This window comes from Pelecanus crispus, chromosome 2, assembly GCF_030463565.1.
Source record: "Pelecanus crispus isolate bPelCri1 chromosome 2, bPelCri1.pri, whole genome shotgun sequence".
In the NCBI taxonomy this organism is placed as follows: domain Eukaryota; kingdom Metazoa; phylum Chordata; class Aves; order Pelecaniformes; family Pelecanidae; genus Pelecanus; species Pelecanus crispus.
In genome coordinates this window covers 119,526,592-119,670,770 of record NC_134644.1, presented here as the reverse complement: position 1 = coordinate 119,670,770, position 144,179 = coordinate 119,526,592, and the positions used below count along the sequence as shown (strand labels likewise).

The 144,179-nt window shown below is 43.3% G+C and overlaps 2 protein-coding genes across 16 annotated transcripts; both read right to left on the bottom strand.

Annotated features, from left to right (window-relative positions):
* Nucleotides 1–1,520: 1,520 nt before the first annotated feature.
* Nucleotides 1,521–19,547, bottom strand: ZBTB14 (zinc finger and BTB domain containing 14). The gene is made up of 2 exons (XM_075705052.1): nt 19,473–19,547; nt 1,521–2,864 (listed from the first exon to the last, which is right to left on the bottom strand). The coding sequence occupies exons 1-2, from the start codon at nt 19,545–19,547 to the stop codon at nt 1,521–1,523; spliced, it is 1,419 nt and encodes a 472-aa protein (XP_075561167.1).
* A 19,729-nt stretch (nt 19,548–39,276) lies between these two features.
* EPB41L3 (erythrocyte membrane protein band 4.1 like 3) lies at nt 39,277–103,877 on the bottom strand. Of its 15 annotated transcripts, none has more exons than XM_075705419.1 (21): nt 103,689–103,877; nt 101,329–101,332; nt 98,141–98,331; nt 78,979–79,083; nt 76,645–76,687; nt 73,123–73,198; nt 71,435–71,653; nt 71,035–71,122; nt 67,324–67,476; nt 65,197–65,294; nt 63,673–63,848; nt 60,601–60,821; nt 52,271–52,324; nt 50,342–50,377; nt 49,437–49,628; nt 43,497–43,619; nt 42,586–42,981; nt 41,382–41,513; nt 40,848–40,946; nt 39,652–39,732; nt 39,277–39,387 (listed from the first exon to the last, which is right to left on the bottom strand). In XM_075705419.1, the coding sequence occupies exons 1-21, from the start codon at nt 103,875–103,877 to the stop codon at nt 39,277–39,279; spliced, it is 2,787 nt and encodes a 928-aa protein (XP_075561534.1). The 15 variants fall into 15 exon arrangements, with proteins under 15 accessions (XP_075561534.1, XP_075561537.1, XP_075561531.1 ...); XM_075705422.1 differs by having other exon boundaries at nt 60,601–60,767; XM_075705416.1 differs by lacking the exon at nt 101,329–101,332 and adding an exon at nt 56,371–56,937 and having other exon boundaries at nt 98,141–98,338.
* Nucleotides 103,878–144,179: the final 40,302 nt, after the last annotated feature.

Sequence of the window (144,179 nt, the reverse complement as noted above, 5' to 3'; positions counted from 1 at the left end):
GCTATAGGTATCGCAAGTGACCAATGTTATCCAACCACGTGCCCAAAAGTGTGGGGTTTTTTTCCCATTTCAACTTCGAATGAAGTTCTGACAACAGTTGCAGTATTTACAAATTTAAAAGAAAGGCTCAATATCCCTTTGGATTACATTACCACTGTTACTGTGTCTTGTCTTGTTGACTACAGGTAGTAGACTGCAATCCAAAGACCATGTATTTTGTTGACTCTGTGAGTTAACAATTAAATTAGCAGCATCTACCCCAGCTTGTCTGAAAAAAAAAAAAAAAAAAAAAAAAAAGAGAGGCAACTCTAAGTAACAGACTATTAGTGAACACTGATTCTGGATCAATTATGACTGAAATCACTGCCTGAAATCTCCCTCTTGCTGAGAGGTGGTGTGTCAGAAGGCAGAAGTTTTTAAACTTGAACAGGACCTATTAGCTGGTATGACCAGCCGCGACACAAAACCCAGCCTGAACACTGCGGGCAGGTATGCGATAGCCCGTGGCTGTGCTCTGCAACTCTGGAGGTCTGGCAGCGACACCCGGTCGCTCGCCAGTGCGGCTAATCCTCCTGTGCTGCCAGAAACACTCCTTTGCCTTAACTGTGCTAGGTTAGGTGAACTGAAAGCTGCATAATAAGAACTACAGCCTCAGGCTGTATTAGCTTTAACCAATTTCTACTGGGTCCGACTAAGAAACATGTCTCCTTCTCCACGCTGCACCCTTTTTCCTTTGTGGCTCTGTCCCATCTCCGGGGGCCTGCATAAGAGTGAACACAGAAACAAATGAGGCAGACTCTTTTCCCCACAGAAGGGGGATAGGTGAATGCCACAACCCTTCTGCTTTGCCAGCCAGGACCACTGAGAACAATGCAGTTTTTTCAGGAAAGCAAGTATTTCATTAAACTTGCCACCTTGATTAAAATAAGAGCATATCTGAGGGAATGGAATAAGAAGCAATTTCGTTTTGATCTCCGTGCCCCCTTACACTCTCCTGTACCAAACTCTAGCACCTACATTAGGTGCAAAAAGGAGGAATTAAAAAGCTTAGGGAATCAATGTCTGTTTCTCAAAAATTGTAGGTATAACACTTTCAAAATTATGAAAAACAAGTATTTCCTTTCCATGGTCGTTATTCTCTGAGCTCTCAGCATTTTTAACCATAACTCACTGATTTCGATGTCTACACTGTATGCAGTATTCCATACTGGATGAAACAAAACATCAGCCGGTGATGATCCCTGTTTTATAGAGAACTTGATCATATTCTCAAATTAAATCAGGTATTAGTGCATTATACTGCTAATGACAACAAAACGGTTTCACATCCTAAGAATACCCATCTCTGAAATGTTTCAAAATACCTAACCAAGCAATGCTGCGTGTTCCTATGTAGCGTTCAAATCCTCTAAAAATATGTTTTCTTGAAAAGATAATTCTCAGTCTAAACGTATACCAACAATAGATTTTGTTGAATTTAATTTCTTATATTATTTCTGATAAAGTTTCTGCTTTAGTTTTTAACTACAAGCTATAGTTTCTAATTGCTGCTCTGCTTCAGCAGCCATAGCTGCTGCCTGTAACTGTTCTGTTTCACTCTGGATAGAATTGGCTGTAGTAACTTGTTTTCTTTCACTGTGCATATTGTTCTCATGCCTTTTTAGATCAGATGCTTTAGCAAATGCTTTAGTGCAGGAACTGCAGACAAAAGGTTTCTCTCCTCGGTGTCTTCTTTCATGGTCTTTGAGGTGGGACTTGTGCTTGAAAGCTTTATCACACATATGGCATGCAAATGGCCTCTCATTACTGTGAACTCTTTCATGCTTTTTTAGATCTGGTGCACGAATAAAAGACTTTCCACATACCTCGCAACTGTAAGGCTTGTAACCTGTGTGTATTTTCAGGTGCTCTTTCAAATGAGCTTGCGTGGTAAAGCCCTTTGTACACATTTCACAAACAAACGGTCTATCAGCAGTGTGGAGCTTCTCGTGTTTTCTCAGTCGCGCTTCATCAGAAAAGGTCTTACCACAAGCCTGACATACAATGTGTTCCCTGTGTCCGTAAAGCAAGTACTCAAACTTCATATCCCCAGCTGCTGTGGTCCAGCCTGGTGTCTGTTCATCTTTCACTTCACTTATGCCATCATTAAATGTCAAAGCCTGAGGGGTCTGAGATCCTAAGTCTTTTGATTCAGTTGTTTCCATAGGCTCTACTTCTTGGCCATAGCAGTTCACTTTTCGAACCTCTTCACTTCCCAGCTCTTTCAGAATCGCCTCTTGCACTCTCAGGGTAGTGGTAGGTGATTTTCCGTCTTCCTGACTTGGGGGAGTTCCTTCCACTGTCACATCCGATGGACTATCATCATGATCTCCAATTTCTTCCACCTCATCATCTTGGGTATCATTAGGTTCCCCCATAGGACGGTTTATTTTTAGACAGTACTTGCTCTTGGACTGTGTGTTTTCTTCAGGACTAGATACATCACGTTTTTGAGAGCAGAGTTTATCCAGAAATCGAATACCAAGAATCTGGCCTGAAGACATCATCAGATTCACATCCTCTTTCTTAACAGAAATCTTTGCAGTATACATGTAATTGAGAACTTCCTCAAAAATATCAGAACGAAGAAAATCTATTTCTATTACTGATGAACTATCGACTTCCAGTTTTTTGAAAAGCTTTTTGAAGTAGGTACTGCAGGCAGCAAGCACGCATCTATGTGCTCTGAATTTAACATCTTCAACCACGATAGCTATGTCACAAAATTCCCCTTCCAAACGTTGTTCATTTAAGGTTTTCAGGAACACAGTTTTGTGATCGTCGTCATTATATTTAATGGTTTCAGACATACTGATGAAAAACTCCTGTAAAATAACAGGGGAAAGTTTTTGTAAGTTTTATTAAGTAGTCTAAGTCATAAAATCCCAGCAGCCAATGTAATTTACACACTAAAAAAAAGCCAAATAATTTTTTTTGCTTCATATGACTTTCAGATGATAAAAGCATTACTCTTAAACTTCTTTTAAAATTGTGAATACATAAAGGTCTTTCCCTAGGTTATATACTTTACAGCACACATAGTGATTTATAAAGGATAATCTTTGGTATCGATATATTAACTTCTTCAAATATTTATTGATTCAGTTATCCAAAGTTGAAAACTTTCTCTGTGAAGTTGCAATTCCCGGTAAATGTATGATCCAACTGCAGTAGAACTCATTCTTATAGCTCAAGGAAATGTTAATACTAAAAAACGTATAAGAAATACTCTAAATGCATCAGCATAACAAACTAGATGCGAAATATCAAATATAAGCCTTACCATGAACAATGCAGGAAATTTTCTGAACAAATGATTATTAAATATTTGACAGATGATTAACCCTTACAATGGGCCGCCTTCAGCCTGAAAGACAGGAAGATAATAATGTTTTAAGAAATGATAAAATCTACTCCAAAGATTGTTTTAAATTTGCGTGTTAAAACATAGCGTTTTCAATTATTTAGAATTTTATAAAATGCACTGTTAAATACCCAGTTATTTTGACTGGTTCTACAAATGACTGCATAAATTGATCAGATAGCGCTGCTGTCACAAACCATATGCTTACGTTCCTCTGGCTACTTCACTTCCCTGACTCCACTTTCCTTCTACTTCCTTTGCACCACATCTAAAGCTCTGAAAAGCCTCTACAGGAATCAACAGCGTTAGCCCAGTAACCAACCCTTCAAAAAGGTGATTAGTCTTCTGCTGTATTAGGGTGCTGCGCAAGCCCAGTGGAGGGTCTGGCAAGCAGAGCAGGCATCCCGAAGGACAGCAGACTGGGCTGTGGATGGATGCACGTCCAGGACCAGGGAAAGAGACACCAAGGGTACCAGATCTCCAAACAATGGAGAAGCTTGAACAGCAGAAGGATAATGCAAAATGCATAATTTATTCAATTGCAATCTCCCACAGGCATCTAACTGTGACAGAAGCAGGAAATGCAGTGGAGAGGAGGGAAATTTAACATTTGGTTCAGAACTAATCCTCCATCACCTGGCACAGAGCTACTGGGAACTCCCTTCCCAACTTCTAATTTATCCTGGACCGTATACAAAACGGAAGCAGAGGACAGGTATGCGACTTCCACTCTTGGCACTGGGTGTTTAACATGGTATGGGAACATCTGGCTCCCTACAAATACCTTTGCAGGTCTGGCACCTCAGTGTGTAGTGCCACTGGCTAAAAAAAAAAAAAAAACAAACTGAGGAAAGCCAAAATTCTTTTCTTGGTCCCAAATAAGATGATGTTAAAGACAGCCAGATAGGAAGTGCATAAATATTTGAAATACACAAAAGAAAACAAAACCAAGACCCACTGTATGTATTTTTCTGGGTTGTCTGGGTCTACCCTCCCAGGAAAATGCATCATTCCAGCCCCTTAGGGGGTAGGACAAACAACTACTTCAACAGGATCCGTGCGGAGTTCTTTGCAAGCCGGAGAAAACGCTGCTTTCTTGTTAAGCAAAGAGCAAAGCACCGCTGCTAATAATCTAGCAGCAATCCCGCCCTGTTGTGTTAAAGAACGTGCAGTTTTGCCGCAATTCTGTCGAGCCTTACTGAGCCAGAACCGACTGGAGAAGCACAAGCGGCTGAAAACGGTGTTGCGAGTGCACGGGGGCGCGTAACCGGTGAGAGACACAAAGTTGCCGCCCCGCCAGCCGAGCGGGGCACTTTGGGCACAGCACCGCCAGCACGGAGACAGGGCAGGGGGAAGCTCCCGCTGCCACGGGGCTACTCACCCCGCGGGGCAATTCTCATTATTGCTACACGAACACTTCTTACGCTGCCGTCACCACCACAGGGACGGGGAGGGGGGAAGAGCGTGTCTGGGGTTGCAACTGTCCGCGCAGCTCCCGCCGCCGCGCCACGTTAGCGCTCCCGGCTCCGCAGGCGCAGCGGCGCGGCGCCGACCGCCGTGCCCGCCACCGCCGCGCCGGCCAAGGCGCACGCCTGCTCCGCGCACCCGCCGCCGGGGAGGCGGCGCGGGCGGGTTCCCGGCGGGGCCCGGCCCTGCCGAGCCGCCGCGGCCACGGGAACCCGCGCCGCCACCGCCGGGGCCCCGCGGCTGCCGGCGCGGCCCTGCGGCGGGGAGGCGGCGCCCGCGCTCCCGGCCCGTCCTCGGGGGCGCCCGCGAGCAGCAGGCGGCCTCGCTCCGGAGCGAGCCCGGCGCTCCCCCCGCCCCGCCTCGCGGGGCCGCGCGGGGGACGGCGCTCCCCCCCCCCGCCCCCCTTCCTCCTCCTCCGCCTCCCCCCCGCCCCAGCGGTTGTCGCGCGGCGCCCGCCCCGCCGGTGGTGGTGGTGGTGGCGGCGGCGGCGGCGCGAGCCCAGACGCCGCCAGGCTCCCGCCGCCAGGCCGCGGCCGCGCGCCCCTTTGTTACGGCGGCCGCCGCGCGGGGCCCGCGCGCCCCAGCGTGCGCATCCGTCGCTGGACGTGTCTGTGTCCGTGTCCGTGTCCTCGCCCTCCCCCCGCCCGCCCGCCCGCCGCGCGCGCGGGAGGCAGGCGCGCGACGGCTCCGAGCTGCTGACGGCGGCGGCGGGCGCGCCCGCGGCGCCTCCATCTCACCCAGCGCGAGCTGCCTGGGCTTTAACGGCCGCGGCCGTCAGCAGCCGGGGCCGCCGGAGGCGGCGGCGGCGGCGGCAGTGAGCGGGGGGGGGGGGCGGGAGAGGAGGAGGAGGAGGAGGAGGAGGAGGAGGAGGAGGGAGGAGGGAGGGGGGGCGCGTGAGGGAGAGCGCGCGCGCGCGCGCAGCGCAACGGCGGCCCTGCCGTTAGGCGCGGGCGGCGGGGGGAGGGGGGGGGAAGGGGGAGAGGGCTCGCGCTTACCTGCCCCGCGCGCGCGCGCGGAACCGCACTTCCCGGGGAGCGCGGGGGGCTGCCGCTGCCGCCGGTGCCGCCGCGCGGGAGGGGGCAGGGGAATGGGGGGGGGGGGGGAGGGAGGAGGGGGGAATTTGGGGAGGGGGGACTTGGGGGGGGGGGCCCTGCGCGCGTCTCTCCGGCCGTCACCGCCGCCTCCTGCACGAGCACTCAGTGCGCGCGCGCGCGCCGGGGGCGGGGGAACGTGCATGCGCGGTGCGAGCAGGGCGCGCCGGTGCCGGGGAGCCTGGAGGAGGCGGAGGAGGTGGGGGGGAGAGCGGGGGCAGCGCGCCGGCTCCATCTCCCCTTTCGGGGGGCCCGCGCCGCCGCTACGGCGGCGGCGGCCGGTCGGGGGCGGGGAGCGGAGCGGGGGCGCGCGCGCCGCGGGGCCCCGGGGGCGGCCCTCGCCGAACGGGCGCCCGGGAACCGCTGCCGCCGCGCGGCGGGCACCCGCCCCGCCCCGCCGCGCCTGCGAGCCCGGCGGCGCCCCTCGGCCTGGCGTCGCGCGGCGGCGAGCGCGGCGCGGCGCGGGCTCGGCCCCGAGAGGCGGGTGCGGGGCGGGGGAGCGGGCACCGAGCTGGGCGGGCCCGGGCGCCGGGGAGCGGCGCTCGGAGGGGCGGGGGCCGCGCGGCCGGGCGCGCCCCGGCGGGCGGGAAGGGGCGCTCGCGCCCGGCGGCGGCGCGGGAGCGTGAGGCGGCGGCGGGGTCTCGCGCCGCTCCGAGAGGGCCCGGCGGGGGGCGGGGCGGGGCGCGGCGCGTAAATTTAGGCGGGATTTTTTAAAAAGCAGTTGTCCGGTGAGCGTGCGGTGTCCGCGGGCGGTGTGGGCAGCACCAGGGGTGCGCGGGGCGAGGCGAGGGGTGCGCGGCTGCCGGCCAAAACCCGCTGTGCGCCGTCGCTGGCCGCCCGCTGTTTCAACATCGGGGAGGGGTGTGGAGTTTTGGAGAAGTAGCGCGGCCACTAGAAAGAAATAAAAGCTGTTATTGCGCTGCTCATCTTCCACCCCCGGTTTTTCCTTCCCGAAACGGTTCGTCAGGCACTAGCCTGGCGGCGCAGCGTTCGGTGAAATAATTTGTGCATAAAGTGTTGCTGGTGGTGTCAAACGCAGCAGTTCTGCTAGAGAAGAGTGAAGTCTCAATATAATATAATTACTTGTGTTGAAAAATACAGCGATGTAAGGAAGTTACTGGAACAGTGGAGTCATCCTCTGGGAGCGACATAGTAAATGTTTGCATCGGGGCGATAACTCCTGCCCCTTCCTAAGTCATCTCTCTGACGTTTTTGTATGATGCACTAATATACGTAGTGAATTACTTTCCAGCTGGACCACTCTTTCTTTTTGAAATTATTAATTAAAAGATTTTATTTTTTCTAGCCACTTTTAGATATAATGGAATGAAGTCCACATTTTGCCTGGGTAGTCAAAACTGCCGGGCTTGGTTTTGTAGTAACATCAGTGATTTGCATTCAGAAGGCAGAACTGTCTTAAATCTTTGAATATTTCTGAATCCTGTCCAAGAATTCCCTCCAGTGTGGAAGGAGCTTCCCTTTTACAACTTCACGACATGCTGTTTCTTTCTTTGACAGTGCCTCAGACATTCCTGTGTACGCTTCTGTGTACAGAAACATGTAAGAGCTGAGTTTACCCGGCTGACCAGCAAATTACGCTTCTTCATTTTGTTACGCTCGCTGCTTCTGCTCTGTCTGTACTGCACCTGGCATGGTATGGACACCCTTAATATCTAGGGCTGGGTTCTGCTGTAATGCAAGGCATCAGAATTAAACTCCTGGTGGAGAAAAGCATGGCACCGTAGGAAAGGGTTTTCTCTATCCGGTTTTTCTCTCTGCTTTTCTGTGTCGCAGGCCACTTCTGAATGTGTGCTGCATGTTTAAATTGTATCATTGCTAGCTCTCACTGAGATACTCAAATAGAGGAAGCGTGTGTTCAATATCCAGATGTGTTAACCGTGAATTGTGGAGGATGAAAAATAAAGCATTGTTACTGCCTAACCGTGTCATATTTTTCATTACATATGATGTCCCAAGTATTTGCCGTGGGGTCTGAAGTTGGCAGTGCTCTTTGGTGAGCTTGCAAACTGAGAGAAAGGCTTCCTCGTTTCTGCGTGGAAGTGCTGGAACACCACTGGATTGTAAATGCTATAGATAATATTATAAAGCATGTGCAGTGAGCAGCAGGAATGAAGGCTGTTAAAATTTAGCAGTACCAGGTAATAATAATAAAATTGCACATGCAGTTCAAGCAGCTGCTAGTAAGTGGCTTATTTAAACTACTGCATGTGAGACAATTACGCATTTCCCCGAGACTACTTTTGCTGAGTGATTGAAGTGGGCAAGAAACAGAAACCAGTGTCACGTGAGAATCCAAGTTTCTGGTGAAACCTGCTTGTCTGAAGTGCACCTGTGAACGTGCACCCTATACAGCTCATGAACACCCTACGCGGAAAAGTAACAGAGGAGCCTACAAGTCATCTCAAGTGCTGGTGTGTGGAAAGCTGCACGTATAAAACTGAAGCATGATGACAGGTCTGAATCTGGGCATGGTGCACTCGGTTTTGGAAATAAAAGACAAAAAGTAAAGGTCACAGAAATTTCCGCTGAAAAGATCTGGGTTTGAAAATACGTGTTACTGAAGGTGAAGCATAAGAATAAGAAAACACATCTCCATTAGCATGTCTGTGGGCTAATATAAGTAGTCATGTTAGCTGCCAAAAGCAAGTATTTTTTCAATCTACAGGAAAATACCCTTCTGCAGAAAAAGTGTAACCAGGAGGAAAAGAAGTCCTGCTCATGTATCTGACTGAAACGCTCTTCCTATGAAATCACCCTGTACCCAGCTAACACGGATTAACATTTGGGCTTTGAAGTAGTTGTGCTGTTTTCCTATCTGATGAGCCAGACTGTAGATACTGTGGAACTGTTTAACTAACAGGCCGTTTCCAGACTGTTTGGATTGCAGGGATATCTGTAGGGAAAAAGAGCCCTTTGTAGGATGCGCTTGTTTGTTTCGAAAATTGTGTAACAGGAGTGAAGAATGACAAGTGCCACTTTCTGCAGCCATGTGTGAGGCACAGGAGGTGACATGCGGGAAAGGCTGAAGGTTTGCGTCTAACGTTCTAAGCGGCGACTGCTTTTAAAATGTGTATTAAGTGTCAGTGGGTTCTTGTGTGTTTGCGGTGGTTCAGTTTATAAAGTCTATGAGTTACAAGCGGTGATACGAACGTGGCAATATTATGGCCAGTTTTTGTGTATTCAAAGTGTATCTTGGTCTTGCAGAAACAGTCATCATACAAGGACATAGGTTTTCCGTGTTCACTTTGCATGGGTCGGATTTCTCATCAAGCCGAGCGGGCAAAAGAAAGCAAAGATACAAAACGTCCAATATTTGTGCAAGGGAGTCGCAGAGGCTGTTAGTGTATTCCCACGTGTCAGCAAGGACGGTCTGTGTAAGCCTCCAGAGAGTGTAGGTGAATGGGCTAGGATGGAGGAGGACAGCCAGGGAGCCGATGCTCCTTGCAGTCTGTGTTTCCCGTAGCAACCTGGCAAATTTCCCAGCAGAAATGTGCGTGCGAGTTAGTCATGTCTTTGCATCACTTACTCACTTCTGTATTTTCAAGTATCCCCACAAAAGAGGGAATAGTAGCGACAAAGGAGGAGGAACAGAGCATAGACGATGGAGGTTGGCGGCACAACCCCTGGCTGAGCTGTACGAACAGAGAGGGATGGAGAGAGGCCATCTCACCTCCCGAATGATTGAAGAGCACTCGTAGCTTGCACCTGTGCCAGAAGGGACACAAGTCCTCTCTAGAGACCCCAATCTCTAAAATTTTATTTAATAGATTCTAAGTAGAAGAGCATCTTAATTACATACTTTTCTTTCCAATTAATTCTGGTACACCTTGTGACGTGTTTATCTACAGTCATGTATGATAATGTATGATACGCATTTGTCAAAAGTTATGGTAGATAAGAGACATGGCTCTGTGAACACAGCAGTTCATGCTCTGCACGCACAAGGCACTCCATATTCTTTTTGTTTCTAACCAAAATAATCAGGTCTAGCTGTAACTTGCATATTTTTACACACCTTATTACCGTCCCTGTTGGACTGTCTCTCTGCCCCTGTCTTCCACCTCCCACCCTTTTTTTTGGGTACATTTCTTCACGGTTTTGGGTTTGCACTCCATTTGTTTACTCATTTTCTCTATTTCTTCCCTATATCCCTGCCATCCTCTCATTTTTCCTTTTCCTTCCTCTCTTTTACTGTCAGTTACCTTACTCTAGGCCCATTTCTTGACTCTGCATGACATCCTTGTTTGATTCAAACCGTATGGACAGTGAGTGAAGAAAGATGGATGCCGCTTTTTGATGTCAAGTGCCAGAGGAATATCATGAAAACTTCACTTTCTCTTCCTTTCCCACAGTGTTCTCTCTGTGCTTCCTTACTCTGTGTCATTATCTTACTGCCTTATTCAGTTGTGATCTGGTACTCTGGTGCTGAAGCTAAGAAGTGCTACAGGCAGAGGCGTTAGGGAGCAGCAATGTGTAGTCATCCACAGGCCCAGCTGGAAGAGGACACTGAGCAGACGTGAGAAGTCCCAGAGGAGAAAGAAAGAGTGCTACATATATTTGGATCCTTCATCCTAGGTAAAGATGGTATCAAACAAACAACAGCCTAAAATTACACATGCAATCTTAACCTGGCTATTTCTTGACTTTTAAGTGTGTAATACGCATTATAAGAGGAACAGAAGGCATTTTGGTGAGTTAGTTACTACCCACTAGGCAAGAGCTGTTTCTGTGCTTCGTTCCTGTTTGTACTGCAGACCTGCTAACGTTATGAACACACTCCTAAGAAACAACAGGTCCACAAGGGTGTAACAGCTTCCTCATGCCTGATCTATCAAAAGGAACAGATTTCTCATTCACAGGTCAGGTATATTTTTGATTTACAGAGCACTTACACCATCTGCTCCTATAAGACTAGCATGGTGATTTCAGTTTCAGCCATGTTTCATGTTCAAGGCAGAGTCTTGCAGTATGCAGTTAATAGAGGAGACTGCCATTCTATGAATTATTTACATGATGTCCATTTTGTTTGTGTAAGGGCAGACATATTTTTTTGGATGAATGATCTGCTGGTGTGATAATGGGCAAAGCAGAACAATTCAACTCTTTTGAGGTGGAGTTGTGATTACCAAGTGTATTGGGTTTGCATGGCAAGGTTTTGGTAGTGGGGGGACTACAGGGAGCAGCTGCTGTGAGAACCTGCTAGAAGCTTCACCTGTGTCCAATAGAGGCAATGCTGGCCGGCTCCAAGACGGACCCACCACTGGCCAAGACTGAGCCCATCAGCAGTGGTGGTAGCGCCTCTGGGATAGCGTATTTAAGAAGGGTAAAAAGTTGCTGTGCAACAGCAACTGCAGCTGGAGAGAGGAGTGAGCATATGTGAGAGGAACGACTCTGCAGACACCAAGGCCAGTGAAGAAGGAGGGGCAGGAGGTGCTCCAGGCACCGGAGCAGAGATTCCCCTGCAGCCCCTGGTGCAGCCCATGGTGAGGCAGCTGTGCCCCTGCAGCCCATGGAGGTCCACGGTGGAGCAGATATCCACCTGCAGCCCGGGGAGGGCCCCACGCCAGAGCAGATGGATGTGCCCAAAGGAGGCTGTGGCCCCCGGCAAGCCCGTGCTGGAGCAGGCTCCTGGCAGGATCTGTGGGCCCATGGAGAGAGAGGAGCCCAGGCTGGAGCAAGTTTGCTGGCAGGACTTGTGACCCTGTGGGGGACCCACGCTGGAGCAGTCTGCTCCTGAAGGACTGCACCCCGTGGAAGGGACCCACATTGGAGCAGTTCATGAAGAACTGTAGCCTGTGGGAAGGACTCACATTGGAGAAGTTCATGGAGAACTGTGCCCTGTGGGAGGGACCCCATGCTGGAGCAGGGGAACAGTGTGAGGAGTCCTCCCCCAAGGAGGAAGGAGCGGCAGAGACAACTGTGTGATGAACTGACCACAACCCCCATTCCCTGTCCCCCTGCACTGCTCAGGGAGAGGAGATAGAGAAAATCAGGAGTGAAGTTTAGCCCGGGAAGGAAGGAGGGGTGGGGGGAAGGTGTTTTAAGATTTGGTTTTATTTCTCATTACCCTACTCTGATTTGATTGGCAATAAATTAAGCTAATTTCCTTGAGCTGAGACTGTTTTGCCTGTGATGGTAATTGCTGGGTGATCTCCCTGTCCTTATCTCAACCCACGAGCTTTTCTTTTCCTTATATTTTCTCTCCTCTGTCCAGCTGAGGAGGGAAGTGATAGAGCAGCTTTGGTGGGCACCTGGCGTCCAGCCAGGGTCAGCCCACCACACCACAGTGGTGATCTTGTCATGGCTGCAAAACTAATTTTTATTCAAATGTGAATTTTTGGACATGGCATTTTCTGAAAAAAAAAAAAGCCAAGCTTGCCAAATGTAAACGAATACTGTTTACTGTAATGTATTTGTTTTGTCAAAAAACCCAAGCCTTTTACTTGTGTTTGTTTATTGGAAACTGTCCCTCACAATTATGGATAAGCTATAATTGAAAAATCAGTTGTCTCACCAGCTACAGCCCTCATTCTTTGTGAACCTCATGTTTTGTTATTCCTGAAAGCTGCTTGTTTATTGTTCACAGCAAGAAGAACTTGTTAAATTCCCCATTGCTGTTTTTGTTTTTTAATGCTCTATAAATAAACTAAAAGCAATATTTGATAGTTTCACATCAGTCAGCTTCACAGGGTAAAACAACAGAAGGAAACGGAGCCTTGTCCATGCTACACAAAATGCTTGAAATTCTGTAGCTGAGACTCAATGACCAGGAGTCCTACATGCATAAACCTCTCACAAAATGCTGCCAGTAGAAAGGGATCAAGCCCCGCTAGTAGACAGCTTGCCTGCTTCTACGTGGTGCAGCTGCTTTCTTCACTAGTTGGTTGCAGACGTCTATTTGCGGATGTTTTTCTAAGCAGTTGAGCATATTTTGGCAAGCAAATGCTTAAAGAGACGTGGAGAGCTTCATACAACAAACAAGCTGTGTGGCTCTATGTGTGACATTTTAGTTAAAGGTGCTGGGGTTTTCTGCACATTTGCTAATAACAACAAACTTTCACTTTTTAAAAAGTGCAAATTTTAGAATGGAGAGCACTTTTCCTGACTACTCTAGTTTGCACATTTCAAGCCTTCATCAGCACTTTCCCTCAAGGAGATCAGAAAGATTTTAGCCTGTTAACACCTGCATTTTTGATGTTACTATTGAATCCAAATATTTGTAGAAAGCATGGAAACTATTTTATCATAACGAAAGTGGGAATGAGAACTGATCTCATCTAACAGTGAAGTCATCAAAGATCACTGGAAAACTCATCACCAAAAAAACCATAACTACAGAAAAACATTTGAACTGAGCTGGATTCAGGCTAGAGGCAAAAAAGCTCAGTGCTCTGTCAGAACTGTTAAATAACATTGATTGTAACTTGTTCAAGAATAAGAAAGATTTAGATAATAGGAGAAGTGTTTGATTCTTTCTGAGGGAATAAATGGGCCTAGAAAGCTAAAAGAGTTATCCTGATGTCATACAACATTAAGGAGTTAAGATTTGGCTTTTCAACTTTCTCAGTCCCATGGACAGGCACGCAACCTTCATCACCAGTCATTAGAAGTACAGAAAAAGAAGGAGTAACTTCAGTATCCACTTCTCTTCCCTGAACTGACAATCTCTGGTTGTATTAAAGGTGGCATTAACTGTCCTGGAGAAAGAATTAATTCCAATGGTCTGTAATGTCAGTTATTCAAACTAACTTCCTTCTAATTACCTTCTAATGACAAGCATACATAAAATAATAGCAAACATAGAAATTGAAGTTCTTCTGGTGCTTCCTCTTGCTTACAACCTTTCCTTTTCAGAAGAACAAACCTCACACATTGCCTTCAGGCAACTCTGAGATGCTACTAGTTTGCACCGACACTACAGTTGTTCAAGTTACCACTTTTCGCTGATGTCTTTGGCCACACGGTTAGAGGAACACTGCAGAAGACGGAGTCTGATCTGGCAGCCCCAAATGCTTCTCAAGCAGAGGAGAAACAGGAAGAGAAATGAAAGGAGAAAAGCTAAGGTATGAAAGGGAAATAATACAGAAGTAGGAAGGTGAAACCTAAGGCACAGGTCTGGTAAAGGCAGTAGTACCAGCAGGGTTCCTCCCCAGCTTAGGTTGGTCAGAGCATCCTTGGAGCAAGGACCAGTGTTTCCACAACGGATCCCGGCCTTGGAGCAGTGGCAGGTGTCATGGTAAAGTGTTCCCCTTGCCATCTGCTTCTACTTTTACTATTGGTGGCAGCAAGCCTTGTTGTTGGATTAATTTGGTTTTCTGTATTTAATGTTTTGCAGAAGGGAATGTAACAGATGTCATAATATAAAACAAATTTCATTGATGTGATAGGTCTGTACCTGTCCCAAAGAGGCTGCCTAATTTTTGCCCAAGAATACTTATATATATATATATATACACACACACACACATATATATATATAGATATGGGTAAGCTGAGGTGATAGGGAGGTGATGTGCATGGTTTTTGGTTGGTGGACTCGTGACTGATATCAGCCTTTCATTTGCTGTTGAAATACAGCACACAGTTCTGGTTCCTATGTTCTAAAAAGGATGCAAGAAAAAAAAATAAGGAGCAGAAAAGAGCTTCAAAACTATTTGGAGGGCTGCAGGAAGTGTTTTACAGTGAGAGACTTTAAAAGCACAAGCTATTTAGCTTACTCAACAAGAATGCATTAGGATGATTTGATTACAGAGGCTAAGACACTTACTTAACTTAATGGAGAGAAAATACCAAGTGAACAAAGGGATCTTTAGTCCAAAGACAAAAGACCTGAATTGCCCATAGCTGGAAGCTGAGACCATGAAAACATTCAGATACGCAATGAAACATACATTTTTTAAACAGAGTGATTAACTGTTGGAACAAACCAGCAAGAAAACTAATGGATTTTCCATCTCTTGAAATCCTCAAATGAAAAAATGAATGCCTTTGAAAGTTATGCTTAGTCGCACGCTAGTTAATTGGCTCGAAGTAAAAGGAGCAAGTGGTATTGTGTCCTGTTCTAGATAGGATGTCAAATTAGATGGTTATAATAGTTCTCTTTGGCCTGCCAGTATATGAAATGCTGCAACTGCCAAAGGCCTACATTAAAAGAAAAATAATGCTTTGAAGTTAAGCACTCCAAGGGGAAAGAAGGCAGAATTAAGCTTACTCTACTCATCTTCACTATGATCCTCTGCACATTTGCATTATGGTCCACTCTTAACTGCTCAGTCACTCATATTTTCCTCTCAACATGGACCATCACCAAAGTTATAATCCTAAATCCTTAGAAATCAGACTCTTCTATTGCTTGATCTAAAGAAATAGCTCCTACCTCTTTTCTTTTATGTGCGTCAGCCCTTAGCAAGGGGTGCAATGAACAAAGAGTTGTATAAAGGACTGGCAGAATGAAAGGCACTTGGTGTCAATGTCAAGTTAATGAAAGTATGGGAACGCTGGATCTCCAAGGACAGGATACCCCATTGGGCCATCAAGCTTGTCCTGTCTATTCTGAAAGGCAGCATGGATATGGAGAGAGCACGATCCTGCCATATTAAGACCAAATATTCTGTTCATAAATGCAGATAGAGGTCATTAGTCACAGCCCAGTTGCAGAATACAATGCAATTTTACAGGGAGGATTTTCTTTCTCATATTTATGTGTGTTACCTGAGATTCAGACAAACATCATGAGACTACCGTATGCCTGTTAGGAAAAGGAATGAGATTGGGAAAATTTGCTGCCCAGCAATTTGCTTGAACCCATTCTCCTTACAGTCAGTAGGAATGTTGCCACTCATGAAGGAAGTAGATGTGAACCTATAATTTATAATCCAATATATAGATAAAACTGGCTTATCAACCAACATGATTTTTTGAACATCACTTCATATTTAGAAAATAATATCAAACTTTGATCGAGAAAAATGCATATCTTTTAAAATGCAATTATCTTTTAAACACATTATAAAGATAGCCCTTTCTATGGTTCTGTAGATAACAGAGTAGTTAGGAAATAGATTTACTAATTTAAAGTAAAATAATGGTGTAAGCACATTTTTAGGGGAGAGGGGAAAGAGGATTTTAATTTATAATGTTGCTTGCCTTTGTCTCTTAGTAGTCTCGACATTACATTAAAAAGTTGCATGTTAGAGTATGAAAGAAAAATGCAGACCTACATTTTGTTTATTTCTAGAGTGCCCCTCTATTTTTTAGGCCTGTCCCAAATGTCATAGTAGTCAGAGATCTCACCCAACAAAGTAACTAGAATGGCTCCCACTGATTTCCATGGGAGACAGTGTGAAGCTGTGTTAAGGATAGGATTGAGAATATCCTAGCTCTCTTCGGATGTAGTAGAGTTTTATTCTGATAAATCCAAAGCTATTACTGTAAATTAACAGCCTTATTTCTTATATGATGAAAAATACCTACCTCTCCATGTAGTTTGATCAGAGTTTGGAAAAATAAAAATCCTGTATTAGAATCAGTATAAGTATTATTACTGCCCTTCTCTGTCTGCTTTATCAGGACTGTATTTTGCAAAAACTCTATTTAATTAAGCTATTACCTCTAGTAAATGTATTGAAGCTACATGCATCCTTCTGTGTTACTCAATGTGAACAAGTTTGTGGAATAACACAATGACTATGCTGAATCCTATTAGATTTACTATTTAAAACTGAAGCCATCCCCTGTGAACTAGTCTTGATCTCCTCTAAAGTTCATTATTAGTATATGCTTCATCTCTGTATCATACAGCTAATTTTCTTGCCCATAAGAAACAATGGATTAATTGCTTGGTGGTTTTGGCTCTGTCCCTCTATTAAAGTTTACAGATCCCAAGTATTCACAAATATTTTATTTTTAAATCACTACCACGTCAGTATATTGGAGCTTACTTTTAATAGTGTAGGATCACATAGTTAATACAAGTTTATATATCTTTGCTTTTCTAAAGAGAAATAAAAAATAGTAAGACCATTGGCTTCTTACATGAAATTAAAATAGTAAATTGTTAATAGGTAGTAAAGAGTAACACAAAAGGAAAAGTATTTGCTTTGGTGATGGATTGGGAACTTGGCTGGGAATCAGAAAGCTGCCTTCTGTCCTTGATTCTTCTCTAAGAGGTCATCACCTTGGTCACTCACTCTGTTTCCTTCTCTGAAGCTGTGCTCATTTTGATGCTTACGTTATAAAGGTTACCAGAAGAGGCATTGGCTCCAACTACATTGCCTTCCACATTTTAAAAGAAAATTCCTGTGATCATTTCTGGACCTCGTGATATTTCAATATGAAGAGAGATTAACCGTTGGTTATGGGATTTGGTGGGTACAGAGAAACCCTTACTGATGCGTAAGTATATACACTGTAGATAAGAATGTTTTTCATCATCTCAGAAAAACCCAAAAAAGCTTTACATAAGATCAGAGTTTAGTGTCATATTAAGTGAAAACTGTAGGTAGGATAGCTAAGGGAAAATAGTTGGCAATCACTTACTTTGTGTATATCAGCCATTCCCCCTATAAACACTTTGAATAATCTCCTGAATACATCCAAATTAGTAGAGCTGATTTTTAATTCAAAAACATGTCCAGAAGGAAAAGGGCTGTCTGATAGGGATAATAGATTTGAACCATGATCAATACTTCTTTTGTTGTGCAATCTTCAACAAATTGCTTTGTTGCAGTTTTCTAAATTGTTAAGAGATCCAACGATAAGTATATCAAAGTGATGATGTGCAGAAATTACTAACTTAAGCAGCTCTCCCCTTTTCTCCCCCTTCAGTTGTTTCTTAGCTGCTCAGCATCTTCCAGACGTTTGTTAAAAAGTCCTCAATGTTTTCTGGACTGAAAAAAAATGCAGTTATGAGCAAATAGTATGTAGTGGTCAACAAAATACTTTCCTACGCTGTCAGTGTGGACCATAGTGACAGGTACAACAGGTGGCCACAAGTAATTTCAAGGGATCACATTATTCAATACTTTAAATTCTCCTCACTTTGAAGAGACCTATTTGTTTTGCCTTTATACAACTGCATCATTTGTGTCAATTCACTCAAGGAATTACCAGGGTAGAAAAAGTGACTAGGGCTTGTTTGGTTTGTGTTTCTTTTTTTTTTTTTTTTTTTTTTTTTTTTGGGGGGGGTGGGGGTGGGGGGATGACAATGACAGTATCGTGGTTTCAGCTGGGATAGAGTTAATTTTCTTCCTAGTAGCTGGCATAGCGCTGTGGTTTGGATTTAGTACCAGAACAATGTTGATAACACACTGATGTTTTAGTTGTTGCTGAGTACTGCTTATGCTAGTCAAAAGACTTTTCAGCTTCCCATGCTCTGCCAGGTGGCACAGCCAGGACAGCTGACCCAAACTGGCCAAAGGGCTATTCCATACCATATGACGTCATGCTCAGTATAGAAACTGGGGGGAGCTGGTTGGGGGCAGTGATAGCTGCTTGGGGCCTCGGTCGGTGGGTCATGAGCAGTTGCATCATTTGGTTTTGGTTTTTTTTTTCCCCTGGGTTCTGTTTCTCGTTGTTCTCCTTTTCATTACAATATTTATTACTATTATTATATTTAAATTATTAAAGTGTTCTTCTCTCCACCCATGAGTTTTCTTACTTTCACTCGTCCAATTCTCTCCTTCAATCCCACTGAAGAGGGGGAGGGTGAGCAAGCAGCTGTGTGGTGCTTGGTTGCCAACAGGGGCTAAGCCACAACAGAGTGGTGGTGTGTGTTTTGGTTTTTTAAAACCTGGTCTTACCAGAGCTAGATTCAGAGCATATACCACCAATTCCTTTTTTTTCAGCTAGTTTCCTGTGAAGTCCAATGTCAAAAAACCTAATACGATAATTTTCCGAAGCTCAGGGCTGCCTGTGTTTTGCTATTGACTTTAAACAATGTTTCAGGGCAGCCTAATAGCTGTAGGTTGGCTTTGCTACCATTGGAGAAGCTTGAAAATATCCCAATGTGTTGTAACTGGTAAAGTTTAACCTATGGCAAAACAATCTGACTTTGATCTCCGAGAGAACTGTCTAGAAGCATTGAACTGATGTACAAGAATCCCCAGGGATAACACATGTCCTTATGTATACTGGTAAACACAGTTAGCAAAATTAGAAATAGACTACAGCATAAAAAAAAGGTGTAGTGCAACAGGTATGGCAAACAATGCAACTTGCAATTGGTCTGCTGTGGCAAGAAGTTATAGCACTGCTGAGTGCTTCTTGCAGAGGCAGGAAACCTATGAATTTTCCAAATCTGAAGAGCTTGCATAAAAGGGGGAGATTGGAAAAGGTCCATGGGATGTAGCTGCTAGCTAGAATGCTAATTGTCTGTGGTGTGCCACTTCTCCTAGTGTGACGGCGTTGTACAGTTGGATTTGGTCCAAGAACAGCATTGGTTGTTCAGCCAGAGGATTGTCAGAACTTCTATCAAAACAGACTTTTCTTACCAGCTTGCTTGACCAAAGTTCCTTCAGCTGCTTGTGCCCCCAGTGTATGTGTACGTATTTTTCAAATTGATACATGATGTCGAATGCACATTGGCTTTGCAGTCACAATCAGGTTGTGTGCTTCAGTGCCGTACAAGTTGTGTGAAATACAGGAAACATAACTTACAATAAATTGTAGGATTATGTAAATTATTAGTCCCATGGAAATAAGTAGAATTTACGCTTGCTTGGTTTGAACAATTTATGTTTTGTAACCACAGTCCGTTAGAGTCTTTTCCACAGAACACATACAAATATTTCCAGCAGCTGTGACTGCCAAATTACTGGGAGCAAGTAAACAGTGCTCAGTCTCTGCAAGTACAAAGAGATTAATAGCAATCATGTCTTATGGTCATCCCAAACATCACTCATTCTGCTTTACCTGATGCATACTTTGGACTTAAGTGCCCACCAGCATCTCAGCCAATGCTGTTAGTGATATAACTACAGCCTGTGATGGTAATATAACAAGACTTTTTGCTTGATATTTGCTATGATTTCAAAATAAGGTAGGGTTACATTAATGTACTTATGTATCTATTGTACTTATAGTACATCTGCAGTAGAATTTGCAAGCTTATAGTCTGATTATTTTATGCATTGGCTACAGTCCGATTATTTTATGCATTGGTAACTAGACTAATCTGTATTTACTGTTCAATCCCAATTTATTATTCATGGAATTCAAGGTGGATGGCTAAGTGTCATTCTCTGCTTTCTAGTTTCTGCAGTTTTCCTTCCTGTTTTATTTTGACATGCAGAGAGATGGTCTCAGAAATGTGGGAAGAGAAACACATGCTAAAAAAAGAACCTCTTTTTGGAAAACCCTAGAGGAGCTTCACAACCAAGATACCAATCACCTGACTGTCATACTGGAAAAGATACAGCAGCTTCTCAAAGACCTTGCGTAAGTAGCACAGTATACAGACACATTTCGGGAATGATTATTACAGCACCTTCTCAGTCCCAGTATCTGTATGTAATGTAAGCCAAAGGAAGAAGGGACAGGGAGGATAGAGGAGAACAATGTTCACAGTATCAGCATAATAGCTCTGGCTACTGTCTGTCAAGTAGTCCAATTTACAGAAAGTAATAATTCCACTTTAGATCATCCTTGGATGGGGGGTCTCATGCAAGTGAAGTCAAGGGAAAGTCTATAGAGTGCTTTAAGAGAGGTTCTGTCCCTTCATAGGCTTTTCCATCTCAAGTATCATCTCTCCCTAAATCAAATGCAACCAGCCATTGCTGATGTTCATACCCATTAGGTGGAGGTATGCACAAATAAAGCAAGTGTGTGGCACACACTTGCATTTTGACTATCACTCTCTGAGCTTACCATCATCAAAACAGAATTTTCCACATGCTGATCAGTGCTGTCCATAATGGTGGCACTTGCTGAAATGACAATCAGGGTTATTTATGCACTTTTTTAGTTAGAGATATTTTCTAACTGCAGCAATTTCCAGCTTTGCTCTCATATTAATAAGGTATATGGATAGTAATGGAAGTAAACCGAATTCCTTTGTGTCAGCCTTATGTGCACGCGATTACATGCTGTCATAGCTGATAAAGTGACGACAAGCAACTTCCTGTGCACATTTAAGCAAGTCAAAGTGCTAGGATAATTCTTGCTTCAAATATATTCATGTAAGGGAATGTAGCTGTTGTTTCTGTTAGACCATCCTGTTAATTTCTCCCGTTAGTGCCTATGGGACTTGTCCTTGCATGCACTGGAAGCAGCTTAGGCCATGGGATTGGTACCTTAACAGTAAAAGCCCTGATTTCAGAGAAATCTTTCAAGCAGACTGAGACTTGGCAGAAGCAAGAGTGAAATGACAGCAGCTATAAACATGACCTCTTATATTGATATAGGTTCTGTAGATGTAATTCATTTCAGTAGCAGAAGCCCCTCTATTTACATATATAATGTCCACAAAGCATTTCAGTAACCATCATAATTTCACTTTTATCCTGTGTGGTACCTCACACTCTGTTGTACCCTTTGGCACTTAGGAGGGCAAGTGCTTGTAAGGTGATGTACCACATACAATGCACACTTAGCCATGTTGTAACTCTCTCCAAAGTCAAATTTAGAGAAAATTATCAGGGGTTTTTTAGTTTGTTTGTTTAAGATCGCTAAATATAAGTGTGCATTCTCCAAGATTCTCATTTGCTAACATAGTTGTCATCTTTCAGGAGAGCCTTTATTAGCCCACTAGCTTTAAAAGCTCAGGTGCAGCTGAATGTTTAAAAAAAAGGAAGTAAATTTATTGGCTTAAGAGCATACAGCTTGGCAAGTTAATGTCACTTTTTAACTTTTTTTTATTTTTTATTTAATTAGTGACTTTATGCTCAAAATATTTAAGTATTTCATGCACCACACAAGTCAGGAACACCTGTTAGAGCTTTGGATCAGTATGCTGCCTATTAGCCTACTACACTGTTAACATTATTATGTATGTTGCATGTTTTGCTGTAATAGTTACAAGATCAACAGGATTATGTATATGTTTAACCTCCAAGTTTATCATAACAGCCTTAGGCATTGCAGGCTGCTTTGATTCAACGATAGTCTCTTGCAGTCCTCTAGCATGCTATTAAAACTTTTTGCTTGCTTGTTTTGCAGGAGTAATTTAACCATGGATTCTGCTCACCCAATTACATTGCTTTTCCTGAAATGTACAGTATATTGCTACCAGGAGTTCCACATAGGCAATAAGTCAAGTAAGGCTTGGGTGCCATTTCCCCCTCATAAGATCACTGGTGCAGAAAGACCAAAGTGAGGATGTGACAGCTTTCCCTTTCCATTCTTCTTATTTTCAAATACTCTCAATATTTTGGCAGAATATCCTCTGACTCTAAATTAATTTCTGTGCTTTGCTTCTGCCACCTTTCTGGCTAAAAAAATCCTCATGTTCTCAGTCCTTGCATTTTTCTCTCAGGCAGTCCATTGTGGGACTATTTTGGGTTTGTTCTGGGAATTCTCTATAAACGTGCATAAAGTATTCCTCGAGCCCTCTTTGAAAATTCCCCTTTCAAAGCTCTTGACAGTAGATAAGTCACATGCACTCGGATCCTTTACCACTAATATCTCTTTGTATTCACCTGTGTATCTTTATCCAGTCATATCTTGCATTACTGTTTGACTGTAAGCTGTTTGGGGAAGAATATACATTCTTGTTCTGTATTTGTGTTGTATCTTGCAAAATGGAGTGCTGGTCCATGACTGCAGCTCCAAGACAGGATGGTAAAACAAACCATATACTATAATGATGATGAACTTAATTTGTTATTAATTCCTCTCTTTTTACTATGTTTCAGTATGAAATAAGTCATCAAACATCATGCCAGATGTGCAACTTGTATTCAATACTTTGGCTTAAACCTAGTAGCACGGCTAGGAGGTTCTAGATTGTGTATTTGCACTGTTCCCCATGGGAACAGTCCAAAGCATAAGCATTCTTGCCTTATGAATTACCTTCACATGGTAAAATCAGCTTCACCAATTCAGGCCCTCAAATATCTACGGTCTTCAGACCATGCCTGGTTTTGTTTTCATTTGAAATCCATGCTGTAATTATGAGGCTGCTCTGATATTGTAGTTCTAGTGATTTGTTTTGGGTTACTGCCAGATACTGGGTGGAAAAATCCCTTTTAAAGGAATATCGGTCTCCTAAAGTAAAATTCTGAGGCAAGATAATACCTCAAAGAAATATTAGACAAACAGTTTCACGAAACATTTGGAGACCTATGGTTTTAAAGGGCAAGAAGGCTTTAAAAGATATAACTGTAGTTCCTGCTAGCAGTGGAATGTAGACATTCTGTACAATGTTTACCAAATACAGTCTTTGGGATATCTAGAAATGGGAAGACCTTGCAGAATTTTGTTTGCTCCCCAAACAAAACTTGACACAGTGGAATTCCTTTCTTCTTTTCTCATTCAGTTTCAAGTCACGCTCCAACTGTTTTTCATTAATAACACAAATAATGTCTCCTGCAAGTTCTGTTCACAAGTTTGGTTCCTACAATGTAGACATATAGTAAAACTTCAACCAAATGACTTTTCCTGCTTTCAGTACAACCTGGTGTATCTGCTATACATCTGCTGTATGCTGTAGCCTACTTTTATGGTTATATCCTTCAGACCTGTTTGTTCGGGCCTGTTTGAAGCCCAGACCTCAGGGTCTACAGACCTTCTTTTCCAAACTAAATCTTGTATTTGGAGACAAAAATTTCTGTTTATCTGTGTGATGTAGGCAGATGCTGTATTTTGTGATAGATCTATCATAACTCTTTCCCTGTCTGGCACTGTAGACAGGAAGATGCATTCTTTAATATCCACATTACACATTTCCATGTCTTGAGACAACAACTCCCTGGCGAGATTTCCCCCTGCATATTTGAAGCTGTGCCTCCCAAATCCCACTGTCATGCCCAATTCATTTGTACTTGCAGTAGGACAAAGACACAGAAAATAACATCAAATCAAAATGACAGGTTTTCCACCCAACTGATACTTCTTTGTCACAGGATACTTCTGGCTGCCGATGAGACCATGGAGAACATATTGTATGGCCTGTAAGGCAAATATATCCACACTCTAATCTCCTATATATACCCTTGCCAGTCACAGATAACTTTCTCTGGCTGAAGCATGGCTTTTTAGAGCTGTGCCCCTAAGCCTTACCACTTCTGTTACAAACACCAAATCCACCCTAGCAGCTGAACCCACTGAGCTTGTGCAGGACAGTGACACTGTCGTCATTCAAAGTACAAATTTCATCTACTAAGTTCTTCTGTTTTGCTTGCATATCAGATGAAGACAGTAATTAACCAAGAAAATTGCCATCTAACCTTCACTGCTGAGCTTCCAGCAGTGCTGCCCTGTGTTGTATTATTAGCAGCCATTCAAGTGCTGCAGAGCAGTGAAGACACAGAGAGTCAACAAGAGCGAGATCTAGAAAGAGAAATTACTTCAGGGGTAGTCTTCTGGAATACCCGAGAGCTGACAGTTGCCTCTCAAATGTATTTTAGGCCTAGAAAAAGGTTTTGTCAAGTCTGATGATAGCTATCAGGGGACTTGATTTAAAACATTGTGTAAAAGTATGTAAAGAGAAAGGAGAAGTAAAGGAGCTGCTCTTAATGTTTGGGTAGTCCTAGGATCTGCAAAAGCAAGATCCTGACAAGCCATGTCATTGAACAGCATAACATATAACATGGGCTCGTGGAGGAATCTATCCTTGAATAACAGCAAATAGCTGTTGTGCACAGGATGGGCATCTCTTTGCAAGTGAAACAAAAATACATTCAAACACACAGAATGTATTTGTAACCATTTGTGAGGCTGATGTCTCTCTTACTGCTGAACAGTAGGAAGTGCCCTTTCTTACTGGTCCTAATAGTTTTAGCTTTTTCATGAGTTGCTACAACTTTCTGGGGAAAGGTACTAACCCTCTTTTCACCTTTGCTGTGTTTGAGCTGGGGATATTCTTACTGTTGAAGTCACCTGTATGCGAATTTGAGAGCGCTGGCTGTTTCTGTACACCAAATGACTGAGCTTAGTCTAAAAGAAGTTCCTATTAAATATATTGAAGGAAATATTAAACTTGTTCTCCATCAGCCATGGAATTCATTATTTATACCTTAATATTTGTAATGGGATATGTTGAATTCAGGCTGACATTAGTTTTCTGATTGACTCTAGCTGGCAATAATAGTAACACACACTGCATTTGTGAGCTTCTGCTCATCAGCCGCAACAGTAGGGTATGAATAGCTGTGAATGATGGTAGGCATTTGTAGGGAATAGTTGTTGATAAATGGGTATAGATATGTTGCTATAGATGTCTGTCATTGAAAAATTATATTGAAAATTGTGGAGGAAAGAGTTGCATTATTTGGGTTTGAGCTTTTTTGGTAGCTATCATATGTACTTCTGTTCAGCTCATAAAAAGACTAGGAGTCAGTCATACCCCCAAGGGGCTGGAGACCCAGTATGTGAGTATTTATAATGTGGAAATATCCTAGCCCTGCTTGCCATCATGGCAGGCTCTGAACAGGCTGCAGGTATTGGCTGGCAAGTAAGTAGGCATGAGGAAAGTTTCCTGGTCACCTTGCATGGATGTGGATGTCTATAAAAGTTTCTGTCATCAGGGTGATAGGGATATTGTATTTGCAGGTTGAATCCAGAAGACTAGTAAGGTCAGATCTTCAGGTCTTGTGACTTGTGTCACTGTTTTCTTTTACCAGGAAAGTGGCAGTAAGGCTCAGCGTGAAGTGTGGCCATGTTTCATTCCCAGAGAGGAAAGACAGAGATGAAGCTGAAAGCTTTGTTAGAAGAAAGATGACAGTGGGTGATGAGCATAATACATACAGTGGAAACATTGAAGAACAGCTAGGGTGAATACAGAAAGCAGAACAAGGAAAGGCAGGTTTCTCCCCATTGCAGTTCTAGATTAGTTAAGGTGTAATTGAGCAGGGAAGGCTACAAACTGGATAGAAAAGACACCAACACATCCAATGATCTCAAATACCACATCTGAGGACAAAGGCTTGCCCCATCAGAAGCAAAACCTGCATGGGATTATGACTTCTATCCATACTTACATTCCCAAGAGACTATAGAGAGAAATCCTGCTGTCTAATATTTCCTCCCCCGGGGGAGAAACAGATGCAGAGGTTAAAGCATCCGTATTAGAAAGTCTTAGACATAACTGTTGTCTCAAAAGATCATTTCTCTTTCTGGCAGCAAAACATTGCTGGAGGCAGGAAGGACATGGAGGAGTTTTATTTGTTGGTGCCAACACAGCGCACATCAGTCTTGACAAATAATGTTTGCTTTACTGATTGATATACAACAAATCTATTTGTCAGCGTTGCTGAGCACACAGAGGTCTGTTTTGACCAAGCAAAGATTTTAAGTTGGACATCATTAGCCAAGGACATACAGCTGGAGTCAAGTCACTTTGGAGTCTCAGCAATAGCTGCTTTGTATCATTTCATGGAGGTATGGAGATATTACTGGTTTAATGCAGAAATACTTTGAGCTTGCTCACACAAATTTGTAGTTTCATGCCTGTTTATGCAGGGGCAAATGCAAATGAGCCTACTACTGCATCATGAATCTAGACATCACTTGACATTTGTGCTCGTGACTGAGTCATCAGCAGTAGCTTCACTAAGACAGCAACTGGAGCTGTGCATGCATGGGATATAGACAGTCCTTCACCTAGTATCTCCCTGGTGTGTGTTAAAAATGTCAAATAGCAAGAAAGACAGTTGTCAGTGTCTAAAGACATGATTAGAGATATGGTTTAGTACTATATACACTGAAAACATGCTTTAGAAGTTAGCAGCATTCTGGGGATGGCCTTTTCTATTCTTATCTCTAATCATCATGATTTTAAAATAGTAACCTATAAAGGTAAAAGAGGCTTCATCTCTGCTTCAGATGGTGGATGGATATTAGTCCATCACTATTTTTACCCTTTTCTGAGACAGCAACACTAGTGTTCACTGCAGTCATAAATTACTAAGATCACATCAAGTTATTCCTATAGGATGCATGCTAATGGAAGAGATATGCTCTATTACATATATGATTGTATTTTATTACCCCTGAAGTACAACATTTTAGCTGATTTAGTATTTTACCAAGCGCCACTTAGACAAATAGGCTATGTTCTCTCTACACAAGTCCTGAATTAGGACTGTACCGCCTACCTCATTGTCCTTAAGAAAAAAGGAAGTTTTACAAAACTTAGCTAGTTATTGATTGTTCTGTGTCACCTTGAAGTTTCTGTATCACCTTGAAATAACCAGTACAGCAACACTACTCCATTATTTTACTTGCATATATCTGGAGATTTCCTTTCTTTTATGAAGAACAACAAGATTTTTCTAACCAACCACCACCATCATTTTTGTCTTTAAGAAAAGCAAAAAAATCAATTCTGCAGATACAGCATAAAGTTTGACACTATGGCAAAGTCATTTTACTGAGACTCAGTCATAAGAACCAGCTTCCTTGATCCTGAACTATTACCATGCAGCTTATCTTTCAGTCACATCATCCTCCCCAGGCTCACAAATAAGCTCCATCACACAGAGGAAAAGGACCACATCTTACTTCTCTGAATTCATGTCATCTTGACTTTCCTTACATTCTCAGTCCTTGGAGTGAGGGCCAACCATCAGCCTCAGGTTAACCCTCCTTTAGTAACTACCTCAGGTAGGGGAGGACATCTGATCAGCCCCAAGCAGTCATACTGCTGCTGTTGGAGGAATTTTGTTAATGCAGCTGGTAGGGTTGGGGTTTTTTTCTTTTTTCCCATCACCAGCGGGTTTTTTTGTTGTTGTTGTTTTGTTTTGGCCAAATTAGGTTTCCTGTAACAAAAAAACATTTTCCAAATCAGTAGAGCAATGGGTTTTGGCCTGCCACAGCACCAGGTGGCTTTTCTGACGCTGCAGGGTTAGTTGTCAATAGGAGATTAACCTACTTCACTGGAATCAGCGCTCCACAATGTATTTACATTTCTGGCCAAACAAGGGCATATAATGATAAAATTTGGGTAGGGAGCCAACTGGTGCTACTGTTGTCCCAACATCCATTAGCTTTAATTGCTGGACTGATTCATGTACTTGATACTTGACAACACAGATGGAACACGCGGAGTGTCAGCCAAGGTTTCTGTCATCCATAAGGCTATGGCAGAACTTTTGCTCTGCCTGTCTCTCTTCTGCTGTCTCGTCCTCCTCCTGAAACAACTCAGACTTATATGTGAGTGCAGCATTAAATGCACTGAAGGAGAGCTTAGTGGCATGACTGAATAAATAATGCTGATGCATCATTTCGATACAAATGCACCAATGCATACAATCAGTGACTTGATACCTGGCTTCTTCAGCCGGTGTCACAGCAGCCTGCCTCACATGGATAATGTAATTTCACTGCATTCCTAGGGTTTATGTAAGGGTCATGTGTACAAGAACGGGAGAAGGCAGTCCCATTCCTCAGACCTCGCTCTGAGCAGGTCACATAGAAACCAGCTCCACTGGGCCCCAGAAAAGATGCCCTTTTGGTCATGGGGCTTCTTTATTGGCTGAACCAAAACTGGCTGTTTATTCCAGAACAGCTTAGGTATAAACATAGCGATGATGTTACCTCTTTATTCTCATACACCAACAAATATCACATTTCCTGTGGGTGTTTCCATGTTGCCTTCACACTGGGTTCATAATGCGGTAACGTGAGTGACAGAGCTGTTTCCACTAAAGAGTGCTTCAGCTGTAAATACACACAAATTGGTTAAAGAGGAGCAATACTAACCTTACTTTGAACAAGGGATACAGAAATATGGGCTGGCCAAATCCATGTTCGTGGGGAAGATTGCAGCAAGGCGGTGTAGAGGTCGGAGGATGAGACCAAGAGATCTGAGGATTCCTACAGAAAAGTGGAAAGTGAAAGGAGGGGACCCTGTTGCTAAAAGAGAGGTTTGACAGTCAGGAGGATTTAACTGAGCACAGAGAGGAGGACAGGATTCAGAGAGAAAAGTGGGGTATGTGTCTAACAGAGAGGACAGGTCACAGAGAACGACAGTAGAGCACCAGTCCTGAGCCTGGAGAAGACAACCAGAGACACTGTGGTAGCTCTTGTGGGGGAAAACATGCTGGCCTGGAGTGGGAGAGCGCAGGTCTAGGTAATAGAATCATAGAATCATCTAGGTTGGAAAAGACCTTTAAGATCATCCAGTCCAACCATTAACCTACACTACCAAGCCCACTCTAGACTAATCAAGGGTAGACCAGACTAAACCATATCCCGAAGTGCCACATCTACCCGTTTTTTAAACGCCTCCAGGGATGGTGACTCCACCACCTCTCTGGGCAGCCTGTTCCAATGCCTGACCACCCTTTCCGTAAAGAAATTTTTCCTAATTTCCAGTCTAAACCTCTCCTGGCGCAGCTTAAGCCCATTTCCTCTTGTCCTATCGCTAGCTACTTGGGAGAAGAGACCAACACCCACCTCACTACAACCTCCTTTCAGGTAGCTGTAGAGAGCGATAAGGTCTCCCCTCAGCCTCCTCTTCTCCAGGCTAAACAACCCCAGTTCCCTCAGCCGCTCCTCATAAGACTTGTTCTCCAGACCCTTCACCAGCTTCGTTGCCCGCCTCTGAACACGCTCCAGCACCTCAATGTCTTTCTTGTAGTGAGGGGCCCAAAACTGGACACAGTATTCCAGGTGCGGCCTCACCAGCGCCGAGTACAGGGGGACAATCACCTCCCTGCTCCTGCTGGCCACAGCATTCCTGATACAAGCCAGGATGCTGTTGGCCTTCTTGGCCACCTGGGCACACTGCTGGCTCATGTTCAGCCGGCTATCTACTAACACCCCCAGGTCCTTTTCGGCCAGGCAGCTTTCCAGCCACTCCTCCCCAAGCCTGTAGCGTTGCATGGGGTTGTTGTGACCCAAGTGCAGGACCCGGCACTTGGCCTTGTTGAACCTCATACAGTTGGCCACGGCCCATCGATCCAGTCTGTCCAGGTCCCTCTGCAGGGCCATCCTACCCTCGAGCAGATCGACACTCCCACCCAATTTGGTGTCGTCTGCAAACTTACTGAGGGTGCACTCGATCCCCTCATCCAGATCATTGATAAAGATATTGAACAAGACTGGCCCTAAAACAGAGCCCTGGGGAACACCGCTCGTGACCGGCCGCCAACTGGACTTAACACCATTTATTACTACTCTCTGGGCTCGGCCACCCAACCAGTTCTTTACCCAGCGAAGAGTATGCCTGTCTAAGCCGTGAGCTGCCAGCTTCCCGAGGAGGATATTATGCGAGACGGTGTCAAAAGCTTTGCTAAAGTCGAGGTAGATGACATCCACAGCCTTTCCATCATCTACCAGGCGGGTCACCAGGTCATAGAAGGAGATCAGGTTGGTCAAGCAGGACCTGCCTTTTGTGAACCCATGCTGGCTGGGCCTGATCCCCTGGTTGACCTGTACTTGCCTGTGGAGTTCGCTCAAGATGAACCTCTCCATAATCTTCCCCGGCACCGAGGTCAGGCTGACAGGCCTGTAGTTCCCCGGGTCCTCCTTCCGGCCCTTCTTGTAGATGGACAACAGCATGGTCCTGGATGTGAAAGGGAGAGCTGGTGGGGGCCAGAGCAGACATTTTTACAATGAGAGGAACCAAAGAATTAGAAAATAAAGCTGATATCATGAGGAGAAAGATCCCTTGGGATGCAATCATGAGGATGTATGTTGAGGCTATCAGAAGAAGCAGACAAGAAACTTCTGTGTCTGTGAAAAGGGCAAGTGGAAGCTGAGGATGAAGAGGACAGAAGTTGAGAGGGTGATAAAAGTAATTCTGCTTTTTAAATATGCTCTCCTTGGAAGGTATGGGGAGCACCCCATGTAGAAAGAAGTAGAAGCAATAAGGCAGCACGTAAATTGTCTGGTTGGGGGGATTTAATTAAATAGAAGAATGTTGTTTAACATTGTTGGAGAAAAGAATGCTTATTGTACTGAAGGAAAACTATCTACAGGCTTTACATCCTGAATGCTTTTCAGTGACATGTCAGAAAGAGGAGCAGCAAAACTAGGGCTGGGGTTTGAAAGGTCCGAAAGCGGATGAGAACCCATCAAAGCTAATGGACCAGAAAACATGAAAGGGCCAAGTGTCAATGTGAGAGAGAATGGGCTGATGCTGAAAGAGATCAGATGATGGCTGAAGAGGGAGAAAGTGGTTATTAAAAAAAAAAAAATCAAAGAGGGTATTGCTTGATAAAAACAGTCATGGGAAAGATACCAGTAATAAGAAGAGAAGAATGAGCCAAGGCTGAAAATTGAAGAGAGATATGAAAGCAAAGAAATATGCACTTAAGTGTTGGATGTATCATCATCGTAGGAGTTGAAGTTGTTAAGGACAAGTGGAGAAGACTGCAGGACAGAGAGAATTAGCAAGACTTTGAAGAAGGTTGATAGGTAGGATGGGATGTAACAGCAGAATGAATGGAAAGAGAAGCAGCAGATGCAGTCTGCTCAAAAGCTGGGAGAGAAGTTGGAAGGATGCAGAAGAAAGGAGCCTGATAGATCAAACACAGATGGGTTAAGATGGAGAATATGAAAGCAAGCAGGAAGGGACAAACAATTTAAAATAACTGTGAAGTGGTGGGATAAGCACTATTGCAGGCTGTCTTCCCAGAGTTTGCAGGAGTTTCCTTGTCACAGGACCACCTCATGCAGATATTCAAGACAGCCCTTTGTTTCTGTGATGGCAGGCCACATGTTCCAGTGTTTTCATGTTACATATTCACTTTTATAGATTGATATGGCAAAAAGTATTTGTACTGACATATTGCATCTGATTGCAGGAAAAAAAAATCTTGTGATATGTCAATCACCAGATGGCATTTTGGATGGAAAAACAAACAAACAAAATCCATTGTTTAATGCCTAGTCAAGGATGATTTCATAGAAATACAACAAATAATGTTCTGTGGGAACATATGTGTGTGTATTTGTCCAGTATCTTGGGATTTAGGAGCTCTAAGGATGAGTGGTGAAACTGTCAACACTTCTGTGATTATATAACAAGATTCATGTTTTTCTAAGTTGTATATGGATTGGAGATTGGACTGAAGGAATATAAATGCCTTTAGAAGCCTTCATATGCCAAATGCATTAACTGAGTTTGGCCAGAAAACCAGTATGCCCGAGAAACAGCCTCATAAATCCATTGAGGAAGAATATCTGTGCTAGTAGCAGTCTTGATTTAAGGAAAGAGAAAGCATCATATTAATTGGACTCTTCCTGCTGGAAGAGGCTTTGAAGGTTTCTTAATGATTTTCTTTTGTACTTTCAGATATATTGCTTTGATTTTTTTTCTTTGCTCTCTTGTATGATTTATGATATCTCCTTCCCTGAGCCCTTTAATGTGCTTTGTCTAATCTTGTATCTTTTACGGTATAGTCACCCAGGATTATCGACGAAAGAACACAAGCCCAGTACTTAAAAGCAACATGTGCACTGTAAGGCAGGACTTGTGCAGAAGCATGCTGCTCTGGGTTGTAATTCAGGCAGTTCCAAAGCTCCCCACACTCCGGGATCTGTGTTTTGCACTTCAGATTAGTTGACATCATTGCCCGAGCTTTGGTTGCGTGCAGAAGTTAAGAGCCATGGTACACCTTGCCACAGAAACAGACAGCAAAGATACTCCTAGAAAATTAAATTCCTAGTAAACTCTGGAAAAAAAGAAACAAGAATAAAAGGTTCCTGTTTAAGTTCTGCACTGGAGAAAACAGAGCTGGTAGACCGTATGGATAGAAGTCTAATGTGTTTGAAAAAGAAAATAATTTCTAGTATCAGTTCCCTTTTTTCTCTTTTTTTTTTTTTTTTGACTTTTCCCCTCTGTGTCACTGTAGTCATTTTCAAAGACAGGCCATTAATCCCACTTACAGTGAGTGATGGTCATTTCAGCTGCAAGAGTGAGGTCATTGATTTATGGTGGTTAGTTATAGCCACATTTGGGAGCATGAGATGGAGGAAGAGAGTTGACTGAGATTTTTGCATAATGTGAGCATATTGGTTTTCCTTTAAACAAGGATTTTTGAACCTCTGCTCCTAAAAGTCTTTACAGCAGCCACTAGTTCTAGCTGAGAAGCAGAACTGATGCTGAATGGGAGACAGAAAAAAGGCTGGAGGAGGAATCAAATGGCAGAAACCAGAGTAATTTACAGTAAGAACAAGGGCTAACAGTATTTCCAAGATAACACAATAATCTGGTTTCAGTTAATGAATACAGGCATTTGTGGAAAACATTTTTATATAAAAACTACCAGCAATACGCCTCATTGTTTATTTAAACCTAAACCCCTATTTGAGACAGAACTAAAAGATGCATAACTAGTAACAGTCTTTTTAAGTGTATGACCAAGCTATTATTAGGAAGGCTAGTATTTTGCATTGCTTGAGCAACTTCAGACAACCTCTTTGCTGATGTGGCATAACACTAATGACAAAAGGCACAGCAAACCATCATTTGCAGTGTGAGACTGATATAGCCTGTGGAATCTCTAGATTTAAGAAAAGTGCTTCATTTCCTCTTTCTTTAAGAAAGTGTGCAATGGAGTGTTTCTCATATTCATCCATTAGTCCATCCATAGCCATCTCATAGTCCATCCATAGTACCTCAAACCACACCACCTTGGGATCTATACGGGACTTCCGGAGGTCCAGTTCAGCTCCTGTTGTCATAGGAAGCATTTCTTCATGTTCACCCAGCCCCAGATCCTGTTTGAGTACTTTAGTCTTACTTCACTTAATGAAGAGTTTGGTGTCATTTCATTAGCACATAGCCATAGAAAACATCAACACTGGGAGCCTGTAACTAGAGATAGTGGATTTCAGGAGCAAAAGCAATTGCAAAGGCTTCTCAAGAGATTAGGTCAGTAGAGTCAACTGAAGGAGGCTCAGTACCAACAGAAAATATTTGAAAACAAGTATCTGCTTCTTTATGTAATGGAGGGGAAGGGAAAGAGAAGAATCTTGCAATTGTTTTTAATCTCCTCTCATTAGCCAAGTGCTACTCTTCTGTGTACTTCGGAAGTAGATCTAAGACTTGGGAATGGGAAAATGCCCGGTTAAGGATTTTCCTTAAAGTTAACAATATAGAAGAGCTGAGATTAATTTTCAAAACAGTGAAGTGTAGTTTGGGGCATATATACCTTGAAAAATGCTTTTCTTCTTAGTGCTTTGTAACAGCTAAAGTCAAATGAAAATGGGGTTTCCTTTGGTATTAGTTTGAACTTTGTTTATTTGAGATAGTTTTTTGTGTAGGGTCTCTAACTGTATGGTAACTAACAATATAAAGTGATGCCAGCCAGTTTGATCCAACATGTGGTTGACTGAACAGGATTTTGTTTGGGCAACAGAGTTAAGAGTATATAGCAGGTGCTGCTGGTGTGTTCAACAAACAAACAAACAAACAAAAAGTCATGCAACATGTCTCAGCACTGCCTTGGGCACGCCACAAACTTTTAACAGACTAGACTAGGAAAAATGATTAAAAATTAAGGTTTGATTCCTAGCCCTGCAGAACCTGGGCCATTATGGCTCCTGTATAAAAAAAAAAGGAACACATTTCTTTACCTGACCCTTATTACCTGGGAAGAGGGAAGACGTAAAGGTGAAGCCTGTAAATGGCCCTTGTGATCTTAACTGACAGCACTATTTTGGGTTAAGGCAAGAAATCTGCAGCAAGATTTGCCAGGGTGTTTGCCAAACTGAAGCCTGGACTCAACATCCAATTTATTTACCATGAAGAAGTATTTCTAAGGAATTATAATTTCAGCAGATACAAATTGTTGTACAGGTGAGCCCCATCATCTCACCAGCTGCCTAAATCTGCTCTGGGAAGAAATAAGTCTAAGCTGTTAAACCCTTGCTTTGATCTAATATCTGGATTTAGAGGGCCATTAAAATTTTTTTTATATGCTTGAGCACAGAACACCATTACTTGCCGTTTGTGATGAGACAGCCTTAAAAAACTTCAGAGGCATAAATGTTAAGTGATTCCAAAACAGCCTTAAAAATGCCAAGGCAATGTATTCATTCTTTCTATATCCTGTAACAGTCACAATTGCTGTGATTGCTTGCTATGCCCATTCTTGCCTGCTGCACAAAGCCCTGCCTGGCCACCCTGGTCTCTTACCTCCATGGTGCAGAGCAGCCAGCTCTCATGGAGCTGAAGCTGTGACTCCAGTTGTAACAAGTGAGGCTGTCTGCCGTACTGGTGTCTGTGTTGGTAATAGTGCTTTCAAGTAACACAATATTTGGTGGTTTGTTTTCTAAGCTTTTTTACGTCGAGAAGCCGGACAAAGACCAACAATAAATGAGAAGAGACAGAGACAAAAGATGGTTGGTAGAAACAGGCAGGTGTTCTTTATTTCATGTGGCACAGCATTAGGCAGACAACCCAAGAAACAGTTTCTAACAAAAACCAAAGCTATCGCTTCCAGGAACCATCCCCCAAACAAGGGTCTACTGCCAACAGTGGCACGGAGATGTCCTTGCCTGTCCACTCTCATCTCCTCATAGTTTGCATATGCTTAGGCTGTATCTTAGCTGTGAGCGTCCTTTCCAAGGAGCCTAACTTCCTACGATACAACATCTTTAGACAGCGTACATACTGTGCAGTATCACCAAAGTACAATCTCCTGAAGCCATGCTAAAATATAATGCTAACTCTGGAGAGAAGGCTGTGCAACCGCCTCGCGTCTCTCTGAGGTAATACAATGCTGTTTCTTAGCTGACAACATGAGGGGCACCTGAGGGAAGATCAATATGGCTTCAGAGTCTATTTTTAAACTCCTGATGCGGTAGCGAGAACCCGGCATGACGTCTGCTGAGACACAGGGCGAGTACCTCCTCCACCCCCGGCTGCCGCCGGGCACTGGCAGCACCAGAGAGCTGAGCCTACCGTCACCGAGAGGGCTGAGAACATAGGTGCCCTTGGACTAGGAGGAGAAGAGGTCAATCAAAGATCACAACAGACCATAATCTTTGCATGGGCCATTAGGTAAGAGGTAAGCAATGACGGCGGTAGGGGGAGTTACACAGTTAGCACTCTGGATTAAAGGCATGAAGAATGGCTGGTGGAAGGAAGACGTTTTAGACTAAGGGCAGAGCTTTGAAAGCCTTGGGACGTTACTTTTAATTATTATCTACAGGTTATTCTCTCTATATATACTATTTTTCTTTCTAAATTAAGAAAATAAACATTTATTAACAAGTCATTGGGTCAAATCCTGCTCTCCACTGAAGCCAAATCCATTGACTTCAATGTGAGGGAGCCCTGTGTAAACAACGAAGGGCAAATTTGGCCCTTTATGTCCTGAAAAGTCTGCTTGTACCCATTACTTTCAATCCTGCAAGGAAATACAGATTGAAGGGCAAACTATTTTTTAGGAATTTCTCTTGAACTACCAGGGGAGCACCGATGAGATGTGGCAAAGGAGCAAGAAAAAGGAACAGATAAGTAAGTACTGCTTTAAAGAGAATTTTATCCATGTTTCAGAGCAGAAGTACAAAAAGAGAGTGGATCTGGATCAAGTGCTACTGGCCTTTACTTTCTAAGCAACCACAAAACCTTTCATTTAGCTTCGGTGAAATGGTACACAACCAGAGAAAACAGAAGGAACCAAATACTCCTTTTCCTTTGCAAACATCACATGCCCAAAGGTGAACACTGCCATCCCTTTGGACGCTCTGCTTCCCCCAACTGCCTGCGCAGTGCAGTGTCAGCCGCTGAGGACAAAACATACCTAGTGTGCAGATGAGTAAAACCTGTGGTGTCTTACAAACGTAACAACGTTTTGAATATTAAAAAACACCAGGTGCTTTTAGACACAGAACAATACAATTTTGGATGCATTTACCACTTTTATTTCACTATGCAGAAACATACATTCACCATGTGTTGTGATGCAGCTGACAGTGTAATGGACGCTATCCCTTCAGTGGGTATTATAGCTGGACACTAACGAGTTTTCAATGGACGTTCTGTACAGGTTAAGGCTTGACTCTGAACTAGATAGTAAATGCTGACCAGATTCTCAAACAGATTTTTTTTTTTTCTTTTTTTCCTCTGAGAACAAAAGGGAAATCAATAGAAAACCATCATGGTTATTTCAGATTAATAATTTTCTAATGCTGCAAACTAAGTAAAATACAGATTTTTTTTTTTCTCCAAAATAACTACATATAATTTACAAGGTTAGGATCTGTGAAGGGTGACTGGAAGCTGACTCTGAACAACGCTGACAAAAATCGTTAAAGTTAATATACTAAAATCATTACTACCTCATAAGGTATTCAGTCAGGTATACAAAGCACACTTTGTAAGCATTTAAATATTTTGATAAGAGTAAAGATTTGTCATCATTTATCGGGCAGTAATAAAACCAGATGAAACAAAGATAAGATTCAAGTTGTTTACTGAATAAACTGTGTTATTGGCACATCTAATGTGTGGTAAAACATTATACACGGTACCTATACAGCTTCTAGCATTTTGGGGGTAATCTTCATTTACAATATCTGTAAACAAAAGGCTTGCCACCTAACAAATTTTAATTTGTTTAGACTTTCATAAACTGTGAAAGGCATGAACTGTTTATGTGTTACATGAGATCACTGTTTATATTGTTTATGAACGTGCAGGTATAGCTGAAAACTTAGACATTTTAAGAAAATTAAAAATGCTGCTTTTCTGTAATTTTATCGTTGCTTCATGCAATATTGTTTAACTGCTGCTGATTCAGATTGCTTTCTATGGGAAGGTATCTCTGCCAGTTTCTTTATTAACGATCAAGGTCAATTCTTCTGTACTGAAATTTTCCATAGACAGATATAAGTCAGTCAGGTTGGAACTGAGACTCCATATAGGCTCTCGTATTCCTACTGGTGTACATGTCTGAAGTCATATGCAATCTAGGTTATTCCTGCAGGACAGAGAACAGAGTTAATTATTTGAGGCAACTACTCTCTTGCAAAAGAGATTTTGTCAATTTGTTGGTGTAACAAAAGCTATTTGAAAACGGCATCATCCCACTATAAGCAACTTGGCCCAAATCCAAAATCCACTGATGCCAATGGAAAGAATTAGTGACATCAATAGACTTTTAAGCAAGCCACATTACATTGTCTCTGAAACACTTAGCAGAATACCACAAGAATCACAGCTACTCACTCCTCAGTGACTGGGTCCACCTTCCAAATAAATAACAGATACTGAAATTCAGTTTTCTTTAGGGTCTCTATATCCAAAAGCAGGAGAGCAAAACAGCTTCAAAAGGTGCTGTGCATCATACTCTGTTACTTACACTAAATGTTAGGGAATATATATTGTCTTAAGAATAAAATGCTGCTATCAATTTAAACAAATCAGAGGAGCAGCTTTTTTCTTCCTTCTGCATACAGCATTCAAAGCAATTTGTGCAATGGTGCTGGCAGTAACGGCTTTTGCATAGCAGGTTAGTATGCATGACGTTGTTGCACACAGAATAAATATAGTAATATTAAGACGTCTGTTTAGCCAGCCACACTTGGAGAGCATGCCTTTACTGAAAAAAAGCTTGACACAAGAAAAGCTGCATTATCATCTCATCCTGATAAACAATGCTGCTTTAAAACATAAAATGGTCTTTCAAATACAAGAAAGCCAAGACATCCAAATACCGGCACACTAATTCACTGGGTTTAAAAGAAAAATCAAAAGCAACTTGGACCATATTTTTGCAAGTTAGGAATTAAAACTTAACTTGTAACGTATCTGCACGGGACATTTAAAAAGCAGCTGTAGGTTTTTCCCTTGGCATTTTTAAACAAAATGCATACTTTTAAGAACAAAATATTTTTGTTCTTAAATGACATAAAAGCAGACAACAGATTTTTTTTTTTACTTCAAAATTAGAGAATTAGACTATATCAAAGCATGGACAATGAGGACTTTCCAGAGAGCCAACAAAAGCAAATGAGTAGTTGCTCTTTCTCCAGCTGGCACCATTAATGAAGACAGACGTTTAGAGCTGAATGCAGTTTACATTCAAATACCAGAACTGATAACCAGCACAAATGCAACTTGCAAATGCCAGTGAGAGAAAGCAAAGAGTTAGAGGTGAATTATGGTAGGAAAACCACCTTTGCAACATGCCAGCCCTGTAAATGCCTAGGAAAATCATCTAGTCCTCTTACCTGTGGTCAATCCTCCCCATCTTCTGGTGTGATTTCTGTCTCTTTATGTACCACTACTTTGGTCACTGACATGTCAGGGTGCTGCTCTTTGGCTTCTTTAATTGCCTGAGCCAGCGCCTATCCCAAGGAAACCACAGAAGGGCAAAAACAAAAAGGAGGTGGAACATGCATGATCAATAGCAAGGTGGAGAGAGTCATGAGATATTACACAATTTACAAATGAGGAAAATGATTAAAATATGAAATATACCATCACTGATTTAACTACTAATCCAGTTTAATTTAAGGCATGCCAGTATGAATAGTATCTTTTAAAGCGATGTTTAGAAATGTTCTCTTTGGCAGTCTTCAGCGTAGCCTTTAGCAGCTAACAGATTTTACCTGATCATGATCAATATCTGCATCTCCTGTGATGACTATTCGTTTTTCAATTCTTGTCTCTGAGATGCCTCCTTTCACAGTCTAGATGGGAGGGACAAATGCATGTCAGTAACCTACTTTAAAGAGTGCTGCTACTCATGCAGAGAATGATCAGTGCAGGAACCCAGATGTGACTGGACTGAGCTATCTCAAACAGCACGCGCAGAGGGGACAACCCTGAACTGCAACCAGAGCAGCTCTGAAGTTGGCCTGCTCTAAATGGACTAGATGACCTCCAGAGGTCCCTCCAACACAGGTAATTTTATAATTCTAATCAATCTGCACACGTGTCAGGAGAGATGTCTGTATGTCCAAAGTGTCAGGTATTTATGGTAAATTCATCCCATGAAGAAAAGAATGGACATACAGACAGCTCACATTAAGACCTAGTTAAGTCCAGCTGCTGGCTTCAGAAGGACATACACAGGGTGGCACGGCCTTTGTATAGCTCATCTACTGAAGGGTGATTTTCACTGCAGAAAGATGAAATCCTGTCCTCAGTGAATATTGGTAGGACAGCTGTCACGGCACTAAGAGGGTTTCTGCTTAGGGGGGAACTTTTATTTAGATGCTATCTTGGAACTTGGAAGACCCAACATCACTTGTCTGTGCAGCCATAAGCTTTCTGTCTGGCTGTGGGCAAGTTCCTTAGGGTACCACCCAGCAATGCAACTGTGGCATCTGAGCTGACTGAATGCCCTGTTATGACTACGTGATACAGATTTACTATGTGTTTTCAAGACTGTGCAGGGATAACAGCTCAGGACTCAAAGGCAGTATAGTCATGTCAATGGAGCCTCATGCTCAGGCAAATTATTCCTTCCTGGCTACCATACGATGCCAACGTGGCTACACTGCTTCCAGTTCCAGACAGCATTTGCAGCTAACTCAAGTATTTCTGTACAGCAATGTTTTGTGCTTGTGTAGACATACACTAAGGCTTTATGACTTTCAGGACTCTTGTCAAGTCCTTGGATGACATGTTAATAAAGCCAGTAAACCCAAAGACAGGTGAATGAAGACAGGTACCCAAAATAGACAGGATTTTGTCCAGAGAATATAAGCATGTGTCCGTGTTTTAAAATAAATAATGAAATTGAAGTTAAGAAAACATGCACCCTTGTGAAAAAAACCCTCCCTGTTTTCTGAGGACTCACTTTGGTGATATGTGTTGTGGTTGTAGTGCTGGTAGTTTCAGATGTGATAGTTTGTGCACTCATCAATACACCTGGTTCTGAGTCAGCACCGCAATCCACCTAGGGAACCGAAAGAGAAAACCAGTCACCAAAAACATGCTCCTGAGCACAGGGAGGCAAGAACTGGGCTGGCTGAACTTCCCTATTTCCACAGTTCTTCATAAAGTGAGTATCTAATGGTAGGGAAACTGCTGCTAGGGTGATCATGTATCAGTAGTTGTCTCTGCATCTGGAGACTCCTTTTTGCTTCTGGAAGGACAGATGAGAAGCTGGGGCTTTGACATCTGTAGCTTCATCAGTGTTCTCAAAAGGTCCTACACCAGGACATGAGAGGCACCCTCAGGTCAGCCATACTTATATACATCCTCCTCATGCTAGTATGTAATACTTGAACAGCTTAGAACAGTTTACCCTAAGGCATACACTTAAAGATGGGTGAAGAAACATGGGTTCCTTAAGGCCGTGTTAAATCAGTGGATTTGCACAATTTCTTACCTGAGAAGACTCATATGTAATGGTTTTTGTTTCTGTATGGACTACTGGCACTTCCTTTGTTGAAATTTCAAGGTTGTCCCCACCAGCAGAAACACTACTGAAACTGATAGTCTCAGTCTTCACAACTGGTGACTGCATGAACAAAAAAAAAAGGAATTGGAACATTTAGTAAAGCTTCTGGATTTCTCAGAATAGGTTTTTTTTTTTTCCTTTGGGGAAAAGGAGAGGAAACAACTAAAAAGTGCTCTGCATTTAAAAGAAAGAAAAGAGAAAATTCTCTTCACTATAATGGTACACACAAGTATATAATGCTGGCAACATTTAGCACTATCCTGGATTTCATGAAAACAAACTTCAGAAAAGTTGTAAAGACTACAAGAGGCAATGGGCACAACCTGAAACACAGGAGGTCCCCTCTGAACATCGGGAAACACTTTTTCACTGCAAGGGTGACTTGAGTGCTGGCACAGGTTGCCCAGGGAGGTTGCGGAGTCTCCAGCCTTGGAGACATCCAAAAGCCATCTGGGCACGGCCCTGGGCAACTGGCCCTGGGTGACCCTGCTTGAGCAGGGAGGTTGGACCAGATGACCTCCAGAGGTCCCTTCCAACCTCAGTCGTTCTGGGATTATACATTTTCTTAAAACATCAAGAGAACGAATCCTACTCAGGCTTAGTTTTCCATTCAGCTCTCGGAAAAAAGAGCAAGAACAAGGTTTTTTTCTAACCTCTCTGCAAAATAATTTTTGAAATTCTGCTAATGGGGCTAACATAAGGAACCTGGGTTGTTTAACACACAGTATACTTATTGTGTACTGTATTAATTGTACCAAGCATGGAAAAAAATACATTTTCTGTCTTTGAGGACATGTGAACTTTGCCAATCTTGATGGACTTTCCCAAAGAGAATGCCAACTGAATTCTTGTTATCCACTGCGTAAAAAGCTACCAAATTAGGTTATTTCTCTGTAGCATCAAAAGTGCTTTTAGGGAAAATATGCATGGCATTTTGCCAATACTGGAAACCAGCAACAAGCCTTGCAGGTGCCATGCAAGGAGGGAATAAGAGGAGAAACAAACTGCCTGCTGTAGAGATGCCATCACACAAGCTCGGTGCACTTTGCTTTCCACGAAATGAATTAACTTAGTCCACTACTGCCTGCATTTGCAATTCAGCACAGACACGACCGATTTAATAACGAGTTACCTCAAAATGAGGTTTTCTTTCCAAAGACTCTGAAAGGCGGACCGTTGTACTGTGCTCCTCCGCTTGCTCACTCGAAGCAGCAGCAGCAGCGACTCCTTCCTGTTTGGTTAGGGCTTTCCCAGCCTCCTCCCTTTCTTCCTCCTTCGCCCCCTCAGTCCCAGCGGAGCTCTCCTTCCCTTTCATGCCAGCCGCCACCGCCAAAGCTGCCTCAGCCTGGGCATCCAGCGCAAGTCCGGCCGCTTTAGCAGGATCCCCGCTCGCATGCACACTCACGCCGTGCCTCTCCTCGATAACCACGGTCTCCTGTACAACCTTCTTCACTGTATCCTGATGCGGCTGAACCGCTTGCTTCATTTCACTGGAAGTTATCTCCTGAGATGTCGTTGTGTCTATTCTCTGCAGGGAAGGAGAAAAAACAACCCTCGGCATCAGAAGCAGACAACGCTACTTGCAATAGCTCCTTAGCTTAATGTACTGTGAACATAAATAAAAAAATGGGTATTACATTTTGCCAATTTATTTCTCTCACATTGCACGGATTTTCACTCTCAGGACGTTATCAGAATAGAAGAAATAAAAAACAATGCAAGAATCGCAATTTTTAGAAGTGAAGAGAAATGCCGTAATGTTCTTCTCATTGGTATTTTTGCGTGAGTTTTATAAAGGCAAAATACAGCACCCTGCAAAATGACCAAAATAAAGTGAAATGAGACAAAACGTGTTTTTTCTTTTTTCTTTTTTTTTCTTTTCAATGAAGTTTCTGTTGTGATCTATTGTAACAAAGGAAAAGGCACACCAATACATGCATTAGTTATACAGGTTCCACGTTATGCATAAAAACAGGAAACAAAAGCAAAGCAAAAGTAATTGTTGTGCGGTTATAACACTGATGGAGGGAATCGAACGGCCACCTGAGCCCAGCTATGTGAAGTAGAAGTAACCCCTCCTATGAACTCAGTTGGTTTTCTGGCGGACTCTATTAAACTGAAGATATCTGAACCATCCAAGGTTTTTTCACCGGTGGACTGTTTAGTCTAAACAGACAAAGAAATGTAGAGTCATACACAGAAGAAAGGCAGACCCACATGCATAGACATATTAATTGCCAAAACCGGAGGCAGAGACAGAGGGAAGGGAGAGAAGGTTGCGGGGGTACAGAGAGGTTGGAAACAGGAAAAGAATGGGAAAATAAATCAGAGCAAATTCATAATGGCTGTAGTAAGCAATAGTTACGAAGCATAGTTGTTAGCGTTGGCATTTTGCTGGTTCAAGCAAACCTTTTTTTTCCTTTTATTAACAAGCCACAGCAGCAGTACTATATTTCAGTAACATGGTTCTTTAAATAAACCAGAAAGGTTAAAGCCTTATATAATGTCTGCTTCAGACTGTGGGGCGGATTCAAAATATGAGGGGAAAAAAAATAAGCTGGGTTGGCTGCTGTCAACATAAAGCCAGGCAGCAGGAGAACCAAAAGGTAGGGTGGTGTGAAGGGATTGCCTAAAAGAAGGCATGCTTTAATCTTTAAACTGTGGCGTGAAGTCAAAGCCACTTGTTACCACTACTTTTGACGCAGACGACTCGGTAACATAGTGAGCAGTAGCAAAGGTAAATGGCTGTTCTCTGGAATATCTCCACTCAGACAGGCTCTTGTCTTTCCGGACAAATGGCCCTGCTTTTACAGCTTCACTGCCAAGGTGTTTTTCTGCTTTGCCAAGCTGCAAGCTTCCCAGTGTACCATGTAACTGCATATCCTGGTCCATCTTTAGTGTCTTTTTCAAACTCTCCTCTTCAGGACTTCGTAACTGAGATTCTGCTTCCTTTATGGGTGTCAGAGAGTCGGACAGCTTTCTTTTGGTGCTCTGCACTTCGGATCCCAGCCTGGCTTTCTCATCAGTGACAGGCTTGAGGATTTCATACTCGGCCACTACCGGAATGATTTTCACAGATTCTTGCACTTCCCTTTCCATTTTTTGCAAAGCTTGTACTGCAGGCTGTACTGCTTTCTCACCCTCTTTAGCTTTACTTGTCATGGTTACAATTTTCCCAGATACGGTATCATAGGACTTTCCTAGGGTGAACATTTTCTGCTTATTCTCCTCTTTGGATTGTATTTCACTTTCCAAGTCCTCAAAACTCTGCATTAGAACGGTACTGGATTTTAATATCTCAGGTGGAAAGGCAGTTTTACTGCTCACAGTCACTACTTTGTAAGCCAGATTTTTTTTCGATTCACCATCAACTACCTCAGAGGGTACATTGTCTATAATAACCCAATCCTCAGTGCCCTATATTTGAGATATAAAAGCTAAATTAGAATATCTGAAAGTTTATCTCTACTTCAGGAGCACTAAAGTATGAAGATTTGTAAGAAATCAATGCTGCCTCCTCTGAAAGCATATAATAACTTTTACCATTGTACCTCTTAGAGCAGCTATCAAACAAATCAACAGCATCACCTGAGGCAAAGTGTGATTCCTTTGTAGGTTCCCTCCCCTCAGACACCCACATAATGTGGACACAAAAAGTTACTTTTGCCACACTATTTCTGCAGCAATTTGAAGCAGGGTGGCGTTTCAGTGCATCATTTAAAATGATGACTGGAATCATCCTCAGGTTAAAAACCATATATCGCAATAGTTCATAATGCTACAGTCAAAACCAAATTACAAAAATATGGCAAATAAGCCCATTCAATTGTTCCCCAGTTGTGAAAAACACACTATTGATGAGGTTTTAGAATAGTATGCATCTGTACGTAGCTGTAGCCTGCACTGAACTTCCTTGTTTTCATTAGAATAACATCAATCCCCTGCAGCATTGTTTAAATTGAGTAGCACAACACAGTAAACACCATACTACTATAGATACTGAACTGAACTTAAAGCAGCATCTTTCTTTCCTCTTTATGCAAATATGCTACGTGATTTGCTTTAGCTATGCAATCAGCATCCAGTTATTTGACCTTAAGACCATAACTTCTGTATTTAACTAAGCAAATGTGCTAGTTTAAAATCAAATGAATTAAAAATAACCTCTAGGGATGATGGGACACTTTTCTGGATAATGATTTGATGAGAAGTAACCAACATGCCAGCAGATTCTCCTTCCTGCAGCTTCTTCTCTATCACACTTGGCTAATAGAAAAACCAATAAGAATACAAAGTTCACCATCACTCAGCATAATCTGAATTCACTTGACAGTATAAAGGAAATTAATTCTAATGACTGAAGTGCCCCATTCACCATAATGTTCTCAGTGAGGTTTACGCTGAAAATGCATGCACAATTGCAAACAACATCCACAAATAGCACCGTGCAAGTAGATTTCTAACTAGCAGAGAAATCAGTCTCTATTAGGAAGCTATAAGCTCTGAAGGGCACTCATTCCTCAGCATTTGGCCCCCAGAATACATCTCCCTCTGGAACTTATAAAATAAATAAATAAATACAAGTGGCTTGGAAAGGAAAAAAGATAATAAAATAAGAAACCATTGCCAGCCTATCAGACTGCGTTTCAAGAAAGTATTATTTGTTTTTACCTGCAATTCAAGGAATGTAGTACCTCCCTTCTGCAAAAATATGACTTTTTCTGATTTTTCTCTTTCTTCTTTGGTCTAATGTCAGGGGAATAAATGGTTTTAGTAAATGGAGGGTATATAGTCCACTATACTTTACAATAGCTCATCATATTTCTCACTCTACAAATTATTAATTGCATGGTAAATTAGGAAACAGAATTAAACAGAATAATTTTACAGCAAAGACGTTTCCAATAAGAAGCGAAATAAGTGTTCTCTCTGCGACGAATGCAAAGCAGACACGAGCATACTGTTTGCGCAGCAGGGAAAACAGTAAATTGAATAGCACTGGGTGTGGACGCGCTGTGTGCATTTCATCTTCTATTACTCGTTTAACTGTGTCTGGTGCCAACTTCCATGGCTTTCATCAATAGCCTAGAACAGGTCCCTCCACCTTCACCCTGGACTTAGCTCTTTCCCGAGTTTGCAGCCTTCCCTGCTGAAGCAGGCAGAAGGTGTGCTCTGCAAAGATTTCAGCTCTCCTTTGCTCCTTACAGGTACAAGAGGTCTCCGAGTCTTGTTCCCATGCAGGAAGCTAACCATTGCCATATTATCCTCTGTAGCGTGACACCAAAATCCTCCTCACCTTTAGCCCATCTGTGCCTTCCCAATGCTGTGAGAATGAGAAGACTGTCTCCACAACTTGCCCAACTGGGACGGATTTAAATGTTGCTAAGAATTTCCTACGGTACCGTTCTTAGTGTACCGTTTTCAATACGTATACTCCATGTACTCAAGAAGAAAGGTACACGTTTAAAGATACAAAACTTATAGAAACTTGAGAGAGAAAGGGAGAAACAGCTCATCTCCCCGACTGTAATGAGATGCATAATTTCTTTATTTCTAAACTGCTGGTTTAATCCAATCCAGGTCAGACTAAACACTGTCAAGGTGTTTGTTAATATGAGAGCTTTCATGTTCTGCAGCTATCTGGCCACCATTATGGCAGATATGTAAAACTATATTTTTCATAACTAAAGAAAACCAAAGTATCTCCCCTATTATTGTAAGAAACCAACTGGTGACTAGACAGGCTTAAAGTCAAACTGACCCAACACACACAGGTGCCAAATGCTCAAAGCACACATTCTGAAAAGGTGTATATTCCCTTCTGTTCTTGTTTAATTCTATTAAAGAGATACAGATAACAGCACCGAATAAATTTTTAAAGTGGATATGCTAAGTTAAATGTGTAACTTCTTTGACTAGAAGAAGCTACTACATAACGCAGTTCTATCTGCTCTCTATCCTGACTGCCTCCGCATTTCTTAGCAGACATCAAGGTGCTGATTTTGACCTATGCATGGCTTCAGTTTTTTCCTGAAAAATTCCTCTCTCAGCAGAACATGTGAACTGAAACCATCCCACTCAGCAGGACCAAAAAGGATGGTCAGATGCTATCTACAGCAGGGGCCCCTCAGTGCCACAAGTCACCTCAGAGTTAGGCCCCGATAGCTCAAATCTGCTCACATTCTTCCACAGAAATGCCTTCATTTGGATGAGATTCTGTAGGACAGCTGTAGTTTACGTAGATCCATATAAGATCCAGTAACTGGACATTGCTTTTAAGCAAGTCCTTTTCCTCCAGTAAGAGAAGAGGTACCAGATAAAGGTAACTCTTGACTTTTTCCTTTCCAAATGAGTGGTTAAATTCAGATTTGTTTTCTCAGAGTGAAGCCTACATAACTGTGAAATCCTTTGCTACTGCTTGTGCGTTTGCTTTGCTACTGCTTGTGCGTTTTAATTAAAAATTGTTATTAAATTTCTAAACTAATAAAGACATGAAATGAACTGGGGGGAGGCGGGGTATAAGTTTGCTTCACCTGCACTCCTCTGATTCACGCTCAGCTAGCCAGCCGCTCCCTTTCAACAGTTCTTTACATCTTTAATATGTTAAATGCATCCTGTTTATTACACTTGGAATTCTACTTTTGAGAAAGAAAACCTGTATTTTCAATTACGACCAAACTAACTCGGTCATAGAATCTATTATGATTCCTGAAGAAGGTAGTAGGAGCAACATTAAGACCCCTCAGTAGTCTCTCCAAAAGGTAAGCTTTGGGCACCCAGTCTGCTTTTTAGGTATTTTCATAGAACCTGATGGCCACTCTAACACGTCTGATGTCTGTATCAGCCACCGGTTAGACGGGTATAATACAGGAGAAGAGGAACTGGGGCCTTTTTCTTGGCAACATCCCTTTCTCTACGAGGAGAAGTTGATGTGTTATCTGGGTGCCTCCAGGGATTCCCTTCCCCAGGGAGCTGCAGGTCTGCAATGCCAACCTCTAAGGTGGGAAAGCAGAAGACTCTTTCAAATTATACTTTCCAGCCAATTTTTGCAGAGTTCCTTACAACATTACATCAGTGCTGAGGTGACAGAAGCAAATTTTATGGCCATTTGTTGGTCTGTAATGCTAGAAACAAGAGGTACCCATAAAGATGATTCCTGTGAGACAGAAACCAGATATCCATCCACAACAGAATAAAAAAACCTGTATCTTTGTGCAGATCACACAAGCATATTTGTCTTTGCTCCACCAGATTTAAACCAAGACTCTCTGCTTTTTTTGAGGATCTTACGGCAACGTGAATGTTACATTATTACCTCTACGTCTCATTATCTACCCACAAACTAAATAAAAGGCAGCTTTTTAATTGGCAAGTTTCTTGCAAACACTTCAAGACTGCACAGTGAGCAAGATTTTTTTCTCACAGGCACAGTGCATAAAAATGTACACACTTAGCAATCTGCATTGGGTCTTCAACAAAACGGTATCCAGCAGACTGCAGCAACTACCATTTTCCTTATGGAACTGGCCAAGCAGGTCTAATTATCATCATTATTTCTTCCCCGCCTTCAAAGACTGAGAGAGTTCTGCCCTTTGCTCGGTGTTTTCTTGTGAAGCTTGGTACCCCAACCAGTCACCATTATTTAAATTTTCTCTCCATCACCTTCACGGTTTCTTTCACGCATGGCTGGACTTCCTCAAGCTCACCGAACCTGTAAGGAAGCCTGCACTTCACACCCCCAGAGAGACCCAATTCTGCCATGCAGCTTATAGTGATTTCATACTCTAACTACATATCTAGATATATAAAAAAAAGGGTATCTGCTCTTCCTCGCATGTTTGCCGCTAGAGCCTGGGTGCTGAGAAAAAGGGAGCACCTGCAAGTGGGGAATGGCCTCTAGCTCTGCCCTCTAATCCACTGAGAACTGTTATAAGCAAAAACGAACAGACAAATACGTAATGAAGCCTTTCAGCTCACGCTGACCTCTTCAGGCACTAGTGGTTCAATCATAGGAGCTTCCTCCTGCCTTGCTGCAAGCCGAACGGGAGATGTGGAAAGCCTCTTCTCCCACTCATTAGACACAGCCGTTTCTGTGGAGGTTTCCAAGAAGGTGCGTTTCAGCTCGCTTATATTGGTCTGATGTTTCATCAGATCTTCCTGGGTTTTGTCTAGGTCCTGGACAGTTTTAAAAGAATAGAGCAGTTTGTAATACATCCTAAGCCAACCAGATTTTAGAGCCAAAACACACAACTTGGTTAGTAAAGAGGGAAGTAACATCTCAGGGAGCCGGGGAGCACAGCACTAACACAACACTCTGTGAAAATGTGGCATTTTGAAAGATAACAGCATAGCATATCTCATATAAGTGAGTATAAAATATTCTTAAAGAGCTTATCCATATCACTATAATTTACACCTGATAAAGAGGCTTCAAACAAACATACATATGCGCGTGGACGCACACACATATACGTGCACGCATATATATATTTATAGTACAAGTTAGAGGAGTCATCATAATCTGAGAAAAAAAAAATCTATTTGATTTATTAGCAGGTGGGAATACACAGTTCATGCATCATAGTGCAGATTCACAGTTTACCACTAAAACTAACACACATGTACGTACATGCACTGGTATATACCAATACCAACCTCTAACATAAGATTACTATGTTTGACATACACATTTTCACCCTGTATTCGCTTAATCAGACTATTCTGAAAGAAGTGAAAAAGAAAGGGAAAGGTAAGGGACACATTATTGAAAGGATACAAAATGCTGTTTCTACACATTTCTTCACAGAGAACTGACAATAACATGCTGAGGGAGGTGAACACCTCCAACATTGACACTTGAGCAACATCTGGGCCTTTTGTTTCGGTACCTGTGCCTTTAGATCTCCGTCCTCCTCTTGGTCCGACTGCCAGCATGAGAAAGATTGGAAAACAACACCTTACCCACTCGCATGGCCGAAGGCTTTACAGAAATTGGTGAGAGGAACACGCTAGGTTAAGGTCACGTTTTCTCTACGCTAAGGGCTTAAGGAGGAGTAGACACACTGCTTGACTTTGCACGGTTCTCCTAACTCAGAGCAAGCCTCCTCTTTTCAAACTTGTTAATTGGGAACAAAGGCATATTAAACATTTTCCTTTTATAGGTATCAATGGTGCGCTCCACGTTCATAGACCTCTATTTAGGGAGCAGCAGTTGGACCTTCTCACCGAGAATGCGGCTGGTTTAGGACCGAATGGCAACAGCAAATTCCTTGGAAGTCCATAATCCCAGAGTTTAAACATATGACATCTCCCGGGCCACAGGCAAATCTTTGCATAAACTTGCCACAGGTAAACGACCCGCAATACTTCTACAGGACAAAGCACATTTTATTTGCTTAAAATGCTATTTCCCTAGCCTCAGTCCCTTTCTCTATTTAAAATAATTTCATTTCGTATTTAGCCTGTATATATATTCTTTCAGGATCTATCTACAGTGGTGGTCTTCTGGAATGGCATACACCTCACACTCACTTCAGCTCACATTTTCAAAAGCAATGCAACATGGACTGCCCAAGCAGCCCCGTTTCTGAGGGCTGAATTTTCAGACGGCAAGTACAGCACGCTTTTTGAAAAGTGTAGCCATAAGGAAAACTGAGGTTCACATAATCTTCTCCCCTAAAATAGAGGGAGATTATTGTGCATTTTTGATTAATAAACTGAACGCTTTAAATGTCACAGTTTTGGGATTAAGTTTGACTTTCTGTATGGCTCGAGGCCTGAAGCCACACAGTGCAAGAACCACTTCAAAGCATTTTGTACTCCTGACTCATCTCGACAGACTTTATGTTGTTGCTCCGTTTGGATTCTTTTAATGCTCGTGCCACTATTTGATTGTTAATTTTTCATATAGTCCTAATTAGTCAAATGACCCATGGGAAAATCTTCATCTGTTGATTACTTTATAACTCAGTTCAAATCTACTCTATTTACAGCCGAGTCTGAATTGCCCTGACACGTCATACGGAGACTTTTTCCTTGACGATAATTTTAACAGTCTGAAATATTAATGAGATCCTACTGAAAACCTCCAGTAGTGTTTGTGGTAAGACTCTGTCTTCTACCAGATGTCAGACCAAATTGAGCTCATGTTTGCAGCTGCAACCATATTAATTATGAAGGCAGTATATGCACTTCACTGGAGTCACATAGGGCTGAATTTGCCTGCACAGTCTATACACCATGTTGTGGATATGAGGCTTCTCAGTGCAAAGAAAATCGCAAGTTTTTTACATTCCTCCTCTGAAGACGATACCTGGACTACTGGTGGCAATACGTGAAGATGACACGTGAAATTACGTTAAAGGAAAACCTCAGATATTTATAATCTGGAAGTACTTCTATTCAGAAAATTTGAAAACTGCTTTTTACCGCCTTTCCTCCCCTCTCTCTCTCACAGAGGCTACAGATCATAAGAGCAAACAGGCAAAGTGAACAACCCAGGGCACAATCTGGCCAGCATGACCGTCCCAGGCGGGCAGCATCGGCATGGGTGACGCCGCCACCACCCCGCTACCTGCACAGCACAGGGGCCTCGCAGGTTCCAAAGCAAACACAGAAATAAGAGGAACCCGTGGGGAGCACTGAAAAACTCAACTCGCCGAGCAAAGCTCTCGCACTCGCACGGACGCACATGCACGCACGCGCGGAGAGGGATCCTGAACTGCCGTAGGAGACATGCAGTTTGGCACTCAGGGTCGGGAAGAGATGAGGCAAAACGCTCTCCCCTGCCACAACTGGGTGCCGGCAACTGTACAAACCTCGGTGGCAGTGGTCTCACCATCAGCTGCAGTATCCGTCTGCTCACTGTCAGTCTATTTGGTTAGACCAGTAACCGGGTCCCCAGAGGAAGGCAGGAATAAAGAATAAACCCAGCTCATCAGTACACGCGGCTCACACGGGGAACTGTTAAATTCAACATCCCTGCGAATTGCATTAGCATTGCTTTTCAAATCACGCACAAGTCAAAGAAGCAAAATAAAAGTGCTATATTAGTAAACAGAACAGACTCAGAGGAAGACTCGAGGCGTACTGTACACAGTATATGGCTTTACTGGAACAAATTTATAAGCCAAACAAAACATTACTGGAAAAGTGTTATTTGAATAGCAGATTTTTTTTCTTAAGAAAGCCAGGTGGCTTTAAAAAAAAATGGGGAAAAAAAGGCTAATATTTTCCAAAACAAACTTTTCCTCCCACAATGTTTTTTTTTTTTAAAAAATTATTCATCAAATTCTTGTTCTAGCCAATATAGATTAATGCGGTACTTGACTTTTTATCTGGAGGGGGAAAAGATAATTAACAAAAAAAAAAAAAAAGGCTACTTTAACAGTCACCTGACTTTCAGCCCCTCATTTGTACAGAAGTTGTTCTTGTCTCCACGTTTATACACCATGAGGCTGTCTGCATTACCAAGGAGTTCAAATAACCATACCCCCAGCCCATCTATTCTCTGTCTGTGGAGTAATGGTAAGGCTCAGATCCCACTCGGTTCCAATAAAGAGCAGCTGATATTGTTAATGATAGTAAAAAGAAAGAAAACTGCCATTAAAAGAATCAAAAGTACTTCTCATTCCATTTCAGAATATGGATGAAAGCAGGAGAAAAATAAAGGTACCCCCCAAAAAAACCCCCACACTTACTAGGTACAAGTGGTAAAAATGAAACAAAGCACAGCATTGCACAGACTGATCTATCCCTGCTTTGCCTGAAGCCATGAGGAACATTTTAGTGGTGAACGCAAGTGCTGAGATTTAATAGAGAGTTGAGTGTAGGTTACTACAGGCTGAGAAGAGAGTTCAGACGACTATTTTTGATGTTATGCAAGCTAATGGAAAACTAGTAAGTAAAGAAAGTGCTCCCTATTGCTCCAGATTGGCACATCCAAGTTGTTTGAACATCAGTGAAAGCTCCGCTTTTGATTAGTGATTTTCTGTGATCCTCAGATACTCGAAAGTAACCCAGGCAGGTAATTTAAAGCTAGGACAATACATCTCATCCTCAAATCACATCAGTATGAAACAAGAGAAAAAAGCAACCTACTGGTGGATGGAGTATTAGTCCTAACTTTGAATTTCCTATCTTCTATCATTTTCTGACAACTCCAATGTTTCATAAAACTGCTTTTTGGATACTTTTTCATTGCTTTGTTCTCTATCATTCCTTTCTTTGAATAATCTGTATTGCTTGTATGACAGGCAGAAGAATAAGAGGGCATTTTGGACTATTTGGTAAGTGCATGAATGCAAGCGATACGCAATTTTTCAAGCAATAACCACTCAATAGACAGACCGCTTTTATTTTTAAATGAAACTGTAATGCCAAAATAGTCTACCTAGCTGGTCAAATTGCTTTCACTAAAGTGTTAGAAAATTGTTTCTTTATTAGTGAAGGATCTCACATCTTTATAACATTGTAAGCAATTGTAAAGGTACAGCAATATAAAAAAAATCTATGCATTGTCGCTCCTATTTACCAAAAAAAAAAAAGAGGAATTAATGAATCTAGGCATTTAGTCAATAGAAATATTAGCTGTTAAGGTACAAACACAGAAGCTAATGAAATCTAAGGGGTGAGATTCTGCCTCTGACGGCACGGACTGCCTCCAGATGCACTGTTCAAGGGAGAACAGAGCTCAGAGAGGTATGAGATCGGTTTAGGGCACTGGTTGCAGCCTTCTGCATCACTGTGTGCAATCTTTTGTGAACTGGGGGGGAAAAAAGGTTTCTATTTCTTTTACCATAACAGCAATGAAATCCTAAATAAGGCATAAAATACACTTTATTGCAACATACGTGTCTGCTAATAAGCCAATCAACAGCCATGGAGTCAAAGTCAGCATTACTGAGCTACTTGAAGTAAAGATCTGGGGTTATTGCAGAGCAGGGAATGGCAAATTGAGGCTCAGCAAGGCAGGTTTCCTCTGGAGTGGAGAGTAAGAAAGGTCGAGCTCAACTCCACGACGGGCTGTGGTGCAGCTGCTGGTGGGGCTCGCGGGCGGGCGAGGGATCGAGCGGGAAGGGAAGGCAGCTATCTCCTGAGACGCTGCGGCTGCGCCTCCTCTAACTTGCGATCGTAACTGCTGTGATTTGTTTTGCCAATGTAATGCAGACATGCCCAAGTTTAATACATATTCACTTTCATGCAATATTTTGAACAAGAAATACCCCCTGGATTAGGCACAAGTCTGTGTTGTCTGCCAGGAAGCACTGCCACAGTAATCACCCTCATAAAAGAGCGACACTAAAAAGCCTATTCTTTATGTTTTTATGCTCAATACTTCCTAACTTTACTAACGAAAAGAAGTGCTCATTTCTGAAAGAGGAACAGACCAATGTATTACATAAACACTGCCTCATTATTGCTTCTGGAGTTGGCACTGTATTAATGCTGTTATTGCTATTAGATTAATCCAAGTGCAGAGCTAATGCAAATTGAGACCTAAATGCTATCTCAAAATGAGGACACAAAATTTTGAGGACAGCAACATTTTGGATGCCTTTTATCAGAAATTGCACATTATTATTCAGTTGTTAGGCATTGCAGAGCCAGAAGCATCTAAAGACAATGTTTTTACAAGATAAATTGATGTGACTTTTGGCTTTCCATAAAAAGGAAATGAAATCCTGCACCAAGTCTTACAAAACCAACAGCAGCAGATTACACAAATGTTTAGATTCGCAAGCTGGTTTATTAAAGACAACTACTGCAACAGCATCGACCAGTGGCCAAGATGTCTTTTTACAAATGGCCAACTAGTCTGTGATTATCTGATCTGGGTTTTTTTTTTTTACATACAAAGAAAAAATGTATTTTCACATTTGAAGATGAAGGGGGAAAAGAAAAAATGAGGAAAAAATGAACTCATTATTTTATTCTATCAACAAAGAATAACTAGGCACCAGCAAAAACTGAGATGCCAGTTACTATGTTACTTAAACAAGCAGATTCCTTTCCTTCTTCTGGATATATTGTCATATCCACAGTTCCCAGAACCACTGTGGACTCCTCCTGCAGTTGTTTTATCTGCCTGTGATAACCCTGGTGGCTTGAGGCATCAGTTTTGGCAGTGCTAATACAACACTGCAAATGGCAAGACAGCGCACATGGCATGCTCCCCGAACAGCTGCAGAACAGCTGCCCCAATCTGACCTCTCACCAGTACGTTGGATTTAAGCACGGGAAAACAATTTAATCTGCAGCAGATCAAGGCTGAAAATCCAGATCCAGGTTTTGCTGGACCAGAAAGCTTTTTCTGGGGTCGGACTACACTTGGTGGCCTCTTGCAAAAAGCTGAGTCCACCTGAATTTCAAACACCCTGAAGTTGGTGAGAGTGCCCATTATTATTGGCCAGCTATTTATAGAAACATAATGTATATCCATACACATATATTATATGCATGCATATATAATTATGCAGGAAATTGTACTTAATTCCCACTATTTAGATAACTATTCTAACCCTAGTATAAACTGATAGGGGGAAGAAAAGGTCTCGGTGGGTTCAGATACAATACTTCAGAGCTGATCAGTGGCAATTTGTTCAGTGCAAGTCACTTTGCATCGGCTGACACAGTTCAAACCAAGCCACTTCCACACAGTGTTGTGCCTAACCCTGGGCCCCAAGCTGCACTCCCAACACGAGAAAAAAAGTAAAAAAGAAGAAAAAATCCCCAACCCCCAAACCAAAAAAAAAAAAAAAAAAAACCAAACCCAACAAACCCAAAACACCCCTTCTAACATATCAGCACAGACAGAAATGAGGCTCTGAAAGTAGGCCCACTATTGCGGCAATCTAACACTGGTTAGGACTGAAGCACTGAACACGAAAAAGAGTGTGTTCGATGCCGAGGTACACACCTCTTCCTCTGAACTGTCACTCAGGTCATTGGCAAGTGAGGCACTCAAGGAGGCCGCCTTGGGCTCCAGGTAGCAGAGGCACATAGCCAGAGGAAAGGAGAGAGTGAGGGCGTATGGCACTGAGAAAGAGGCAGAGAGCAGAAAGAAAAAAATGAAGAGGAAGCAAGGCACCAGGGAGGGGGAGCGGATGGGAAGGTAGTGCTGCACGCTGGCAGGCAGGAGGTTGGTTTCAGAGAGGTTAGGGAGTGACAGGTAGCCATCGTCATCCAGGAGGGAAGGAAATGACTCTGGAAGTTGCAAGGAGAAGGAAAACAGCGTTCCGCCTTTGCCAGCTTTTTGCTTATAGCCGAAAGCCACGTCTTGCTCGGCGGAGAAAACTCGCCCCTTTCTGTCCGAGTCCGGCTCCGACTCGCCGTGCTTTGGAACGCTCTCTTTGGGCACCTCACAACCTAACGGCTTTGTCTGAGCGCTCTCCTTGCATCTCCGGCGAAGCTTTGCTGAAGATGCATGGGGGCCAGGCTGCGAGGATGGCGAGGGGTGGCAGGGGTCAGTGCCAAGCAAAGATGGCTGGTGACAGAGAAAGAGCAGCAAACAAGGCGCAAAAGCAAAAGGACAAAAAGAAAACTGTCATTAGTTAATTTTCTTCCGTGATGATATATAATACCTATAGATATATATATATATATAAAAAATCATAAACAGTATTTTAACACCACAGCTTTCCACTGAGTTAAATGGTGCATGTTCCCGTGCCACACACCACAGGTATTAGTGAATCAGGGTTACAGCTTACAAAAGGCAACTTCTTGATTCAGCATTTGTCTAGTCATCTGCAGCACAGGATTTACATAAAAACCTTCACGGCCATATGTGGAGTTTCAGGTGCTGCCAATTGCCACTTACGGTAAGACTGGCTTCAGATCATAAGGAGCTTTCAAACATGAAGTACATGGAGAGCAACAAAGAAATGAGGGAATGTATTTCTAATACCAACACTGCTTGTGACAGCATTCCTGCAGTCAGGAGGAGACCCAGTGGGGGCCAGATGCTTCCCATCTATGCCTTGGACAACCTCAGCAGCAATAATTAAAACTCTAAAGATTTTAAAACTCTATGTGCCCAAATTCCCACATTACAATATTTTTTTAAAAAAATGCTCGATCCTAAACCTAAATAAAACACATTCTGGTTTGCGGGGGTATAAATCCATACATTAGCTGTTACCAATGGAAAAACCCCTGTACTAGCTGGATACCCACCCCAGCAGCCAGCTCCTCAGCGCGGCTCCCACCACCGCCCAGGCTGGCCTCCGCCGGGCGTCCCCACGGCCCTGTCCTCACCTCTGCCTGCTGTGAGCTGGAGCAGGCAGCATCAGGGGGCTGTCCCCCTCCTGGCCATGCGCCCTGCTGCACCCCACTACGCTGCGCCCCACTGCTTCAGCAGCATGTTGAAAGAAGGGAGCAGAGGGTTTTGGCTAGGCAGACCCCCTGCTCTCTTGCTGGGGATCTGAAGGGGGGCTGACCGAAGAGAGGTCCGTGCCCCACACAGCCACATCTTCTCATAGTCAAAAAGTGACTCTTTACCCAGAGCGAAGAGGTAAAAACGCACCCAATGATTTTGCTACAATTTTTACCACAATGCAAAGAATATTGGCTACCAGCAAGCAGGATTTGCTTTGATATGCTGCTTGTAGGGCATTCAACCAGTCCTTAAGGACAAAAAATTGGAGGGAGGTGATTCAGCAGGAGGGGTGACCGTCACCTAAGATGCTCCCTGTGGGCAGCCACAACCGCTCTGTAGGACAGCAACAGCCATCACCACCAAAATACCCTGGTACAACAGACCTGCCACAATGCTGACACATCAGAGATGTTTTGGCCAAAATCAACTAGGCGCACTTAGCTAAAGCGGCACGCTGGCTCCATGACCAAACCCTAAGTGCTCCATCCACCATGCATCTCCCTGAGGGGCTATAAAAGGCATTTCACTCCCACTGCCACTCCCAGCTCCCCAGAGCGGAATGACTTCAAAGCCAAACCAGCATTTGCCTGTACAAGCTGGCGTCAAATCTGAGCCAACAAGCAGGATTTACACACAGGTTGCACCAATGCTAGCTACTAAGCCTAATCTTTACCAGGTATATTAACAGTAGGAATGTGATTTAAGCCAAATATTTACACAGAAGAGCTCCTTCCCCTCCCCTTAATATTTTGCTTCTCTCTCTTCTCTAGCCAGAACAGTTAAAAAAACCGCTCTATCAGGTCAGGCAATTTGTATTCCTGAATTAAACAATCACAATCAAGCCTAACTTCAAAGTGCTTATGAATGTCTTCTTTATGGGCTTAATGCAGTAAACTCAAGTCAAACTTTAATGCCGACGGACTCACAGGACTTTACGTGAGCTAAATACACAGAACTTCTCTTTATATTGTAAAGGCAAAATTGCTAAAGTAAATTTATTCTTTGCAAATACAGACTGTTCACTTACTGACATCTTTGCAGTGTTAATATTTAAAATAACTTCTGGTACTTAAATACATATAGATAAAACAAAGGAAAAATGTCTTAGTGGAGAAGTTGAAAACCTACCTATAAAATTTATATACCCTTAAACAGGAATTTGATTTCAAATTTGTCCTGTGTTTCTTGAGACCCTATTTTCTTTTTAATGAATGATGAAGGTGTTAGCAGGTCCAGTGGAAAACAGGACAGATCTCTGTAGGCATACAGAACTTGAAGCTCTATTAGCGGATGGTTTAAATAGAACCCACCTCTTGCAGGGCGCGGGGGCTAAAAATCATTAATTTGTGCATGTTTAAGTACCACCAAGATATCCTCCTAAAAATATCTTTGACTATTTCTAGCCATATATAAGGAACATATGATCTTCAAAATGCAGCTGATCTCTCCATTGACCTAAATTAGCAAACACTCAGAACAGAATTAGTTTCTATTGGATGTTTTCTGCATATTTGATTTTCATCAATATTTCTCCATGCAGAAACTAATGGAGTTTCAAGAAGACCCCAGTTAAATTTTACAGAGATTATTTTTTCAATGCTACAATTACAGTCCACACTTCCAAAAGAAAATATTTTCTCATCTGCAATTTTCAGTATTTCAATTTGTTTCTGATTTTTGGTACTTTAATTGCAGCTCTTTTTGAGGACTTGATCCTATAGCTATGTAGCTCATCGTGGCCTTATATGATAAGGCTAGTTCAGGTTCTATGATTTGCACGCATGGCAGTTTTGTTGGTGTAAAGGTACATGTCAAGGTTTTTCCTCATAAATGAAGAGGGTAAATCTTACTTGTTTAGCAAGTGCATTCCATAGTACAGTTTTTGAATGGTATCCTAGATTCAGTATTTCAAATTCTCTTTTATTCTCCTCAATGTAAAAGAAACAGAGGACATTTTACACCTGATCTTTTGTGATTCTACCTTATTTCTCTTCACTGTCAAGCTCTGAAATTCAGTATCTTCTCTGTCCCCGTGTTTGATTTACCCCATCTTAATAACTCAGTAGATATAATGCACAGCCGTGTGTGTACATGTATGCAGTGGTAGTGGGATTGGAGATGGTGAGGGATGAATCAAATCTAACAACTGAGCAGAGAATCATCAACAAAAACAGTTTTCTTCAATGCAAAACTTCAAATGAGGGAAGCAAATGCCTTTGTAAGCCAGAAAAAAAAAGCTTAAAATAGTATATTAATACCCAAAAGTTAACAGAGAAAAATGCTCATTGAAATGCATGCAAGGAAACAGAGTGTTATGAGAAGTAAATGAGAAAAATACAATAGTTTAAAGCACAGAGCTACATAGAAGAACACAGAACTATTTCGTTGCCTTGTCAAAAAAAAAAAAAAAAAAATGTCCATACTAAAGTCAAAATACGACTGAAGACCAGAGGAGCAAAACGTGCACTGGTAGGCTACTTTTGGGTATTTCCTAAGGAGCTCTTGAATGCTATGTAAAAAACACTGTGCTGACTGTTAAACAAATTTCAAAAACCAGTCCGAGGCAGGAATTGACTTTTACAACATCATATGAAATGCGAAAGGACTGTAAAAATATTGATTCAAGACACGTATATACACGCACATACAACCACGTATATTCTAGTTTCCTTTCACGGAACTAGGTATCTCCTCCCTGCCTAACAATTGTGCGTGTCTCCGAGCACTCTCCAGGCAGGTCAGTTTAATACAAAACCTTCCAAACTCTACCTTGGTGTCATGGCGTATTGCCGAGACCGGGGTGACTTCCTCTGCTCTTTTCTTTTTGCCCTCTTCATCATCTTTCTCTTCTTCTGCCTTTTTCTCTGGAGTCACAGTGGTTATCAAGTTGGTCTGAGAGATGCCCTTTGTTGTGGCGTACTGGCCAGTACCAACCTCTGCAGCAGACACAGAATCCTTCATGTACATTTCATGGTTTTCATTCACTGATGCTAAAAGCAAATATTTAAAGAGGGAAAGTCTGAAATAGCTTTTGCTGAGAAGCTGCATAAAATTAAAAAGCCGGGTTAGTAAAACATTTGAGATATTGCTGAAAACACAACTATGTCATGTTTCAGGAAACCAGAAGCATGTGCATACATTTAAATAAACTGTTTACTTGAAATAAAGCTTGTAGCTTTTATATGCATAAACATACATTATGGATGTGTATACACACATTATTGTAGCTAATGTGTGCATTACACAGTTGTTAAATGTTAGCAAGCCGTTAAAAGTGCTACTGTAGTAAAATATCAGAAAAAAAATCAATGCGTTGCCACTGTTATTAGGCAGGAAACATAAGAACCAGCTATGACATCAGCCATGGGGGTGGAAGAGATTTTTTTTTTTGGAAATCTGTCAGAATATAACAATGCAGATCAAATGCACGGTAAGTAACGTTCTGCATTACAGGAAATGACAATATTGATATAACACAGGCATATTACCTGAGAATCAAGAAATGGGATCTTTGTATTATCAAGTACTAAAGTCTGCCAGTTAAGTGAGCTCATTATCCTAAAAAATTCCGGGAACTGATGGCATTCAATTCAGCGGACCAAACCAGAATATTTTAGGATGTAAACATTCAATAATTCAGCAAACTTAAATATATATAAATGATTTTGAAATAAACGGTAAACTTACAGATAGAATGTAATCAAAACATTAATATTATATCCAGACCTGGCTCTTGACTATTGTGTAACTAATTTCTATGTCAATAGGGATATCCAAATTTATAAAGTTACTTGCATCTGTAACAAATGACAGGGCTGGGATCACAGCGTAATCATGATGCAGAATGTTACAGCCACATTACTACACAGTAACAACATCAGTGAAGAAATCATAAGCATTGATTAAAAAACCTCTTTTCCCCACTTGCGCTTAACGCAAATTAACATCATAAAAACCTTGCGGAGTCTAACAAATGCTGGGGAAAAGTGTTTCAGTATCTTGTCTCGGGAATGAGCTTAGGAGGCAGGCAAAAGCAAAGGGAGTAGAGGGAGACATCTTGTTTAGATGTTACAAACAAAATAACGCAGAAGGATAATTTCTGCTTTGAGACACATGCACAGCAATCAGGTCACCAGTTGCTTGGTATGAGCAAGAAGCACATCAGAATTAGAAGATTCCAAAACAATTAATGACAAGCAGAACCTTCAGGGGGAGAAAAGAAGGCTTGTCACTAGTACTTTTAAATCAAAGCTTCTCCCCCTCCCCACTATCAGCTATATTCTCTGCAATTCATTTGTGATATTCTGCAGGAGAATTCACCTTTTTTTAAAAATGGTAGCAATTCTGAATTTAGTCTGTCCTGGTTTTTTAGAGGGATGGGCCATAGACGAAGGGAATGATATCTGTGTGTATATCAAGATAGGGAAAGGGGTGGTGATTAATTGGAACACATTGGAAAGGGGAGGGCCTGTGCATGACGTAGATGGTATAGAATAAGGGGTGGATACTGTCCTGGTTTTGGCTGGGATAGAGTTAATTTTCTTCCTAGCAGCAGGCATAGTGCTGTGTTTTGGATTTAGTAGGAGAAGAATGTTGATAACAGGCTGATGTTTGTAGTTGTTGCTGAGTACTGCTTATGCTAGTCAAGGACTTTTTCAGCTTCCCATGCTCTGCCAGGCGCACAAGAAACTGGGAGGGGGCACAGCCAGAATAGTTGATCCAAACTGGCCAAAGGGCTATTCCATACCATATGACGTCATGCTCAGTATATAAACTGGGGGGGGTTGGCCGGGGAGCAGCGATCGCTGCTCGGGAACTGTCTGGGTATCGGTCGGCGGGTGGTGAGCAATTGCATTGTGCATCACTTGCTTTGTGTATCATTATTATTATTATCATTATTATACTGTTACTATTAGCATTACTATTTTACTTTATTTCAATTATTAAACTGTTCTTATCTCAGCCCAGGAGTGTTTCTCACTCTTACTCCTCCAATTCTCTCCCCCATCCCATCGGGGTAGGGGGAGTGAGCGAGCGGCTGCGTGGTGCTTAGTTGCTGGCTGGGGCTAAACCACGACAAGTCTCAGTCTTGTTTTCTACAAAAATAAACTATAACCTCTTTTTACTCAACAGCTGACAACAGTAACAGCTGATGAATTAGCTGAGACTGAATCACATGCTGGTTTAACCTAAGAGAGCAGCAGAACCATGACCTCCATGAACCACGGAGAAAGAGAGGAGTAGGAAGAACATACTATAAACCTGCGTATGTTACTCTCCATCTCACACCTTCAAAAGCAATGTATGGAAAAAGCCTGTTAGTGCTCATCCGACTAGGATGCAAGGTAATCGGAAGCAAGTGTTATTACTTAATCAAGGGAAATAATTCATTTATGAATTGTAACATACACTTAAATGAAAAACCCACATAGGAAAAAAAGCCAAGTTAAACCAAAACCCAAACAGCTCCTCATGCAAACCCTGAAAAAGCATTGAGGCCTGACTTGCTCGGGCAGGCAGGTCCAGGCTGGCAGGTCCAGGTGCCCCATCCTTCTCCACAGGTGGGAAGTGCTTGGCAGGAGTGAGGCCAAGGAGAGAGGCTCCAAGAAGAGTGGGCTCCCAAGGACCTCCTCCAGGCGAACACTTTCTAAGGACCGCAGCAGAGCATTTAGCAGAGTATTTCTCTGCATCCTCCCCTACCCCTGCAGTGAACGTGCCGGTACTCACAGCCTTCACTCAGCCGAAGCTCAAGGAGATGCGATGACAAGAGGTTTATACCTAATCTAAAGCAGTGACCACCGTGATGATAACTTTTGACAAAGTCAACTGAGAGGACCTTACCCCCATCTAAGCTGCGAGACATAGTGTAACGTTTACTAGAAGACCGCTCAAAGTAAGGTGCGGGACGGTCTATGAGGGCGCTGGCTCTTCTCGTCTGGGCCTGCGTCCGGCCGCTGTAGCGAAACTTGGAGCCCAGCGTAAGGAACTTCTTTGGAGGTGCTTCTGGCAGCAGGAGCCTAAAACACACCAAGCAGTGCACCCGTTACTCCCCCTCCTCCAAAAATCAGTCTGCTATTTCTGCAGAGGAGAGAGGACGATTGTTGGGTATCACTCTTCCATCGTCACCTCACGGGTCCGCAGCTAAAAGGGAATCAAAGGACGCCCCTCATACAGCACGACAAAACCACATAGTTAATGCATTTGAAGAGCTGAGTTCTTCCTAATGGGCAAGGATCACTCAGTCCCTTCTTGCTTGAACATCAGATTTATTATTTTCTAATCACCAAAACTAAAAATAAGGTGTTCCTTGTATCAGGGACCCTGATCTGGCCTGAAATACAGATATACCTCATGCTTCAAATTTAACATGGTGCTGCTATGCAGAGGACAGGGCCAGAACAGATTTCCAGTGAATGCTGGGCAGTATAAATTCACAGGGTTGCAGACATTTTTCTGGTTAGAGCCTTCCCACCCTCTGTATTTTGGCTATGGCAGTTTGCTGAGGAAGCCATTCTCCTGCTATGGAGTTTATGCTTTAGACATTGATTTTCCATTAAAAATCAGAAACGTCCAAAAAATGCACACTCAATTTCTTTTCAGATTTTTTGCTGCTAAGACTGGATTTCCTATGAACGTACAGACAGCCTGAACCAAGTTTCAAGAAAGAAGAGAAATTCTTCAGTCCTCCCAAACATTTTGAGAGGGGTTTTTAAGCACTGGACGCCCTTTCACGCCACTGAAAATCTCACCCTTTTGGGTTTCCATTGTTAAGTATGTCTTTGCTGACTATCTCAGTGCATACTAATTAGAGCATTTATTACATTATTCCAAACTTTTCTCAGGTCTTCTTAGATGTAAAAAACATAGCTGCAAAATTCCTCAGTAATACAAAAATTACAGCTATGGATTGGGTATTCTGGGTGACCAAAAATACACCACCAATTACTGTCTGTATTTTCATATGTAATTAAATAAAAATCTCCTTTTTTTAAAAAAAAACTCTTACCCACATCCCCCAGTAACTTTCCATGTAAGTTGTTCTCCCTATACAAGTGTATGCGCCAAAGTGCAGTAGTCCTTCGTCTCTTTAATTATAGCGGCTGATAATATCATGGCACGGATAAAGCAGAACGATTAATTGGGACCATATGGTGATTTTAAACATTCAGTATCTATCTGAAATAGTATGAATAATTTGGGTGAAACATTTCAAATTTTGAAGAAGCAATAACCTTCCCTTGACTGCTCAGAGATACCTTGTAACCAAAAAAGACAATTTGATTTCAAGGGTTTTGTCTCTGCTGACAGAACTGGTCTTTTCTGTTGAGTTTTATATCACACTTTTAGGAAAAGAAATCCACATACCTGAAAAATGTATGGTGCTCAACACACACTTTCCATAAGCGCTTTGCAGCACGGTGATTTGGCAACTTAAACCCAATAGTGCTTTCAAACTGCTCAAACTAGGTAGGAAAAAAGAAAAAGTATGTATTTGATGCTGTGCATCTATTTTTAGACAGTGTACAAAGGTTCATCTTCATTTCCTCCGTCTGTATCATCTCATTGCAAGGCTGAATATATATGCTCATGTATGTAACCACATACATACATATTCTACAGACTACTGCCTGGGAAGGAAGCTGTGAGTGATAATCAATGGCAACCTTTGAGGATCATTTTCAGGGGGGATACCCAGATAATGAGCAAGAGGTTTTTGATGGTGACAGTGATGTTTTATGCCCTATAGTAACAAAGAGATCAGTTAAGACTTGGGAGACTTCTGAGAAAAACATCATTTAAGTATTTTAACCCTGTTGTTTTAACTTCACCAGTTTAAACAACAGTGGGAAGCCTGATAATAGCCTGGAGGGGAGCAACAGTCCCCAGGGACTGATCTGGTCTCACACAGCCTTAGATTAAGGAGATTTACAGTGAAAGAACTACAGTTAGTAAATCACAGTGGTTTTACCTAATTTATCTCCTGGGGAGGATGAGGAAAAGACAGGTAATTGAAAAGAGTCATCTGGGGATACTAAGAGACCTTTCTAGGTTGTGCTGCAGATTTATATATTCCAGATGCAAAAGCTGTGCCAGCTACAGCCGCTGTAAGATGTTGATGGCTACACGCAGATAGCTGAGTGGGTGAGATAGTGCTGCTGTGAGCAGGGAAAGGTGGGCAGAAGGGCACTTGCAAGGAAGCCTGGATCCCTACACGGAGCTGACAGAGACACAAGGGAGGAACCAGCAAAACAATAAAGATGATACAAGCAACACATGGGATGGCGAATCACATTATTGTCCAATGTGATTTGGAAAGAGACTGCATTGATTATTTTGCATAAGGAACTACGACCTGGTCACCGGACACTACACACCAAGCCCACCAGAGCTCAGCAGGACTTCAGTGATGGAGAGCTTGAGTGCAGGCATTGGGAACACCCAGTGGCTATTAGTGGTTTTTTAAAATCAGACTCAAGACTGAGAAGTTGGTTACAAAAACTGCTGAGAGGCAGCAGATGTAGGCTTGTGGATTTAGGTTTAGGACCCTAAAAAAAGCTCAGGCCCTGGGGCCAGTGGGGGGCCCCAGCAGGTTTCCCAGGTCACTTATGAAGCCAGTACTGGAGACACTGGCTCGGGACTCCCAACCACCACATTGCACTAAGGGAGAAATGCCAGTTGTCATCCAGGTGATTTCTGTCCTGCTATACAGCTCCACCCTCTAAAATGGATACAGGTTTTTCACCTATCACACAACTATGATTGTACCAGCACTTAAAATGGAGACACTTCTTTGCCTCTGATGATCCCAAACTCCTCCTGGGATTTTTGCTAAGATTTATCATCTTATTTCTGGGCTGGTGCACGCTCAAGCCATGAGGCAGGTATGTGCTATGCAGCCGGCTGAGCCACGAGAGGGCACTCGCTGTACGAGATTTCGCATCACCTCCAGAGTCAGAACAGGAGCTCCTGTGGGCCTGGGAGGGCTCATGCGTGTAGCTACCAAAAATGCTGAATGACGGATGCTTGACTCCATTTTTATCGGTCTCCAGATTTCTACTCAGACTCCAAATTTACTAGTCTGATAGACTTATAAAATTTGGTACGGCCTGTCCACATCTCTTAGTGGGCAAGATGAATAGACACTAATTTAATATACAACATGATGGTGGATGATGAGCACTCCATGAATAAGGAATATGTTACTTAAATTCCTGAAGTGTTCGTAATACAGATGAGCTTTTTACATGCAGATGGCTATATTTATTCTTTACATCAGTTCATGGATGTAAACAGAAAAACACCAAAGAAGATTTTACCTGTATTTTAAATAAAGTATTTACGTAATCTTTCCTATGAAAATCACCACAAATTAAAAAATATAAACGGAGAGGAATGGTAAAGGCTTGTAAGACACGACCAATGAACAAATCCATGAGAACACGGGTTTTTTTTAAAAGGTTCATTCGCTAGAGAGTGTCAGGATGCCCTTACCTCCCCTGGTCGGATTTTGATGTAGAAGTTGTTCCTCTTGTAGGAAATTTTCAGAACCTTTGGCCAGGCAAATCTATTTATTCTGAGTCTGTCTCGATATATTAAGAGACCACTTGCACAAACTCCTAACATGATTTCCACTCCTTCAGAATCCTGGAAAAGCAAGCAATGCACTTTGTTGAATATTTGTCTCCTTACATCCCACAGCACTACAGATTCTTGTATACTGTGTTTCTATCTGAGCTATGTCTTTTTAATGCATCAGCTGTAGTGACCTGGTTTCTGAGAGCTACCCTACTCACTGACTGCACAAGTAACAGTAAGGTTGGGCAGGGTGAGAGAAACTGAGTGTTGTGAATGTTTCCTTATATTTTAGAAAGACTCCAAAAGGAGGGGGGAAATTTTAGATGTTATTAAAATAATATTAACCATATAGCAAAGTTTTATTAGCATAATAAAAAAAGTGTTATAAGCATAAATACCAGATTGAAAGTAAGTAGGACAGCATACAAATTTACTTCTTCCAGCATCACCCATCTCCCTGACTAAGCCTTGTGAATCCTTAGATTTTTCTTCTGTAGTTTGTTCATCTTGGCTTTAGTTGGTTTGCTAGTTTCTTTAATACTGTTGTGCCTATACTCAGTATTTTCACTTTGAAATGACCAGCGGGCAGAAAGTTGGGCATTTGGACCAGAAAGATTCTTTTTAAAGTGTGTGACTGTGCCTGTGCTGTAACCCATTTTTGACAGGGAAACTGTAGGCCAGACACATTAACACTACAAAAGACTTGGCCACAAACTTATCAGAATATGCCCAAAACTACGTATTTTTAAGTAAGAAGTATACACTTCTCTTTCCTCTTCCTGAGAAGCCTTCAAATAGTCTAAACCCAAACTTCACTGTTTGCTATCACCAGTAGCCTGTATAGTTCTGGTTTTTTGATTTCCCTAAGTACTAATACTGATGGAGAAAGGAAGGATCCACCTTAAAGCACAGAGTTCTTCGGTAATTACTTTAAAATAATTTGAAGTTACAGAAGTCTGACAACAGAAGCTATGAAGACGTCACCCTAGGATAATCATGAAATGACTTCATTGTTTTCCTCTGGTTTTCCTGGCAAGCCATCTTTTAGGCATACAGTGAAAATCTGATTACATTTTAAGATGAACGCAAAGGCATGCACAGTCAATCATGATGAAAAGGCTACGGCACAGCTTGAAATACAAAAAAATGGTTTTAAAATCAGAGACATAACATACAGTCAGTGCCAGAAAGTCACTCCAGTATTAGGAAACACACCAATAAAGGATGTATGTTCCAACAATGATGGTATCACCCCTTAAAGGTAGATATTTTTCTAAATAAAGCTCTCACATGGTATCATTGTGAGGTACTACAGAAGAGACAAAGTTAATTTTTTTCAGTGGACTTCAATTTCACAGTTTCCTAAGCAAAGAGTACCATCTAAATACAGTGAATACATTCTAAAAAAGAAAGTCTCATTGCCAGTAATCCCCCTGCCTGGCGAATGCCTGAAATGCACCCATGCTCACACATGGCACACAGCTGCAGGTGCAAGGGGCTCCTTCTTTTGATATACTTTCTCAAAAACTTGTTGAGAAACACCTTCTTCCCTCATCCCCACCTCTGCAGAAGACCTAAGTCCATTCATACCTTCTTTTACTTGTAGGTGTCAGAGACTGCTTTTCAATGAGATTCTACTGGCATAAAAAGAAACCCGAGTAAGAGGAGAATTTAGTTTTTTTCAGGAGCGATGCAGTTGCACAGAACAGAAAACTGTTAGCTCTAATGTCTGAGGCACAAGACACTGAGCTGCACATCCCTGCAGCTCTGCATACGAATGGGAGGTTTTATTAGAGCGGTGACAGCCCAGAGGACAAATCTGTCTACTTGAACACATTTTTTATCGTAGCCTTGTGTTGGATAATTGAGAACTAGTTTTAACAGCAGCTGGCGAGTCCAGCATCTGTTGAATACCTAAGATACTAGGACAGCCTTAATGAATTGACATTTACATAGAGACATCTGCCACGGCATGACTTCAAAAACACATCGATGGAGATACTTGTTCCCTAGCCTGATACCATCAGATCTCACTGGCAGACCTAATTAAAACTAAACATTACTTCTCATGCAGAGTCTACTTTTTCCACTTTCAGCTCAGTTGCCAAGATTACTGTCGGGTTTCTTAACCCACAGACAGACCCAATTTGGTTAGCACTGCAGCTTTTTAAGTTAAGAACATCACTTTAGAGAGGGGTCGGCTTGTCTACCAACTTCTCTTGCTCTGAGTCTTTCTGTATCAAAAACAGACGAGTAAAACTGGATAATGATACTTTTTTTTGGTGGGGAAAGGTTATCTCAGGATATTACATCTGAAATTTCACAGTCTTTCTCCAATATTCTGAAAAAAATGCATAGGCCTTAATGCCATGCTATGTTAAATTTTCAGTTATGAAGCCTGTAAAATATTTAGAACAGGAACTCACTTTGCTGCTGTTTCACAGATTTCTGTGGGTTGGACAAAGGATGTTGAAAAAAAGCTGAGTGACATTCACTAATCCACTTCTATCTCTGCTCCAAGCACACCTCGAGATTTTGTGCCTATCTGCAAGACACAGGGAAAGCAGCAGCATGCCTTCTGGTAGAGCGCTGCCCATTGAGCCATACCCAGATTTTTCATTTTCAGTGAAGGCAATTAACAGAACACAAAAGATTGCCTTGAATTCTGTAACAAACATACACAGCTCCTATGAAATGCCCCAGGGACACAGTTGCAGGCCCTTTCAAGATCTGAGCTGCAAATTTATCTTGGTTCTTGAAAGGATCTGCTGCAGCATAAAAACAGGCTTACAGTAATTTGACCTTTACAGAAAATGCAGTGCTGTCCACAGCTCAGGATTCTTTGTTCAGTGCTCATTTGCCAAGGATGCTTGCTAACCTCAGAGATGTTAAAATCCATTAGCTTTACTTTGAAGAGTGAAGAAAAAAACAGTAATTATTTATTTTGGAAAAAAAAAAAAAACAAACCAAAAACCCTCCAAAAACAGATAACCAACACAAGGCTGGTAGGTGGCTCTCCCAAGCCACAATAAGAATGACCATGCTTTATTCATAACTTAACCTGCCAAAGATTAGAGAAACTACTCCATCATGGGAGAATGTTTCCAGCAGAATTACTGCCCTTCCAGTCAACTGTAACAACCACACTTCATAAGAGAGACAAGCCACTGTCTCCCCATTACTATCAATCTGATTAGGTTTCTAGCAAGACTAAATAATTGCTTGAAAGTTCTCTGCAGTGTATGCTTATCTAGTTAAGATACCATAGCTGGCCTTATTAAATTGGAAGATGCAGCTGAATGAAATGACAGTTGATCACTCCCTGGACAGCTTCTAATATCCTTCCTCATTACTCTGTCCGTTCAATATTTTGCCACAGGATTTCGTTGTTTAATCAACATGAAAGGTTGATGCGCAATGTCTTCGAATCTATAGGCTAGGTTATGTTACAGTTACAAGATATATTTATGCTTATCCCACGAGTCACCTTTCCTCATGTTGACACATGATGTATCCCACAAAATGCCCGTCTCCAAACAACAAGAAAGAATAAATCAGGGAGTCCATGCAGATTCAAGTACTATGCCACAGGAGAAAGATGACTGGTGAAAGAACTATAGTCCATACCTTGGCATGATGGAGATCTACTCCATACATTGACAGTTTTTTGGCATTCTCCAGGAAATGCATCTCAGCCTCCGCAGGTGTCATTCCCCTGAGGAAAAGCAACCAATTCTAGCATCAGTGTTAAGGAAACAAGAGTCCAAAATAAAATCCAGCACCTGGAAAACACTTTCAGCCTATCAGAACTACAGCTGTAGCTTTTAGATGGCTGGGTATCTACCAGAGCCAAAGCTCCGGTGCAGATCTTTCATGCTGCAAAGCTCTTCTCTAACCAAGACATGCAGAGGAGTCTTGTCCAAAAAATATTCTTATTAGGTATGCTGCAGCAGGTTCTAACATTTCCTGATGCACCAGGATGGTACCTAAAGGCAGGCTACAGCCCACACTGATGCCCTCCGCCTACCTGTGGCTCTTGTGCAGCTCGATCACTTTATCCTCCAGCTCTTTAGTGTGATTTGGCGCAAAGCGAAATTCGCTGACATAGTCACTGCCGTACTCGTCAGGGTCGTAGTCGCCAAGCTCTGACTGCACAGTGTAGGAGCCCAGCAGGGCCAGGGTGACAAATGAGCAGGGCAGCCGACCTGACACGATGTCATCTCTCAGCTGCAAGCAGAGGTAGTACCTGCAATGGAGCACCAAGATGGCTCAGAAAGTACTCCTCCACTGCTGCCCCCAAAGAAGCAACACCCAAGCACTGGCAAGAGGCATCGGTTCCTCTACTAATTTGCAGACAACTCCCAAGTCCAAAGTTTTTCAGGCATTAACAAGGATAACAATAATTTTGGAAAAAAAAAACCAAAAAACCACCAAACCCCACACAACCCCTTGCCTAACTTACGGATAGCAGTGCCTAATTTATCTTTATAAAGCAGCATGGAGGTCTCTTAATAAAATAGGTTATTACTTTGTTTAGTGACCTAGATAGGTTATTACTTTGTTTAGTGACCTAGATGGAGAATTACCCATTAAATGTATGAGGTTTCTATCATAAATCACTAAGATATATGGCTACCTGACAATTCTTTTCTTTAAGGAGAAAAAAATAATTAAAAACCCCAAATACTGTTCATTAAATGGTAGCTGAACTCCAAGCCGTTCAAAAAACCTAAGTTGTATCTTTAGCAAACTGTTGAGCTTTCTCAAAAATACACTTAAACAGTAAATGCTGTTAAAACCATGGTGATAACAGTGCAAGGGATCACCAGATGGAAGAAAACAGGAAAAAAGTGAAGGGCATTGGCTTGATGGAGAAGGCACGGAGTTCCCAGGGGAGATTTGAGGGCGATGAGAGGAAAAAAGCAATCCTTTCTTTTGGAAGACCTCTGTTGAAGCATGTACTCTTGGCACACTGTCTTTCTGCTCAGTATCTAGCACAGGGGACCCCTGAACTACGACAAAGGCTTCATGCTACCTTAAAAACAACAAGTAGTCCACAAAGCAACGAAGGTTAAAATTATCCACAGGTTGCAAAATGTTATAACAGGCTAGGGAATGGTTTACTGACGGCACCAAACTTCTCATGGCTCAGAAGTTTTTCCTGCCTTATACCAAAGGAGGAAACCAGGTGAGGGTTTTTTTCGGTTGTGGTTGCAAACCAGAGAGCAGAGGTGCAGATTGCAGAGCTCAGTGACTTGGATAGCAGGGAGCAGCCATTCATTACCACCATATTCCCTATACTGTGCACATCAGTTGCTTACCTCGTCAAATGACATACAAAATTTACATGCATGCTTATTCTCATCTCACTTCTTTCCTTCCACAGTTATGATTTTACTTAGAGTAACAACTTGTTACCGCTGGCAAAAACGGGCATCAGGCATCTTTGTGAAAATCAAAATCAACTCTCAGCAATATGTATATTGCAAAAGCTGGGTTTTAGGGTTAAATTATACAAAAGTCTTCTTAGCTCAGAGGACAGACACTGTTCACAGTGTCTTTTCTGCCAAAGCATCGCATATTTTCCATAAGCTCGTAAGTGAAAGGAAGCCAATGGGAATACAAAACATTCCTTTTCTTGGATAATTAGAGTGTAAGTGCTACTATGAACAGCTTTTAAGCCCCTTCTAGAAAGGCATTTAATGTATTAAACACCTGGTAATATCTTCAGATAGCTGGGCAGGGTCTGGAGGGTAGAATTTCACATTAAATGCAAACTGCCAAGCACCACCTGGAAAAGAACACAGATTGACTAAAAGTACACTGTAAATGCAAAGGGAGATGCTTATGCTGTTCAATTACTAGCAGACTTAAAAATACCCCAGCCAAGCAATTTGTAAGAACAGGATATAGTATCTTTTTCCCCATACATTGTTTTGAAGATACGACTTTTCCCTCTCACAATTACAGTATCAGAGCAGATTTTACAGTTTTCTTAGTTAGTAAGATTTCCACTGAAGCAAGGACCCTAAGGCAGCAGTAATTTATTACTAACAGTAAAAAATACCCTCAGTCTGAAAACAATGTTTACTGGAATTAACCATCTGAAAACACAGCCTATACAAGCTTTAAAAAACAATAACCCAAATCACAGAGGCGCTGGAAACACCGCAAGCGAGAGTACGAATGGGCTCTGGAGCGGGGTGATGTGCCGAGTTCTGGCTGCCCAAACCAGCTCACAGCATCCTCTCGGAGTGCTGCCTCAGCACATAGCTCCTGTCTCCAGCAGACATAAATTATTGTGCAGACAAAACTGCAAGGACAAACAGAGAGAGAGTGACTGAAAAACAGTACGTAACACTGGGGAATTCTTATTTAGTTATTTCAGTAAGTTTAGGTGACCCATGGGATGGATACTGGTTTGTGTCACCACAGTTTGTGCAAGTTTTTCTGTAGCGTTAGCTTTAGATGTTGTAAAGCAAGAATACCAAGACTAAAAAAAAGATAGAGTTGAACATAGTACGTAAATATAAAAGCTATTCTGAAAAAAGGGACAGGTTATACTAGCACACGTCTTGAATGCAAATAAAAAGCAGAAACAAAACCCCAAACCAGTGTTCTTACAAGAAACACAGTGGTTTTTCAGTAACAAGACTTTGCACTGAGGCCTCTGTTGCGGGATGTACCTCTTATACGTACTTCTACCACAAAAATTACAGTATTTCTCTAGTCTAGAAACCAAAGCCAAAGTAATGACACTTCTGTTTTCTGAAACATATTGATGTCAAAGTACAAATCTAACTAGAAATAAATAGGTCTCTCTTGAAAAGTCCGTGTTGGCTGGGTAATGAGGAAGTACTCGTGAACACTGTGAAAAACAGGACTCTTCCTTATAAACCTGAGAGGGTAGGGCTTTCCCATGATCTTCAATTCAGGGGCACCTCATGCCTAGGTACCTTCTAAAGAGTATGGGGTTCAAAGGTGTACCTGGTGTACTCTCCGGTAAGATAGCTTATATGCTGGACAGGTCTGCTTGCCTGGAAATACCTATGGTTGTCCTAATTGGGTGTTTGTGAGTATTTATTTAGAGATGACAAGAAAATTTCATCCCGTGCAAAGCCCCATCCACTTTGGCCATCCAAGAAAATAGGCTCAGTGTGTGAGAAGACATTTGACATTTACCATCAGGACTCCAGCTCTTGGTGAGACTTTTGGGCTCCTTGATTTTAGGAACTTTTCCACTCTCTTGGGCCATAAAAGCTGGTGGAACTAAGATTTGGCTGGCAGCAAGGATGGCATGGTCTCACCAGGGAATGGATTGGCCTCGAGGTGAGAGTGGAGCCTGTGGGCGACACCTGGCCCTACGACAGAGGGGAGGGGCCACAGCCCAAAAATCTATTCTTCTGGCATACACAAAATAAAACAAACCTATGATATAGCCTATTATACATCATGGATGGTTTAAGATACCAGAGTAAGAGGCCTTCACCCCTCACTTGCAGGGGTTTAAATAAAACGTAACACTGACAGCCTGATTTCTCAACCCCTGGGATGAAATCCCTGTGGTCTGCAGTGGAATCACGGATATCTGAGTGTTGCACAACTCAACCACAATTTAGCAGGATTATATATATGGAAAGTTTTGGAAAGTGTTGCTTTTCCACCGTTGTCCTGTTCTAAACTTCTGGGGTGAATTGTACAGAGCAAGCAAATTATCACTGTCATCTTCTGCAAATGCAACTGTCCCCCACGTCAAGTCCAGGATAAGACTCTTCTGCCCTGGTTAATCTCTCGCTGTCACAACCTTTCATTGCCTATCTCATGGCTCAGGCACATATTAAATGCATTTCAAATCAGTGGTGTGGAGCTGAGCTGCTTAACTTGCATTGACCATTAGCGTAACCTGACCTATTGAGGTCTACAGCACCTTCCTCTCCAGATCCATCTTCTCAAGCGATTAAAAAAAGGCAGATTTTCATTACTTTTTACTGCAGATCACTTACTTTTAATGAAAATAATACTGGTGGAAAGGTGTGGTTGCTCATAGTAAGTGGGGAATTTTTCCAGCCAGTGTAAATTAACCCTTTGATTCTTGGAGTGGGAAGTGATTCATTTGCCAGGCCTGACCAAACTAATGTGAACTACCAGATGTATTTGCTTGTGAAAGCACAAGTGCTAGAAGAGATCATTTACAAAACGTGCAAAGAAAAAAACTATTGAGGCTTTCCTGCCCAAAGAAGTCATACACGCAAACACTTCATCAATTTTAGAAAGTGAGGGGGGTAAAAAAAGGCAGGTCAAATTTTGAGCCTGGTAGTCTGACAAGGCTTTCCTTCGAGAGGTTTTTGAATTTCTAATGTAGCAGACAGCTAAATTTAACAACCGAGCTTTTTAAAATATTCATGTGAAGTGGAAAATTGACTGGTTCTCTGTGAATTGAATGGTCATCTTGGGAGCAAAGTTCAAGCTTTTGAAAGGCAGGAAGGAAAGATATTTTAAATAGAGTGCTATCTTTGCATCAGTGAAGTATTTTAGTATGGGGCACGAGCAGTGTTCCTGGATATGCTGTAACTATCAGTAACGTAAAGAAATAATTTATATATGTGGCCTAGTCCCTAAGGTTACGTGGTTTAATGTCAGACTTCAGGTTTTTGCATCTCTGCAAATGTCAAGTTGTTTGCAGCAATGCAAGTTCATGTGTTACAAGCCTCAGTAACCTCCTCTACTCACCATGGGGTAAAACACCTAAAAGATGCAGGTAATTCCTTTGCCAGAGACTCGGGAGAGGATGCAAAAGACGACTGTGAAATAGGTTTTGTCACCCCTGGGGGAAGGCATCGAGAGGGGGGCCGTGGCCCTGTCCCGCCGGTCCCCTCACCTTGTGGGCAGTGGGGTTGGGAGAGGGGGCTGCCGAGCCCCTGGTGCTGGGGGCACCCCGGTGGGATGGGCCCTTCGACCCAAGAGCGGCGAGTTACCCCGGTGGTTTAGGAACAAGCCCAGAGGATCAGAGGGGCTGGGCAGTGCTGGGTGCCTGGTGCCCAGGACACGCCACTCGCGTGCTGGGGAGCCCCCTCTGCCTCTCGCAACCCTGCTCGGCACCACAGGGGGTCCAATGTCTTCACTAACACAGACAGCAGTTTGGAGGGAGACACTTTTTTGTGTAGATTTTGGGGTCTGGATACACCAGAATGAAAGTTTTCCAGACCCCCTGAAATAAACACACAAATGGTAACTTACTTCGGATCTGCTTCTTGATTTCCTTGGCAGGGTCCAACCAATTCTGCAAAGAAAATGTTTCCTTTTTTCAATTTGAATCAGAAAACACAATAAACATTATTTTTAAAACAGCGCTATGAGTCAAAGCTAGAACACGTGAAGGTCTGCCACCCCCTCCTCCTTGGAGCAGCAGTAGGCAGGGATAACACTGACTTTCAAGATGTGGCCCTGGGTCGAAGCAGAATTTTTACTAACCTTTCCAGACATTGAGCGGCTGAACGGTTTGAAATAAAAAAATAAAAAAATAGAAACCAGTAAAATAAATCCACAGAAACCTTCTTCCAGAGTATCTTCTGGGAAAATTAAATTTCTACAAGCTTGTTAAGAAGTTTGTTTGTTTGGTTTGTTGGTTGGTTTTTTGCTCTAATCCTGGAAGGGCTGAAAAGGATAAGCAAGCGTGCCATAGGGTACTCCCCATTTGCAATCCGGCATGGGCACAGGGGCTTGCTGGATGCAGAGGGAGCGCGGGGGTCATCCAGAAGCAGAATCACAGCACCGGAGCTGCCCCCATCCACTCCACGCAGAGCCCGGTGACAGTGCAAGACAAAACTGCTGCTGAGGGGGTGGGAAATTATCATGGTGATATGTTACTAATCCATGGATGCCAAGGAGCAGATGAAATTCCCCTGGAGGTGGTGCACAGCAGTTTGGGGTCTCTCAGTGCCACTGCTGCCTTGTCCTCTAACAGAATCAAATTAATATTTAAAATGCGTCACACAGCCTAGAACAAAAAGTTTGCTTCCCCTAGGAAAGTTCCACTTTCTCCAAAGAAAGACAAACAAACGTATCAGAGAAAAGAAAATACTAAAGAACTATCAAACAAGCAGACCACAACAATCTTCCCCCAACAAAAATAACCAATTTGCAGCTGTCCAAACCCCATCTATGTGCAAAATGTGAGCCTGAAGAGCTCCAGCTATTGCTGAGCACGAAAGCACACTATGCACCAAGAAGTTAAGGATGCATAAGGATTTCTGTTTACAAAGGTGACATGTGATGTGGGCATGTATATTGTCTGGCTGGAAGTTACCTGGCAGAGGATGGAGGTCAATTTCTAAGTACTTTGATATGAAAAATATGCATGTTATTGATCAATAAATGTGGTGGCAGGCAGTATTCTTTTAGTTGTTTAGCTCTGTAAAGTAACTGGCAACCTATAAATGTTTAGTACTTCTGAACCACCTGTTAATAATGACTACATTATCCTCTTTCTAGTACAGGAAAGCACACCTATCTGGAAATGCACTTAAACATTTGCCAAACTTTTACCACAACTCAAAACTAAGCATATGCTAAAGTGTTATCTTGCACTGGCATGGACCAAGTGTCTGCTTAAGTGATTTTCTGATTCAGAAACAAAATCCTTATATTTAAAAGTCTGTAAAGAAAGGGGAAAAGAGAGAAAACGGAACTGATTTCTTTTGCATCATATACAACTGAAACAAAGGAAAGCCTAGAAAATAAAAACTGTTCTCACAAGACATGAACAGCTGAAGAAGCAGTAATAGCTCCAGCTGCATCAGGAAAGACCTTTCAGGCCATGCAAAGCACAAAATATCTTCACCTGGTGAGCTCTGCTGGGCTATGGCACATACTGCTGAAAAGTTTTGTTACTGGTTTCTTTCACAATATTTATCTTAAAGTGCCAAAATCACACAGCATATTTTAAATTACCCTTTGATACCCTCTCTTTCATCATAACACATCCAAACCAAAATATATATATATATATCACCTGCATGCTAGATCATCTTGGACACTGTTAACACACAGCTTATTTAATACTGAAGTTGAGCAGAATGTGATTCACTACTGCTGCCAACTGCTTGTGAAGACTTATGTCTTTAGCCAAATCAACAATAACACTCAGATAAAGCAAGTCAAGACTTAAAGCCTTACTTTATCTTAGCAGTTAGCAGGAGCACTCAATCAACTCCTGCCTATCTGTATCCCAACCATAGTATTATTAAGCTGTACTTTAGTATTATATGTTCAGCAGTGTATCTATGAATGTAAATCTGACTTTCATCTATGGCAGTAATGAAATAAATCATACTAGAAAGAGAACCAGCTGTATGATTAACTTCTTTCACATCATAAATAGCCAACACAGAGGGAAACCAGGGAAACACAGGGGATGCTCTTGAGAGGTATAAAAAACAATAGCTCAAGCTACGTCTATGGAACTCGACAAGGAAGGTAACAACTTCTGAACTGTTTGCAAACTGTCTGGGGGGTGTCTCATGGACTTCTGATGTCCACATGCCAAAAGCCAGCCACAGTTTTGGGGGTTACCTTTTGGTTTTCCGTGTCTCTGTATGTTAGCCCAAAGTAGTCTTTTTCCAAAAGGTTCAGATGCTCGCACACTTTGTCAAATAGCACTTGTCCTCTGGAACGTTTCTGTGGGAAATGAACAGGAAAAAAAAAATCATGTTTGCAAAATAAAGTAATATAAACATTAAAATAACACCTTTTCTGTTTAATTCTCAGATCAATAAACCCAAAATTATTTATTGAAACTCATCCATGTTTCAAACCTATTGGTCTGGAGCCGCATAAGAATCTGCTGAATGGGGTAGATCTGCTTTCCATAGAACCTCAGATCGTCTTGCAAAGTTAAAAATAAGTCAATACGTATCACGTTTTACGTTTCAATTAGCAGATCTCTTCTGTCTGTCAGAAATTGCAACTTCAAATGCACACTGATGTCATATCTCAGCAAACCAGAGCATTCTTTGTGTGCAACAGCAGCAACAAACAACAGTACAAAATATTCCCGGTCATGGACTATCAGAGCTGTGACTGAGGGGCAATCCATGGAGGAAAAGCCAAACGTGGAGATACTTCTTGCTTCGGTAGCAATGTACACTGATTTTAGGATCCTTTATTGCCTAATATATAGGAAAATACGATACACCATCTACTGAAATCACTGAAAGAGCATAGTATCTCACTGGGAACGCAGCTGGGTGAGAAAGCAGCTTTCCAGTGTCCCACTAACCTTCTTTACTGCTAACACATTAAATGAGCAGATCTCTCACTGTCAACAGCCAGAGCCCTTAGCAGAAGCTTCGTAGTATCGCTTGTATTGGACATTAAAAATTCAGGTCATCCTAGCTCTCAGTGTTATGTGTGACATAGAGAAAAAATCTCAAAAAAACCAAACGCAGACAGATATGTCCCCTTCATAAGCTAGGTGTGCGAACTCTGATATGCATTAATTATGATAAACAATTAGAAATTATTTGGGCCGCAGTTTCATCAATGCCTGCTTCCCTAAGTGCAATTCAGCTAAAGGAAAAAATCTCCCCACTTTATATCAAACACACGCATACATAAATATTTTAGTTGATGTCAGCACTGCGGTGTCTTTATCTGTAGCATACGCATGACTTGAAGCAGACTGGAAATACGCTACTCACTTCAAACACAGCGCAGGAGGCTGGTACAAAAGAGGAGAGAACACCACCTCCAAATTTACGTGCCTCAGCCAGACCGCACTGCCAGTCCCCAGCCTTGGCTGGGGGATGGATATTTCACAATCCAAGCTGACATAGCTACGCCAGCAAACCTGTGGAGCCCAACGCTGGCCTCAAACTATTTTAGAAGTGGTAAGCAAGCCAAGAGAAAAGAAAAAAAAAAAAGAATTGAGGGTTGCTGCCTAACACCCTGCGAAAACATTACGAGAGATGATGGAGGGAGCTGTGCAGTGTAACCTAATTTACGTTAAATTCGGTAATTCTGTTGGGGCTCGGTGTATTAGAAAGGAAGCAGGGAAATATCCTCTACATTTTTATCCATGGGAAAACTGAAGAATGTGGCTGAAAAACTCTAACAAGTGTTCTCCAGATGAGAAAAAAAAAACAGGCACAGAAATGCATTGCAAATGTATTGCTGTAACTTCATTTACTGGGTCTTCCAGCATCATTTAAGCAAACAGCTCTAGGGCCTTGTTCTGCTTGTCACATGCCTTTCACCCTGTAGTAGGAAGCATAAACATACCCTAGCTCCTTTATAATTTCACACAAATGTTTAGTTAATTCAGCACACTGCAAACTTGGAAGTAGATAATAAGGGGTTGGTGGTTTTATACTTGATGCTCCATGGAGATGATCAGGCAGATAAAGAAGGTTTCACTACTGGTGTGCAGAGAAGAATAAAGTCCGAGCCTTCAAGCCAAAATTCAAGTTATAAGCAAAAATTGCCACATGTATTGCTTTTCTACTTGATAACAAACCCAGTGGTTATACTGAACAGAGAGAAATAAACAGGGTAGCTCTATAGGATACCTGCTTTGAGAGACACTATGCCTGCATGACTGCACCATTTACATGTATTTGAATTGTGACACTTCAATGTCCTCTTAATTTTAAGAGTCACACAAGGCCAACACAGGAGCTGTTTTATGTGGCCGATCTGTGTAGCTACACAGATGTCAGCTTTGAGAAATAGTAGCTAGCAGCTGCAAGGTATGGTGTTTTAGCAGGGAATTGCAGGAAAGAGTTGTGTGGGGCTGTGCCGTAATAAAAACCAACCAACCAAAAAAACCCAGTGCTCAGGATTTCTTGTTTGGCCACACATTGAGGGCAAGTGAGAATAAGTATGGGAAGCCTGGAATAATTTGCATGGTCCATTTTTTGTCCATGACAAAATGTATCCTCCTCTTCCTGTAGAAATATGCCCAAGTTGTACTCAGCCACCTTCCACAAAATTCCTGCTGCATCAGGATACAGGAAAACCCTGCTGGTGCTGTGAGAGGATGTCAGAAATACCATGTACAACCGACAGCCCTTGCCAGTTGGGGTCCTCTCTTCAGTGGACACCAGGTGTGAACTGGTGACAGCTGAGGGGAAGCCTTACCAGGACCACTTTCTTTCTCACTCTCCACAGAAACACCCATCAGTATCCAGACAGATGAGCCTCACGTTGCAGAGTCGCCACTGCCCCTGAGCGCCTCTTCCCAGCTCAGAGCTGACCCATGGGAGCAGGATTTAGGGGGCTCCTGTCATTTGGGGAGTGGGGGCTGCCTAGCAATGGAGCCACCACCGATGCCCTCCAAATCCTCGTGCACCTGCACATCTGCAGCGCTGCCGCTTCGTACCCGCAGAGCAGTAGCACGCACACCCTCTTTCTAAAACAACATTGCACAAAAACACAGTGAGGAGAGGCTACTGCATTAATCCATAGGAAATTAAGAGGTTTAGTCAGGAATATATAATTAAAGCAACTGAACAGACCTCCCGTGTTCTTGCTAATTGCTTTTATTTTACTGTGTGCCCAAATAAGCATGCCAGACAAGGCACGGGTATCATTGCTTTGGCAGGGAGAGAATGGGAGGAGGAGAGAAAGGTTGAGTTACAAATTCATACAGCTCCTCAACCTATCCTAAACCTTTGCTTTCTATCATTTTGGGGTGACAAGTCTAAGGTGATGAAAGACTGACAGTCTGTTGATTACCATGGATCACTGGTTAATGCCAAAAATGCCAAGCAATTCTCAGCAGTCCAAAAAATGTGGATTAAAAAAAAAAAAAAAATATCAGACTTCATGCTATAAAATACTGGCCACGTAAATGAAGACTTTTTCTGAAAGGTAAATATGGCAAGAGTCTCCTCCAGAAATATTCTTAGCTATTTTTCAGGCATGAATAGGATGAAATGAAATGTGCAGATGTGGAAAAAGAGACACTGTGCTTAAGCTTTGGGAAATCAAGACAACAGAAAGAATGCAAAACATAGATTGAACAGTGTAAATGAGTACAAAAGTCCGGGAGCAAAAACTTTACACTTTTCACAGCCTGCTCCCTGCAGCCCTATAAAGGCCAGGGCTCTCGCTCGAAGCTGAAATGGGGAATAAACAGCCTTCTGGTCAAGCTCCCAGTGAAAGGAGCCAGCAGCAGTGAACTTGGCAAGCCTGCGCCCGCCAGCAATTCCCACATGCAAGGGAGAGGAGAAATGGCTGCTCTCCTAGCCAGCTTCTCCCCCGGTTTTGGAGCTGAGCTTCTCCCTCCGCAGGAGGCCGAAGGCCACAAAACGTTCTCCTGGCCCCTAACTGGCTTCTCCAGAAAGAGTTCGTGCTCAACCCCCTCCACATTGGCTTCTTCAGCTCATATCCCTCCACCGCACCCCCATCCCCTTACAAGACCACCAGACCAAGATAACACATTGTACATCACTGAGAGTGAGGAGCCCAAAAAAGAAGTACTTCCACCTTACCTCTGCCTGGATAACAAGATTATTATGAAGTCAGTTATTCTCATTGGTGGAAATTTGGGTACAAGGTTTGGTATTTCTTAATGCAGAAAAATAATGAGAAAATTTTCCTTTATTATGATTAAGCCCATAAGCTGTAATGTTCTTATGATAAATGAACATTATTAAAGTGAAAAAACACAAGCTTTTGTTACAGATAAATTGTTGCTTCAGTCATAAAACACGTATTGCACATTAATATAATCACAGATTGGCTGAGGCTGGTGGGCACCTCTGGAGACCACCTAGTCCAAACCCTCTGCTCACGCAGGGCCACCTAGGGAAGGTTGCTGAGGATTGTGTCCACTTGGGTTTTGAGTATCTCTAAGGATGGAGACTCCAGAGCCTGCCTGGACAACCTGTGCCAGCGTTTCACCACCCTCATAGCAAAAATGTTTTTCTTCAATTTAAAGGGAAATTCCTGTTTTTCACTTTGTGTTCATTGCCTCTTGTCCTGGCACTGGGTACCACTGAGAACAATCTGGCTCTGTCTTCTTTACTCCTCCCATCAGATATTGATACACGTCGGTAATATCCCTGAGCCACCACCTCTTCTCCAGGCTAAGCAGTCCCAGCTTGCTCAGCCTTTCCTCACAGGAGACATGTTCCAGTCCCTTTCACCGTCCTCGTGGCCCTTTGTTGGACTCTCTCCAGTATGTCCATGTCTCTCTTGGACTGTGGAGCCCAGACCATGACCCAGCACTCCAGGAGTGTCTCACCAGTGCTGAGTAGAGGGGAAGGATCACCTCCCTTGACCTGCTGGCCACACTGCCTAATGTGACCCAGGATGGCACTGTCCTTCTTTGCTGCCAGGGCACATCATTAACTCTTGTTCACCTTGTTGTCCATCAGGACCCTCCGGTGATAATAAAACCCATATTGCAGCAATCAAGCTACCAAAACTGTATGCTACTGTACTGCGATAAGCAACAACAAAAATTACATGGGAAATGAGTAACCAACAGTGTAATACAAAGATGTGACACCAACTTCATTGTCATGCAGGTGCTAGTAAAGACCCCAGGAACGCTCTTTGCTATTAAGTGTGATATAAGGAAGAGATCAGGAAGATTTCAAATGTTATATGCTGGACAGTGCTTCCCAGACTGGAAGCCAGTTGGGCCAGAGGAACATTTATCAGGATCCAGAACTGCCACCTTCAAGGGGCAAATTTTGCTTCTGTGCAAGAGTGTAGGCTAAGAGTGTAGGCTTGGCTGCCCCAAGCCAGGAGACACCATCTCTCAGAAATGTCTCCTTCAAGCTGGTGTGGCTCTTGGTTCAGCAATCCTGCCCTGCCCCTGAAACATGACCATTTGCAACTGCCTGCGGGGCATTTTGGCACCCACCTTGGTGATGCAGCCTGAGCCTCTCTTCTGATGTACCCTCACCCTGAGCAATACACCTTCGCTTGCTGCATAACCTCCAACCTACTGGACCGTCCATCTTTCCTGGCTTTACTCCAGCAGACATGTGTCCATGCTGAGGACCTGTCACCATTCAGGCTTCTTCCAGACCGAATCCAACCCACCGTCTGATAAATTTTTCCTCAGAGGGGCAATGCCATACTGGGACCGGTATCTCAGCAAGGCTGAGGAGCCTCTGTCTTGGGGGGTTTCAAGGCATTGGCCAGGCAACGCCACAGCTGGCCTGACCCAGTGCTGGCCATCACCCTGCTCAAATCAGGGGCTGGCCCAGCCGGCCTCCCCAGTCCCTTCAAACCAGCACGGCTGTGATACTGGGATCCCCGTGCACCTCCACAGACGCTAAGGAGTTAATCATTGTATACCTGATCAAAGTGCAGAGTGTTAGTCTACTCTCATACTCTATTTTTACTCAGGAGCAGATTACCTTCCTCTCACCGACAGGGAACTAGGATGAGGAGCTGTAAAGCAGAAAACAGCCCTCTCGGCTTCCTAGAAATAAAAGCTATTGCAACCTCCGAAGTGTCGCATTTTGGAGCGGTTCTATTTTTGCATCTGATGCTGCAGTTTCATGTGGATGCAAAATGCTGAGCAAGGGCTGGGGGAGGAAGCTGTCTGCAGCATGCAGGTACGCCCCTCATGTTTGAAAACAATTACAAGAGATCACATTCACACCGAATTTTACAGCCAAGGGAAAACCCGAAGACAGAAAAGAGTCCCACAGCCAAACATCTATAAAGGGATTTATTTTTGCCACCAATACCCATCATCTCCACTGCATAGTAACTGCAAGGGCAGGGCACCCCAATGAACTGAAACTGCCTCACTTTCTGCTCAGTCACGGAGCACAGCAAGATGAACAAGTATCACAGCTGTGGACTTTAAATGGAAAGAGTTTGCACGTATCTTTCTGCGCAAATACATGTGCAAACACGACATCACCACTTTCCTCGGAAACGCTGTCAACCTGCCAATGAACAATGCCACGCTAGCACCAGCCTGGCATTAAACTCTGTACAACTACTGTAATAACTCTAGTTGGGCACGACCGCTGGAAGAAGGACAAACAGATTAGTATCATGAAATCCTGGTAGGAATAATTGGACTTTAACTGATGCTGAGGTTATCTGGTTCACATTCCTAATTAGCATTCGCACTTTCCAATGGATCTTAACAATGCACTATATAAATGTGTGGGCTGGCTCTAGCCTTGCATGCGGTAATGTATTTTGGCATGTGGCTGTACCAACCTCTTCCTTTTCTGGTGGGGAAGTATTAGCTAATTTTTTCATTTGCAATGTGCATGATGAAAAAGATTCCAATTGTGTCCAGATCACTGATTTTATTTCATTTTACTGTTTTAATTTAAATTGCATTTTGCAAGCCTGGTCAACACTTCGGTTTCTACACTGCATGGGCCCAATGTTGGTGTCCTCTGTGCAAACGCAAGGAAAACACACAGAAAAGTTAAAACATACATGGCAACAAATAACTAGTGTACACATGGGGAAGCTTCTCCTCCCCCATGTTGCAGCTTCTGCAATTCCTCCTGCAACACAAGAAACACTTACAAACAAGTGTAAATATTTGCTGGTTCTCAGGAATACTTTGTACTTGCCACAGTGCGCACTCTCTTCCCACAAATTCCCCCAGCTGAGTCTCCAAGTCGCTGAAATTCCACCCTCCTGACAACACACTTTCCCATTCTTTCCTCATGAATTACCCACACAAAAATATGCCCAATCCCAGGAAAAAACATTACTTGTGCAAATAGTCATTACTTGCGAGTTCAAGTGTATGCAAGCTTCCAAGATCCCTTTTGTACCGAGAACCCCATTTCTGGGGAAGGGATTTGACCATCACAGATATGTCATAATTTAATATGCATAGGCAAATATGTGCCTAATTTAATGTACATAAAATATGCATACACAAACATATACAAATTTATGAGTAGATGAACTTTCAGTGTGGTTCCAAATGCAGAGGAGCTGTGACCACATCACAACACCCCTCCATCTATGGAGAGCCAATCAGAGGTCCTAAACTCATGCAGTCATTCTGGTAAGGAGTGCATTTTTTTCTGCAAGTGAAATAAAAATCTACATGCTATGACCTTTCCCATATTTTTTCTGAAAGAGAATCATAGAATAGAATCATAAGGTGGTGGAGTCACTATCCCTGAAGGCATTCAAGGAGTGGGTGGACGTGGCACTCTGGGACATGGCTTAGGCTAGTCTACCCTTAATTGGTTTGGTGTGGACTTGGTGGTGTTGGGTTAATGGTTGGACTGGATGATCTTAAAGGTCTTTTCCAACCTAAACAATTCTATGGAATCATATAGAATCATATAGAATCGTTTAGGTGGGTTTAGTGATGGTGACTCCACCGCCTCTCTGGGCAGCCTGTTCCAATGCTTGACCACCCTTTCCTTTAGAGCCAGGAGGGGGACTGCACCCTCAAGAGTTTGAGCTGGTCAAGATACAAAGAGCTGAACTGAACAATTCTAGAAGCTAATAACTGCACTTTAGGCCAGAAAATTTCCAAATAGGGAGAATGTGTTTTTTGAACCAGTCTTGATTAGAAGATGAAAAAACCAGCAGAAAGTTTGCTTTTTGCAAGGAAGATAAATGGAAGAAGTCATTCCAAAGAAGTTTAACTTCATTTCACTTCTACACATTTGTATTTTGCATTTTCAGAGGATTTGCTTTAGTGTTGTTTACGCTTCTACACAGTTTCTCTCCACGGGGAAAAGAAGATAAAGGAGAAAGGTGACAAAGGAGAAAAGAAACCCCAAATTTCTTCAAATCTATTGTTTCTCAACTGAAGTCCCCAGCAGGAAGCTAAGTGGGGAGTATCCAGGAAGAAGAATAGGATGGAGAATCTTTCCTGGAGCATCAATTGGCAGAAAACCAGCAAGTTTTCCTCTGGTTTACCGAAGTACGTCTTACGGACAACATGTATAACTTGCAGGATGAGAGCTTTTAAAAGCATAACATGACCTAACCACTGGAATTTAGGCCCCTACATCCCCTGCTGTGCTTGCTGAACATGGCACTGACAGTTCTTGAAAAATCAACATTCAGTTTATCTAAAAGTTCAGTGCGTTGAGAGTGATGTTCTAGGCATTATACAAAACATTTTAAAGTCAGTCAATTCTGCTACTAAACAAACACTTTGCTGAAGTTACCAGTTCAACCTTGTACACCAAAGACAACAGTAAGATATACAAAGTCACAAAGCAAACAAATACCCTACTCCCCTCTCCCACACAGACAGAAAAAAGCTTAAAGATCAAAGAAATGAACTCATCCAGTCTTCTTTCTCCAACTATTTTATGTTTCTTAGGGAAAAAGCTTGGTTTTGGCATATGCAGAGTATTATAAATGAACATTTATGAGGACACATGTATCCCTTGGATGGACATAATACTCTCAACTAGTTTGTAAGCAGTTTGCCAGCATGTGTAGGAGATACTGAACAAGACCTTTATGCCAGCCTTTCGGGTGGCGAAGAAAATAAAGGCAATGAAATAAAAGTTTCAAAGAAAAACACATTCATTTTTTGGTTGTCGAAAGGAAATAACATTTAATCTTTTACGTACTTAGTTATAGCTACTAATGAAACTTCACTGGTAAACTGCATTTGGAAAAGTCCCAGGTCACAGTTCCAAATACAATCTACTGAATAAACAATTTAGCCAGATGTGGGAAAAACTAAGAGCTAGGCAATTTCAGAAATAGTTGAATAAAAGCTGTGTTACAGACTTTTTTTTTCCAATACGAATATACTTCATATAAAGAAATGGTTTTCCTGAAAGCTGCATGCCAATACAAGCTCTCCAATAGTTCTATTTTGTTATTGACATTTTTATGTGTGAACCTGCATATACATCCCTGTAGGTGACCAAAGTATTCTGATATTCTGAAATAAGAACTGCAGTATTATTTTGCCCATCTCTGCTTGTTAATTTAGAACTCTATCCCATACTTCTCCACAAGTATAAACAAACATCATATAAGAAAACTTGCAGTAGACTAGAAGGTATTTTGACATCCAGTAACAACTGATCATTCTCTTTTTTCCCCTATCATGGTAGTACTATAATTTATCAGCTTATTGATATTTATTGTAATATAGCACATTGATACGCATTACCATTCCTGAAAATAACCTCTTCTGACACCAATATCCTACGTATTTGATACGAGCGTTTAGATAAATACATAACACTGTCTATGCTATATTTACATACCTGCACCAAGTGTCAATGACATTGTATAACATGACATAGTTTTTATCAGGGGCAACCTTCTTTAATGCCGTTTGAGCTGGCAATCCTAAAAAGCCAGCACTAATCTAAAAAAACCCAAGGGACTGCTAAATCCCAGTAAGAAGATTGGTGACCTAGTCCCGATTCTGGCATCAAACCAAATTAGGATTTTTGCCTTCTACATCAGCAGCAGAGATCACACCAGCACCAGCATCGTATGAGCTCTGTGCTTCCCAAGGCTACAGAGTTTGCATGCTTAGGAATAAAGCGAGCACTTCGTTCATAGCAATGCAAAGCAGCCAAAGGGGGCACCTGAGAAATAACAAATACTCTGTGGCATGTCTTTATAGGTAGAAGTGTAACAGCCAGGGCTGCATGTGCACGACGGCTACAGAAATACCTGTCAAACGGGATGATTAGCAAATGCTTGGGCATCCCAAGTGCATCAACAGAATTCATGCTGTAAAAATTGAGATCTGGTAACAGCTTACGAGCACTACTCTCCAACAAAGGAAAAAAACAGTAGATACTATTTCTTAAACAGCAGTGCAATTCTCAGCACATTGATTAGTCTCACATATTTGCCAAAGCCTGACAAAAAAAAAAACCCAACTGTATTCCATGATTTTGGAGGTTTTTCAACAGAGAAAGTATTCCCACCCACCCCACCCCCCCACCCCCCAGCCTTGCTCAGCCTTAAGAACACAGATCGTTTGGGCTTGGATTTTAACTAGATGTGCAGCTGGATCCACTGGCTTAATGCCTCCTGACTGCCCCACAGCCTCCTGCAAGACATTCTGCGGTAACTCAAGCGGGTCTCTTGGGATTCAGTACAGCAGTTGAAGCTTTCCAGTGAGGGTTATCAATATAAATATTTTCCTTATTCTACGTATACTTGGATGAGCTCAGCCAACGCTCATCTCTCCTACGTAACTGCTAACTATGCACAAGCTTAGCACCAACACAGCAAGGGGAACCAACCGCTACCTGTACCATAAATAGTTACTGGCGTGTATCAGCAAAAATCAACCGTAAACATTTTGTTTATTTTCAGCTGAAAAAAGCTCTACTGTCAACATAGTCCGATTTACAGAGTAATCTTGCTATATAAATTTAAAAGCCACAGAGCTCTCCCTGACCTACATTGCCTGGCTGGAGTGGAAATAAAAAAAAAAAAACCACATCACACAAACCATAGCACAGCAAGACGCTCATGAGGCAGGAGAGGCAGCACAACTATCAGGCTTTTAGATTTGGGGCACCTTAGACAGTATCACACCATCGATGCTGGGGTTGTCAAGAAAAATAACGTAGCCTATTCTCAAGCTACATCCAAGTTTTATCCACTTTAGATCAAAACCATTTCTGCCAGAGCAAGATAAACCATGAGAGGCAGACCTCACTGCCTATCACAGCTTTGCTTTGCAAGCAGGTATTTCCTCACCACCCAGTCCTGTCTCTGATATTTGTTCACTGTATCAACAGACAGGGATAAGAAAACATAAAAGCAGCCCAGCAAACACTGCATGGGGCTCAGCTGGAAAAAAATCACCCATATGAGGTGTTCGGATTTTACATGACAGCTAATATTTTTAGGGGATGATAATAAAGTGAACATTTCTTTCATTTTGGTCTGGAAACAGCAACTCAAAGTGTTAACATGGGCATGGCACCTATAAAATGGGAGCAACGAGCAACGGAGATGAATTCCAATGGCTTGGTGGGCAGCTGGAGCAGGTAACAGGCACCTGAATAACACAGGAACGGGTCAGGAAACATGACAAGATGCAGGGAGGCTTGGCAGAAGCACGACCAGGCAACAAGAAGAAAATCAGCAACTTCTCCGGGAGGATGGGCACGGGGGAGATAGGGGGAACGGACACACTGTCCAGACATAGCAGGAGGCTTTAAAATCTGAGCATCCACTTGGGGAAAGGAAAAGGGTAAGCAAAGCCCTTCTTCCACTGTTTGTGACTTACATACCAGTAGCACTTAAAAATGCGTGCGGAGGTTGGGTGCTGGCTACACCAGGCACCCCAATAAGGAGCAGCAGGCTCTCTAGGGGGTGAGGACCACCCCCAGCGATGGGCCTGGAGAAGACAAACGTGGAGGGATTGACGCAGTCTCACCCTGGTGAGGCCATCAGCAAGGATAGTGACAAGGACAGGACCCCTGGAGCCAACAGACCTCTATCTGTCTGGGGTAAAAGGCGGGTAAAAGATAATCCTCTCCCGGGCTCTCGCAAACAGGTTAACCAGCAATGAGCCTTGCAGTACCAGGGTTTGAGTGTGCATGACCAAAAAATTTTTAAAAACTTCTCCAGACGGAGAACAAGCACCTGCTGCCTGGATTGTGTCCAACTGGTGCACCAAGGGGAGGGAACCGGAGGCAACATTTCACCAGGAAGTTTTCAGCTAATCATTTATTGCCTAGAAAATGAAGTTTCAGGGCAGACAAAAATATTTGTCAGTGTAAGTTGACCTCTCTCAATAGTTTTCACCATTATGAAAAATGTCTGGCACCTCCAAAGTATTACAATGAAGATTTTTGTCTGCTAAACCCATCATTTCACTGCCCAAATAATTTTCAGAAACTATTAATGAAAGGCAAGAGATAAGAGAACTAGATACAGAAAATAGATGTGGAGAGGACACATACAATTTTTTTTTTTTTAAACTTTTGGCATTTATTTTGATTTCTTCCATGTCCTCTGCTGTGCCAAAAGGTGGAATTTAAAGCCCAACCTGCTGTTTACTTGGTGCGATGTCTGAAGGAGTGACTTGGGTTTAATTCTTGGTTCTCCTTCAGTCTCTGTAAAATACTTTCATATTAAATGGAGGAAATACAAGAGACCCCAGCTGTCTAATCACTTAGGTGTGTTTTCCTATCAAGGTTGTAAGAGACCTTCTCCCTGAATATCACACAGCCCAGATGTTCCCAGCCATGAGGAGCTGGGGGGGAGCTGGGGGAGCTGAGCCTCTCTCCTGGCGAGGAGGAAACGCTCCAGCCCCACAAGTGCCACACCAGCATCCTCCCTCTGCCTTGCGGCATTTCCAAAAGGCTTGGCTCAACCTGAAGTGATTTTCTTTTATTTAGGTTTCTTTAGCTTCAGTGAAATGATAATAACCATCATCACTACTAAAAGGGAGCCCAAACATTTTTATTTTTGTTTCAATTAGCAAACTGAAGCAAAAAACCTTTTTCTGCTCAGCCTCACAGTTGATTATTGTGAGCTGGACAACATCAGTATCGATTTCCAGACCGTTATGCTTCTTGAATTGACAAGTATTTTAACTCATAAAAAGCTGCCTACGGTATTTGGACAAAGAAAGCCAGCAGAGTTGTATATTAACTCTATTCAGCTGGAACATATTCAGGCAATACTCAGACTCCTACTGACATGTGTCAGGTAACATAGATCTTAACTGAATCCCCTGGCTAATCTGAGTCAACCCTAATTACCGGGTCTGGGGACAGGAAACATTCTGTGTAACGACGACGCTGCATCTCAACCCAGTCACATTTACTGAAACACATCCCGGGGAAGGAACAAAAACCTAAACCAAAGCTCTTCACATTAAATTAACTGAAATGTAAGCAACGAGCAGGTCAAAAGGAAAAGACTTACTAAAAAAGTTCCCTGTTGCATTCAGTAATCAGTTTCACATGTAAAGCCATTTGCAGGAGACTGTATGGAATTCATTAAACAATTAAAATGTGCAGGGGCTAACTGATACTGTATCCTTCAGAAAGCAGAGTGCATCTTACTACGGTGGTTTCCTTCCTGACCTTAAAGCCTACCTCAAAATGGATGAGAAATTTAATGTTATTAAACTCCCAGGGCAAAAGCGGAGTGCAGGTCCGTTGCTGTGATGGGTGCTGGGGAAGGGTGAGCTCGGATGCTGCGCAGGGAGGGGGACAACGGGGCCATGCATTCCCCCACTGCCATACAGAAACACGGACAGGTTTTCCTCCAGAGTTAGTCTTGCAAGCCGGATTTGAAAACCAGGAAAATAAACACATGCAGCATCGAAGTCAGCTACCACTCTCTTTCGTTTCTGGCAGTGGTGGCAAAGCAGAAGTAAGCCTGCTTGTTCTCTGTTCTTCAAGCCTGTCCTATGACCATCTTTAATGGCTTATTTTTTAAGGAAGTGTCCCTGTATTCTCACTTCTGTACAGGAAAAAGAAAAACTCACGTGAAACACAACACTCCATCCTATTTGAGAATCCATTTACTTCATGCCCATTTTATCTCCAAAAAGGGGTTTCAGCATGTACCTATGCAGGGCAGAAAGGGACCTGTGCACTTCAGTCTGCCCCTGTCCATGTTATAAACCCTGGTTTTGAATGTGTGGACATAAAACATCTCACTGTTTTAACTCAAGTATGCTACTCCAAAATCACTTGAGGTCTTGGGCAAACTCACTATTAAGAAAATGGGGTCTCCACCAGGGAGTCACCAGAGGTTCATCACAAAGGCGTAGCAGGGGCTATCGCTGCCAACAGCATGGGTCACCCAACCACTGCCCAGGTCCCAGTGGCAGCATGACTGAGAAAACTGGATGAAAAAAAACCCCAAACACAGTGTATTTTTACCAATCCCCTCCTACCTCAGCTGACCCCCTACCCACCAAGACAAGGGGATACCAGCAATGCTTTCTGAGATGTTAGCCTTCCATGTGCTCTGCAGCCTCTCCGAATCCTATGGCAACTCACTCTGTTTGATGTAGGGCTGTGGAGATGCCACAGACAGGCTGCCATGGAAACATTTGTTTTCATTTACTGCTGTCCTGCACGATAAGAAAGTCTGAGCAGAAGAACGAAGAAGGAGTATAAATTACCAATGGGCTCAGACAGCTGAGCCTTTGAAAATGAAATCTAATTATTTTACCATTTATTTAGACAGATTATGTTCTAGCTTTCTGATCTCACTTTGTGATTAGTAACATGTATATGTTTAGAGCAGAAACAATGAAGGCAAATTCCAACCTGTTTTAGGAAGACACTTCAAATTAGGCTACATATAAGGGAGATGATGACAGCTGGTTCCACTTGCATCTTTTAATTAAAATGCAGTAGTTTAGATAACAGAAAATTGAGATGGGGCAGAGAGGGAAGAGGAGGGAAAAAAATCCTAGAAATAGTGTAATTTGTACTACAGCACCTGAAAACCCCTACTTAAAGTGGGAGAAACCCAGAAATAAGTAATTTTTGCTTGTTTTCTTGTATCTTAGGAAAACCCTGAACTAGTGCATTCACTATCTTTTTTAAGGTTATCTGAAATCAATTTGCAGTCTTGGATCTTGCCTTATCTTTGGTTCTTCAAACCAACAAATGCAAAGTATAGGTCTAGCTTGCTTAACACAGAAACCTTCAGCACCCTCTTTGCAGTGCAGTTTTGGCCCCAGCTGTGGACTTGGCTGCTTCTGACAAAAAGCATTTCTGGTCCTGATGCTGGCTGGGAGAGTGCAATGAAGAGTGCAAGGAGAACCGCTTCCAGCAGGGGTGGAAATCTAGGTGGAAGTCATTGCTCAGCATCCATCTAAGCAGACTGGGTTGACTCCTGTGACTGAACGCCCATTAGAAACCTCCAGCTTCTTCATGACATGGAAGAACCATGTAGCCACCCTGAGGCTGTTTTTCTTTGAGGGAGTATCAGGCACAATGTCAGCGTACAGCAAATACTTCTGCTCCAAAAGCCAACAGCTGTCCCTGGACAGGCGAAGCACCATCAGATGGTCATCCCACCTCTGAAAGGAAACACCCCTCTTAAATAAGCCTGCTGCTACCATCTGTAGGCTCCCAGACGAGAGCGGCAGTGGGGGTACAGATGGCAATCCTTCTGGTTTATGGTTTTGGAGGAGTATGAATTAACAGGTTGGGTTACCTACTTAACCTGGTTTTGGCTTGTAATGTCTTACTGCATGAATGACTTTCTGGGTCAGGATAGATACAACACACAGGCAGTAACACTGTGGGGCCTCAGGAGAAAGCTTTTACCTGGCATTTGCTTAAGATCCTCTCACGAAATAACACCACATTAGATGAATCATTGTTAACCTCAGCCTTGAAGTTACCTCCACTACATTTTCCCCCGTAGATATATCTCACACAATATGAAAAACTCCTGGTGTCACAAGTGCAAAGTACTGGATGTGAGAGACTGAAAGATACAGTAAAAGGCAGTGAAGATGCTCAGCATTAAATATGGAATAAGAAAGAGGGGCTCCTGAAATAAAGGACATTAAGGGGATAATGGATTAACCAAAACTGCCTCAGAAGCATTTCAGTCTGTGAGTATGTGCAAAATCTGTCACATGATTAACTGGATGAACACAAAATTGGTAAGCTGTAGGTTGTGCTCTACTTGAGAGTAATAAGCTCCTTTAAATTATATTAATATTTAATATATATAAAAGCATTTGTCATTTGCAAAGCACCCTATAGAGTAACTGATGGATTCTATAATGATCCCCAACTCCCAGACTAGGGAATGCAGTTCTAGAGGGGTAAATATCTGGCCCACGTCCAAATCAAGATTCACTGACAGCGCTGTTATTCTAGCTCAGAACTAGGTTTCTAAGTTTCTGGTCCTTCTAGATCACACTGCTTTGTAGCCTTCCGTGGGCAGAAGCATGACACACAGACAGAGCCGGAAGACAGAAGCTGACAACATGGGATGACATTTCTGACTCACACCCACTGACTGTCACAGCCCTACCCCGGGCCACCATTCACACTGAAACATGCAGTTAAGTGAGTTAAACACAAGGAATGGAAATATTAAATATTTGATTGCCATGTGTTGTCCAACCCTCTCCGCTTTCTTTTAAAGAATTAATCTTGGGGAATTTACCGACCTCCATAATTTGTTAGGTCTTTCAGTACAGATTTTTTATATATATATTCCCCGCCCTGCCAGTTTAAAGGGATACAGTAAGTTCACTTGTAGGTGATCCTTAAAATAGGATAGCATTTTTCTGAAATGTGACAGATTATTTCTAATGCTGCAGCACCGAGCTTCTGTGAAACAGCCACAGAACTTTGTCATTACCAAAAATTACTGTAGGATAACTTTACCTTCAGCCTCCTGCATGGTTTCCTGAGATGTCTCCTGAGACAGACCCTCAGTCTTCCTGCCCTACTAACTCCCTTTGTACATACATTTTCTCCCCAGAAGAAAAAGCACAGTGAAAGTCACATCATATCTCCTGGCTGGACACAGCATCCTTTTGCTGTAGCTGAAGTTTATGCACATGGAAAGTGGACCCCCCTGGGGATCTACCAAGTGTTCCCACGGGCCAGAGTGGGCTGTGCCAGAGAGGTACCTGCAGTTGCATCCTCAATACACAGTATGCTGACAATACCACCTAGGAAGGATGCAAAGTTGTCCATTTAAGGCATGTAAATGCATGCGTCACTCCAACTGCACTTGTTCCCTGAAATATCTGTGCCTTCTAAACTGCTCCCTGAAATATTTGTGCCTCCTAATTAACTTCCCTTTCAATGCACCCAATGGTCTGCCCATCATCATAGCTTTGTCATTTGAGGATTCATCCTTTTATAGGAGGTCTATTCTCATCAATACTACATTCTGCCTAGGAAGTCTAACCATCTTAGAAGCAGATAAAGTGATTATTGATGACAGTCAATACAACTTCAAAATATTTCAGCAGTGTAAGTAGAAAAAATGCATACAAAATTTATATTGGACGTTATTCAAGAGCTATGCAGAACTTGCAAAGCAGAGAAATCTGACAAGCAATAAAACATGACGGCTTCTATACGTTAGCATTTTGACACTTCAACTCCAACAGAGTCCAAGTTTAGCGAAAAAGTGAAACTTCCTAAAAGAAAGTATTTTTCACAGCATTTTTTGCATAAGTAGAAGTCTAACATAACAAATCTCCCCTTCTGCTCCATCTTATATTCTCATAAAGCTCAGCCTGCTAGACAAGATTTCCATAGAAATCCTATTTGGTAAAATTTCCTTGATTGTATTCCAAAAAGTGACTCACATTTTATAACCAAGTGGCAAAAGCTGAAATGAGTTTGACTCTTTCCATCAAAGCCAGCATTATTCATTCTTCCAGCTTAATGGTTCGCACGCTATTCCTGACAAAACTGGGACCGCAGGTCAAGAAATGACAATTTAACAGTCACAAAGTATGTGACCAGATAGCTATTGCTAGTCTGAAGGAAACAGCACAGAACTTGACCAGTGAAACTAAAAGATACTCGACAGCATGACTGCTAAGTTGCTGTAAAAGTAACAAAATCACAGCTCCTGTGCTAGCATAGAAAAATCTGGCCCAAACTGTAAAGCCACAGTTAAATAAAAATCATGAAGTTCTTCCTCACGTGCCCCTCCCCAGAGCACTTAAAACAAGAGCAGCTGGAGGATGGAAGGGCTGAGTGCAATCTGCTTGTAAAGACATCAGGATTTGGCTCCCAGTCAGATACTGCTTTCCTTCACCCTCTCTCCTTCTTCATGTTCCTGCAGGTTCCCCTTTCAAGCCTGCAGACTATCCCATCTCTACCTTTATACTCCTCTGTCCACCCCAGGTGGCTTTTCTTCTCTGCTGCACCCTGTGGCTGCCCGACGGAGAGCTGGCTTTGCTGTGCCCTCCAACACACATCCTTCCCCTCCCAGCCGCTGCTTGTGGCCTCCTAAAGCCGGCTCACGACAGGCTGGTCCACAGTCCAAAGACCACCTTGGTGACATGGCTGGAAAGGCTGAATGGAGAAATGGGTCTACTCCAAGATGCTGAATTTGCTCATGGCCACTACGAGATGCTGAATTTGCTCACGCTTTGCTTCTCCATGGCCTTCTGGAGTTGAAGGCAAGGTAATCTCTTAGCATGGGTCTGCCCGCAGGCACGGACCGGTTCCAAAGTGAGAGTGCAGCAAAGACCATCCCTCCCAGAAGCAGGCTCCTGCAAAGTCCCAGCAGGGAAGCCAAGCTTCCTTACAGAAAACCACCAACAACTTTCTGCCAGTAACGTTCAGGCACAGTTATGATTCGCAGATGTTGTGGAGAAGCACATAAAACTCACCACTCCCACTGCTATTTGCTCTTGACATTTCCCCTTCCTCCCCCGTGGGTGTCTCTCATACCCCCACTAATCTCACGATGGTCAGAATTACTGTTTGGACAGTGACTCAACATGAGTCTCGACTCAGGAGAGTACCAAGGAAGAGAAGATCTACGGGATCAAATCCTTCTTTGTTTATGGACTTCGCTGCCCATAATTCATTTTCTGCATTCTGTTGTGGCACGTGCTAACATCAAATTAATCCAAAGTCTTTGGCTGTTCCAGGGACTGCTCACGATTCCTCACCCAGCTCAAATCTGTGCAATGTCTTCAACATCCAGAGAAAGCAACGGAAGCATCTCTGTGCTTGGCACTGGTGAAATACCAGGCCATTCATACCTTTGCTTAAATTAGAAATCTAATTTCAAATATTTTCCTCCAGACAGGATGAAAAAAAGAAGATAAAATGTAATTTACCTCTACTTCACATGCATATTCCGATCCATCCAGGAGTGTCACTTTGCACTGCATATTTTTCGGTTTCTTGACGATCTTTAGAGGAGATTTGGAAAGTTTGCTAGACGACGATTTTTGAGAGAGCTTGTCGTCCTCGAGCTGCTGGTATTCCAGCTGTTTCGCACTCGCAGCAGCAAACTCCTGTTCTTTGTCTGTGGCCTATAAAGAGAAAGAAAGGTAAGTTCTGAAGTGAGATAAACTGATCACGCAATGCAGTACGCTATGCACCCTGCACCCAAGCGTTTAAGCGAGCCTAGTGTGTGGCTTGGATGAGAAAGCCCCTGATGCAGGACAGAGTCTTCTTTATCTGTTGAAAAGATTTCCTGTATTCCCCATATGCTCCCAGCCCTCCCTTCTCACTCCAAAATGTACAGAATACCCATGAAGGAGGGGCATGCATGAAAATACTTTAGGCTTCTGCTTTTTCCATAGGTACAAAATCCCACTTGGACTTCTTAGACCTGATTTTTTGGTCTGTTGGAAATGCTGAATAATTGGTTAACGTTGTGATGAACAGATATTCCTACAGTTTCTTGATATTACTTCTAAGTCCTGTACCTATTAAATCATATGATGCTTCCACGGTATCATACGGAATAGAATACCATCAGGTTTGCATTAATTTTGCTGTCAGTGAGAAAACAGTCCCCTGAATGAGGGGACAGACCCACCCATGACCCTGTTAATTCGCAGGGGGATGCTGACATGCCTGGGAGAGTGAAAGGTTCCCCAGGCACCCGAGCAAAGGGTTAAACAAACAGGATGGAAGTGAGGGACCAAATGACTTTTATGTGCAGCCGCCTGGCTAATGGATGATAACTACGGGATGAGAGGCTGAATTTTGCTCTCCACAGATGCCTGGTACGTCCCTCAAGCTGGTGAGAAGTAGGTGCTATTTGAAAGACAAATATACTGCAGGGGAAAGGGGAGAGAAGAAACAACTGCAGTTACTTTTGCTTGGGTTTATCTGAGGGTCAGACCGTTTGAAGAGTTACTGCGACGCAGCACAGCCCGTGGTCCTCTCCACGGCACTAGATGAAAGCCAGAACAGCTCTATAGCATTTCACCCTTCCTAGCAACAGCACTATGCCGCAGTCATTACCTTTCTCATCAGTTATGCCCCTGATAGTCTCCAAACAAAACCTCAACAGGAGTGCAGTAATACCTAAGCTAAAGCTTAAATGAAATAAAAAAAAAAAAAAAAAAAAAAAAAAAAAAAAAAAAAATCTTTCCGTTATCTCACTACAAGGGAAAAAAAAAACCCCGCAACTGTTTTGGCTCTGAATGATTTCAGTGTAATAAGCAACAAGCATGGCTGGAAATATATTGTAAATTAATCCTCCAAGTCTGTTTCCATTCACGGTATATAATAAACCTTCATGAGAATGGAGCAAATCCATCCAAAAGCTTTAATCTGCTTTGAGACCAGAACAACCTTGCACAGTATAACCAGCAACAACAGCATACCGCTAAATCACAGGGAACTTTCCCTGAGGGATTTCATACAAACAAGCCATAAGCTTCCTCTCTGCCTTTGGGTGAACGGGGGAAAGAGGAATTTGGAATCGGCTCTGCTACCAACAGCGCCAGCTCCCACCAAAGAGGCAACCGCGAAGAGGCAACCGTGAAGAGGCAACCGCGAAGAGGCAACCGCAAAGAGGCAACCGCAAAGAGGCAACCGCAAAGAGGGGAGGCAAGACCCACGCTCCTCCTTTCCCTGAGAGAGAGGACACAGCAAAGGTCTCCTGGGCTTCCCTGGGTGGGGAGACTAGAAGAAAGTGGGACTAGAAAGACAAAAAAGCAACACAAAAGCTGCTTTCAAAATCCACCTCGTCCCCCGAGCCGTGGATGATCTTCCGCAGGAGCAGCCCAGAGCCAGCCAACTCTTCCCCTGTCTAGCTCCAGCACTAGAGGACTTTCTCCTTCCAGCACTTGGATACCAGCTGTGTGTCTGGATGTCAAGGTCCTTGCATACCTTGAAGGCTGGCAGGAGATGAAGGCACAGCGTATGTCAGCAGATTAGCTGTGTGCTGAGCATTTAATGCTCACAGCGGCTGTGACAAAGAGGGAGAGTCCCCCCAGGCTCAGAGCAAGGCTTGAGGCCAGCTACCCCTCTACCACAACCGCGGCCAGCTGGCAAGCGGTCCAACCTACTGCACCGAGAGAAAAACAAGACTGAAGATGTCTCCTGCTAGGGCCTCTGCGAAGAGCTGCGCTGCTGCTGCTGGGCACAGGGGCTCCTTGATGCTTTCCGTACATTTTGTTAATGAAATCTGCCAGGGAAAGTGCACATGCACATGTGTGGGTGCAAAAGTCATTCCAGGGCTGGAAAAAATGTACTGTCATACCCGGTGGCTCATTAGATTTCTCATGTGAGAGTTAACAACCCACCCCAACAAAAAATAACCGACAAAAAAAACACAGATGCATGGAATTAATCTTTTTCAAGAAAACAGGAAAGCTGCTGGAAAGAAAAGCTCACAACAACAAGGGCACCCAGCAACCATTTAAATTTTAAAAACATCTTCAGCCTGCAAACGATTTACGTGAATCCTAATGGACTGGTGATTATTTTCCTTCATGAAGACTCGGTATCTCAAGACTACAGCAGACATTTGCTTATTTATAAATATTTAAAAAAAAAAAAAAAAGTATTGAGGTTATTTTGTCAAGGTTCCCAACTACATTAAGATCAGGGGAATGTGTCTAGGTTAAAAATCACACACAAAAGATTTTCTCTCTGTCTGGAGAACAAAACATGCCAAGAACTATTAGAGAAGATCCCCCAAACTGTGCTGACATGTTCAGGCATTGAGGTACTTTCAGACTGTTTTAAGCCTCTTCTTCCTAAAGAAACATGACATCCTGGTCTCTCTCAAAAAAAAAAAAAAAAAAAAAAAGTGGCCAGTGAGAAACCCATGTACTCAGTGAATTATTTTGAAATCTGCAAGCATAGTTGCATTTTCTCCTGAATTCTTCCCCAAGATACCTCTGTGCTGTATTTCTGCAGTATTTTCAGTGTCGTGGACTCAGCTCTAGTGCAGCACAAGTTGCTTCAGGGTTTGTGGTTTTTGAACATAAGGTGTCTCATCTCTATACTACTGTACCTTACTATGACACAGTATGTTCAACCCCTTCTGAAGCTGGACCCCCCTTCCCTCGAAGCAAGCCTTTGAAGTCACAGGATTCGGCAGTAATGATCTTTGATGCTTCACCGCTTCTCACTGGGGTATGAAGTGATATTACCAAGCTTGCACAATACCAGAATCCCATCTACTTATGATAGTTGCTCAGAAATGTCAGTGCGCAACCCGTGCGATGCCTTCTTGCTCATTTTCAATGGGATAGGAAGGCAGGAAGATCGTAAGACTGCATTATTATACCTGATAGAAAGGACTCATTTCTGTAATAACTGCTAATCTCAACATGAAGAAGCCTGTCTGTCTTCATTAAAATGTTCTTTTTTATGTGTATAGAATGACAACAAAGTCACCATTATGGATCGGTAACTTAAATCTTTCTTCCCAAGGTTCTCTCATATGAGCGACAGCAAAACCCCTTAACTTCCTCACTGTGATTACAGATGGCAAGAGAGAGAATTACACCCATTACTCCTTCAATTTTTGGCTTTTTTAATTACACCATTGCCAATAGCTCTGTCTCTTAGTGCTGTGTTTAAGTGGTTCTTTCCTGTGATACAGACACAAGCCACTACGAAATATAGTGGGCAGATCACTGCAGCTGGATTTGGCAGTCAGCTTACAAGAGGGACTTTCGGATTCAAACTGATAATCTCAATGGGAAGGTCTCGCATATCCCTTCACTAACCCAGTTTTTCTATCAAGACTTCTGCAGACACCTGCCCACAGGTGATCTTTTGGGAAAGGAAGGGATCATGCAGCACATGAGTGCATCTCAGGTCTCCAAACTCACACCTCCGTAAACACAGACAGAGAGGTTTGGTGCCTAAGGGTTTGGGTTTTTTGTTGTTGTGGTGGGTTTTTGGGTTTTGGGTTTGGTTTGGTTTGTTTTGTTTTAGATGAAAAGAAACTTGGGGCAGAAAGATTACCAAAGATGTCTGGAAGGATAAAGTTAATAATATTTATGCCTAAGCCTGACAGAATTATACTTTAAATTAATGACCAGTTTGTGCAGCACCTTTCTCTTTTGGAGAAGCAGCCCTACCTTTTTGTCCCCAAACTAACTACATGCCATTTCTGATCTATTTCAGAGACCAAAATTGTCCTAACACATAATCAGTGGATGTGGGAGCAAAAGCAGAGTGGTCTTTGGTGGGCATGGAGTGAGGCTGATCAGGGTTTATCAATAGTAAAAATGGTTAGCAAAGAAAAAAATAAGCAGTTTTTCCAATGCTTGATCTTTAATAGCAACAAAGGTCAGAAATCCTGCCCTGCTATGTCTACCTCTTGAGATATAAGACACCTCTTTTAACTTGGTCCCAGAAACATTTGTTGTCCCAAGCATTTAGGTAATGCACCCAGAAACCAGGAAGACACAAAAATACTTTCTTTGTATCTGAAATAGCTTACACCCTGATTTTTCCCCACGAACAGCAAGTTTGGGCTGTAGCTCTGTGGACAAAAGCTTAAAACCCAAGACCACAGCCAGCCCCCAGCAGCTTCTGTGGGAGCATTCACAATGATTTTAAGCAATGCCTTACATCTGCTTGCTTCACCAGCACTGTCTCCCAACTAGGTAAAATAACAGGACCTCACTTCAAACAATCTTATTTTTTTAAAGGGTGGAGGAGAGGAGGAGTTAGGCTGACTTATTCCACTCTTCAAAGGTGAATGCAATCAGATGGGGGTCATAACCTTATGGAGCTAAGGGATGCGCTTTGCAGGTACCTCATTAATTGCATGTCACTTAGCCATGAAGAACAATGCCTGTTAATCCTATTGACTGGAAATTATTAACGGGAAAAAGAAAGCAGCTTCCGCAAATTTAATAAGTGCAACAATGAACCAAATGGAAAAGCATGTGATAGCTCTTCTGAAACCTATTACGTGAAAAGCTAAAGTAATTATAATGCAGTCATTTCAGAACTATGAGAAGCTTAAGGGACCGCAGATCCTTCATGGCTCACACATCAGACAAGCAAGCATGAAATCAGTTTTCAGCAGGTGTCAAAGAAGAAATGAACTCTGAAAACATTTTCAGCTGCTTAAAAATTGGCACTGTTTGTTATCTAATGCAAATGCAAGATCGAAGATGTTTCCTGCTTAGTTAATAAGACTGCCCTTACATTTAAACACTGGAGGCAGAAAGACCTGACATGAATTTCAAAATGTTCTGCGTGAGAACTATTATTTTTTAAATGCAAAAGACCAACCAGTCAAGATCTACAGCATCACACCAAACAGCCTTCCATGCGTATCTGAATCTCTGTTTCTGCTCCTAACACACCTGGGCTCATTATTTCCCAGGAGCAATAAGCAGGCCCATAGCTAGTTGCATGCAGCGAGCATACGTGCACGGGCTCCCTTACCTGCTCCTTTTTCACCGGTGTGCTGTGGGCTGCCACAGCCGAGAACTGCTCGAGCGCGTTTTGATGCTCTTCGCTCAGCTGCTGCTGGTCCTGCGGCTGGGTCTCCACCGCCCCTTGCTGTGCCGGGGTCTCCTGCTGATCCTGCTCTTTATCCTTGGACTCAGAGTCCGATCCCGATTCTGTAGTCATGGTTGGTTATTCTGTAAAACAAGGTGAGCAGACCTACTGAGTACGACCTCGTAGCCATGAATTTGTAGACTATGCGTACAAAATGAAGAAACATCAGGTGCAAAGTTTTAATCTTAATATGCCCAGCCTTTAAAACTAAAGCAGCTATTACTGGCCCAACAAGGATCCCTAATAAAGCTTTCCTGGTACAAAAGACCACGTCTCAATGGTACTCTGGTACCATTGGTACCATATGGTACTCTGAGTACAGAGTACCATCCGTACTCTGAGGAAGAGCGCATTGCCGTAAAATCTTATTCTACATTATAATATACAGACATTATAGGAATTACGTTGAAGTTACATACAGACATACAGTTCTACATACTTCATAATTCAGAAAAGCAGAGTAACATGTTGAGAAAAGCTCGTGTGATTGAGGGCCCTAAATCCAACACAATTCACTGCAGTTTGGGTTTCTAAACCATGTGGAAACTTTTGAAAACATTAAATCTTTTGTTCTTTACATTTAAGGCAACAGGGCTTGAACTCCTCAACACCTGCACTCCCTTTTGGAAATGAACTCAAGTACTTCTGATGCTTCCAGGCAACAATATATGCTAGAAACATCTGAAGTGGGCCCACCAACACCAGTGCAACTGTACAACTGTCCTTAAGCACAGTTCTGTCCTTCCCGCCTGAATTCACCCACACTTCTGTCATTGCTTTCTAAGTGCTGGACCATCTAAAAAAAAGATAAATACTTCCATTAAGTCACTCTAAGTGTTAGATTTAAAATAAAGTGAATACGACTCTCCTTGAATGTGAAAAGGCTGTTTGAATTTAACTTTGTCCAGTGCTAAATCAAAATGAAAATATTAGCAATATCCATTCAAAATCTTAACTATTTCAATCAAATAGTTTCATTACAAATATGTGCTTGGCACCCAATTCTCAAACTATATAGAAGCAAACCCCAACTTTAAAAAATACTGTGTTTTTGTATCAAAACAAGGATTTGAAAAAGCAGACTCTGTGCCAGTTCAGCAAACAGAGTCTGCTCTTACATTTGTTACTCATATGCTCTTAGTCCTCATGGTCTTATCCTTGAGCATTTGGCTTTTAAGCCACTCAAAAACAAACCAGTCTGCGGCAATCTATTTCTGTTCATCATCAAGCCACGATTTCTTTAACCTGGTAACCATAGCTACTATGTAATTATAAGCAGTTCCACAGAATATACATCTGCCAATTCATCTGCTAGGAAGTCACTATCAACTCTTAACATACACTACAATGTTTACTAGTAGAAACAGGTTTATGAAAGATAAAAAAAAAATAAAGGCCTGTACGTTTTTGCGAACTTAAATGTTTAATAAGCTACAGTGCTTGACAGATAATGTTTTAAATGAGGCCAATTACTATTTTCAAACTCATTTGTGTATTCTGGACTTTCAAGGGTAAGTCCTCCGGTGAATACATGTCCCTGTACAGCCTGCCAGTGCCCAGCATTCAGCCTGTGCTCAGTTTTTGCACTGCATCTGAGGCCAGGGGTGCACATTCCTACCTCCCGCATACCGAAACAGCACGAGAAAGAAGCAGAACTGGAAAGCATATATGACAGATTTATGCTTCAGGCCACATTTTCAAAGTACTAACGTGTGACACACTTGTTTAGGAAGACATCATAAATTTCTACACTGAAACTGGCACAGTTATATCAAAAACACCTTTTAAAATGTATTGTTTAACAAATTGTCTTTAGCAGCCACAAAAAAGCAATAATTAACTCATGTCTTTTAAAATGTGACAGTCAGAAAGGCATTCACCTCATCAAACTTCAGATGTCCACATCTGAGTTGGTCACTTTAAACGCAGAGGAGAAAACCAGACGTTTCAGAGAGCAATTCATCTGACCTATTTTAGATGCCTGCTTTAAGCTGAGATAAATCACCTACTAGCGAGATTTCGCCCGACTCGCTACAAGGGAAGCCTAAACAAGTTCCTCCGATGTAGAGCAAACAAACCTATCCTCCATTTTCAATTCTATTAAGCCACTCTTTTTTGTACGCTTTAAAAATTAAATTGCAGAACAATGTTAATCTCTCAGAGTTTTCTTTTGCCCATCTGTCAGCTCAACATGGAATAAACTATTCTTCATCTGACGCTATTATGGCTGCTTTGCTTTAAAAGCACCCAGGTCTCCACAAAATTCACAAGTTTTTTTCCCCCCTACTCTCAAACCATGTTTTGTACAAATGTATGAAGATATTAAATGCAAATTAATCAAATAATTAATTCAGTAAAAAAAAACTGTGCATTTGATTTTCTTTTCCAGAAACTATGAAGTAGCAAATAACAAAAAGTAACTTACAGCTACAAAATCATTAATAAAACAACTCTAAACAGCATAGATGGTCAATACAAAGTGTTATGCATGGAAGTTGTTATACAAAGGGGTTTTTTGGGGGTTTGGGTTTTTTTTTTCCTATTGCTGTGACTTAGAGCAGCGTGAATAGAAAGCAACTATGATACTTGCTGTCTTGAAACACAATTAACCCAAGTATCTTGAGGCATTAATCTGTATAGGATCAGATTGCCTGTCAATACGAATCAAAGTCTGTCTTCCTTCAGCTGCCATCACTGCATCTCTGGAAGCTCATTTTTGCACCCTATACAGCTTCTTTTCTAACGAACATTTGTATTCTGGCTTTTTGTGAGCATGGAAAGATAGCCATTAAATTAGTCCCATAGAACTCAACTTCACGTAGCAAGAACTGAAACAAGTTTTACTTTTTCCTGCCAGTTATAATTTTGCATCTCAAGGAACAAAAATGTGGTTCTTAACTTCTTCTGGGACATTTCCACATGAAGCAGAGCCTTACAATACTGTGAGTTACTCTCTGGGACTGGTTTTCTCTCCAGTTACACACGAGTCTTTGCTTGCTCTGAGAGTGCTTTGTTAGAAAACTTTCTGTGCATTATCAAATCTTTTAACATAAGCGATTCCCTGGATACAATATTCCTGTCATTAGTCAGACAGCAGATGGATTTAATTAACCCAAGGTTACCCATTTCCAAATGTCGTCTTCATTTCCCTACGCATACGAATATGTTTAATAACAAATACTGAGAACAAAATACTATTGATTTCACACTGTTATCTTACAGATGTAAATAGAAGCAAAGAAAACACATTTTGAATCCAATTTCTTACAAACTCCTCAGATAATTGTATTGCTAAGATTCATCTCATTCCATCTAGTGCAGGTTGAAAACACCTAAATTACAAGACAGAAGACAATATTCCTCTCTCAGGGCAAACCAATAGGTTGTTTTGCCTTCCACAGCAAGCAGCTGCTTATCCAAAAGAACTTTGAAAGCATTTCATTTTTTCTAAATGGCACAACAATCCTCCTAGGAAGCAGTGGTTTCACTTATTGGAAGAAATAACAGTAATCTCAAGAAATTTAACAACATAAATATTACTCTACCTTTGTTTGTATGCAGCAAATCTGACGGAAAGCTAGTAGTGTCTACACATTTGTCAAGCACATATAATTGGCTAAGGATTTCTTATTCTTATTTTATTAGTTTATTTACTGTACCTGGCTATGTACCAAAATGATGACTTCTAATGTGAATTTCAGTACAGGAAGGAAAAAAAAAAATCACTGAAGTTCCTTAAACTTTTTCTGTTGCCAGCAAAACCCCCATATCAAATTCCCCTTTCCAGCAAACAGAAAACAAACTAATGAAAAGAAACTAAGAGCACTACCTTATACAAATGAGGTAATACTATGTAAGCCAGATGTGCTCTTGGATAGCTAAGTTTTGGCTTACAACCGAATATTCAAAGATTCCAAAAGATTAGCTGAGTCCAAACTTAACACAGATGCTGCTAATACTGGGTAGTCTAAGGCTAAAGTCAATTTGGCTACAGAATTCAATGAGAAAGAAAATCAAGTCTTTTGATTAAAGGAAAAAAAAAAGCCAAGAACTAGCTCATTTGAATCTACTACTTAAAAATTAAGTTAAAAATGTATGTACTTTCAGCAGTGTAAAGGTTTAAAATATAAGCGTTTGAGAGTGCTGCAGAAGAATAACTAAGGGAAGATAAACATTAATACACTATCAAGGTATTAAAACACAACTTCAAAAAACATGACATATTTTAAAATAGTTTTTATTAGATCAAATCACAGTAAAGAAATCTTTTCATACCCTTATACTATAGAAAGTAAAGACATTTCATATGGATTGCAAAACCTGCAAACCACTTGTGCAAAGCCTACATCCTAAAACCTTCCAACACTCCCAGTCCTTGTTACCTATAGTTACCAATATATTGCAGCTTGGGAGATTACCATTTCCACAACCAATTACTTGCTATGGACTTAAAGCACATAATTTCCTTTTCTCCACACGGGAACCAAAATCATGTTGTCCTCTATTAATAATCCTGTGAGCAGGCAAAACCCAGGCTATGTCACCTGGTCCCCTCCAGTAAGTGACATTCACAATCTACTGCATATATTCATATATTCAACAAGTTATTTGACCCCTCGCCTCCCGTTCTCAGAGCACAGACCTTCTGGGTTGCATCTACCGAGCAACAAAATTCCCAGCTAACTGACAGCAGAGTCCACAGTTTAATTAACCCAGCAGTCATTAATAAACCTTTATTTATATATAAATAACATGCTAGTGAAAATAACTGCTACACTGAGCAAACGGAAATCACATTACAGAAGAAATTGCAAATTAATTCTGAATAAATTGTGATATAATGATAAAACAAAATTGAACCAAGTGTAATTAAATGAACTATACATAGCCACCAACTATTTCCTGTAATGCACAGATTAATGTTTTACATTTAAATGCTTCTTTGATCTAATTAATTCTCTTTGTGGAAAGTTCTCCTTTAATTACAATAATTTCTGAAGATTGTTATAAATCACTGCAAAGTTCCAAATTTGGACGTTATGTAACGAAATAATGATTCCATACTTCAAAAATAATGGTCTGCATAACGAGAGACATATTTATCCAATAACGATGAGATGCTGATGAGAAGAGCATATGGAGAACAATATTGCTGCTATAAACAGCAACAGAAATGTCAATATATGTTTCAAGAAAAGAATACACGCCAGAACGCCGACTTCTAAGCTTGAAATATAAATTGTTTTCATCAAACTGCTTGAAGTCTCAGCTCACTTCATTCCAGCTGGGTTCCTTATTAGGAAAAGGACCATTTTTTGTCGGTCCTTTTTAATTCAGGTGAGTTTTGCCCTCGCGTGCAGGGGACACCTAAGCCACAAAAGGCTGGCAAAGGGTCCCCGGGAGAGGCGAGAGGCAGGACCTTGCTGCACCTCGCCAGGAGTTAAGACCGACCCTTGCTTTCCTCGTCGCCATCCGCTGGCACCGGCAGCAACCGGAGGCCTTACGGAGGAGGCATCTCCCCAGCGTTCCGGTTTCTCCAGTGGATGTCGACAAGCTGAAGCAACCGCGGAGCCACAGCCTGAACCGATGCAGGTGGGGAATGACCATGGGACGGGGGAAGCAGCTCCCTTCCTTCGGGCATCGGTGCGCACCCCGTCTGCCGTCTAACGCGGCTGCGGGGCTCCAGCCCAGCGAGTGCAACCCTTATACTTAAACTCACAAACACACTGGCTATACTGAGGCTTTAGTGTTGCACCTTAAACAAATACATATAGCATAAACACATTAGAGTCAGCGTATGGAAAAAACATGAAAATAAAGTAAGAAAAGTAGCAATGAGAGTCAAGGGGAAAACAATGGAGCTTCAGGATGAGCTGCGATCGTGCCAGCACAGCACGCTGTGGGTTAAATGACTTAATAGATCTGGTGGCACAAGCCATGGGCCCAAGCGTAGGTGCAGGAGAGGGACTTCAGGGAGGACAGGGAGGTGTTAATAAGCAATAATAAAAAAAGGCTGCTTGGAGGTGTTGCGACACATAGCGTGAGTTAAAATATCTGTCTGGCCTGCTAGGAAGGTGCATGATACCGATTTTTTAAAGTTTCTTCATGAAGATGAAAGAAGGAAAAATGGAGGCAACATCTGAGGAAGGAGTCATCTGATCTGGAGGAGATGGGGAACATACTTTAAAACCAACAGACACACCCTTCAGAGGGGACAAAAAAGCAATGGCAGACTTGAATTACCCACAAGGACCCAAACCTCCCCTGCCCCAGGCATGCATGCGCCTCTCTGGCACCAGCACCGAAAGAAAACGCAGCTGAGTGTTTCTGGAGAGATTATCCTCTGCCTAGCAAGGGTGGGGATGGGAAGCATCAAGAGCTTTTAAATGACCAGGAAGGGGGGGATATATCAAAAAGGGATTGCACACCAAAGCAGAACCAAGGACACATGATTCGGGGATGAACATAACAGACCAACGTCAACATGGTTTAGTCTAGTCTACCCTTGATTGGCTTAGAGTAGACTTGGTAGTGTAGGTTAATGGTTGGACTGGATGATCTTAAAGGTCTGGATGATCTTAAAGGTCTTTTCCAACCTAAACGATTTTTTTTAGGTCTTTTCCAACCTAAACGATTCTATGATTCTATTCTATGATAAAAGGAGAAATGAAGACTAGGATGCGAAGTGACTTACAACCAGCAAGACATGCCACAAACAGTAAGAAGAGAGTCTGTAAATACATTAGAAGGAAAACCAGGCCTGTTACTGAACACAGGAACGGCTGAATTATTCAGTGCCTCATTTCACAGCAGCTAGCTGGGACCAGATACTCGGGGCATCTTTCACCTGACGTGCAGGATGTGCAAGTGCAGGCTGGATGGAACAAGGGAAGAACAGAGCAAACACGTCAGTAAGCCAGGTGGTTTCAAGTCAGCAGGAACCACTGGAAATGTCCCTATAGCTTGGGGAACTACCAACAATCATCTCTAAACCATTAACCACTGCCTTGCAGATGCCAGAGGGGCCAGGTAAGGTCTAAAAGAAATGAAAAGACCCAACGCAGCACCTGATCTTACAGAGGAAACTAGGGACGGAAAAGCCAGAAATTACAGTGTAATTCTAATACCAGAGAAGTTACTGGAACACACTGCTAAAGGATTTCTAATCCTGTAAAAATAATGAGATTAGGAAAAAAAAACCCCAAACCCAAACAGTCAACATGAATGTATCAAAAAGTCATATCATAGTCTAATGTCTCTCTCGCTCTCTGACAGGGCATCTGTCCCAGCTGATAAAAAAAAGTGGTACAGACAACAGAGCCTATCTTTAGAAAGGCTTTTAAAACAGCCCTGCATGACTTTTTCATGAGCGAACCACAGAAATAGTTTAAACGATTAAAAAGAAAAGGAAAAAAAAAAAGTACAAGTGATTAAACCCCCCCCCCCAAACCCTAGCCTACGAACAGTATCAGTAGCATGATGACAACCTGTGAGAACTTATCAATTTGAGGAATCACAGCCCTCTGAGAATCAGTGGAGGAAGGGAGAATGCCCAATCTGTGGTCAGCATCACACCGGGAAGGCTGGGGCATCCTCACCAGACTTGAAGAGAAAAGCAGTCTGACAGAAACCCATATATGCGCTGAATCTGACTGCATTCCCGTAAGGGTAACGGCGACAGGACTGGGGACCTCAGAAGTGAAGTGATGAGGATGCTATGGGTTAGGCAGCAGGAATGAAGCAGTATGAGGGTCTGAAGTCATGCGCTAAGCAAGAAGAATTTCAGTCTGGGACACGATGCTGGAGCTGTTTTGCCTTCTGCAGCACCAGGGAGAAATATACAGCATACTGTAGTTCAGTTTGGGGTTCGTATTTTTTTGACAAATACACATTAAAGAGTGTCAAGAAGAGAGTAGGAAGAACGATAATAGGTTTAGAAAGCGTGACCAATGGAAAAAGGTTTAAGGAGCTGAATTTGTTTACCTGGGAAACAGAATAGAGAGAGGAAAGCTGACAAGAGCCTTGCAACACATACAAGCTTCTTGCGGACAGACAGTAATCAAGCATTTGCCAACAGTGGAGCAAGAATTTGATTGGCATCAAGCGGCATTTAGAGTAGACGGTATATCAACTACAGTGACAGTCAAGAAGAGGTTATCTATAGCTGTGTGGAGTCATCACTGGAGACATGTACAGATAAACAGCAGCAGCAAAATTCTCTGTTTGCAACTTTATAAAGCATAAGCAATTAAAATTTTCTTGATTTTGCTACTTCTTCCACTCGGGTTGGCAACTCTGAATCGACAAAATGCATATATTTGCTTCTGCTTCAGAGCATCCGGATGCAGAGGGTAAAATTTTTATTTCCTGTTTACCGTTCATTTCTATGATTCAGTGAAATTACCCAGGTTTGTTCTGCTCTCTTGACGAGTGGCTTCCCACAGCAATAAAACCCAGAATCACTGCAATTTCTGTTACCCCTCCTGCATGCAAGGTTTGTGAAGAGTATGACTGACCAGGTTCCCTGAAGACACCAGATCACCTTTTGGAGGTCGTATCACCTAGAGCACCCCAAGGCTACCCTAATTTCTGAACAGGACAAGAAAAATCAGGCCACCATAACCCGTTTTGGCTGGTTTTTTCCCGCCCTGCTGATCCAAGCAGTTTTCCTCACGGGCAGACATGGATTTACCGGAGGAAGAAGGGAACTGCATTCTCCCACCAAGCTCTCTGTACAGGTCTCCAGGCACGGGGTGCAGTTGCCGCTGCACCTTTCCTGCACCCAGAATGGGGGCTGGCTCTGCCCCCCTCATTCCCGGGTGCCAGGATTTATCTCCAAAAGCAGGATCACGGTCACTGCCCAGCGCTCCCTCCACAGTTCCTGCAGGCAGCTCCCATCTAGGAGAAACTGCACACACAAGCAGGCGAACGCACACATGCCTGGGAGTGCTGGGTGTAACTACAGAAGACCACAGCAATTAAACCTAAGCCTGATGACTATTTCATTCATTAAAACAAACAAACAAACAAAACCCCCAAAAACCCCACCATCAAAAACAACACAAAAAAACCCCAAAAGGTAAAAAGGAGAACTCCTGCCTTGTAACAGACTCCTGCAAAGCGTCCTCTCACTGAAAAGCTTCAATCTGCACAAGTACTGCAATTGTAGGAGGGTAAGGTGGAGCAGGAACAATACACAAGTAACTCAATAAAAAAGTCTGCTGAGAAACAACAGGGAATTACAGGGAGGAAGCAGATGTGAGGAGGAGGAGGAAATGAAGGAACCAGTAATGGAGACTACAGCAGCATCCCACAGATGCTGGTCATGAGAGAATCGCATAGAAACACCCGCAACTTCACCCCTTCCTCGTTTTCAGTTTAAAAAAAAATAAATCCAGGCAAACAAAAACACAGCAAAACTGCCTGTAGTGCTGTGCTGTGAATACAACTGATTGATAAATATTTCATTTAGCAACTCAAAGAGCGAGCCCTCAATGGCACACCCTGATTTTCTGCAGACAAGTGACTTTGATTACTTGGGTTACATTTACGTGAGCTTTTGACCTTTCTGAATTGCTCTGGAGCCAAACGTTCAAGTGGGGCCCCTTGCACATCATTCACTATTTAAAAGTTGTATGTAACGCTACAGAGACTGAGCGTGCTTCAGGCATCAGGTTGTTAGAGTTCATATTCTCTTATATTGAGCAGAAAATAGAATTAATTCAAAATTAAAAAAGAGTTGCACGAGTTGCCGACACATGGCAGGTGTGCTACATTATCACACTACCCTCAGGCCAAAATACTGTAGCACCTGTGAACAATATTTTCTGTTTCATACCCTACCTAAATAGACTGTGCTCCAGTGCTCCCAAGCTGGTGACCTCCCTAACCTCACGGAAACAAGGGAATCAGATAGGCAAGGTACGGATCAGAGCATCAAGCCCATCTCCTCCAAGGGCTTCCTGCTCCCTCCCACCAGACATCTAATGTAAAAGGCTAAAAAGGAAAACAAAAAATTATGAACTATAATTTAAAATATCAACATGACTCTTCTGATCTCCTGGACGTCTTACCTAACTAGAATTCAGCAAAGCAGCATGTTGTTTTTTGCTTTGCTTTACTGAGTGGTGCTTGACAAAGTCACAAAGGACTGCTCACTGATGAATTAATCCCTCCCCAGCCTATTACGTGCAAAGTTGATGTAACCTTACGATTTTTTTTGCTTTTGCAGTGAATGGATACTTCTCCCCCATTTTTATGGTTTCGGGGTGATTCTTTTTTACATTTTTGTAGCTTTTCTCCAATCCAGTGCGGTTCAGAGACAGAGAAAAGGAAGCATTTGGGGCGGAGAAGACAGATGTTTCGCAGTCAGCTGGCTAATGCCTCTTCCAGGCAGCCACTGCCACTTCCATCCTCCGCTGCTGCTCCATCCCAGCAAGACACACGTTAGCACTGCAGCCAAGAGCTCTGCTCCCAGCTCCCAGCCCCGGCACGGGCCCACACCTACTGCTGCCCTGAAGCATGCTCAGCGTCAGCAGGCCACCGTGTTTTCCATAAACCTGCTGAGAACTGAGCCTTTTAAAAAAATTTTTAAGGGGGTCATCAATCATTTCTTCTTGGAGGCAGCCGTCCGACAGACAGGGCGCTTGAGCGATGGCTTCCCCCATGGCATCCCAGACCACCACCTGCTCTCCATCACTGGGGAGCTACAGGTTTTCTTGAACGCTGGATTAAAATAATTGGGAAAACTTCAAAACTCAGGCAGACACGAAAGGAAGAAAGAAGTTACAGGCAGCAAAAAACCCAGAGGAACCACCCCTGAATCCGTAGTGGGTCCTAGTTAAATAAAGGTGGCTCTGTGCGAGGAGAGCGATCGTGCTGATGCCTGGGGCTGAAAGCGCTCCTACTTCATCTTCCTCTTTTTTTCCCCCTCCAAATATCATACTAATTTTACATCCCATTTTTCAACTTTTGAAGGCATTAAAAGGGTCTGATGCAGTAAGGCTACATGATGAGGCATCACAGCGTGTTTAGTCATAATAGCTTTTGTTTTTCTGAAATGGATTATTCCCTTCATATTTAGATTTTAATCTCCCGGGCATTCACATCGGTTTTGAACGTAAAACACACCCTGCATTATCAAGTAATAGACTTTCCAGTTTGGAGCACCGCATCAGGAAACCACTGGCTCCCCAAACAAATTAAAATCTTGCGAGTCTAAACAACCAAACCCGTGGCATCAGACAGCCAGCTTTTTATACTTAAACTCTTCTGGGATCCCTGTGCTCCCCAGCGCTTTAATTACCTGCTACAGATTACAAAAATACCATTCATTTGGCACCAGCAGCTAGCCTGTGGCACCCCTGCCCCAGGTTACACTGTCACCCCAAACCCATCCTCCCAGCCCTACACAGACGACAGTACACCAGACCATCAACCAGGAGAAACCGCTAGCTCCGAAAACGCAGTTCTGCACACCCCCCCCCCCCCCCCCCCCCCCCCGCCCAAAACTCAAGTGCACATACTAGCAGTCGGCCCTGACGCTTTCACAGCCACCAGCTGTTAAATACTGTGTTGGATGCAAACCAAGACCTGCAGATGGTGTGGGAGCAGGGACTTCTAGGAACGAATCGGTCAGAGTGGAAACGTGCAGATGACAAGAGTATTTACGGCAGATCCAGGCATCTGCAGAGTAGGGCGTTCTCACTTAAAATCACCGAGTACGCAGGATTCTCTCCCAGCTTCAGTTATGCTTTGGTTATGGGTTTTGCAGGGAGGTGATTGTTCCCCTGTACTTGGCACTGGTGAGGCCACACCTGGAATACTGTGTCCAGTTTTGGGCCCCTCAATACAAGAAAGACATTGAGGTGCTGGAACGTGTTCAGAGAAGGGCAACAAGGCTGGTGAAGGGTCTGGAGCACAGGCCTTATGAGGAGCGGCTGAGGGAGCTGGGGTTGTTTAGCCTGGAGAAGAGGAGGCTGAGGGGAGACCTTATCCCTCTCTACAACTACCTGAAAGGGGGTTGTAGTGAGGTGGGTGTTGGTCTCTTCTCCCATGTAGTAAGTGATAGGACGAGAGGAAATGGGCTTAAGCTGCGCCAGGGGAGGTTTAGGTTGGATATTAGGAAAAATTTCTTTACGGAAAGGGTGGTCAAGAATTGGAACAGGCTGCCCAGAGAGGTGGTGGAGTCACCATCCCTGGAAGTGTTCAAAAAATGGGTAGATGTGGCACTTCAGGACACGGTTTAGTCTAGTCTACCCTTGATTGGCTTAGAGTAGACTTGGTAGTGTAGGTTAATGGTTGGACTGGATGATCTTAAAGGTCTCTTCCAACCTAAACGATTCTATGATTCTATGATTTAGGGCCATTTTAGTTATGTGTTGTCAAAGCACGGGAAGCTCACGCACATGTTGCCCCAATGCATACTAGTTAAGTCCTGAGGGTCCTTTGCATGATGAGCTCTGCAAGAAATTAAGAGCAAGCTCTCTGTATCTTCACATAACACCCCAATAAAGCCAAAACCTTTCACCACCTGTGCAGCTACACTAAATTACGAGGATTTGAAGACCAGCATCCAATACAGCCTGACAAAGAAAATAGCTATCTTTAAAGGGGGTGTAGCCCTTTTTACCTATTAAACCCTGAAATGCTATACGTACAGTAATTACATTACATACTCCTGACCCAGTATTATACTAGATTATGCTGTCTCTGAAGATGGATGTCACCGGATCTGGCAACTCCTTTTACGACATGTATGACTAGCTTGGACCTAGGACACATAGAAGCGACAGCAGCTCAGAGAGGACAGAAGGGGTTGAGGCAATGGGGACAGCCAGGTGGCTTGAAGTGACCCTGCAAGACAGTGGTCAGAAAAAAATGGGGGAGGAGGGGAAGAGTAAGAAAGTAGAAAGTGGCAGTGATGCAGCTTAATCACAAAAATGGGAGTAAGAGGGAATGGACGTGCAATGGGAATGCTGCAATGTCTTGCAGCAGAAAGAGGAAGAAAAGCTCTTTGCAGCTTTTAAGTAACTGGGGATTCAAACCAGAAAGTAAGTCACATAAATCATTCTAGGTTACTCAACAAGAATTGAGCATTTAAAAAAAAAAAAAATCTATTCTGTATCAAGTTGACAATTTAAAAGCAGAAGTGAAGGTAGTAGATGCTGCCATTTCCTAACTCAGGAACAAACGACTTTACAACCTGAAGTATTTTCTTCCCCATGTACTTTTCCTTATACATAGCTCTGCTAAATGTTAGATGGTGCATTTTTAAGGCTAAAGCCCACTAATTTGGTAGCTGCTAAATAATCCAAATGATCTACCTTAATTTTATGGAGAATCCGATAATACAGAAATGAAGTGAAAGACTTTGATACCAGACGCTGTTCGGTGTGCTGAGTTTCAAACTTGTCTCATGCTAATCAGCAAAGTGCCCAAAATTAGTGAAAGAGCTCCATAAATGGTGGCTTTGTCCATCCTTCCTCCTGACATTGTGCAGGACCCAATGCAAGACTCTCTGAGCATGTGACAAAGGACTGCTGTGCATTGTGTCTACTGATTATTTTATGCCAATCCATTTCTTTCAGTACCCTTCAGATCAAAGCATGTAAAATTCAACTTATTTATATTCTGCATTATGTGGTAGTGTGGGGGAAAAAAAAAAAGGTAACTGTCTTGCTCCTTACCGGAAAGATTTGCCCAAGAAGGCATTCATAATTTCAAAGCTTAACTTATCAAACAATTTTGATATCGTAGTGCACAATTCAACCTTCTCAGGAGCTAAAAAATACGCAGAAAATACAGAGAATTACTCCCTACTTTATAAATTGTGGTTCAACAACCAAAAATTTCTTCTAGTAGCTATGGCTGATGGCAGATAAATGACAGAGTTGCATTTCATCTCTCCTTCCCCTCTTCTGTTCACTCTGCAGTCTGTTTTCTGTGGGGACAGAAATCTCCATGCCAATATTCACATGGCCATTACATCTGAGCTAAAAAATGGATGAAGTAATCCACCCCCTCCCTGGATGTCATGAATGCCCTGGGGAAGAGGTACCCTGCAGCTGGGGTCCAACCCACTCTGCTCTGTCGCCTTCGCCATACATACGCATGTGTTTCACCACAGCTGGGGCCACAGAAACCTCACCCTGAAGACCTTTCTTTTTTAAGGTTTGCGAGGAGGCGAGAAACCAACTAATCCTTCCCCCAGCCCCAGAACAGCATTAATTATCCCTACAGCAGCAGCCACCAAACTTGTTTTGGAGAGATACAGCCACGCAAGCATGCCAAAAGCAGCACCAACAAAACAAAACGCGTCAGATACGCGCCGGATCTTAATGAGGGGGCTCATCGTTTCAAAGTGTCTTGCACAATGACACCAGCACTTCATGGTCCCCTTCCCAGCCCCCCTTGTCTAAACTCTACTTGGTATATATTTATGTCACCTGTTACTAAAATCCCACGATGCTGAAGTTTCCATGTTCCCCACAGGCCGTTTGTTCCACTGATTCCCTAGCCTTACTGTTTAGGAAAATTTTCCCGAATGTCTGACCTAATTCTTCCTACTTGAAATGTAGGCTCACTCCTCCTCACCCTGACGACAGTGCATGCTTAACATGGCTCTGAAGCTTGCAGGCGGCTGCCATCCACCCCTCAGACCACTCTCTCCTCTGTCTCTTCCGGCAAGTCCTATTTTTAGTCCTCTCTCAGGCTCTTGTCTCTCTCCTCTGTTCTCTTCCCCATCAGCCCACCTCCTTCCGAGCAACAGCATCCAAACCCTGCTTTCAGCTGAAGATCAACTGTGCTTACTGGTGCTGAACCGACTGCAAGGATGGCTTTATGTCTGAAAACAATACTCCTCCTTATACCTCCTGGTAGTAAAGAGGTCAATATTTTCACCACATTATGACACTTATCAACTCAGTTTTAACCTTTGATCCGTTCGTAATGCCACACTGCTTTCTCCAAACTCCTGCCTAAAGATCTCCCAAGTGGAAGAAAACTATCTTAACTACATTATATTCAACAAAAAACAAGTAAAGAACAACCCCAGCTACTAGGTAGCTATTATTTGGGTTTTTCTTTCATTTTATATTTAAAAAGTTCCTTCTCCTGTGCTGAGTATCATTCAAACAAGTAAAGTATTTATTAATATACGAGATCTAGTTTCAGTGACAGAGTGCACATGATTTATATTAGAACAACTGTGGCTCCCTGTATCCGAAGTGCATTCAAGCCACGATACTCTCTTATTTATTAAAATACTAGGGAGCACCAACTGGAAACATTTCCAATTTCACTTACAGCTTCCATCCGCTGCTGAAACACCCGCTCCCGAAATAGTGGCCTCAGTCCTTGGCAGGTGTTAGGGGCATTAAGCAACTTGGCTGGCCTGAGCCCTCAGCACGTTTTCTGTAGCGGTTTCACAGGAGCTGAGAATGTCTTTGAAAAAACGCAGGAACTCGACGATCTCATCCGCGTTCAAGAGCCTCAGGGCCATTAAGGTGACCCGAGTGGCAGTTCTGCCAGCGTCGTAACTTATTAATAAATTGGGAGCAAGCTCACATCTGCTAGGAAAGGAAAGTCTAGTCTACCCCATTTTATGGTCTCCAGCCGAGTCAAGCACATTAAAATATGTATTACTTCTGTCTACCTGTCACTTCTTGTAATATGCTTAGGTGAACCCATGGCTGCAAGCCAGAGCCCAAACTGTTTCAACACAAGAAGTGCTTTTGGGTAAAAGCTATTTGCAGCAGAAGTGTCAGGTCCCTTTTGGTATGCTGGCAAATGTTTGCCTCGACCCTTACTGAACCAAAAGTTAAATGGTGAGGAAAGACTGCAATTTTGGGTTAATCTGGGCATCTTAATACACTCATGAAATGAACTACATGCTATGCCTTGCCAATGAAAAATGGAAAATCAAAAGACTGACTCAGGCTGATTCCTTTAACCTGTATTTTAAGAACAGTTTTGATATCGGTTTCTTAAGAGGGAACAAAACCCCAGTCTACTCTTCCTACCCCTGGCACTGACAGTAAACATGCCATGGGGACATGATGCCAAGGGACGGGCTGACAGGCCAACACAGGATACCATTTTATTCAAACCAGTTGCTAGACAATGGCTGGCATTCGGAAGACTGAAAACTTGCAGAGAAGCTAGTTCAAGCTGGCTTAAGTAGATGCAAGTGTGGACTTGGATATTTAAGAGTTCTTAAGAAGAAAAGCAGCTTGCAATATTTCAGGGTGGGGTTCTGAGACTTTTTTTCTTTTTTTTTGCCTAATCCATTAGTACTAAATAAGACCAGAAGCACGGCAGGGTCCTTTGTGCCCAGAACTGCATCTAAGCCTCAGAATTACAGCTGTAATTAATGGGTTTTCCAAGCTGGGGGGGTAAAAGAATCAACTGGGGGAAAAAGCTAAACCAAAACAACCCAAAAAACCCCAGCAGCCTGCAGACTGAGCAAGTTAAGGATTTCTTCTTTTACTCACACGTACACACACACAATCATACAAGAAAGGGCAAAACTCCCAAAACATACGTACTCGAGGCTCTTACAAAAGAAGATTTGTAATCTTTTATGGTCTCATAAAAGCATGCTGCCTTCAGGACGATGAAGGTTCTTTTTATTTCTTATTATTTCATCTACAGTTCAGCGTGTTGCTTGACCTACACTGACATACCTTAAGTAAAACAGGTTCAAGTATACAGTTGCACCATCCCTAAAGTGAGGCATATTTTATTAGGGTTTTTTTTCTTTTTTTCCCTCCTTCCACTCACACTTCAGAGAGGAAATGCCTGCTGTGAATTCTTGTCCAGCATTTTGAATACCACATGAAGCACTTTCTTTTCATTGCCAGAGAGCTTCCCAAGGACCGTAAGCCCTCCAAGAAAGAGAGGTGTAAATACCTTTGTCCTTCACCGGAGAGCGGGAAGCAGTTGGGCTGGAGAGGGAGCCAGCAGCCTCTGCGTGCCATGGCACCCACCCAGCGCTGGGTGCTGCCCGAGCCCCCCCTGCCCACGCTCATGCAAGCGAGGACAGAAAATACCATTGGCGGGATACCCAGCCACTCTGCTGCCAGCCAGCTCCAGTTGTAACCGAAACCAGCAAGTACCCCAAAGCTACCAATTTTTGGTATGAAGATTGCACAGTTATTTTTCAAGCAGCCAGCTGTAGTACCCTATACACCGCAGCCATACATTCATTACGGCCGGTCATACTGAATTATGTGCGGAAAGGCTGAATTACTACCTTTTTGTAACAACCTCGGTGTTGTAACACCCAAAAGTCTCACATGGGACAGTTTTGTAGCTTATTAAACTAGACACATTTTTGTGCTCTACAAGCTTTTAATTGTCAAGGAAGATCGTGTACAGCTATAAATCTATGAAATGTATTACAAATAATGCCACATGTTCAAATTAGTTTGATTTGATGGGGAAGACAATTCCCTTAGTTTATTCCTTTAATGCTCAGGCCAGCATACCACAGTGCCACACCAGTCTGGAAGGCACAGCCTATCTGTTACTGCAGCTGAATAAAAGGCAATCTTAAAACTCACATCCAACAGGGATGAATCCAAACTTCTCCATATATGCTACTACCCTTCGACATAAGAATAGAAACTCCACCAAGTTACTATTGCATGTCTGTTTTAAATGCTTCAAAACAAAAATGCTGGATTTTTTAGGTTTTGGGGGTTGTTTTTTTGGTTGGTTTTGGGTGTTTGGGGCTTTTTTCATTGTTGTTGATTTGGGTGGGGCTTTTTTTTTCCTTTCCCAAAAGATAGCTCTTGCCATCATTCTTTCTCCCCTCAAACAATGACCTCTGGTTACTGCGATATGTTAAAAAGCAGATTTGTTAAGTCATGTATGCACCTAGCAAGCTTAAGTCTGGCATGCAACCTTCACAACTCCTCCTCATTCAAAAAAATTTTATATAGTGAAAAACCTGTGCCATACAAGAAGAGAGGAGGGGGAAAAAAAAAAAAAAAAGAAGCTATTTTCAGACCAGACCAAATGTACTTGAATGAAAAAAGCTAAACTCAGTCCTGAGAAAAACAACAGAAAGGGAAGACTGATTCAGCCTTAGCACTGTATTGGCTATAATTGCCCTAGCAATTTGTACCATAATGAATCTCAGCACTGGTGCCTGATCTATACAACAGGACTTACAGATACCCTAAGCAGCTGCAGAACTACTTCCCAACCTACACACTTTTAAAGGCAAAAGGATCTGGAATTTTCCTTCAGACTACTGGTGCAGGCTTGCAACATGAGCTACAGTGTGCTTACAGACCCCGCACTCGGTGGCATGGGTTTTCTAACTCGCGGCGGCAGGCACAGGCAGCGTGCTGTTTGGGACCGGAGCAAAGCCAGTGCAAAGCACGCGGATGTCAGGTTCTCAGCCCCGAACATTTCATTGTACGGACCTCTTTCTCTCAGGCCAACGCCCCTCGCCTAACGCGGACATGGGCACGTGCTTCTCTAAGGGTTTATATTTATCCCTGGCCCAGGTGCCGTTTTCCAACAGCGAACACAAGCTCACCCGTGCTGAGGGCTCTGAAACAAAGGCAGGAATATTTTCCCCCCTCTACACACACCTCTGTGTGTGTGCGAGCCATTAAAATTATTTCAGACAAACCGGGTTCATGTGTCAAGGAACGAGTGACCTGGAGTTTCTGAATGTTCAAAGCCAGCATAAGTTTGGCCCTACACTTTATTTATGTTCTATATGTACTTTGCCTCCCTGAAGCCTACAGCAAACAGCTGTCATTAACATTCACCCCTTCTGCTAACACTTTCCTTAATCCCTGACTGACTTTCCAGCCTATAATTAAACTTTCCAGCTGCTGCACTCAGAGATGGCACCAATATCCATCATTTGTTTCTAAGTAGTCCCTAAAAAGCTCTTTTTCCAATTTCCAAGACCATGGGCTAGGACCAAAGCCTCTTACATTTACAGGTTTTAGGCTAAAAGCCTTCCATTCACTTCCAATTGTCCCATCTTCTGCTAAGGAAATTAAATGGCCGAGTGGTATTATCTTAATAATTAAACTAATGCATTTTTATAGTGCCAATAGGTGGAGTGCAAAGGCTTGCAAGCTGATGGATAAAAGCTGCAAGTGCTTCCACATTTTGCATGGAAAATACACTGAAAAGAACTGTGTAACCACCATCACTTACAAAGCCCAAAGTTTAAACAGCAGCTCTGCAATGAAAGAATTAGGATTTGGAAAGACCTTCTGACTAAGCGTAATGAAAACCTGAACATCTTACTTTAGATGGTAACAGCAAATTGGTGTTAGCACTTCAATCCTGAAAATCTGTTTTTCACATTCACATTAATGATTACATGAAGGGTAGAGACAGTTGGCAACATTTTGGTCTGATGCTGTTGTTACAGTGTTCAAGAGGACTTGATATTGTATTAAAAAATGACTGGCTTCACAGCTGAAAAAGGAAGGGCGAAGATGTCCAAAGCAAACACTGTATTTTTGAGTAACACGACATAACACGGCACCGCAGCACAGCTGAACAGAGCAGGGCGAGGCAGCGTAACACCCCACGCACACACGCCCCAGGCTTCAGGACAGCCATGACCCACAAACCCTGCACATCCAGGACAAGCAAACCCCACCAGATAGCCACAAATTCATGTTATTTTTGTGAGTCCAAAATACCTGGGACACCTGCTGAACCTCTGAGTCCCCAAAGCTCGCCCACCCCAGAACTGAAGGCTGGATAAACTATGCATGGCATCCTCAACCCCAGAGCTCTGCAACTCTATGCACCGCAAAACAGGAGCCAACATCTCCAAATATTAGCTGCTACAGAGCAGGGCAACATTCGCTCGACTGCTGAAGCGCTGCCATTGCGAACAGCGAGCGGGCTCCATCCATAACACGACGGGCAAGCGTCCACCGGCAACCGCGACGGCCCACCGGCCCGCGGCAAGCGCCTCGCTCGCTGATGAAGGCACGGGCACGTTCGGGGTCAGCCACCCCCGCGTCTCCTCCTAACGTGCTGAGGAGTCGCGGCATGCTTTGGCTGTGCCTCCTGCCTCACGTGGCAGAGATAAATTGAGGGCTTCGATCCAGCCTCCACGTTTCTGAAGCCGCAGGCTGGTTTTATAGGGGACGAAGGCTGCAGCCTTGCTGAAAGTTATCTGCTATTTAAACAAAGCGGGGGCACCTTTAGGAAAGGAACGCGTTCGTTTTCAATTTTATCCCGCTGTTTGAGGCTAACAACTTAACGTTAAAGTTTTAATGTCGCAAAATATTTCAAGAACGGTGCAGGATTTATCAGCTACTGTAAGAATATTTTGGTAGGCTACGAGAAGATTAATCATTCGGGTTTTGTCATGTCTAAAAGCATCACTACTCAGGGAAGAGATCATACCAGACAGGTGCAAAAATTCAAAACTTGGACAGCTATGGTTTGTTCCTAGCGGCAAGGCAAGAAAGGTCAATATTTTAAGTGGAAATTAATACGCTTTCAGTCCTATCTAAGCTATATAGGTGAAACTTTCCTCCCTCCTCACATTAAACATATCACTTTAAACAGGAACTTTGAAGAGTGCTCGTGACACACTTAAGCTTCAAATATGTATGCTTTGAGAGGTTAGGAGAACATGAAAACAGTGTTTCATTGAAAACTGTTACTTTTAATCACAGGATAACTCTACAAGAGGTGTGACTGATGCGATTTAAATTTTCACCTGACAAACCGAATTATTAATCTTCGCGGTGCCTGCAACAAAGGATCGAGCGGAGCAGGCAGTCGCCAGCCCCAGGAGCTACCTCAGAACATCCTTGAGATGTTCCAGTTATCTGGAAGCAGCGTCCTGCAGCACCCCGGGGCGAAGCACTTCTCCCTGCGGGCGCTGCAGCCAGGAGGGCCCGGGACCTCTGTCCTTGTCCCCGCTGCTACCTCCTACAGCTTCGGTTTTCCGAAGCAGGGGAGGACCTTGGGCAGCCCCCGCTGATAAGAAACGCTGCGGTTTGTGAGGAAGGCAACAGAGAAACAAAGTTGAGGGCTTTATCTGCGCCTGGAGAGGGCGGTTCATTCTGTACCGGCAGCTCTGGCAGGGAGGACTTGAGGAGCTTGAGGAGCTTTTCACTCACGCCTGAACGAAAGCCTTACCTACCACCAGCCACTACTTCATTTCCCTACAGAAGGCGATAAATACTCCGGGCTCTTGCTCGGTTTTCAAGGAGTTGCCTTTTTCTAAGAGAGTACACTTGTCATGATGTCTTGCCACACCAACTCTGGAAGATACCATGCATTTTGCAGAACTGTCATCTTAAGTGATGTTAAATCATAGAATCATAGAATCATAGAATGCTTTGGGTTGGAAGGGACCTTGAGAGATCATCAAGCCCAACCCCCCTGCCGTGAGCAGGGATTGAACCTGTTAACTTGGCGTTATTAGCACCATGTTCTAACCAACTGAGCTAATATTACTCTTAGGTACTAATTTTCTATCTCTCTCATATTACTGATCAACAATTTCCTTATTACGTGTCTAACCAGAGTTCAGAAAGAAATAAGGTTCTAAAAATTTCCACAGAGTAACTTAAAATGGGGTTTCCATACAGCACAATTTCAGAATACTAGGTTAAAGTAGAGTAGCTTTTACCAGGTCTTAAAACGAAGGCCAAATGCCACCAGAAAGCAGGACTACTTGCTTGAGAATCTTAAGATGTTGGGCTTAAACGTGCCACTAGTCAAAGAGCGACTTCTGCTCAGCCCACTTCTCAAACTAGTATGTTTTTTTTAGTAGGAAATAATCCCGTTCATCATGTAAACACTTATTCAGACTCTTGTTAATGTTTGTGCTATCCCTTCTGAATTTCTGGACAGTTTCTTTCAGGCTCAGCAGCCAACATTTAATTAAGAAATATTTAACCACTACTATTTTTTAAACAACGACATGTAAGCAGAAATAATTGCTTATTACATCTACTTTACAAAATCAAAATACAGCCAGTGGAAACCAGATACAAAACACTCGCCTGGGGCTGAACTACTTTTGTTTAGAAAATGAACAGACAATGCATTTCCTTGGCTGAGGCCTTGGTTTGTTTGCCAAGTCCCATCCTGCAGCGATTCTTCTTCTTACAACAACATCCCAGGCGCAGAGGACACTGTCAAGGAAGCAGACTCGCAGTTCTGCGGGTTAGGAACGATGATAGCCCTAGCGTGCCTTAAAAGAAGGTAGTGAAGCGTTTTTAGTAAACTATGTAATGTAGTATGTAGCAAATGTATCTATTTTATCCCTTTATAACTGCTTGGAAGCTACAGAATAACAGCTATCTTCCTAGTGCAATTTGTATCTTTATAACTTGCTGGCTCCTTGCTGCATCATGTATTGCATGCCAGCATTTTTTTACTTTAAAAAAAAAAAAAAAAAGTGCAGCAAGATTCCTTACAAATCTATGGAGATATTAAACACTTGTATCGACTTCCACAAACTGGTTAGAAGGAGGAAGCATAACTACACTAACTGCGTTCTTCAAAGCAACATCGCAGGATCAGAAGGTCACGGAGGGCATCTTCTTTCATACCAGCTACCTTGCTTTTAGACAGAAGAAACACTGGCAAGAGTTAGAAAGAGATGCTTCGGATGATGGAAAATGCAGCACACAGGCAAACAGCAAAATAAAGTGCAATAACCGAACAGCTACTGGGGTGAGGTGAGGCGATTCAGAACAGCAAGGGGTGGGGAAAACACAATGATCATGTCCGCACGGCAGATAGGTAAAACCGAAATTGGAGCTCAAGACAGAGGGAGTCGAAAACCAGGCAGAAAGTTTACTTTAATACAGACATTCCTGTTACAGAAGCTGCTGGTATCCTTCTGGCCAGTGTAATGCAGAAGCTACAACCGCCTTGACTCCGTGGGTAACCCCAAAACCATGCCATTTGCCCTATACTGGCAAGACACATTTTATGTCTGTTCCTATAGCACAGCACTGGGAAGTTGGTAAAAATTTAAAAAGAATGAACTTCTTTTTGTTCTTCAGCTCTGCTTCCTTAATCGAATCACTGTCCCCTGGGGCTGAGAAAAGGACTGGTTTTACTGCTCTGCATTACCATGTTAGTAGAGAAGCTGCAAAGTACAATATTAATCGTTTACATATGATGTGAGTGTAAGAAAAATAGTTTTGGGTTTGCACAACGCAGAACAAGTCAAGAAATCTGTGTCACACCACTAGTTAACGAGGATAAAACCCTTTCAAATTTTAAATGTGAAAATCTGGATGGTTTCATTTGGCTTTGCAAGAACTGCGGTCAGTGGGTACAGATTAGAAATAGTAACCTTAACACCAACACTTTCAGTAGAAAGGCAGGCTTTTCGAGTAACTTCAGCGATACCAGCATCTCACCATCGCAGTAACTAATTGTGTGGCATATTCAGTTATGTGCAAACGCAAGTAGGCACACAGTTTATGCAGACGGAAAGCCTAGTTGAATATATTTAAATATATTGATGAAGGAGGTGGGTGCTGTCTTTTCTCCCTGACTTGGGCAACTGGTGAGAGCAAAAGCAATGTCTGCTGGCTCTTCTTTGCCAACCCATTACAGGTGGAAAGGGATTCCCAAGATTGGAATAAACTAAGACAAATCAACTGTTGTCTAGTTCTTGAGGGTGCCATTAAATAGAGCGGCATGTGAAGTGGTTGGGGGTGGTGGTTATCTTTTTTACTTTTACTTGTTCCAAGACATCTACCATAGCACACCCATACACTGTTTATTGTCATTATATGTACATGCATAACCTACATGCAGCATTAGTGGCATTGAGGGCAGGACTGAATGCCTAATGTAAACCAGTGTCAACACCAGATCTAAACCGGAGCAGAGCCTGTCCACTACCTCCGTTCGCTGGAGCGGGGAATTACCCACATTTAGCTCACTACCCCTGCAAGTAAGTGATCAAACCCCAACAGCCTGCTGGCACAGTATTAAAGGACCCTCCTAATTGCCATGCCTCAAATTCCAGCTCTAAGCCTCCTAAGCGAAAGCCTGCAAACTCTTTAATAAATCATAGAAATCAGAGATGGAAATTAGGTCATCTTGCCCGCGCCTCCTATCCGCACCATGAGTTTGCTACCCATACGGTGCTGCTGAGTGCTCTGTCTCGGCAGCTCCTAAATGATTCACGTGCTGGGGTTTCTCCCAAATCCCTGGGCAGGCTGTTACACAGTCCAGTGAACCTCACCATCCATCCCACCTACCAGCCTCGTCCCCTCCACCCCAGTTTTGCCTCTGTCCCATTTGGTTCTGTTCCTATTTATATCTCCCTCCAACTCATCCAAAATCTGCTCTTGAAGCTACCACAACCACCATCCGGCAAAAAATTGTTGCTCAGGAAACGTTCTTCTGCCTCTCCTGTAATCCCACTGTAGTGTGCTGCTATTTTTAGGAGAAAAAGGAGGTGGTAAGGGAATGAAACGCTGCCAGCTCCAGCTGTACAAGAATAATGCTCCAGTACGTGGAAACTACATTACAGTGTTTCCCTTCAAGCACATATAATTAACCAAAACTTTCAGTCTTCTGGAATGATCCAAAAGAGAGAGACAGAAGAAATGGAAAAGACAAATTCCAGGGTAAAAAAAGCACCATCTCACTTCACCTTACAGCCCTGCAGCCGGACCCCTCCTTCCAGGGCTGTTCTCAAGATTTTACACTGGCGTTTGCCTAGCGAGCCGCATGGTTAAACCACCAACGTACTGCCATAATAAAGTGATCAATTAAGAAACCTGCTTACAAGAAGAGGCAACTGTGCCTTGCGCCAGCCCCTCAACTGGGAGCAAAACCTGTGTTTTACTCCTGCTTTGAGACAAGGAGATGTGCTGACCTCCAACAGGGCCGCTGCCCATCACTCTCCCTCACCTCCCCGGCCAACGCCGGTGCCAGATGCCCCATGCAAAGGGCTCTGTGGAACCACTGCCTGGACTACCAAGATCACCTGGCTAAACCGAAAACACCCTGCTTTCCTGAGAGCACGCTTTTATACCTCACCCACCACCTTTATCAAACCTTGTATTTACTGATACGTAAGGTTAAGACTGCTACTAGGAACAAACCAGAGGTAGTAGGTTTCTTGCTGCAAATAATTCCCATAGGCAAGCGGCAATGTTTCTCTCAGTATAGATGTATATGTCCGTACACCGACTCCAGCACAGCTGCGGGGCACCCGCAGCAATCCCACTGTGCTGGAGAGCAGAGGGACGGAGCACTGCCTGCCCCAACCCTTGCCCTGCAACAGCGGTAATTTAATTGAAAGAAAACAGCGACGAATTCAGCGGACCTGGTGAAGTAATCATCTCCAGGGTCCTTAGAGAGATTACAGCTTCCTGACCTAAGCTACGATTTGGTAGGGTCACATTTCGATACCTCTATCTAAACCGAATCGAGCCTTGCTTCACAGGCAGGCTTACCAATTTCTGTGGGAAGACTGGCAGATAAAGATACTCCCTGACGTGAGTCAGGGTGCAAGAACAGGTCTCTCAGTTAGCATAAACATATGTTTCCTAGGTCTGGAAGAGCTTTTTTTTTTCCCTCTTCACAGCCTGTTTGCATTTGCTGGCTTATTAAACAAGATTTTATTTGCAGCCGGTATGTCCTAGGAAACCAGGAGGCGTTACACATAATTGCCCTCAGATTCATAAGGAGTAAACAAGGTAACGTCCACCACCGAGGACTCCTCCTGCTCCACTGCCACCAGCAATGCCATGCTCCCCGGCTGCCGGGAGCAGTGTCACCTCCTGCCACTGGGAAAAGGCTGCTGGAGCACCCCGGCATGTGGCTGCCTCCCAGGATTTACTCACCTCCTCCACTCCTCCGGGAAGGCGGAGAGCGCTGAGGCTGAGCCACTGCAAGGGGTGAAGCTCTGAGGATGAGGAACGCAGAAGGATAATCCAAAACTGGGAGGAGAGGAAGGGGGGCAGGTACTGGGCCACCTGCCTGGGTGATGGGAAGGACGGACGGTGCCAGAGGCTCCTGCCCCAGCAGGGACCCTGCCAGGGAGCCCAAGGGAAGGGGCAACCAGCCAGTGACCACAGACCACAGGGAAGGGGACGTGTGGTGGGAGTGACAGGCAAGAGCCTGGCTGGGGGAGCAGGACCCAACTAAAGAGAAGAGCAAAACCACAGGTGTAAGCGTGCAGCTTGCTCTGGTCTGACACGGGCCGGAGATGGGTGTTTTCCCTTCCTCTCTCCCACGAACATCCCATTGTCCATCAACAGGGCTCCAAACAAGAGCCCGCCAGGGTCAGCTGCTCCCACCTCAGATACCTTCCCCCGCTTGCTACCTGCAGCCCATCTGGGATCAAAACCCAGCCTCTGTTTTAGGAAAAAGGCTGCAGTAAAAGCCAAGCGACAGATGCGGGCTATACCTTGGTAGTTCAGATTTTAACAGAGCCCAAAACCAGAAACATCAACCATTCTCCATTCCACGAGGGAGCTTTCTTCTCCCACCTCTAACTCATTAAAGCAGTGCTATAACTTTTCCCTTCTGTCACATTCATCAGTAAACACATTTCATACAAATACATGCACGTGAGCGTGTATCCAAAATTGTATCCTGCTTTTTTCTCCTTACACTCCCCCCCAGCTTCCCGAAATATTTCTTTATATTCACATATGCTTTCCATTTATTCTAGCCCTTTACCCCCCACAGGCAATCTGAGTCCCCGGTTTCCACATTCTTCTTTAACCCTCTAAACTAGAAAGACTTTTCTCAGTGGGATCAAACATCTGGTGGGTGATCCTCATGCAGATTTCAGTACTTCTTTTGTTTCTCAGCTTGCCAACGCATCAGTTTTGATAGGTAGTGAAGCCACTGAAAGGGATTCTCTGTCTGTGGTACACAAAGTATTTCCAAGATCTATAAAGGAAAGGGTAAAAATTGAAGGGGTCTATGTAAAAAGGGTTTTTTTTTCCCCCTTTTTTTACTTCTGCATACTTTTTAAACTTTTATTTATGTATTACCCTTTCATATACTGTGTCACATAGGGTGCAAACAGATTCGTGATTTAGAAGATTATGATTTCCTTTTTGCTTGTATCCGTTTTATTCAAGAACAACCAGCTCTGCTGATACAGTCAAAGACCAAGTAAAAAGTAAAAGACTTCATCTTCCTCCAGAGACAAAAAGCTGACAATTACTCAAATTGCATTAGGTCAATTACTCAGGAAGGGTGTAGGAGACAGGGAGTTTGCTGTCTATACAGCACATTGTCTCAGATTAACTCAGTTGTCCCAAATACTGACCCATTTCTGCTTTTCCACAGATATTTAGTCCTCAGCAATCCTCCCGAGTTTCCTCTGCACCGATGCTCATGGTGACAACAATTGAGACTGCCAGGGGCAGGCGCAAAGGGCCCGTAGGATTTCTCCTACTGAAGCCAAGTGCTAACACTCTTCTCCACTACCTGAGCGGTTCATTTTAAGAAATGGAGATCCTTCCCACGAAAACAAGCATTTCTTTTTGGGTGTTTCTAGGCTGCTAATGCGAGAGGAAGTGCTATGTGTCCATATACACATTTAGACTTGGACCATGCCCCAGACATTTGAAATGGCTAATGCTGGAGATTAAAATTAAGAGAAACATGCTATAAAACCTAGCTAATTCATCACCTTTTCAGTAGTTCATCTCTTTTAAAGGCTTCCTTTACGGTACTGATTCAAACTGCACAGTGATGCTTATTTAAGTCTAGTTCTAGGTAACACTCTTTTTTATACTCTATAACTTTTGTACCAAATAAAACCAATCCATCGTGCTCCTTCAGAATAAACACATTTTCAGCTTAATTTTCAGCTTAGTTGACAGCAATCATATTTTACAGTTATACGCAAGCATTTATTTTCACTTGATTAGAGAGAAATTGCATCTGAACAGAACACTGAAAATTCAAGCTCTGCAGTCGTAACGTAGTTCCAGTTAAAAACACGACAAGTAAGATGCTAAAACACAATATCCCAGGGCCATGCTATACACACTGAAAAAGCACAATCCTGCAGACTCACAACAGCCCTCCCTGCACGGACCAGCCCTTTGTTTTCAAAGCCCAACATACATTGAACGCACATTGAACGTACACAGATTCTCACCCAAGGGCTGTATTTCGATGTGATAAAGTCACACAGTTATTAATACTTTCATGTTAAAAACGCTGTAGCTCAAGAGATAAAGCTGATGCTTCATCTCATGAGAAACAAGTATTCTTTTATAACCGCTTATAAATGGTTTGATGTTTTCCCTGAGACAACAAGCAGTCATTTACTGGTACATGAGATTTCCACGAAACAAGTCTGAATGTCACCCACCATGAATAACACATTTCAAGAACTTTCCGTTAAGTCAAGATCATGCCTGAAACACAAAGAAGTGACATTTTACGTATTTAAAAAAACATAACTATGCACAGCTCCCAAAGAATTGACAACCATTGCACCAAACAACAAATCTAACAAATACAGGTGTGAGCATGCTGCTGTGGGTCAAACCTACCATCAGCACCCATATTATCTACAAAACCCCCCCAGCCTTCAAAGAAAAACCTGTGAACAGTATTTTTTCATCAAAGACTAAATACTCAGCAGGCTTCCACACCAGGAAAAAAAAAAAAAAAAAGACCTCACCCTGTTTAATTCAAAAATTATGTAAGTTGTAGCTTCACCTTCACTTGCTCCTTCTCGGAAGAGAGAATAAAACCCCAACTAAAATTAGACCTCTTCAGTTTTGCTGCAGTTCCCCAGCAGACAGACACAGCCCTGCCCTGTGAGGAGCCACCAAGGCGGAGGCGTGGGGGGGGGGGGGGGGGCGACTGGCAATGGTGCCACACCCTGCGGCCCCCCCCAACTCCTCCTCCTCCTCCTCCTCCTCCTCCTCCCAAAGGCTAAACCTGCCCACCGCAGAAGCAGGCTCCCTTCGGGTGAGCTCCTGACACGCATCCGACCAGCTCCTCAGTCATATGGGGCAGCCTTTGGGGAGAAAAGGCCATCAGCCGCATCGTTAATGGAGGGATGCGACCGCATGCAATTAGTTCAGGGAGAGGCCCGGACCGTACCGATTAAATAAAACCAAAGTATTTCTAACGCTTCCCAACGTGTTTCATGTTCTCTGCTGCAGTGAGCAGGTCTGCAGCATGCCGACAGCTCAAGGAGCCTTCCGGCTCAAGCGGTGCCGTAAGGAATAAACTTCCAGTGGCTCTTGCTGTAATGCGGTGCTCTGGGGCTCTCTTCTCCCCTTATTGCCATGCAGGTCTCATCCTCACGTTAGAGCTGAAACTTTCCAGCCCAAGGAGACCAGCACAGCAGTGTTTGCCTATGCTATATTATGCACGTACACACACAGGTGCAGCAAGACCTGTGAATTTAACCACATCGGTGATGCAGCAGGATGATCTTGACCTTTTAATACTCTACAAAAGGACCGTTCTCCATAGATGTAGAGGAAAAGCATACACTCGATCGCATCTAAGATTTACTGGTCAAAACCTTACACGTTTTGCTTATTTTCTCACTTTCTACAAGACTTAGTTATACTTGTTTTCTTTATACAAATCTTTCAGCTTTCTATAGACAGAGGCAAATGCTAACAATACTGAAAGTAAAATAAAAAAAAAAAAGATGTAATTCAGATTGCCACAGTGTAAAAGGACATAGGCACGTGGGACACACCTAACCCAGAGCTTTCCTTTGGCAAGCAGGCCTCTGGCTTGCGACCATTTTGACAGAACAGACTTCGAATGTCGCAGGTACTTTCCCTTTGACTAACAAGCAACACGCATGCAGAGTTGAGGAAACGCTTTCCATCCCTGCCTCAAACACAAGCACACGCCGGCAAACGGCATTCGGAGCGATAATCACCTTTACTGACCGCCCTCCTCCTCCAGCACAGCCACGAGAGAAGGAAAAATAATCACGAAAGCGCCAGGCCAGATTGGCTGCACTCTGCTACTTGCGATGATTGCAGGAGTGCGAGTTTTCGAGCTTCTTGGTATATATGATAAAGTTTCAACTCTGAATGAAAATGAAGAAAACATGAAGAGGGGAAAAAAAAAAACTACTTCCCCCTCTCCACACCCAGCCCCTCTCTGGTCCCTCGAGTGCGAGGGGCCGCAGGCGGGATGCAGGGGGGATGCGGGCGGACGGGACCCACGCATCCTTCCTGCCGGCCACACCCTCGCGCTGTTTCCCCTTCCCCACAGACCTGGCCGAGCACCGCAACAACCCCCACCCACAAAAACGCGGGGTCACGCGTGGGGGGGCGGGGGGGGGGCAAGGGAGCTGGGGGGCAGCGCCCGGGCCACGGCTCCAGCGCACCTGGGAGCCCGCGCCGAGGGGGGCAGGCAGGGGGGCAGGCAGGGGGGCAGGGAGATGCGCCCGCCCCACGCGTGATTCCTCCCCCGGGCGGCCCCGGCAGCGCGGGGCGGAGCAGCCCGGGCCCGGCGGCTTGGCCAGCCGCGGGCGGGGGGGCCCCTGGCTGCCGGCCGGGGCCGTGGGGCGGGGGCCGTGGGGGGCGGCGCTGGCACTGCAGCGGTCCGGGGCTGCGATGTGCTCCGTGCATAACCACACCCACCGCATTGCAGAAGCCACGGCCGGGGCGGGGGGGGGGGCACGACAACCCACCCCCCCCCTCGCCACCGCAAGGCGCGCAGCCCCGGCCGGGCGGTGAGGGGGAGAGAAGAGGGGGAGAGAAAGGGGGGGGGGGGCGGCTCCCCCTGCACCGCCCAGGCGCTGTGCCCCCCCCCCCCCCAGGTGAGCGGGGCGACGGGCACCCGGTGGGGTCGGAGATTTGCCCACCCAAGCCACCCCCCGCGCCTCTGCCGCCTACAGAAGTTTCCCACAGAAATGCGTATCGCCCTAAAAAAAAAAAAAAATTTAAATTGCAACACCTTCCCCCCCCCGCCCCCTTCCACCTCCCCCTCTGGCACAGCTGCGGCGGGAGCAGCCGTGTCCGTCCGTCCGTCCGTCCGTCCGCCGGGCCGCAGCGGAGCCCCCCCCCCCCCCCCCCGGCTCTGCGGGGGGCACCGCTCGCTGCCTCCCCCCGCAACCCCCCGGGCACGCCGGCCTCACGCACACACCGCCCTCCCACCCCCTCCGCGGCTGCTAACTTAAAAATGGCTCCTAGGAATGAGGTTTATATATATATATAAACACATACATATTAAAAAAAAAAAAAAAAGGGGGGGGGGGGAATATACAATCTACCCGCCCCCCCCCCCCCCCCGGGCATATCCTCCGCTTCCCCTTGCGGGGAGGACACTGCAGGCAGCGGGGGCGGGAGCGGCGGGGAAGGTACCTGGGAGCGGCGGGGAGCGGCGGCGGTACCGGTAGCGGTACCGGTAGCGGTACCGGGGCGCGGGGCTGCTCCCGGCGGCGGCGGCGGCGGCCACGCGTCCGCAGCGGCAGCGCAGCCCGGCTCTGCCCAGAGCGAGCCCCCGCCGCTTCCCAGCAAATCAGGGCTGCGGAGGCTCCTCCGGAGAGAGGGAGGGAAAGAGGAAAGGGAAGGGGTAAAAAAAAAATAAATAAAAAAAAAAATAAAAAAAAAGGAGCGGGGGGGGGGGAAGGGGGGGGGGGGAGCGCACGCCGCGGAGAACGGCAAAAACTGGATGCCGGCAGGGTTTTGGAGCCAGTCCCCCAGCCTGCTGCCGCGGGGCGAGCGGGGGGTGCCGGGGGCTGCTCCCCCGGCACACAGCAGGGAGCCCACCCCCCGCCCGGCACTGCGATCCCCACCTGCGTCCAGAGGGATCCGGCCGGGTTTTGGCTCAGCTAAATGAATTCTTCCATTTAGACAGACGAGTTTAGCTGCTGCAGTTGCAAGCAAACCCTAGCGATGCAGAGACTCCCTGGGAACTTAAAAGCAGCAAGCTGGGTGCTGGCAAGGTCTGGCTTTGATTTACCCGTGGGGTTTTTGCTGGGGGGGTATCAGCCTTTTTGATTTTAATTTCCAGTGACAAACCACATGCTCTTAAAATCTGGACCCTATTTCACTCAAGAGCATCACCAAAACAGAAATAAATTGAGGTCCTGTCACACATCAGCTCACAATCCAAAAAGGGAAACGTAAAACTGAAGATGACTTTGGAGTTTTCGCTACAACACAGACCACAAGATGCCGCGTGGCAGAACGCACCAAAAATTCCTAGTGCATACAGAAGCCGTTCGGGAGGGGATAATCCTACTTTCACCATTTCATTCGGGTAAATACGTAGCTCCTCTCAGAGCACAGAACCGAGCTCTCCACTAACTACGCACGATAGGAGCAGCTATCGGATCTGAGACTCTGCCGCACCCCGGCGCTCAGAGGCACTGCTCGGCTGCTTCTCTGGGGGACCAGAAGTGGCTGAACTTGCTGCTTTTCCAGGGGAGGAATTGGCCATGGGAAGGGCAGCGATGGCTGGCTATGGGAGAGCCACAGACCGACACGCTCTCATGCTACACCTTCAATCCTGTTGCAACACAGTGCATAAATTAGGTTTATTCCCTCTTTAGATAATGTATTTTGAGAGCTCCCAAAACTGGTAAGATCCAAATTATACTCAGGCCTCTGATACGAATCGGGGGGGGGGGAAGATCTCCTTTAATTAGCAGCATCTCTGTGGGATTTAAGAAAGGAACAGTAGGCAGCAGACATACCATTTCTCAGATCTGCAAAACTGCACTCCTCTGTATTTAATGTAGAATTGTAGCAAGAAACACACACGCACCCTTCACCGGCTATGCAGGAGTGCCGTTTAGCAGATCTGGCACACCATAACTTGCATAAGAAGGAGAGAGACTTCAAAAAGAAAATGCATGCCATCAACTACAAGAGAGCATACCTCTAGTCATGCAGCTGAAATAAAAAGACTTGTATACTCTTCTCCACCAGGAGCTCTGGAAGTCATCATGAATCACAAGGGAATGGACTTGACATCTGAGACATACATTAGAGTTTACAAGGTTTGATTTGGGGGGAAGAAAAAAAAAAAAAGAAAAGCAAGAAAAGGACTGAGTTGGTTTGAATCAAATCGAGTCTCAAAAGCAAGCTAGCAGACTTAAGAAATATTATTTGAAAAACAACGAAAGATTTACCAGCTCAACCTTTTGCAGCTCTTGTACTGCCTGTTACAGAGGAAGGCGTTGACACTGCTTTTAAGCAGAGATACACTGCTGGAACATTAGCGCTTCGCAGCAACGCATGTTGTCCTTGAGCAGTAGTGCAGGCGGATCTGCCCCACAGTTACAATATACTCTGTGATCCCTTTCATCCAAGGATCTACACGGCTTTCAGCACGTTGATTTAACCTCAAAACACCAAGTGGTATTAATAGGCTGTTCCTACAAGCAGGAAATCTTTGCAACAGATATGAGGTAGCTGGTACCTCTGGGCTACCAATATGGGCCTAAGTTTCAGAGTTCTCAACGCTCGCAGTATTTTTAATTTTTTTTTTTTTTTTCATTTTCAAATGTTAACTTTCTAATTCCAAAGTGGCTTAGTTGACCAGCTTGCCCTGACTTCTGTCAGACGGGAGCTCCATGGAAGTTTAGGTTTCCATGAATCAGCAGTTTTTAATTATTATTTTAAAAAACTGTTCTTCCAGTAATTTACAGCAAGCCTGAATCCATGCTCTTCTCACATAGGTGGGAAATGTGAATGATGCCCCACACTTCACTGGAGTTATCCCAGCGTCCGTCTACACGAAAGGAAGTTCGGATGACAAGTCCAGGCAGCACTAGAAGAGACCCTGATCTCCCACCTTGCTGTGGGACAATAGTTTTATCTTTGCTATGTTCTCGCCTTTCTGGAGGTGGTGCTTCAGACCTGGATGTCAGGAGCGAATCAGTTTAATGGTCCCATTTGAGTTCCTGTTCATCTCAGCTCCCAACGCATCAGGCTTGGTGTAGCCCACGGCAGTGCCTCCTCGCCTCCACGAAACGCCCCGCCAGCAGCCAGACACACAGCAGCCAGACACACAGCCCCTGCTGCCTGCCACGGAGTTGTTTAACTCCTACATTCTGCTCATTTAAAACCAGCACCAGCTTGGGCGGGATGCGGGATGCGGGATGCGGGATGCCACACACTCGAGGTTGCCCTGAACGCACAGACTTTGAACCCTTCACATCCCGCTGCTCCAGACACAAGCTCCCTGCGTGCCACTACCCACACAGCATCTCCTCTCCATTTCGGTGACTGCAGAAAACCTCTCCCAGCCTGCTCCTGCCAGGTCATCCCCCTTCCTCTTTCCACATCCAGCGTGCCCCATTCTCCATCCCCACTCAGCCCCTTCTCCCCCTCCCTCCATTACTACCATATGTCTCAGCCAGGGGCCTCCCCACCCTCTATTCCTCCTCTGCCCTTAGAAGAGGTATCTCTTCCTCCTCTCCAAAGCAGCTTCCTTCCCCTTGTGCCATATATCTTCCTTGCATTTTTTTTCCCAGACCAGGATCCTCCATTTCCTACCCATGCAAGGAGCTGGATGCACATCCAAACTGCTTCTGCGCTGGTCTGGAAGCCAGGCTGCTCCCAGCACCCCATCATTCGGGGAGGAACGCATGCCGACACCCAACTGTGTGAGCAACAGTCGGAGTCACCCAGGAGATCGACACTAGGCTGGGGAAATGGGTAAAACATGCAGCAAGCTCTGCTCTCCATTCCCTTTTCCATTCACCCATCACTTTCGGTTTTCCAGTTTCTCCCCTTCAGTGAACACAAGCAGTTTTCTTGGGAAAGCCCTGCAAAGGGAGGGAGGAAGGAAAGGAGGAGTTCCTGGCATTAAAAGCTAGGGAAGAATAAAGGTAAAGGCAGCCTCTGACATGAAGCAGGTAAATTAGAGGTGGGGAAGGAAAAGGTGCCAACACTGGCTCCCTCCTTCCCCATGGGGTACCAGTCAGAGGAGGGCAGCTGTAAGGAAAATGGGCCCAGGCAGAATATCTGGCCACAACAAGGGCTTTTTTTTTTTTTCGAGGAGAGGGGAATGGGGAGACATGCGGTCTCTGCCAGGAAGGATGAATAGGCAACCCTGGAAGAGCAGGGACAAGGATTATTGCCCAGCCCTGGGAACCGCTGCCTAAAACATTCTTGTGATTCCCTAATTGATTGGACATGGCATTCAAAATAGCACATTACAGAAAAGCAAGACACAAAAATGCTATCAAACTCAGCAAAAGGCCGTCTCAAGCCCAGCCAACGATGAATTAGCTGGGTACAGCACTTCGAAAAATGGCAAGTACTGTAAAAGTAGTAGCATTATTATGGCATTATTAAGAAGGTATTTCTTAGCAGACAGGAGCTTGGCACTATCTGTCTAGACGGGTAGATGGGTTTGGAGTCGAACTGATTTTTTTTTTTTTTATTACCGTATCCACTTCCATTTATTAAAAGCAAACTGTTCTGCCCATGACTCATGCAGCTTAGCTTTCCGCATGGCAATGAAACAGAATTCTCATAATTAAGAGCGATCACTGTGAGACAGCAGATGAAGGCAAGGTTTAGAAATCAGACCAAATCTTCTATTTCTGTCTTCCCTCACTGCAAACATAATGCCCACAGACCTCTAATCAGCCAATATTACCATTGCCTTCAAATATATTAGTAGTAAACCTTCAGGTGAGACATCCCTTAGTGCAACTTATTGACACAGCAGGTCAGGTTTATTCTCGACACTGGTTTATTGACCTCAGTGCCGGGATTTATTTGGTCTGCTGTTTGAAGTAAGTCTCACTCTGCCAGTCAGTGCCAAATCCACCCCATTTTAAGACTATTGAAGGAACAATCAGTAAATTTGGCCCCAGTGCCTCTGCAACTGAAATCCTGCCTACAGATTTACTGCAATTAACTCAGCACTGCCCTTTGCCACTTTCATATCTGTAGCTACTTTCTGACTGAGAGCATTAACAGGATTATCAAGCGATTACCTCCTGCTGCAGTTCTCCAGCCCCCATTATGAACCAAAGGTAGCCAAATTTTATGGATCTAAGATGCTTTGGGATGTATCTGAGGCTGTGCCCAAAACAGACAAGAATTAGTTTTCAGATAGAGTAATAAACTGAAGCTTTTTATCTCAGTCAAGGTTTTCATTTTTAGTTTACTTTGTCTATGCATAATCGTTAATATGGTTTAACTGTACTCTGATTTAATATACACTGACTACAGAAAACAGAAAATACAGAAGATATGCAATATGCAGTTAACACAAATTTATTTCAATTTAAGTAGGGTTCCTAAACAGCCTAACAATGAGGGCAAGGACAACTCTCATTTGCTATTGGCAACTCTAGGACCAAGAGCTTCCTAGATGGCGACCACCTCTACCAAGGTCAACACAGACCATTCTCCTTTACTGGGGTGCTCTCTCTTGAGTCCATCTGTTTCAGTCTGTGAAACTCTGGCTTCTTGTCCTCAATCCCGCCATACATGCTGTTTTCCTCTTCTTGTAGGATGTTAAAGCAGATACCTTCCTTCTCCCTTCTCCATGCCATTAAACCCAGTCTTGCATTTTATTACAAAACTATCTTTACCCCTTCTAGGTCATCTTTTCATGAAGCATCTAATTCAGATGAGGATTTAGGCAGAAGTTTACCTTGAGCATAAGCTAAAGTCTCACTGACTCAAACGAGAATCAATGCACATATTTATTAAGTACTATCAGAAATAGAAATGCCATCCTGAATCATAACTGCCTTCTACAAATCTCTTTTTAAGATTCCTCTTCCTCATGACACCTATAATGAAACGATTCTCAGCGGGCAGGTTAATAGGCACAGCCCCCAGCTGCTTTTATATCATTTGTCTTTGTAAGCTGCAAGATTTATGAGGAAGGGAAGGCACTTTAACGAGTGTTTGCATAGCACCCAACACAGTTCACCCCTCATCTTAATGAAGGTTAATAACAATTAAGGGAAGCGCTAGTAGGTTCTTATTTAAAGGACAATGAATAACTATGCTTATGCTTATCATAATACTAAAGTGTTATTAAGGTAAGAAGTCCTGCTCAAGAATGAACACATTTGTCCTGTATGTGTATTGTCTTACAGTTATGCATGCTAAGATCATAGAATCGTTTAGGTTGGAAAAGACCTTTAAGACCATCCTGTCCAACCATTAACCTAACATTACCAAGTCCACACTAAACCAATTAAGGGTAGACTAAACCATGTCCCAGAGTGCCACATCTACCCATTTTCTGAACACTTCCAGGGATGGTGACTCCACCACCTCCCTGGGCAGCCTGTTCCAATGCTTGACTACCCTTTCCGTGAAGAAATTTTTCCTAATATCCAATCTAAACCTCCCCTGGTGCAGCTTGAGGCCATATGTCACAGGTTGTTTTCTTTAATGGTTAAAAGATTACTTTATTTCCAAGGATTGCTTAGACTTATATCATTTCTGACCTGACATGTATAAAGAAGAATTTTAAGTTCCTTGGCTATCTTTCCTGTCAAACTATCCCTCTCCATTTTTATCCTCTCAGAGTGACAGAAGAGTAGAAAGCCCAGATCCAATGTTTGACAATAAGTAAACTTTATTCACAGAAAGGACTGGTGTTTTTAATCTACCAAATATGCATAGTGAAGAAAACAAGAAAGCAAAACCCCCAAATACACAGTGCAATTTCTCCATCTCCAGTTAGAAAAGTGCACATTTGTTCCTAATACGCTGCTTCCTCCTTCTCTTACTTATTTCCTTGCACAATATTTTAAGAGCACAAGTGGCTGCTCTACACAAACCAAGGACACGGGTCTGTGTCCAGGCTGTGCCTGGCTGCTCCAAGCTCACCCAGCCAGACACAGCCCTTGCTCCTCACAACCTGTCCCTGTCCCACAGCCTGCCACGCCTTCCCAGCCAGTTAAAGGTCTGCATTACCAACAGGAGGAAGAGTCTCCATCTTTTCCCCCTGTTTCCTGGCTGCTCCTTCCCACCTCTGTCCTGCCCGCTTCACCAAGCCACTACAAGCATTTATTAAGGCCATGGGAAGAAGTAGGCAAACCCATCCAAGTTAAAACTAAAAAGGGAGGAGACACAATAAATCTGATTGATTCTTCACCATGATTCCCCATGGGATCTCATCAATATGAGACTGAAAAGGGCGGGGTTTGGTGTGACATGAGAAGTGGGGATGACGGCAGAGTCACACTGCCGCCTCTTTTGGCAGCCACGCCAGCCTGTGCTGGCGTCAGACTGTGGTGTTGGCCACCAGCCTTTATTTATGCCAGCGACTGCTCAAAATGACATCCCTAACCTTCAGGCCCTGCCTGACCGGGGTCCGAGGGACCAGTCCACCTTGGCTAACAGACAGCCTCTGCGTGCAGCCAGGAGTTCCTCCACCTTCTGTTCACAGCTGCTCAGACGCTTTCAAAATACATTACCTTTTAAAAACATGCTCTAATTCAGTTTACAGTTTAAGTCTCACATTCAGTTGATGGGACAGTGCCAGTAAAACTGAGTTGAAGGTAGTGAGAAAAGGAGAAACCCATCCCTTCCCTCTGCTTTGACAGCTTACTCCCCCTGCAACTCACTCTTACTGTCAGTACTCAAGGAGGAAAAATCAGTGGGTACCGATCCAGGCTTTTTGTGTCTTTCCTTTCGCAAATTACACTGGCACACCTTAAAGGTAGGGTGGCCTGCGTACACCCAGCGTGTTGTACCCTGGGAAAGAAAAATAGCAGAGCGCCACACTCCACTGATTTCTTTCTAGCTGAAATGCAGCTAATTGCTAACACAAGCCACAAAACAACCTGGGGGGGATCTGGGTTTGCATCTCTGAAGGGTAACCTTCTTAATAGCACAAAAATGTTACTGTTACATTAAAACAGAAGAAAGCCCCCATCATCTTCACCTCACAGCTTTAACAAACTAAACAAATTTCACTCTGGCAAACCACAATGATATATATTTGTGTCCTAGGCACTGAAATATATCCAAGAAAGGCATCTCAGCCTCTCACCCTTTTGAAAAGCTTTTTACACTTTGCAAATAACAAGTATCACGAACAGTGTCTCACAGTGCAAATGTTTAATTTACCACACATCCCCCGAACCAATAATTTTAGGACCGGGTTTGCTTGGTCACCACCGGGTTGCTCCCAGTCAGCCTGTGTGCAAACATCTGTCCGGCTGCTCCCGGAGAGACGCACGCACAGCCCAAAGTTGCCAAGCAACATCCTCGATGCCTTAAGCATCGGGCCAACTCGCCTGCTGTAAAAAAGTTACTCAGAAAAAAGGCCGATAGGAAAGCACAAGCTTATGTAAGGACCCTGCATTTAGAAGAGGTGCTCTGCCTCTCTCCCAGAAAATTTCTGGGCGCACAACTTGTTCTTGGTAGTAAAATAAATGTAGCAATTCCTGTCATCGCCTCCAAAAAAAGGAAACAAGTTGTGTGCTCGAGTTCCTAAGGTTGAAATTGAAATCTAAACAAAGACTCAGGTTGAAAAATCTATTTTCTGGGTGACAACAGACAAAGCCTGCCTTCCCATCCCTTACCCAAATCAAGGAACAAGCAAACATTGATTCAGTGTGTCTGGGGGCCAACATAGTGCCACTGGGGACAGTTAAGGTAAGCACATCTCAGTGGTTACAAACGAAACATAAAAATAACATTTACAAAAAGCCTGTGAACCAAAGAGATCCAGGCTGCATTCTCCCCCACATTTGAACTCATTTTGCTCAAGCATCAGTCACACTATTTCCAAGGTCATCTTTAATATAACAATCAGAGCAGCCAAACACCCACACTTTTCAAGTTTTTTAACACTAGCTCCTCTCCCAAAACAAAGAAACGGAAGAAGTGGGACTGGAATCTTTGTTGCAAGATAAAGTCATGTTAATAGTGTCAAGGCTTACAAACAGCTCTGGTCCTCAGTTTCCCAACTTGTCTGCAGGACTCTGATGAGGCCACAGTGACTGATCACATCAGTTTGCGCTTTGGTATCTTGACCCATGAAGCTGCTTAGGAAAAATTTGCAATTGCCATTGCACCTATTAACACGCAGCACGAACTATCAGTGTTCTTAACAAAGGTAACCAGAGCTCATGGTATTTGGAATTTCTCTGGTGCTTGAGGTGCCAGACAAGTGTAATGAGGTTGTAAAAAGAGTATTTGCACTTTAAGACTTTGTTTTCTCCTGACAAGACACATAACTGCAGAAAAAATGAAAGCTACAAACATTTTCTCAAAGGAAAAACATGGTGGCATTGATACAAAGCATTACATTTACACAATATGCAGCACACAGTTGTTTCCTTTGCAATTTTAAGAAAACTCTATTATTCAGTTAACTTGGAACAAAATATACCAAAATCTTCCAATTCAGACTTTGGTACTGAATCCATTTCTGGATGTTTGGGCCATTTTACTGCTTTTTGTACAGTAGGTA

Excerpts from the sequence above, each read along its gene's own strand:
- ZBTB14 (XM_075705052.1), bottom strand. The coding sequence starts at position 19,547 with ATGTATCAATTTGAAAAATACGTACACATACACTGGGGGCACAAGCAG. Across the intron at positions 2,865-19,472 it reads AACTTTGGTCAAGCAAGCTG|GAGTTTTTCATCAGTATGTC; the intron begins GTAAGAAAAGTC and ends GTTATTTTACAG.
- EPB41L3 (XM_075705416.1), bottom strand. The coding sequence starts at position 103,877 with ATGACTACAGAATCGGGATCGGACTCTGAGTCCAAGGATAAAGAGCAG. Across the intron at positions 60,822-63,672 it reads GTCTCGCAGCTTAGATGGGG|CATCAGTGAATGAAAACCAT; the intron begins GTAAGGTCCTCT and ends ATTTGCTTTTAG. Across the intron at positions 41,514-42,585 it reads AAAGAAAACCTCATTTTGAG|TCACCAGTTGTGAAGACTGA; the intron begins GTAACTCGTTAT and ends TTGTTCATGCAG.